This window comes from Stegodyphus dumicola, chromosome 6, assembly GCF_044657685.1.
Source record: "Stegodyphus dumicola isolate Sdum_Otavi_A_Nest chromosome 6, ASM4465768v1".
NCBI classification, from domain to species: domain Eukaryota; kingdom Metazoa; phylum Arthropoda; class Arachnida; order Araneae; family Eresidae; genus Stegodyphus; species Stegodyphus dumicola.
Genome location: NC_140773.1, coordinates 54828025 through 54941763, shown reverse-complemented (window position 1 = coordinate 54941763; position 113739 = coordinate 54828025). Strand labels below are relative to the sequence as shown.

Sequence of the window (113739 nt, the reverse complement as noted above, 5' to 3'; positions counted from 1 at the left end):
ATCTGAAACTTTTTTTTTTTTTTTTTTTTTTTTTTTTTTTTTTTTTTTTTTTTTTAAGTAGAGCAGTGTATTTTGTCATTGGACCAGAAGGACGAGGATAATCCCTAATATTTTAGGTAATAAAGCCTTCATACTGTGATAAGGTGGCATAAAGGTTCTTTGTCTAGGATGAGTGATTTCAGAGTGCAATAATTTTCATTAGTGGTGAAATCCTGTGCCTTTGTTAATGATTATGGTTGCAGCCTCTAAGGTCGCTCCAGTGGACAAAGAGTCTTTTTATCAGGGTCAGGAGATGGACACTTTGTTATGTATGAGTGAAAGAATCTTCCCCGCTGGGAGTTCAGCGCAATTAAACACAAGGAGATATATAAGGTGGTTTCCTGAGAAGAGTGGACAATCTTCCCTGTTTAGAGCTATGGGCATGTTGGCCTGCTAAGAATGATCATTCCTCGTGTATAATGCGTTAGAGCACTTTTCCTGTAACAAAATTCTGAAATTACGGAACTAAATATATTTAAGTCCCATACTGTCAAGATATGCAACTGTTAAGGTTTTCATCTTATTAAAATGCATGTTATTGTTAAAACTTGAGTTCGAAGTTCATTTCAACCCTGTGTCACAACCCAAGGTTTGCGTAGCGGCTTCGGCCACTATATCACAATACAAATTTTTATCTGACTTTCAAAAGCATTAAAAGGAACATCATTTTACTTTTATAGAAAACGTGCGCCTCTCCAATGTAACCGGATTTTCGGCGCGCATCAGATGCTGTCAGGTACCGTTGCATCTACGCGAGAAGGACAATCAAGCTAGAGATTGCCATTCGCTCACAAACTGATTAAAAGAAGCGTTTCACTTCACTGAACAAAGGAAAGTTGATTCGCCAAAAAATAGCAGTAGTTCTTTTAGAGTTCCACGAAGAGCTCAACTTCCCATGTTAAAAATTAGTTTAATTTTTACCGCTTTCCAACTTTTTCAATGTTTTTTATTGTATAATTTTATAATTAGTTCGATGTAGAAAGTTTTAGGGAATTTCAAAACTACAGTTGAAATAAATTAAGTCTGTGGAGTTAGAGGTTCGATTATGTTAATTCTTGTGATACCATTGCTCATTCATTATCCATCCCTCTACCGTTCTTGATTTGCTTTCCGTTCCTAAGCGTCGAAGGTTAAAAAAGAACCTATTCAGTTTAGCGAGTGAACAATTCTGATCAGTATGCAGCTAACTACGAGAAATATGACACCTGAACGCATCTGTGGGAGCACCGTTTTCCTGTCTTCGTGTTCCTTGCCTTATTACGGATTTCCCATCCATCTGTCTTCAGCTACTTCAAAATTGTTGATATTCGGGGCTTTTTCTCTTATGTTTTCTGAAAGATCTCATTTTTCTTGAATTCGTATTTTATGTGGATTGGTAAAGAACGATTTAGTAAACTCGATAATGTGATTTAAGCTGAGGTAGAGATACAGAAAGAGAGCACTGAACCTCAGTAGCTTCTTGTGACTGATGGTTTAAAGCTTGATGTGTGTTGCCACTGTGAGTGGTCAGGGTAATTTTAATTCATCTTAATTATCTGGGAGAAATAGAATTTTAAATTTGAATTAAGAGAAAATGAATGGTGTATTAAGCGGCTTTGAAATTAATGTCTGTAAAAATGTGTAACTCTGTTAATTATAGCTTCTTATATTTGTAGAGATATTAGGATTTTTTGGAAGCGAGAGACTTGAAAAATGAGCAACACTTTCGCCGGAAATCGAACCACGGACCTCTGAAATACACGCCCAGCGTGCAGATCACTACACTACGAAGGCAGGCTAAAAAGGCGGGAGAAATACCTTAAACATTAATTGATTGTGATTTGTAACGTTTAAGCTAAGATTGGAATGCCGTAGAAACAAAAGTTTATGTGAGATTTTGCAGTCTGTTATAATACCTGTGAAATATAATTAAGAAAAGAAAATCAAATGTCTAATTAAGTAACAATTGAAATTTTCGCTTAACTTAATCAAAATAATTAAAAATTAAATTAATTATTAAAATTAAAATAGTGTGATTAAAATAATTAAAAATTAATTAGGGATTAAAATTAAGTGAAAATGATGCTTTAAATGTATATGATTTGGTATGTTATTTTACCACCGGATGCAAGGGTAGTCTGGTCAGCTATTTTAATTTACGATATATTAGAAAATTCATAAATAGGTTTAGTGATAAATATTTTATGTTTTATCTGAGTTATTTTATTTGGTGGTCTGTCTAGTCACTCCATTCGTTTGAGTTTTATGGCTTTAAAAAAAAACAAAAAAAAACATGGAGATTGACTTGCTTAGGATATTGTTAACTCTTATTAAGAATTAAAAACACAAAGCTTGGATTTTGTACTAACTACTTTTTATATTTATTTTTATTAATATAATGGATGATTTTTGATTGAATTATTTGCTTATTTGAAGGTGACAAGAAATTATTTAAAACTGATCGATTTTTTTTTTTTTTTTTTTTTTTTTTTTTTTTTTTTAAAGTCCAAAGGGACTTTGTCTCTGAAGAACTATTGTTTTCGTTTTGCAATTTTGCGTTGGTTCACTATAAATGACCACTATAAATGGTTTCACTTTTCAAACTGTTGCCACCAAATGTTACAGTCCTGCATTATATTTGAAGAAATTAAATAATGAAAAAACTGCATAAATGTATGTATATTTCTCGCATCGTGATAAAACAACGGTACATAGAGCCATCAAATTTTGAATGACGTAATTCTACTGCGAATATGGCATCTGGAAGCCCAAATTTGAAATTTGGAATTTGTTTTACTATCGATTTCATATTTGTAAAACTTTAACGAATTTTTCATTAACAAACTCAAAGATTTCAAAACGAGCAATGCCAAAGTTGTATAGAAAGAAAATTTTTATCTCCAGCGCGCGAGACTCTGTATCGGAAATTCTAAAGATATGCTCAATTTAAAACTGTTTGCGGTGTTGCTCTTGAACTGACTTGTATGGTTCAAGTGCGAAGAACGTTATATTTAATAAATATAGGTAATACACAAAACGTTAACAAAACGCTCCTTTGGACGTAAATTAAAATCTGAAACCCTTCAAATTTTCTTTTCTTTTCTAATATCCTTTTTTTTTTTTTTTTTTTTTTTTTTTTTTTTTTTTTTAGTCCAAAGGGACATTTTCTATGCAGTGTTTATGAAGATGATATGAAAAATCGCTTGTTTGGATAGCCACCAAAAGAAACTGTTGAAATGGAATGCTGTGCCGAAAGTAAATTATGATGACAATAATAAATCGAAATTATGATGACAATAATAAATCAAATTTTAATGATTTTGAAATAAAACTCACAAATGAAAATGTAGATCATCCTGAATGTTTAAGGATAAACAAGAATGCATTGATAATTTGAAGAACAAAATAATATCCTTAGAAAATTGTATTAAAGTATTGAAAAACAGAGAAAAGAAAAATTTTAGAATGTTTGTTCAGCGACAAAGAAGGTGGACGACATCTAAACAGAAATTGGTATAAGAAATTAAAATCTCAAAGAGCGAAATTTGGGGGGGGGAGGTCAAATCGGAGAATTTGGAAAAATGTCTAAAGCCTATTTTTATAAAGACGCAGATTAATGCATTACTGAAAAAGAAGAAAAAAATCAGGTGGACTAATAAAAATATTTCACGTTGCATCGTCATAAGAGTTCTGTCATCTTAAAGCTATGATTTTTGGAAAGAAAAAAATTAAGAAAAAATTTGGAATATCTTTACATAGTATTATCAAATTAAAGAAATGGTGTTTATTTTATTTTTTAGTGTTTTCTAAATTTTAGTGTGGTCCAAGAATTCAAAGTAATGTTCTTACTCTAAGAAGGAAAGAGGCGAATATTTGTATTCTGTAGAAAAAATATGCGTTCTCAGTTTCGACGAACTGCATATAGATTGAAAACTCTGCTATGACTCTAAACTGGACTAAGTTGGTTATTTCAAAATGTGCAGTTTGTTTTAATCAGAGGTCTCATTTCGTGCTCTGCCTCAAATTACTGAGAAACCGCGTTTTAGATAGAGGATTTGTTTTAGAAGATGTATCAGGTTCAATGTTTCTTCTAACCTTCTTCGGAAACATACAAGGACCTGACTAGGAACAGAGAGCTTACTAAAGCTATGTTCACTAATTGTAGTAAGTAGACAGGATACAGACGAAGGGTATACAAAACCCTTTATTTTTCTTTATATACAATGACTTCCGTACTTCGGAATGCAATGACCCTCCACTCGGGGTCTAACGTAAAAGATATCAAAATAAAACTAAACTCTAATTTAACTTTAGAATAAGATTGGCCTTATAATAACAGGAAGCGTATGTAGCACAGAGACTGTGAACACTACAATACGTTTAATTTATCAAGAGGATTAATACCTCTGGCCTGGAAGGCAAATAGCAACTGCGTAACTTCTAAGGTAAGCGGCCTGTTTCGAACTCACTGCTTCCTCTCTCTTTCGCTTGGCAAAAAGGCCACACTTAAATACTTGGCGTTCGCCAGACAAACTTTGCATAAAATCCTTCACGCTTATAATTCTGGCCGGAAGTAGAAAATAAGAAGTGATAGTAAAGATTTAAAATAAAATAAACGTTAGTAAAACTTACGATCCTTACATACTTCCCGCCAGAGTTAATTAGTTTGAAACTGAGGTCTAAAACGACCTTGTTGAAAACTTTTAGCTCTAGAAACTAACGCGAGGCCAACCTTTTACACAAAATGCTTCGCTAGAAACTAGAAAATTTAAAAGAAAGAAATTTGTTACAATAGCAGCTCCCAGGATCTACAACAATCTTTTTTTTTTCATCTGTACTGCATCTAACCAGGAGCTTTATTCAATTCTGGTTCCTTCCAGATCTCTGGAAGGAAAACTAGTTTAATGAAATGTTACAGAATGACATTGCAAATAACATATAGAATATACTTCTCTTAACATTCTTATTTCATTCATGACTATTTTAATTATCTCTCCCCGTGCTCTCTGACATGTGTTGTAAAAGAACACCAAACACGAATGTGTTTCTGTCTACGTGTGCCACACTTTCTCCTACAATCAAAACACTAACGTGTTAAAATTCAACATAACGAGACCTCTTAACACACCCTACTTTCAACTCTAAACCCTGAGGTACTATTCTAAAAGTGGCTAAATCTAAAGTGTAGCGTCAGAGAGCCTAACTACATCATTCAACCTTTACCACATATTCGTCATGATTTTAATCTTTACAGTCACACGAATAACAAATTTTTAACATTACTTTCACTTTTACCATATCACGGTATTTCTTAACATTTAAAATAACAGTTCACATGTATATAAGAACATATCAACATGCCGTTAATTTTACACATTTGAAAACATACATTAGTAGTACATTGTTAACTTCTATTCTTTTCAAAGCAAGTGCCAATTCTTTCTACATTGAAATAATACTACATTTCAAAAAGTCTTTCAGACTAAAACTTCTTTCTTGCTAGAATGTTTTAAATAAAATTTATACAATAACTTTTTACAATATTTAAGTCTTTACACAACGCTATTATACATCAACTTTAGTTTTACGCGCGAGTAATTGAAAAACGTAATAAGAAAATCGGTGATAACTCATTTCTCGCCCTTTTGGCGATAAAGGTAGACCTCGCATGAGGTAAAACTTCTTGAAATCTGCCACTTGCAGTAAGAATGAAAGATTAACTTAAGTTTGCAAAGTAACATAAAATTTTACTTATCTTTGTAATATTCGGACATCCTTTTCTGGGCCCAGTCTTTAAAGGTATAGCAGATAGTAGCTTGGTTGATCCTCCTTCTTGTACGGGCTCGCCCTTCAGTGCTTTCCTCAGGAAGCTTCCGTTTTTCACCAGTACGGCCACCCTTGAACACCTTCCTTTTGTCCTTTGCTTGTGGTCTTGGCCGTTTGAAGGCAGCTGGTCGTGGTGGAACCGGGAAACTTCTGTCGTGATCCTGCTTGGACCTCGTTGTTGGCCGTTCAAATTTTTCTTGTACTTTTTCCTCCGCCGCTGATGGCCCTTCCGCAGTTCGGCGACTTTTGCTGCGGAGAGTTCTGTCGGATGAGTCGATCTTCCGTTTTAAAGCCGGGTTATAGTTGCCGTCATTTCTCCTGGTCCTCTTCACATACGTCGTCCTTCTCCCTTCTTCATTCTGGGGGTGTTCGTGAACTCTGTTTTCTGGACGGTGGAACGGCTTCTTTTTCTTTTTACCTTCAATTTTTCCGCGGGGCAATTTTCTTTTCACTTGCTTCTGTCTCTCATTGGCTTGCCCTTGTACTTGTCGTTTTCCCACCTCTGGAACTTGTGCCTGCGGTGTCTGCCGTGCCGGATCCTGCAAAAGATCTGAAAAGATTTGCATTTTATTACGATCGAAGTAGGGCTTAATTTGATCAATATTTGCGGAACAGATTTCACCATTTCTGGCCTTTAACACTACAACAGCGTGAGTTATTTTTTCTATAACATATGGTCCTTCAAATCGTGGAAAAAATTTGGCAGTTTTATCTTCTGGTGCTGAAGAAAGTGAATGCTTAATTTTTAGTACTTCATCCCCTACTTTATAAGTTACTCCCCGTCGTTTCAAGTCATAATACAATTTTTGTTTTCTCTGTGCTACTTCAGTATTCTTCTTTGCCTCCTTAATTAGTTTTTCTATATCCCCCATTTTAAATTCTTGGGCTCTTTGTTGCACATAAAATAATTTATCTAACGGTGTTATAATCTTTCTGCCTAGAAATAACTCAGCAGGAGTTTTTCCCGTTGTATCATGTTTTGCGGTCCTAAGGGCGAAAGCAAATTCATTGACATAGTTATCCCAGCTTTTATGAAAATTTTTAACATAACTACGGATAATTTTCACTATATTTCTGTTGACCCGTTCCGCTATATTTGATTGCGGCCGATACGGGACCATTTTTAAATGACGTATGCCCAGTTTTTTGCACATGTCTTCAAATATATTACTTACAAATTGAGGACCATTATCCGATATAACTTTTAGGGGCGCCCCGTATTTTAAAATATATTTATTTAAAATAGAATCAGTAACTAATTTCGCGGAGGCTCGTTTTAAGGGAACAATTTCGGTCCATTTACTAAAATGATCAACCATAACAAGGAGATAGCGACTTTTATTTAACTGACTTTTTGGGAAAGGGCCCAATAAATCGATGCCAATTATTTCATTGGGAAATTCGGATTTAATACTATTTAGAAACCCGGCCGGGGGGAAATTAATATAATTAACGGCTTGACATGTTGGGCAGGACTGGACATACGCCCTTGTTAACTTTTGCAGTTCAGGAAAGTAGACTGCCTCGCGTACGCGTTGGATAGTTTTTCGAATACCAGCATGAGAAGCTAAAGGGCTGTCATGGAGCTCTTGCAGGATATTTAATCTAAGACTAGCTGGGATAACAGGTCGAAATTCGTTGTTGGAATTCGTAGTTTTTGTATAAAATAATAGACCATCTATTAGTTCGTAATGGGCCGCCCTATTTCTTATCGCCACAATATCTTGGTGGCTAAAATTTTCAGGATCCTTCAAATACTCATAAATACTTCCAAACTCAGGATCCTTACCCAGTTCGGTTATTACAGTTTCTCGGGAATTTATTGTACACGCTGTAAGCACTGCAACTTTTACGGTATTACCCTGTTCGTCTAATTTAATTCGTGATAGGGCATCTGCTACGATATTTTCCTTTCCGGGGGTATGCTTGATTACCAGATTATATTCTTGCAGCTTGAGTGCCCATCTTATTAACCTTGGGGACAAATTTTTCCCTGAGTACAATCTAGTTACCGCCGCATGATCAGAATATACTGTTATCGGCGCCTTTCCAAAATAGACTCGGAACTTTTGCACTGCTAACAGAACTGCAAGTGCCTCTCTCTCGGTCGCGGAATAGTTTCTTTGTGTTTGATTTAAAGTTCGGCTAAAAAATGCCACGGGCTGCTGATTTTGCGAAAGTACCGCTCCTACCGCATAATCCGAAGCATCCGCTGAAATTTCTAAATTTTCATCCTTTTCAGGAAATTTCAACACAGGGGCTTGCGTTAATGCTTGTTTTAATTTTTCGAAAGCACTATTGGCTTCGGCCGTCCACGAGAATCTTGCCTTTTTCCTTTTTAATTTTAACAATGGCTCAGCGATAGCCGCAAAATCTTTTATAAAGGACCTATAATATGAACAAAGTCCTAGAAAAGAAGAGAGCTTCTTTGCCGTGTTTGGAGTCGGATACTTTTGTACAGCGATTATTTTTGATTCATCTGTCTCGATCCCTTTTTGCGATATTTTGTAACCTAAATATTTTAATTCAGGGGCTGCAAATTTGCACTTTTCGACATTAACTTTTAGACCGGCCTCATTTAATAAAGAAAACACCTGTCTTAAATCCTGTATATGTTGGTCGAGATTATCACTAGTAATAATGATATCGTCTAAATAGATAAATGTGGACTTTCCAAGAACAGGTCTTAACACAATGTCCATGCATCGCTGAAATGTTGCTGGGGCCCCAGAAAGTCCAAACGGCATACGCAAAAATGCATAAGTGCCAGACTTGGTTATAAAAGCAGTCTTAGGCACGTCCTCAGGCCTGACCCCTATTTGAAAATAACCATTCGTTAAGTCTAAAGTCGTCATAAATTTGGTTGATTTTATGTTCCTTAAAATTTCTTCTATGATCGGTAACGGATATACCGGATATTTCGTTATGGAATTTAATTTACGGTAATCAATAGCGAATCTCCACCTTTTTGGATGCTCCAAAGGATAATCATTATTTTTCTTACATAAAACCACCGGGCTAGCATAACTACTTGAGATGGGCGTTATGATCTTTTTACGTAGCATATCGGTAATATGCCATTCTATAATTTTTTCCTTATTCTTATCATACCGGTATGGTTTTTGACGAACCGGCAATGCATCTCCGGTGTCAATACTATGGTTAGTAACCTGAGTAAATCCTGGAATATCACTAAATAAGGAAGCAAATTCACTTACCACTTGTCGGATTCTATCTTGCTCGTCATTAGGCAGGTGGTCAAGATTTAACCTTGGCGGTTCAACCTTTTCTACACGCACTGGTTTCATTGTCAGCCTAAGGGACGCTTCATTAAAATCCAGTGTAGCTTGTGCGTCTGAAAGAAAGTCTATTCCTAGGATTAAATATGCTTGCAAATTCTTTACTATAAAAAACATCACCTTTACTTGTTCGTCCTTGATACGGATATATAAAGGTACTTTACCTACGCACTTACATTCTTTTCCTTGCGCCGCTAATACTGTCGTATTATCCGCATTATATATGCGGTATTTGCGAAAATACTTTCTAAAAAAGACTTCTGCCACACAGGAACACTGCGCGCCGGTATCCAGGAGTGCGGTGGCCGGGATATTATTTACCAACACTTCAATCTTCGGAAGAGTCAAATTTTTCACCATTACTGTATTTAACTTGAAGGAAGAGGGGTTTTCGTGGCCTTCGGATTTCCGCACCCTCTCGTCAGCAGAAATCCGTTTTAGTTTAAATTATTTTTCCTTTCCTTCTTTTTCCCCTGGCCTTGAGACTTTTTTCCTTGGTTGCTATTGAACTGTCGACGTTCGCTGGCTGTTTTTGAATGCTCGGGTTTCCTTGCCCACTGATTCGCTTTTTCTCCGTAGTCGTATGCTTGAGTTTGCTGTAGTCTTGGCGTACCAAATTGGTTTCGCTGTTGATATTGGCGTCTTCTTTCGACGTCCGCCGTTCTTCTACTTTCAAACTGGATTGCTAGCTCAAATAATTTTTCCAGTGTAGTCGGATTTCTCAATTCAATAAAGTCTTGCACTTGGGGTAGTAATTCTTTGTTGATATATGTAATATATTCTTTGTTGATATTCGATTCTTTGTTGATATATGCTAAAAAGTTCCGTTTCTAATTTCGCACAATCCCTTACAACAGGGAAGGCTTTTAGTAGGGCAGTCTTGAAATTTTCATAAGTATAGGTGGGACTTCCTGCTTGACCCAAGAGACTTCTGCCGATACATTTGAACCAGTTAAGCGCTTGGCCCCTCAAAGCGCTGGTAGCTAAGGTAACTTTTTGAAACTCGTGCACGGGGTAGAGCATGAAGTGGTCATCCAATTTTTCCAAAAAACTGGTTACCGGTGAGTTTCCGTTAAATGTTGCTTCTGGTTTCATCGAAGCGCGCATGGTCTGGACGATGTACCCAAATCCTTCCAGTGCGGCAGCTGGCATTTCTGGATTCTGAGCCGTTTCTTCAGGCAGCACAGGTTCTTCTTGAAACTCGGCCATGGTTATTCTTCTTCGTCGGGCGCCACTATCAGGTTCAATGTTTCTTCTAACCTTCTTCGGAAACATACAAGGACCTGACTAGGAACAGAGAGCTTACTAAAGCTATGTTCACTAATTGTAGTAAGTAGACAGGATACAGACGAAGGGTATACAAAACCCTTTATTTTTCTTTATATACAATGACTTCCGTACTTCGGAATACAATGACCCTCCACTCGGGGTCTAACGTAAAAGATATCAAAATAAAACTAAACTCTAACTTAACTTTAGAATAAGATTGACCTTATAATAACAGGAAGCGTATGTAGCACAGAGACTGTGAACACTACAATACGTTTAATTTATCAAGAGGATTAATACCTCTGGCCTGGAAGGCAAATAGCAACTGCGTAACTTCTAAGGTAAGCGGCCTGCTTCGAACTCACTGCTTCCTCTCTCTTTCGCTTGGCAAAAAGGCCACACTTAAATACTTGGCGTTCGCCAGACAAACTTTGCATAAAATCCTTCACGCTTATAATTCTGGCCGGAAGTAGAAAATAAGAAGTGATAGTAAAGATTTAAAATAAAATAAACGTTAGTAAAACTTAAGATCCTTACAGATGTAACTGTTTTAAATTTTGATATTAGTAAAGAGGTTTTAAACAGAGATTGAGAAGAAATCAAATTGTGTCACAAACTAAAACCAAATTATTTAATGGTCAAGGGAAACGAGAGACAAAAAGTCGCTCCAGAGAAAACATTATTTTCAAAAAGTACCGCAAAAAGTATACTCTACCCCACAGGAAATCAGAAAGCATCTGACTTCTATGAGTTAATCGATAATATCTTCGGTATTATGAATAGTACCAAAATAGTACCAACGAGAATAACAAGTATTTAACAAATTAATTTTGTTAAGTACTTGTTAAAGTTATTCTTATTGTATCCTTTGTAACTAATTATTGATTAGATTTTGTGCTAAATTAGCACTCTAGATAAAATATAATAGTATAAAACATCAAAGTAATTGGCATAAAAAGACCTGCTTCCTTTACTCACACTTTTGAAAAATTAAATAACTGTTTTAGGTACTCTGAATAAAGCTATTTTGTCAAAATTAAGGTAACAAGCTTATATACATTTATTTAGTTGTAATATAGATATAAGCATAAATTACAAAATTATTTAAAAAATTTCTGTTATATTGAATCGGAAGAGAAGTATAACAATTTAAAATTTACAATTAGGCAAAAAATCAAACGTAGGTTAGCAGAAATGTTGCCATATATGTCATATATGTTTAAACCTATGTCAATGTAAAGTTGTTTTTTGAGTAAATTTAAATAGCTGCTATTATAGTTATCTTAGAAGCAGTATAAAAATTCTCTCAGTTAGCATGCAAATAAAGAAATGATTAGAAATAAACGTGCATTAAATAAAAAAACCTGCAAGTAAAAATAAAAAAAAACCTACGGAACTTTATATTAAAAGAGTAGCACATTTTATCTATTATTTTAAAATTGAGTAAGCATTATTAAATTTTTTAATGGTTCAGTCTAAAATGCATAAAGCAGTAACATTGCCTCTTCCAAATTATAGCTATCTTTCACACACAGCTCATTTTAAACGCTGGTTCAAAAATGCTAATTTCCAAGCTGTGAATTATATTGGCGCGCTCAGTGTCATCATGGCTACGTCATCACTTCTCACTTTCTGCTTCAGGGGGAAAAGCTCTATGAGATAGCCCTTCTCTTCTAAGTCCTGGGTTTGTTAGTTGTTGCACAATATAATTGGGGTTCATGCGGGCAGGCCTCTGATTACGACTTTAATCACTTTTCTTCAGACAGAAGAAAGGTATGGGTTTTAAGACGTGTTTCTTCTATGATTTTGAGAATAAAGCGGTGATAGTCAGATAGATCTGGGGATTCAATTTGTAGTCTATTTCCTTTAAGAGTGCCCATTATCTTTCTTCCAGTTTGATCACTTAATTTGCAAAAAATTCGTCGGCTTTAACAATAGCATCCATTATTATTATGGGTGGAACTCCATTCTTTTGGGTTTTATTTTCAGAGAATTCCTTTTTGGTAGTTTTTGAAATAATGGCACGTATAGATAGTTGACTAGAAGTGGGTTGGTGGTCTTCTACAGTATCACCTAAGTTCATTGAGTCATTATCGGTTTGGAGAAGTTTAAATTTGTTATTAGTTTTAAGATTTGGTTCGTCATTTTCGCTCTCAGAATCTGAAGACTCCTCTTAGTTGGCGTTCCGTTGTTTACAGAATTCACCTCCAGTTTGATGAGCTTCGCAGTATTGTTTCAAGTCGTTTATTTATTTCTGTAAAAGTTCATTAGAACTTTTGAGTTCATTGATAATTGCAGTTAACTTGAGCATTTTCTTATTCTCTTAATTGATTGATGGCTTTTGCAAGTAGAAGATGCAGTTTTTTGATTGATTCGGGTGAAAATCCAACATTTGTTTGATTTAAGGCATTTTCAATGTCGAGTACAACTTGCATGGTGGAGTTAGCATTATTTGATAAAGTTATCTTGTGACTGAGGATGTGAATAAATTGAGGATCTCCGTATCAGGTTGCGTATTCAAATCACTCCCGGGTCACCAATTTTTTTGTATAACCATCAGAGGAAGAATTAAGAATCAAAACAAAAATAATGGAAAGCTAACTGGTAATAACTGTTAATTGATACTGCCACTCGGCAAATCTTAATAGTTACAAAAGAACGTTAAATTATGTTGCCACTTCATATTAATGTCAAACAAAAACCAGCAAATTCTGATTACTAGATTTCAAAGAATAGGGACTAACTGTTTACATTTTAAGGTGACCAAATCAGATATAAATTTTTTTATCTTGTTTTATTATAATAAAGAAATTGTCTGAAAAAACGTCGCGTTTGGGTCTCTAGGATGCCTAATCGAGATATGCACATGGATGCATTTTGTGGCATTTGCAGTAATAATGGAACCCAGTAATATGTCATTAGGATAAAAATTCAAGAAAATTATACAAAGCCAGAGAATGAATGCTACAATAAAAGGAATTACTTATGTTTATACTGATTGAGCATCACTTAGAAATTGCATTTATTATCTGTTCCAGCATCCACTCAAATGAAGATAGTATTTAACTAAAACTGATACATTAGTTGCCTGCAATAATTTAGCTAATGTTAGGAAACAGGATGAAAAATCCGTCTTTGCGCACCTTGTCTATGCGAAAAAAAAAAAAAAAAAAAACTACAAATTTTTCGATTATGTTCTTTGCCGCCTGGCAAAATGACTTTTTTTTATATGGCTTGTTTTGCTCAGAATATGCCGAAAGGTTTGGGACACTCCGTGGTCTGAGTATAATCATGGATTAGTTCTGTGGCTGATCTCAGACTTGTTTTTGCACAAGCAGTTCAGTTATAATTACAACATAAATACGAAGAATTAGCCACTATTTTTTTAGGCAGGCATAACTGTTAATTGAATAAAGAATATTAAAAATTAGTTAAATGTAGAGCAGACGAAAGTGAGTTTCGCCTTTGCTGCTGGTGAGGTCCCATTATATTATCAAATTATTTTTATTAGTAATTAAATTATCAGTAATGTACTTCTTGTTTACCTTAAGCTTCGAGTTTTTTAAGGATAATTGATAATCACTAGATCCAAGTCTTTTTTTTTTTTTTATTTTTATAGGTAGCTTCTGTAATCAAATTAACAGTGGTTTCCGTTATGTAAAAAATTTGGGTGTTTGGCTTTTCCTTATGTAAAAGTTTATATGTAAGTGTATGATTTCTGTATCCAATTTATTTTTACGTACACCATTATTTATAACTGTGTATTCATTTATATAATATGATGTAATATTTGCTTTTTAGAAGAGATTTCAATGATCACTGGAGTAAATATTCTGTCAAACATTTAATTTATAATTTCGTATTATAAATGTAAATAAATAGATTTTTTATAATTAATAGCTAATTTAGCTGTCATTTTTATAAATTATCTGACGTAATTAAATTTTGGACGAAGTATATGTTATATAGATTTAATAACTTTTATCATGGTTGTTGCTTTTCAGTGAATCTTTTATCCTAATTTTCCTTGGGTATTAAATTCATATAACGTTGTAAATGACCAACATTTATTTTTTGATACTTTACATGGGAAAAAATTCATATACTGATAATATATATATGTGTAGTTTTGAAAAATTTTGGATTAAAATTGTTATGCATAACTTTAAAAGGTGTTTAAAAAATATTTGTAAAATTACTTTAAAACTAACTTTGGTTAAAGTTACTTTGCATAACTTTAAAAGGAATTTATAATAGATAAGAGTATTTTCAACAAAAAGTAGGCATTTAATTTGTGAGAAAATTGATTATTTTCAGCTTTGCATTTAAATTTTATTTTAAATTTCAAAATTTTGAATGTCATTCTTTCTGTCATTATGAGCCATATAAATTTCAGTTGTTTTTGTCATCTAAAATTTCAGAGAATAAACTTGTAATCTTAATATATTGAATTTTTTTTTCTCTTTTTAAATACTCATTCAAGTGCTCTAAAAGTTTTTTTTTTCATAATATTTATGCTAAATTTAAATATTTTGAAATATGCAAATAAATAATAAGGGAAATTATTTTTAAATCATTATGTCAGGCTCTTCTGCTTATAACATATTGAGTCCTTTTTCCGTATGTCCATGTTTCATACATGTAATAAACCTGCATTATATTCCTCTCCTATAAAAAATCAGTGTACTTTAATTTATTAAGTTCTGCTAAGTGTGATATATTTCAAGGTGCATGCAAGCATATGGATTGCAAATATAATATAAATTCTTCAAACTTCAAAGCACAGTTTAATATAAAAGAAGTACCTTAATTTGTTGATATGTATAAACAATATTCTACATAACTAGGCTGTATAGTTCTGAATTTAATTCCTGATGTATAATGTTGGCAGGAAGCATTATATTTTGGAAGCTGCTGATTAAAATATATCGTTGTACTAATTCTTTTGGTTGTTTGTTAGCCGAAATAACTTTTTAAGTGTGTTATAAAATTATTTTTTGTCATATGAAAATAAATTGTAAAATAATATTTTTTTCTCCTTAGGAATAAACGAGAATGTTAACTTCAAAGCTTTCAGTATTATAAAAATTTCTTGAACGTTTGATTTTGAATTTTGTATACTAAATTCTGTGCAGATATGATTTTATTGATTTAAGCTCTGTGTTAATATTTTGTCAATTTCTAATTACATAGATTATAATGTTTTATGCATACTATTTGGAAGTTGCAATGACATCTTTTGTTGATACTTAGTATGAGAGTAAAATTTCCTGTAGCTTTCAGTTTAACAAATTTTTTTATGCGAGTAAGAGATATTTATTGTAGTTAAGAATTCATTTAATTCTATCACCTTGATTTTTTAGCAATAAAGATTTAAATTACAGTCATATTTTATTTTATTATTCACATGATAATGTTTCATAATGAAAATTTGGTACTTCTCCATTATTTATGCACTTGCCACACATTTTGGCATCATTATTATAGTAATATGTATGTGTGAGTTGCATTGTTCTTGTTCACATATGCACATTGTCCTTAGATGATGCTATCAGTTGATTTTGGCATGTGTTTGGCTTCTCTCTCATAGGGGTTGAAAAGGGTGGCAGGTATATAATGTAAAGTACCGTAAACTTGAGTTTTCCTTTTGTGCTTTTTCTTAAAACTCCTCGGACAATATATCCTGATCATAAAGAAAATCTGGAATTATATATTGTAATCATGTAGAACATGCCTCTCTAGTTAAATAGATAGCAAAAATAAATATAAACAAAATAAATTTATTGCCCTCATCAGCAGGTCATTGGTGCTTTAGAATTCACAATCATTTTTAATTTCCTGGTGTTTCCTTCTGGCATTTAAAAATCTCATCAATGTAATAAATATTTCTTTCCCCCCCCCTAGTTTTTTCTTTGGCTGAGTATACTGTAACTTTTAATAAAGCAGACAGAATCAATTTCTTGATAGTTATATTCCTTGCAGACTTCTAATTTAAATAACAGCCATCATGGTACTTTGTAACATAGTATAGTTAATTGTAATGCATATCAAACTGTTACTCTGAACGTTTTTACAACATCCATCGTGAGGGTGGTAATTTTTTTTAATAACTTTAAATTTCTCATTGATAGGTACTTTTCTTTTTCATCGTAAAGTTTCTCGTTGTTGTATAAATACTGTAATATCAAATAGTGCAAAATTGACGATGCATTTTTATCAGTGACGTGGTAAGTGCCATTCTTGGAATACATGCTAGAAATTTAACATTACTTTTAAATTCTTTTTTGCCTTCTTCAAGAATTGCTAGCGATAAATTAAATTTAGTTTTGAAATTTTGATTTTACATGAAAGAGTAGATAATAGTTGCATGGAACTAAGTGTTATGGATATGGTAAGTGTAATACAATTGTTTCTTTTTCTTTCTTTCTTTTCTTTTTTTTTAGCCATATGCTGTCTAAAAGTATTGGAAATGTAAAAGCATGAATTATTCTAATGTAAGTGCTAATGTATCAGTATATTCACCGAGCTTAGTACATGTTTGTCAGTATACTTAATGTTATCATGTAATACTAATCAGTCAGAGTTTTATGCAAAGGCATTACATGTTGATAAATCATTCCATGATAGTCAAAGAAAAAAATACTTTTAAGTACTTATTGTCCTTTGAAGTGGGAGAATTTAGCAATTTTGATGCTGTGCTTGTCTCTGCTTTCAAGATCAAAGTGCTAAGCTTACCATGCTTTATCAGACTCTGATGTTTCCAACACACATTTATCATTAAATTTGAGGCATAACTGAAAATGAAGTGTAGGTACTTTTAAAGCATCTAATTCAATAGAATCCTTTTACCTTTTAATCTCTGAAAAAAAAAAATTAAAATGTTAGTTTAGAAGCATGTGTAATACATGTGAAGATAAAAATATGAAATCTTTTTATACTGCATAAAGCAAGAAAATTAGCCAGTTCATGATTTTTAGTAATTTATGATTTTAAAGAAAAGTCTTTGTTTTTGCATTGTGTACTGTTTGATAATTAAGTCATAATTACAATGAATAAAGACAGAATTAGTAATGTGTTGTTTGTATCTATTTTTAAGATAAAAAAAAAAATCTTACTGTAATAAGGACTTAAATTGTACTACATCCTGGTTCTGATACTTGTCAGTTTCTAGGTAAAATGGTTGTTCCGTCAGAGCTCAAATAAATGAGTTTCCGGTAATTTGCTATACAGCTGAATTGCAGCATTATTAGAGCACTGCAATATTATCCTCGTTGAAGAATTGGCAGGAGTGGGTTTTTATTGAAAACTCCACTTACTCATAACCTTCTTTAGCTTTAGGTGTAGCAGATGTAATGAAAAAAAATTTCTTCTGAATCCATTTTAAATGCTTTTTGCAACCTGTTTTGGGAAAAAAAGTCTTTTATTCTGTCCTTATGTACAGATGTCGCACAAAAACATAGTTAAATTGCATTCAATAGCAGTCAAAATGAATATTTTCATTGAAATATGACACCTGAAAATTTTGGCAATTACAATACTTCCTTTACTTCGTATAAGGAAGTAAAAATTATTTTAAAAATTAACACTAACATGCAGAGTTGACAACTCTCTTAATTTAGGCGGGAGACTCCCGATTTCCGACCATTCTCCTGCCAACCCGATTTACAACATATTTCTCCCGACTTTCTCTTATTCTTAAAAGAGTTCTCGCTATTTTCATGTAGCTTGATTTAATACTTCCTTATTTGCGTCGCCAAAAAAGTGGTTTGGGGTGTCTAAAAGCACTTGGTTTTTCTCTAGACTGCATAGAAAACCAAAGTAGTTTCACCATTGAGAAGTTATGGCACGCTTTGTGAGTTAACAGCACGTGTCCAAAAACGTCATGTTCCATTTCTCCAATGAGCATCGAGTGCCATTGCGTGTCATCTGGCACATATTACAGAATGAGCACAAACAAGATTGAGATTGTTATTTCATTCATCTTGTCACTAACCTGTGTGAACGTTCATGCTTTCGAGAAATAATTTAAGAAATTACGATATTTTGTATTTGTTATGTCTGTGGAAAAGGTAAAATACTCATGTACTTTTCAAAAATCGTACACAGATGACTTTTCCTTCTAGTATTTCCTCAAGGAAATATAATGCATTTGTGATGAGTGCTGTTTGTCATTGCTATTTTTCGATTTCGCACGGTGGAAGGACTGATGTTCTCAAACATATTCGTACACAAAAAACACAGGGACAACGTGTACATTCGTACACAAAAAACATGAGTTCTATTGAAAGAAACGAAAAGTAAATTTTTTTTTCTGTGCAAACAAAGGACCAAAAAGTTATTAATGCAGAATGTTCTGTTTGCATCTAAGAATTTGTAAAGGAACTTTTCAATATTAATTAGTAACAATTTGAAGGTAATTCATTATTAAAAATATATTTTTATGATTTAAAAATCTTTTTGTCATTGAAAATAAATCTCCTGATTTCTAAAAAACTCTCCCGATTTTTGAGTGTCGTAGGTTGGCAAGTATGAAGAGGTAAAGTGTATTATATCAGTTACTGTACAAATTTAAAAAGTAATATACTATAAAACAATATGGCAGAGCTAAGAAATAGCAGATAGAAGAATAAATTAAACCCAGTTCTGGCATTTTCGAAGGTAGCATTCGAAAATTCAGACTGGTCTCATTACGATTATAAATTTGATCTCCAGGTATACCCTCCTTTTCAATTAGTTTGTGGAAATTATCCTTGATTATTGCAGCATTTTTCAAGCTAGCAGATAGCTTTTCCTCATCAGTTGAGCCAGCCCTCACTAGCAGTAAATCCAGGCTTTCCTTGAAATTCATCATAAAATTTTAGGTCTTTTCTTTTAAAATTGGTATTAAAGTGGGTGCTTTCTGTTCTCTTTGCTGCCTGAACGAGAAAAAAGCATCTCCAGCATATCCAGCATAAACTAAGCTCACTTTTCATATTCACTACCTTTCATACATTTTCATTCCTTTAAACTATCCGTACATGCTCTTTTCACACACCAAGACTCTATTTTGAACCTCTTCTTTTTCAACCCTATCAAAGTAGTCCATTCCCATTTTGTCCAGTCTCTTTAAGGCATTTAGTTTCATTTTCATTGTCATGCTCGTTTGTTTTCATTACTTTTCAAATAACATTTTCTCTTCACAGAATATCTAAAGTTTCCAAAAATATGTTAACACTCGTACGTCTGAATGTGAACTGAGGAACGATACCCGCAATGAACTGGTGTAGTATAGTTTACAATAAGATGCAGTCACAAAACTTTAGACAAGTCTCCTAACGTTTCACAACAATAGGAAAGAATGTGAGCCAGTGCCAGCTGTGTTTAGCTGCTACCTGACTTTCTTCATATCATTGAAAGAAGCAAACAGCATTGCAAAGTATTACAATATATCTTGAAATTTGTTAGACAGTTCCAAGAATTAATGGCAGAATGTGCAAGTGGAAAAATTACAAAAAAAGAACACTCAAATCTTTAAACAGAACAGGAAAGACATACTTATAATTATGGATACTGTATGCAATATTTGCTCTGATTGGTCTAGAGATATATTTAAAATGTTCCTAAAATGTTGTCGAGTTATTCGGAATGTCAATGTGGGACTTTGCTGTATTATTTTAAATAAATATGCACACTTATTACACAATTTTTTGATACGTAACTGTGGTGTAAACGATTTCTTAAGGAAACATTTCCCCACTGACCCAAATAGGGAAAAAGCAGACATTTACTAGGTAACCACACAAATATGTAAAATACCCTCTCTTATTACACATTAAAAATTGCCACCCCAAAGGGCTTGATTATATATGCACTCTGGGACTGTACCCTGTTTTTCTCTGTGTTTAGCTGGCCCAGCATAAACTAAGCTAAACTGAATTATGACTCTATGATATTAATGAAAATGAAAAGATTAATATTAATATTAATGAAAAAAAGCTATTAATGAAACTTAAATAGAAAAATTCTTTCTTTAAACTGTTGTTTATGATCTTCTGGACCTGATTCCATGTGCTTCATTCTTTCCAGATATTAAAACTGCTAAAATTTAAATTTTTCTTTGAGTGCTGCTATGCTTTTAACTGCTATATAATTTTTAACAGTGATCATATGCAAGCATTTATAGCCAACTTCCAATTATTTGTATATAATGATAACTTCCATTCATTAATGTAATGTTTTAAAAAATTTTGTTTTAAGCAGCATGCTTCTTATAAAAATTCAGGATAGGCTTCTGACTATTTTGCATCAATATATTTTGTGCAGATGAATACAGAATAGTGAATGTGCTATCATGAAATGTATTTAATATCTCCATCACTCTGTCCACTCTCATTTATTTCTTTGCTGTATATTGCATGGGTATTAAAAGATAAATTAAGTCTGATTCTTTTTTTGATTAGTTTATGCATAATTCAAGTATATCTTTATACTTTTGTTTCATAACATTTCATTTTATATTTTTAGTGCTAACATGGAAGATAGTGGTATTGATAGTGATTCTAAGTCTGCTTTAAACTTGAATCATTGTGCCAATAGTGAATCTTCAGATCTTCAAGATAAAAACAAAGAGGAAGAAAGCGGGATTGCTTGTAGTGATGACTTAAACACTGAATCTACAGAAATTATAAGTAATCCATCAATGGTGAGTTTTAATTATATCTGGTACATTATGATATTTCATCACAACTGTATAATGAACATAAATAGTATTTTACATGTAGATATTCTAGTAGACTTCATCATATCCATAGCATATGTGCTTTAACTGGCCATGTTTTCATCAAGACCTTTTTTTTCATATACATATATATACAGTACAAAGTCTGTAATCCAGAATGATCTATAATCCGGACCTCAAAGCCACAAACTTACGCATGCACGTTTAATGTGCACATCCGCTGTGCATGCGTATAAAGCCAGTAAAGCGTTTACCCATGCGCGCTTCCGATAGTGAAGAAAGTGACGGAGAGGTTATTGAAAACGAAAAAAATTTCGATTGACAAGTTAGTTGGTATTCTCGACACAGCAATTACAAGTGGAACTTTGTAACTGAACAAGAAATTATGTCTGTGGAACTACTCTGATATGCGCCCTCAAGTCGCCAAATTTCTCGCCAAATATTTTTGGCGAGAAAATTCACGCTGCCATATTACTATCTAAATTTTTTGTCTACATTTTGAACTTTTAGCCTAAAATGTCTCCAAAAATGTGGTTTTTGCACATGCAAAAACTACGTTTTGTACACACAATTTAGCTAAAAATCCGAAACAAAAACAAAAAATTTAGATAGCAAAAACGTAAAGTTTCTAACCAAAAATATTTGACAAGAATCCATGTACACAGCGACATGTTTTAACTTAAAAAAACATCTACGAATTGCACGATGTAGGCAACGAACGAATCTACAAACTACGCACACCTCGCTTTAATAAATTAACATAACAACAATAAATTTCAAAGAATACCATGTACACAGCATCCTGTTTAAACTTTAAAAATATTCCACGAATTGCACAATTTAGGCAAGGAAGGAATCTACGATCTACGCACTCCTCGCTTTAATAAAATAACATAAAAACAATAAATTTCAAATAATACCATGTACACAGCGTTCTGTTTCAACTTTAAAAAACATCTACGAATTGCACAGTCTAGACACTAAACAACAAAATAAACTAAAATAAATTTCAAACAATTTAAAAAAACAACAATAACGACAGAAATTCATACTAAAGAACCAATGAACATAACATTCTACAAAATAAAAACAAGGATAAAATAAAATGCACTTACCATGAATTAATGCGTTTTCGAATAGCAGAAATATAAATTTCATACCGCCTTTAACATGCCGCCACGTAATCATTATCGTATTTACATAACAGCCAGACACACTATCCAGAAAATTTATACTATGGTTCACAAATAAATAAAATCACAAATCCCTACTTCTATCATGCACTGCCATTAAAAATAATCTCCCAGACCCTCTTTCCACACTTACAAATACCCACTACCACTCAACAGGATAGCCACAATGATATTTCCTTTTGCCGAACTTCAATTCAACAACTACCATTTTATCTTTCCCTCCCATCTTCTCAGACACAGAGGGCGAACCAACGAGCTCCAGCGAAAGATTTTTCAACGTCAACAGGGTTGCCATAGAACACGCAATCGCGCCAAAAACCAGCGCAGAACACATATTGCCACATTTGGTGAAATTAGGGCGTATATTAGAGTTGTACCATGTCTGTTTATAGAATTAAAGAGAAAGTATTAGCACAACGAAGCAACTTAAACAGCTTACATTCAAAGAAATGTTTAATAAAGTAAACAAATATTAAGCTTTTTTTTTTTGTAAAATTTGATACACTTTAGATCATAATTGCTCTTTATTTCATAAATTATGGTTTCATATTTTTAATTATATAATTTCTGCATGCCATCTTACCAGATTTAAATTGATGATCTATAATCCGCAAAAATCCCTAATCCAGAATCCCCGAAGTCCCGACCAGTCCAGATTACGGACTTTGTACTGTATTAGATAAACAAAATAAACATATATTCCAATTTTTATATTATACCTGTAAAAGAAATATTTTTCAATTACTAATGTTACAAAAAAAAGTGACGCATAAAACTAGTACTGTCGAAACTCTTTAATCTGAACTTGTCAGGACTTCGGCAATTCCGGATTATCGGTTTTTCCGGATTATAGATCATCATTTTAAATCTGGTAAGATGGTATGCAGAAATTATAAAATTAAAAATATGAAATCATAATTTATGAAATAAAGAGCAATTATGATCTAAAGGCTATCAAAATTTACAAAAAAGAAAAGGCCTTGTATTTATTTGTTTACTTTATTAAACATTTCTTTCAATGCGCGCATGCGTAAAGCATACATTACGCATTAGTCGAAATTAGAAAATTGCAACCCGAAAACTATTTGATGTGTATTTGTGATATTTATAATGACGAGGAATTTGATTTAAATGATATCAAAGACGGGAGTACATCGAGATGAAATACTACATTTAATAAGGAATTATAAGACGAATAAAATAAAAACATCTGCCCTGAAGATAAGGATAGTGCTGACAGATCAACTTCCAGTTCATTGCGCGCTGCGTCGTCTTTTTGACATAATCGAAAGTTCAAGCTTACTTTTATAAAATTCTTTTAACAGTCTGCAAAAAATAATAAGCCGGATCCAATTAGAAGATTAAGGAACAACGTAATCTGCAACATTAACTGAAAGAGATAATTAGATAATTTTAGCTTAGCTTATACCATCCGTTATACATTAAACACGCATGCGTAAATGTATTATGCACATTTGTAAAGGCATATGCACATGCGTAAAGGTTTTATGCACATGCGCAGAAAGTTTGTAGCTTTGAGGTCCGGATTATAGATCATTCTGGATTATGGACGTCCGGATTAAAGACTTTTGACTGTATATGAAACAATTAATATAAAAAATAAAACATTTTTAGTTTTTAGTAACTGTTTTATTCTGTAATTAGTTGTCAAATCAATTAAATTCTTGAAATAAGCTATGAACATATCTGTCAGCTTAGATGTGATCCTTAAAGAATTTCATACGACAATGTGGGAAATATTGGCCAAAAATTAACTGCAGCCATGCAAATTAAAATCCATGCATGGGCTTAAATTAATAATGGACAAGGTCTGATAGTCACCTTAGGTCTGATAAGTTTATATTCACCAGTAATATTTTTTTTATAAAGTTATGTTTTGTTTTATAACTTTTTAATTTCATGAGGGTGGCTGGCTAGGCAGCCTCCTTTGAACCTCAGGAGAAATGTAGGTTTGGCTATGTGGGCTTGGAGCAGTGCTCCTTGCACTTCTTGCTTACATGCAATACTCACCGTTGACATTGGCTAACTACGTAGAAAAGTATTATGCAACAGAGAACTTGCTTATCATGCGCATGTGTTAAGGGAATCAACGACGGTTGCCAACATACCCCCTTTCGACGTTGATTTTCCTATTCCTGAAAAGTAAAACAAAAACAAAATACATATTAAACAGTATTCAGTCCTATAATTGTACAACAGTTTCGATGTTTAACTGGAGTCAGGAGTTTGGTTAACACATCAGCTCTCATTTCACTGGTAGTTATGTACTGCACATCCAATTCACCACGTTCACATACTTCATGCACAAAATGATGGCAAATACCTATGTGCTTTGTACGGGAGTGAAACACTGAGTTCTTGGTAATTTTCTGAGCTCCTTGATTGTCGCAGTATATTGTTGTTGGGTTTTCTGTGTTGTAACTCAGTTCTTTCAGGAAATGACATAGGTAGACGGTTTCTTTGGCGGCCTCAGACAGAGCCTCCGTTGAAGATAGAGCTAGCGTTGTTTTCATGATTCCCAGGTTATGGCTGAACCACTTAATATATATAAAAAACCTGTGTAGGATTTTCTATCATCGACATTTGATGCCTAATCTGCATCCACAAAGGTGATGAGTGGTTTTCCTGTTTTCGTATAAATTAGTCCTTGATCTTGGGTTCCCCTTAAATATCCAAGTATTCTTTTAAAAGCATGCAAATGTTCTTTTCCGGGATTGTTGTTAAATTGACTTAAAAAAATTCACAGCGTATTTTCATGTCAGCAATTTCGTTTTTAGGACTCATCTCTTTTGATAATTTTTTGCTCTTATCTATAGGTGAAGACATGGATTTAGCATTTTGCATATTATACCAATTTAAAATATCATTAACGTATTTCTTTTTAGAAATTTTAATTGAATTTTCATTTTGGTAAAATTATATGCCTAAGCAATAATGTAATTTCCCCAAGTCTTTCATTTTGAAAGTAGAAGCTAAACTATCAAGAACTGTTTCATATGTTTGCTTAGAATCAGTAAAAACGATAAGATCGTCTACATAAACAATTATAATAGTTTCACTGTTAGACATCTTTTTAATATAAACACAATTATCTGAATTAAGAAGTTTAAATTTCATAGATTTAAATTTTTCATCCAACTTTTTGTACTGCTGACGTCCTGACTTTTTAAGACTGTATAATGATCTCTTTAAAAGACACATTTTATCTGAATTAGTTTCATTGCGAAAACCTTCGGGAATTTCCATGTGTATTTCTTCATCTAAATTTCCATTTACATAGGCCATTACAAAATCTAATTAGTAGCCTTTGAGACTGTGTTCTACAGCATAGGCTAAAACTGTTCTTATGGAACGTAATCTAGCAACAGGGAAAAAGTTGTTTTCAGTGAAATCTAGACCGTAGATTTCAGCACACCCTTTAGCAACTTGCCTAGCTTTGTATTTTTCGATAATGCCATCGTGATTATATTTTAATTTAAGAACCCATTTACTACCAATAACTTTCTTGTCTTCAGGTCTTTTTACTAATTTCCAAGCCTTTTCTTGAACAAGCAAATTATATTCTGAAAGCATGGCATTATGCCAATTTTCAGTATATGATCCATTTAATGCTTCTTGCACCATAGGATTAATGTTTTCCTCAACAACATTTTGAGTTTGTTCATTTTTATTTACAACTGTATAGTGATATTTCTTTTTAGGCCTTCCTGGCAAACCTGTTTTTATTTTCTTGGGTCGATCAGGCCCCCTTTTAATCAGGATAGGGGGCATTGGTTTGCTATCTAAATCACTTGCGCTTTCCTTTTCAGATTCAGAGTCAAATGGCGACTTGCTGCCGTACAGAGGTGATGATTTATCAGAACATTATTTATAATTTTTTTCCTCCGGACCGAAAGGCAGATATATTTCTTGCTCTGAATAATAACTACAGCAGTTTTCAAACTCATTAATAAATTTTACGTCTCTGCTTATTATCACTTTACGTGCCTCAGGATCCCAAAATCTATACGCTTTTGATTCATCAGAATAGCCAATAAAAATACATTCTTTAGATCAAATATCAAACTATTCTTGGCCTTTTATTTGGTGGAAATGCTTTTTTGCCAAAGGTTCTGAAGTGAGAGACTGCTGGAACTCTGCCAAACATCACTTCATAAGGTGTTTTTATTTCGCCTTTTAAATCTCGCGTTGGGCAGCGATTTCGAATGTAAGGAGCCGTATTGACGGCTTCGGCCCAGAATTTCTGAGGCAGATTGGATTGTAATAACAAACATCGCACCATTGAAACTATAGTGCAATTTAATCTTTTGGCAACACCATTCTGGGGTGGCATGTGAGTAGTGCTCATTCCGTGTTTTATTCCAGCGTCGTTAATAAATTTATTAAAGTCTTTCCCTAAATATTCTAGCCCGTTATCGGTTCACAGAATTCTTATTTTAGAGTTAAGTTTATATTTTCAAATGATGCTTTAAAATTTCTGAAAGTTTCTTTAACCTCATCCTTAAATTTTAGAAAATAAACATGAACATATCGAGATTTATCATCAATAAATGTTGTGAAATAAAATTATCCACCTATAGATTCGGTTCTCATGGGACAGCACAAATCAGAATGAATTAGATTTAACAATTCAGTACTTCTATATTCAGATTCTTTGGGAAGGGGGTTGTGGTTTGTTTACTCTGAATGCATACCTTACAAGTAGAAAGAGAGTCATTTTGAGAAAAAGACCTCTAACCATGTTATTTAATTGAAGTTTTTTAAAATCATTTTCATTTAAATGACCAAATCTTATATGCCACTGATCTATTTCTTTAGCAATTGATACAGATTCAAATATGAGCATGGCATGACAAAATAAAGATCATTTTCGTGTTTAGCTAAAATTACTGTTTCATTATTAGAATTAATTATTTGAGTTTATTTTTCTTTGAAAATTACTGAAAGATTATTTGCAATTACTTTAGACACAGATTAAATTATTTTTCAAATCAGATACACACAATATATTTTTGAGTTTGATATTTTCAGTTTTAGAACCTATACAAACTTTAAATTTAACAGTTTCTTTTCCGATAACTTTAACTATTTTATCAACAGCTAATTAAACATAAGTATCACCTACCTCGTGAATTTCTTGGAACAGTTCGTTGCTGTTACACATATGTGATGTTGCACCACTATCCAGACAAAAAATGTCTTTAGAATTACTATTTGTGCGTGATACAGCTTTTTCTTGCTCCAAGGAATTCTGATTTTCTGCAGACATCGCAGTTTCACTAAGGCATTTGCTTTTAGTTTCATTACTTTTCTTCTTACATTCCGATGCTCTATGCCCGTAGATATGGCAGAAGTTGCATCTGTAGTTAACTGAATACTGTCTTCGGTTTGCAGACTTATCTGGTTTCAGTTTAGGAACCAGTCGTTGAGTATACTTCCAATCTTTTGAATAGAGTGCATGTTGTGGTTCAGAAAACGATGAATCTTTATTTTTGCAAGTGCTAGCTTCTTCCAACAGTTTAATTTTCAGTATTTCTGGAGGAGGCAGTTCATCACGAGATTCGATGGCTATTTGAAAGCTTCCATAAGAGTCTGGTATGCTATATAAAAGCAATATTGTAAGCAAACCATCTGCAATGTTTATTTCCATTTCTTTCAGTTTGTTCATAATAATGAAAAAAAAAAATCATTTAGATGATTAGTCATTTGTTCAGAATCACTCATTTTTGTAAAAAGCACTTTTTTTTTTTTTTTTTTTTTTTTTAGAATTGTGGACTTTCTAGCTTGTCCTTTCAATTCATAAATAGAATGCAATTTACTCCATAGTTCATGAGATGTTACAGAATTCTGTACTTTAAAAAAAATTACTAGAGATTTGCCAAATCATACATGTGAAAATGATGAAAAGAAAAAGTCAGAGGTACTTACTTACTATTCCAACAATTGTAGTAGAAGTAAGCAAATTTTTAGAAAGTGCCAAACTCTGGCAACCATGCTCATAACAATCATTTCAGTCAAGCAACACTGTTATTTTTGTATGCGTTCTATTTTGTTGTGTTCTAAGCTCCAGTGGTTTTTATTCACAATTCATGGTATTTTTTCCCCTTAGTTTTAAAATATAAGTGTATGGAATTCACCAGCAATGGAAGAAACTAGAGTAAAATTTTGGCAGTAATACAGAATTTTGCTGAAAATTTTCTAAATGGAGCAACTAGGAAATGCATTTTTTAGATAGCTGCTGTTGCCAAAGATTGTACAAAGCCAAGTCTCCACTATTCTCTGATCTTTTTTTTTTTTTTTTTTTTTTTTTTTGAGTAAAAGTTTTTTGAGTTTATTTTTTTAATGTATGACAATCATTATTTAATAATTAAAATTTGTATTTTAAATTGCTAAAGTATGTTTTCTTTTCCTATGTTGATACTGTTTGCTAAACTTACTATAAATATGGATAGTTTGGGAATCTTTCTAAAACAGAATGCCCCAAAACCACCAACTTGCACATGATAAGTAACTTCTACATTTTCATCCATAAAAAATTGTCAAATTGCACCAAGATAGTTGCGATAGTATGTAAGTATCAAATCAAATTTATAACTTATTAATTTTTGATTATGGAAAAAACTTATTTACTTGCAAGGGAACCTCCAAATAGAGCAATTATTCTTATTGCAAAAATGCTGAGTTGAAGATATTTAGCTTTTGACAAGTACTAATAATAATGAAATTTATCTTCATATTTTTGAATAAAATCTTAGTGTGAACCTTTGAAAATATCTTAGTGTAAATTAGCTAAATTTTCCAGAACATTGCTCATGTTTGTTTTTGGTAATGAAAGTCATGTAAAAGTGTACAGTACTGTTCTGTTATTGGGACCAGATTAAAAAATGTATGAATGTTTGCACATCTGTATGTATATATGTGCCCTTTATTTGTATATGTATACACATACATTTGTACTTACATACATTTCTGAATCCAGTAGTGATAACAGAATAGTAATCAACTGTACTCCAGACCATTAAGATATTAAACTTTTTCTTTACATTTTTGTCATAATTATACTAATTAATTGATGGGAAATGTATTCATGGGCCACATAAAATTGCATCGGAGGCCACATGTTTAAAACTACTGTTTTTATCATCCATTGAAATAATACATTATACCATATATTCAGGTCTTAAATTCAGTAGAGTTGATTGAATTATTTCGTAGTTTTTGAATGAAACTGTTATTTCAGCCTGAATTTTAAATAAGATGAGGTCCAATATTTTATGCTGTTACTTAACTATTTATCATTAATTTAGTAATTAAACTTTTATTTATATTTAATTTTAATTTTAATTCAATTATTTTATTTACAAGTGCGCTGCCTTTATCTGTGCCTGCTGACATGTTCTATGGGCTGAAAATTCCATTTATCATAGTGTCATGAACAATGTCAAATCCACTTATAGTATTCATTTCTGAAAATAGATAGAACTTTTACTCTCACCTTACACACATACACACACATATATATATATATACATGCGAGTGTGTGCATGCGTGCAACCTTCATCTTACTCATATGATTAATTTTACGCTCAGCTTACATAGACACGCACACATATCTGTGAGGGGGTAAATGTTTTGTGACATTCAAATGTAACCAAAAAAAGGGCTAAAACATTATATCTAATATTTCCAGAATGGTCCAGTTAATAAGCAGTGTGATCACCCAAGTAGCTTTACTTGCCTCATATTGTATAAATGGCCTTCATATTGTAAACAAGTTTGTTGACCATAGCTTGTGGCAACAAATCTTTATCATCCTAAAGTGATAATTGTAATGTATTAAGGGTTCTCAGAGGGTGTTCAGCATTTTGTTGGCAACCTTTTTGATGGGTTATGTAGAGATCCTGCTCCTCTGTGACAGATATCTGAATTCAGGTGGAGTTTCATTCAACAGTAATTCAGCTATGTTTGTGACTTGTATGTAATAAATATAGTTATTCAATAAATATATTTATTACTGTTTTATTTAATGCCTTCTGGAAACTGGTGTCTGAGTACTCCCATGATTGGTTAGGGATTTCATTAATTACATTTGCTTTTACAAATTTTTAGAATTTTGTTATCCCTTAATTGTTATACAGTATTTTCAGTTTGAAATAAGCTTGTTTTTTTTGTTGCATTGTCTAATCAATATTTTTCTGTAAAGTCTTTGCTATGAGCTTCCACTTGGCATTGGTGGGGGGGAGGGGAGAAAAGAATTTTTCTCATTTGTCTTGACCTGTAATTTGTGTCATTTTTGGCAATCAAACTGAAAATAATGATCATAAAGAGAGATTGGTGGGAAAGGTATTAATTTGCTTATGCATTAGCCTAAATTTTCACGTTCATTTTTCATGCTGCCATTTTATATTAAAAAACCGTTATGAAAAAGCATATTGATTTTATGTTTTAAATTTTATTTATTTTTTCTTTTAAATCCATATTTATATACAGATTGCCAATACTGTGTGTCGTGGAACAGTTTCCTTAGGCTGTAAAGGAACTCCTAGGTTTATGCCAACTTCTATACTTCAGAAGCGCTTGGGTAAGTATATTTGTTATTATTTAAAAGTGAATGAAGCTATGTATATAGTAAAAGTTTTCTATATTTTTATAGTGGCAAGTATTTTGTTTCTAATGCAGGGTGTTTAAAAAGGAAGAAGCAGATTTTACTTTCTTGCAAAACTGTTATATTTCGTGCCAAAATATGTTACAAGCATCTGGGAAAAAAGGATAAAAAAATGAAAGGCTTCATTTTCAAACTTAAGTGATCATCTTTGATAGTTGATATACATCAAAAGCAATAGTTATTATTCTATCTGCACAACATTTATGGAAAACATTACTGCAATACTTTGTTACAGTTTTTTTATGTGGTGACTAAGGTGGCACATATATGGTATCTGAAAAATCCTGAAAGTTAGTTTATTTGTTATTGAACCAGCTGGAGCAAAATGCAGAAAAACTACCTGCCTGAGGAACAGGTGTCCTCAGGGAAGACTTTCTAAGGGAAACTGGCTTATAGTCATATTACACATTGAAAACCTGTAGGTACACTTAACCTGGGTAAAATATGAATATCCTGTGGTCTTATTTGCACATTCATTGCTGAGCTTTGACTCCTCAGAGAAAAAGATCACAGGGGTTCAGATCTGACAATTTAACATTCTGACTGCTCAATAATTAGTGGACCAAAATTGCTTTAAAAATTGTGCTCTTTTTTTTTTTTTTTTTTTTTTTTTTTTTCATATTTTAAATCTATATATATTGGAGAATTGCCAAATGCATTTTTCCTTTCTAGAAAATATTTTATATATAGATTTTTATCATGAGAAACTAAGTTGCCAGAAAAACCAATTTCAGATGTTATCACCAAAAAAAAATTTTTTTTTAAAATAAATTTCAGTCGAATTACAGTCCATTTCTATTTATTGCATAATATAAAAAAGTAAAATATATAAAATTAGTTTAGTATAATAGAGTTTAAAACAGCGTTCAAGGCAAAGTCCAACTTCACAGTCTTTGCACCATATTTAATAAATCTAATTAATAATCAATCTAATTATTAATATAATTAATAATTAAATAATCAAGATAATGGCTGAATGTTTTCCAGCAGCCATTTCTGTAAGAAAAAAGTGCAAAAAGTGGAGTTTGAGTGGTAATACCACGTACCTTCAAATACTGCAATTTATTGGACAACTAATGATATGTGTTGGCCAAAACGTAAACTAAACGTCTAACACTGTATATAATTTATTTCAGAGGTTAAACAGGGTAAAAACGGGATGTGCTCCTCAATAAAGGAAGAAAAACTCATGCCTGCGGGATGAGCAGATTTTGCTATATTTGAGTTGCCCTCGGAAATCGCGGGATGAGCAGCCATAGGGTTAAGAGGGCTAGAGCATAGCATATTCATTAGCATACTGAACATAACTGAGAACAATGCTACTTTGATAGGTATAGTGATTAGTATTGATATTTGCCATATCATTAGGTCTGGGTTCAAATCTTAGAAATGGCTGAATGTTTGTATAGTGTATTTGGTTATGTTTGTATAGTGTATTTGGTTATGTTTGTATAGTGGGCGCAAGGAAAATCTCTTTCAAAATTGTGAGATAACTGGAGAAAGTCATAATGTAACCTATTATGTACAAAAGGCCCATGTCAAGAACAGACACATTTCTGTACTCCTTGTCACAATAAAAGTCATGGACTTGTTTTGATGTTACAGTTATGCAGTTTAAATAAGACACAATTGTCAACAGAATAATCATTCTTTTTTTCCATGTTGAATGAAGTATGGAGTAACTTGTAGTGGTAGAAGTAACAATTTTGCTAGGAATTAAAATCTGACTTTTTTAAATATTCTGTTTTAAAAGCATATTTAGATAGAGTTGTTGTTTCATACTTCAGTATAATATTTACTTCTGTGAATTATAAAATACTATTACATTATTCATTTCATATCAAAAGTTGAATATTGATTTAAAGTTTGAGTATAAATGTTTGTTTTATTGATGTAATTTTAAAAGCTCTGTTTAAAATTTTTTCCTGTGTTGTTTTTAGCAACTTCATTTTATTCTTTAGTGAGATTTTATCGTCTTGTATACTGTATCATTCTGTTTGCATTGTGTAATTAATATCCAAGAATGACATTAAGCAAAAGAAACAAATACAATGAACAAAAACTAATTTACCCTTTGTAAAGTTTAATTTAATATTTGGTACACCTTTTTCATATTAGAGAAGCAGATACAGCAAACAAAAAAGATAAGACAAAGAGAGCAAAATATGGATGGCTTGCCAAAGAAACTAATTCCTCGCAGTAGGTATGTATTTCTACCACTTGAAAGCATATTTATTCATCTATCTTTCTAAATTGTATTTTTATATTTTCCATGAACATTAAGTTGTTCAGTAACAAAAATATAACTTTCACATTCGTACTATTTTAAAAATTGTAAACATTGAGGAAGTGGGAAATATTTTGAAAAGAATTTGCATAACATAGGCATGTTATTGAAATTTTAATTTGTATTAATTGGATAGCATATTTTAAACAACTTCAATGAATCAACTAATTGTATTTGTTGCATTTCAACTAGTACATGTTCTTAAAGTAGGAAAGTAGTCCTATTCTTCAAGTAGTACAAGAAAATCTTTATATTTTCCACATGATTTTTAATTTATCATCTAAGTACTTAGCTGCAAACAAGGATTACCAGATTTTAAAGCTTACAAAAACAAAGTTACTGACTTTTTCAGCTTTCAATGCACACAGAAGTAAAATTGCACTTCAGAATGAAGTAGGCCTTAATTAAAGACCCACATCATAATTTTAAAATACTCACTTGCGCAAAAAAACTATGCCTCTGATGATTATTCATAGAATAAAATCAAACTTAAAAGAAGAGAAAAGAACTTCATTATCTCAAAAACAATATTGCTACAACATCATTCTTGAATATAAATATGCATAACTATTGCCATGAGTGTGGTATAATATTTGCCAGGAGTGTGGTAGGCTATGTTATCAGATAGCAGGGAGTGGCAGTGGGGATCCTGTGAATTATACCACTCTCCTTCTGAGTAAGAAAACAGACATGCACACATCATCATTCCTCTAGAAAATTAATTAATTCATATTTTGGCTTTTTTGTATATTATGTACATTTCCTTACACCCTTTTTTATATATACAGTGATCCCTCATTTTTTGCAGTTAATGGGGACCAGAACCTTCCGCGAAAGCTGAAAAACTGCGAAGTAGGATTTCCACCTAGGAATTTTCGTGTATGCGGGTACAAGAATGCTTTAAATATACAAACAGTATTTATACTTTACACATTTAAGATAAAAATTACAACAGTATACGTATTTACTTAAACATGTCAGTGCTAATTAATAAGGTTAATTACAAAACCTTATACGGTAATAAACATTAATCAACATTGCTTTCTGAGAGAGGTGAATTGACTTGTGTTGGTGGCGGAGGAGATGCTCTCACTTGACTCATAGAAGCTTTAGGCTCACTCGGAGACTCTTTTGCTGGAGGGGCTGACGATAGAGCTGGGGGCTTTACCTTGGAGAGAAACATGGTGATGGGTAGTTGCTGTCTTTGTTTTTTTTTTTTTTTTTTTCTTTTCCTTCAAAATTCCCCTATACAAGGACATAACCCCATCAACGTGATTGCTAAACTCGACAGCTCAGACCATATTGTCGTCAATGTCTTGTGCAAATTGTTGCATCGCTCTTGCCATGTTGCACAATTGTTCCAGATTCTCCAGGGTAAGGCCACACTTTTCAGTTTCTTCTTCATCTTCCTTTTCATTTTCTTCCTCATTTGCAGATTCAGTGGGTCCGAGTAGCAATCGATATGGGCGCTGATGTCTTCTTTGCCAGGTCAACAAATCCTTCATTACTTATGATGTGAACCAGCCTCGTCGCCTTCTCCACCTCTGAGTGATAAACTTCTTCAGGAGTAAAGCCTGTATAGTCGTGCACCACGTTCGGCCATAATTTTTTTTAGCTAGAATTTATGGTCTCGCTCTTCATGTCCTTTAATGCTTGCTGAATATTAGACAAACATGAGGCAATGTCACAACTGCACCAGTATGCTTTCAAGGTGAATTCATTCATTGGCATCGTCAACTGCCGAGATGAGGCCCTCTATTGTGGAACGAGTGTAGAGTGCTTTAAAGTTACAAATGTCACCTTGATCCATCGGCTGAATTAGAGATATAGTGTTCGGGGGCAGAAACTCTATCTGCACACCGTCATATTGCAGGTCCGTTGCATGGCCTCCTGCACAATCCATCAGGAGAAGGACCTAAAAGGGAAGGCCCTTTTCAACAAAACAGCTTCACTTGGGGAATGAAGCAATGGAGGAACCATTTAAGGGTCAGAGCTTCCGTTATCCAGGCCTTGGAGTTATGCATCCAGAACACAGGCAACAGAGCCGTATTTTTGTTTTTTAATGCCCGTAGATTTTTGGCTTTATGAATAAGGCCTGGTTTAAGCATAAAACCTGCAGCATTGCCAGCCATGAGGACAGTCACACGGTCTTTGTGAGCCCTGAACCCTGGCCTCTTCACTTTGTCCTTGAAGAGGAATGTACGCGAAGACATCCTCTTCAAAAAAAAAGTCATGTTTAATCCATTTTGAAAACTTATTCAGGGAAGTAGTCTCCCTTATTGATGAGATTAGGAAACTCTTCCTCCACGTCATTCTCAGCTGAGGAAGCCTTACTATACAGAAGCACGTTCCTGAGGCCGTATCTTTTTTGAAAATTTTCGAAACAAGTATTGCTGGCTGAAAAGCCTCGTCCTAGACGAGGCGAATCACTCCTGGCACGCGCTATTAATGACTTGAGGTTTGTCAGCACCGTCTTGTCCTCATCAGGCGAGCTTAGGCCTTTGTCCTGATCATATTAGTGTCCAAAATCACTGTCTTTTTCCTGCAATCAGTAATCCGCAATACCAGTGCAGCTCCCATTTTCACAATTCTGTTATTATGGGGAGTTACCACACGTTTTGCTTTTTTACTGAAGGTTATTGAAGCATTTTGTGGTCGTTTGCTTTCTCTTTCTTGATGTACCGCACTATAGATTCATTCAGCCCGTATTGGCGTGCCACAAATGCATAACTTCTGGCCCCTTTGATCATATCTAAAAGTTTCACTTTTTCACTGATGGTCATCATCTTCTTCCTCTTGGTCGCCCCGGAGGAAGCTTTCGCAGGGGCACAGCACTTAGGCTGCATTATAAGGGTTTAATTAATAAAAAAAGTTATCGCTTAAACAAAAGAAGTTATCGCCAACACAACACTAAAATATAGTATGCGAGACATTCAACATCATGGGCAAGACTGGCGAGATACAACAAGAGAATATGCTAGGTGAGACTGCGATGATGTGCAGAAAATCAACTCACAGGGATAAATCCACCGGTTCTCTCATTGGTGGATGTTGCACTGGAAACCAATCATGTGCCTTTATGAGAGCCCGTGGTATGTACTCTGAGTAGTGGTACGTACTCTTTGGTTGGTTGTATTTTTTCATTTTTATTTTTTGATGAATATTTTGGAAAAACCCGCGAAGCACTAAAGCTGCAAAACATGAAGCACGAAGTGGCGAGGGAACACTGTATGTATTTCAATTTTTCAACTTATATTTCATTAATTTTGCAAAGATTACGTTATTTTTTTACATTTCTCATGTTTATTACGATTACTTTGAGTTCTATTTCATAAGTATAGCAAAGATTAACTTCTGTTTATTATATTTATAAAAACAGTTTTGAATTAACATGCATGAAAGCGAGGGTGTCAGGGGACACTTTACTCAAGTATAATAAAATATTTTTACTTCTTAATTTGGTTGCATTAACTTGAGATTTCTAAAAAATCATTAACTTCATGGAAATGCTGTATTCAAAGTGGATTCCTTATAGTACTCTACTTAATTTGGTTATAATATCTCAAGATTTCTAGAAAATCCATTAACTTAAACTACTTAATCTTAATTCATTTCTTTAATCTCAGTAATTGAATTAAAGCTCAACTACAATTTTGGCCTTATCTAAAATTGCCACTTTGGCATTATCATTCTTACTTGAGTAAAAGATGAAACACTTTATTAATTTACACCATTTATTAGTTATTGTTAATTGAATAGGAGTTGATTTGTTCCTGTTGAAAAGTCAACCAATTTCCAATCAATGACAATAATTACTTGGTTTATTAATTTTCATATTAAAAGTTTGCATTTCTATTTTTTAAAAATTTAAATTCAAGTTCCTTTAAAAATATTTTCGGGATTAAATTTCATACTTCTTGATTACTTCATTTAGGTACATTCTACAAAATTTATCTTACTTTAGTAAATAAATTATTATTATCTTACTTTTCAGCTATTGCATAATTATTAAGACATTTATTTCGATTTTAATGAATTTCAGTTCATTAGTTCAGTATATATATATCCACTCTGTTACTCGGCTCAGTGAGCTCAGATTTTTTTTATTATTCTTATATGTTGGTAAATTGTGCATTTTTTGCTTTAAAAATTATTATATTATGTTGTTCTTACATCCGGTTAAGGTTTTTTATGCCTTTAGTTAAGCTGCATGTTATAGTTGTAGAATTATCATCTATTTAAAATTTGTTTAAGTGCGGCTAAGCCTAATTTTTTACCATAGCCATATTTGTTTACATTTGAAAGTTAGCAGACTAGTGGATTTTTTGCCAATCTAGAGAAACTAAGCTTTGCAACAACAAAGGTAACGTCTTCTTTTATTATTGTGAATTAAATCATGCTTAATCTATTCTGGAATTAACATTCAAGTTATTAAATTATCCCATATATTGACTCAGCATAGCGTTCACAACAAATTAAGACAGTTTCTGTACCTCCAGTGTTTTTTTGCCGAATGAGACCAAAAGTAAACTTTCAGTTTTGTGCACTGAAAAATATGCTGTCTTGCTCACTGGCCGAATTCCTTGTTTTTGAGTAGATGCTCTAATTTTAATTGTAAAAGTGTTTCTTTAAATTGTTTTAACTGTATTTATGGTTTATATTTTTCTATTTTAAATAAAAGTATTTTGAGGTTTTATGTGTTTTTGCCTCGTCACGAAGTGAGAACTAAATTAATTGAATGAGAAATACATCTCTAATCAAATTCAAGGAATAAGTTTAAATGAAATGCAGGAAAAACTGCGTATAACTTAATATTACATACAAGGAAGTCATGGGGTGTGCACATCAGATTTTTTTCCCAGCTATACAAAACAGAGTCATGAAAAAAGCTAAAGTGAAAAATAATTAATTAAATTAATTTAATAGCAAATAGTTGAACAATAAATTAAAGTAACAGAACATATTTCATTTTGGACTTCAACTGAATTAAACCGTATGTGTATATAGAAAAGGCAGTCAGTCAAATTAAAATTAATATAATTAAAAACATACATCTGTTATGTGTAACTTTGTTATTATATTTACGCGACAAAGGAAAGTGTCCCTTGTATAAGTTTGACAGAGGGAGGTGGAAAAGAATGCTGCGCACTGCTTCTTTTAATTCTACAAAATGATAAAGATAATAAAATGCATGTACATTTTCTCATGTACATGCATTTTATTATCAATTTTATTATCATTTTATTATCAACATTTTATTTATGTACATTATTTTATTATCTCTCATGTAAAGAGAATAATTTATAAATTATTTAACAGTTCAGAAAATTTTATATATAATGAATTTAATATGGAGAATTAAAGCCAAACTTTTATTTCAACGAGAGAGATAAAAGTACCGTCTTCTATCACATTAAGAAAATATTTTTGTGCACTATCAGAAATACTGTTTTAATAGTGAATTATAAGCAAGGTTTCAAATAATTTAGTTAAATTTTGACTACTTCGATAGTATATAAATTAACTTCATTCACACTTAAAATTTCATATTAATTATAATATAGACGTAATCATGACACATAATAATTATTATTTGCAAAATTTTTCAGGAAGTTTTAACTATTTTGGTTTCATTATTTAATAATGAAACATAATTATGTTTAATCTGATGTGTCTATACTATTAAAATCAGTGTGCGTCTGTTTGTGGTATTATCTGCTGCTTAACAACAGGGAGTTGAGTTTCGAGAGAGGTATCCTTGGATTCGAAAAATTTTTGTGAAGCCATTTCGACTATTCTCATCTTTGTATGACTTTAGTTAGCCAAGATGTTAATTAAAAACTCTGAAAACACTAATTTTTGCCCTCATTTTACCGAGTGGCAACAGTCTTGTGCACTGGAGATAAAAATCTGCTTTATTTGCAAAAAGTTGCCATTTGCTTGCTTTCAAATCATAGAGTTTGTTAATAAAAAATTTAAGTTTTACAAAATATGAAATAAAAAAAGCATTGCCAAATATTAAATATAATATTGTATAAGATCATGTTCTGACACTGAAGAAAGCACATTGCATGTGACATCATTGTATGTTGAAAATGTTTTGTTAATGTCAGCATTGTAAATAAATAGCTGCTGTTGCCAATGTTTTTGCTTCAGATTAAGATAACTGTCACAGTATGTTATTGCCACATTAATTCATTTATTGATATTGAGAAAAAGTTTTTATATTACTGTTTGTATCGAAATGTGGACTGTATGAGGCGATAATGTCTTTTAGTAGTTTTATTAAAACTCAACAATAATATAAGTGATACATTACTTAGAACCCAAGTTCTCAACCAATGACACCCATATGACTTGGTGTCTGCCGACGAGCGAACTAACAATTTTCCCGCCTAGTTGGCGGCTTACAGTTTGAATTGTAAGATTGCCAAGTTTGGCGCAATTACAGTTAAAGGCAGCAACATTCTGCCCCCCGTTGAATGATTTCATTCAACAAATAATACAAGAAAATATCAATTTAGTTATAACAACGAATACTTACTTTAAAAAATACATAACATTCCGTATTGGTTGTAAAACACAGCAATAAACATGTATGATAATGAGATTACAATCAACTTAATATACTAAATATATGCTAAATAATACAAAAATATCAAGGTATTACACTATTTCTAAGTTTACAAGAATTCAGCTGTTTAAATTAAAATAGATAATTTTGTTACTGGTCGTTTCAACAGACCATTTAAAGTTCGAACAGTGACTACTCTTATATTGCCATCAGTTCCTGGGAAAACCTCTACAGTATGACCAAGAGACCATTTATTAACAGGCAAATGATCCTCCTTTATCAAAACTACAGAATTAATTTTAACATTATTTTTTTGAAACTTCCACTTGTTTCTTTGTTGGAGGTGATTTAAGTAGTCATTACTCCACTTTTTCCAAAAACCCTGGAAAATTTTGTAATTTTTTGCCAGCGGCTTAATCTGTTCTCAGGCTTCTGTAGAAGTTCTGGTTCTGGAATTGCTGTAATAGGTCTAAAAATTAAAAAATGACCTTGTGTTAGAGCTTCAATACAATCATTATCTGCCGGTAATGGAGTGATGGGCCTAGAATTTAATATACCTTCTATTTGAAGAGTCACTGTCAGAAATTCTTCATACGTAAATTTTGTTTCCCCTACGACACGTTTAAGGTGATATTTAAATTATCTGACTCCTGCCTCCCAAAGTCCTCCAAAATTGGGAGCTCTAGGAGGCAAAAAGTTCCATTTTACTTCTTCAGACGTCAAGTAATTTCCTAAAGATTCATCTGGGTTTTTAACAAGATTATACAATTTAGTCAATTCTCTACTAGCACCAACAAAATTTGTTGCATTGTCAGAAAATATAATCGAGTTTCTACCCCTACGAGAGAAGAATCTTTTTAATGCAGCAATAAAGGCATTAGATGACAAATCTGATACTAATTCAAAATGTACTGCCTTAGTGACAAATCAAACAAAAATAGCAACATATATCTTTTAAAATAGTCCCTTTTGTTGATGTTTATATAAAATTGGGCCATAAAAATTGATCCTTGTGCAATTAAAAGGTGCACTTATTCTCACCCGCTCCTGAGGAAGATGTCCCATTATTTGCTCAACTAGAATTGGTTTAGCCCTTCTACAAACTACACAATTGTGCACAATTTGTCGTGCCAGTTTCCAACCTCTAAGAGGCCAAAACTTTTGTCTGACACAATTCAACAATGCTTGTGGACATATATGCAGATATTTCTTATGGTAATGTTCCATTACTAATTTAGTGAACTGATGATTAGCTGGTAGAATAATGGGATGCTTCTGTGTGAAATTTAAATTAGCATTTTGCAAACGTCCCCCTACTCTTAGCAACTGATTTTCATCAAAAAATGGGTTCAATGATTTCAAACGGCTTTTACCTGTAACCTGAGATGTCCCCTTCAAGTTTTTAATATCCTCAAAAAATATTTCACTTTGAGTTACCTGAATCAGATGCAAGTCTGCCCCATTGACTTCCTGTACTGATAAAATTCCCTTTCTTTTTTCTTGGTTCCGACAGTTATAAATGAACCTGAAAATATAACTTACAATATGCAATAATCTAGTATAGTTATTTGTAATATTTAGAATATTATAAAACAGATCATTAGTTAATGGTTCGACTAGAAAGTTTTGCAAATGAGTTGAATTAAAGTCAAGTTTAGAGTCATTATTCACTGAAGTAGTTTGATTGGATAGCTGCTTTAGTTCCTTGCGATAAATCTCATCTAAATCTAATTGAGACACAGTTAGGGACAAATCAACTACTTCTGTTCTTAAGAATGAAGGTCCATTCCACCAAAGTTTAAGATGTTCAATTTGATCTGGGCTAACACCTCTGGAAATCAAGTCAGCAGGGTTTTCTTCTGACTTCACATATCGCCACTGAAACTCTTGTGTAAGTTGCTGAATTTTGGCAACTCGGTTAGCTACAAATGTCTTTAACACATGTGGAGAATTTCGAATCCAGGCAAGAACTACAGACGACTTACACCACATATATATCTTATCTAAATTCAATTTAAGTGCCTTTCACACCTTATTCATTAACTGTGATACTAACACTGCATCACAAAGTTCAAGTCTTGGGATAGAAACTGATTTTAACGGCGCGACTCTTGATTTGCTGCACAAAAGAAACACTGAACTGGAACCCGATTGCAGTATACATTTGACATAAATGCATGCTCCATAAGCTAATTCTGAAGCATCAGAAAATCCATGCAATTCAATTTTAACAGCGTTGCTAGATAAAATGTTTCAATTAATAATTACACCATTAATTTTAGGCATCGACATGATGACAGTCCACTTTTTCTCACGTTGTGTGTACAGATGTTTTTTGGACTGCATTGTCAGATTTTCTGGTGTTTGATTCGTCATGGGTGTGTTATTTTCTCAGTTTAGATAACGTAAAACTCCGGCTCGATGGACCAAAAAATTTTTGTATCGAAATGTGGACTGTATGAGGCGATAATGTCTTTTAGTAGTTTTATTAAAACTTAACAATAATATAAGTGATACTTAGAACCGAAGTTCTCAACCAGTGACACCGATGCGACTTGGTGTCTGCCGACGAGCGAACTAACAATTTTCCCGCCTAGTTGCCGACGTACAGTTTTAATTGTAAGATCGCCAAGTCTGCCGCAATTACTGTAAAAGGCAGCAACAATTACATTAAATTTAAATCATGACGTCCTACTTATACATTTTAACACGAAATGTCCAAAGTTTTTGTTTGCTGGTTTGGCAACAAAAAAAAAAAAAATTTATTCATTCATACGGAAATGTTTTATGCACTATCTTTTCAGGTGTACATAGAACTCATAAATTTTGCTTTAGTTGCAGCTAGCAACTCTGTATGCAGTACATTAAATTAATAGTTAATTTTTTCAAAGCATAGAACTTATAAATATTGCTTTGGCTGTAGCCTGCTCATATGTCAGGCTTGCCTGCTAGTTTAACATTAAAAATAGGATGTGAGAAATTTCACAATGATATTTTTCATTTTCACATACCCATACCAAATTTAAATGTAACTAATCACTTAATCAGAAAGCAGAAACTTTATCTGCTGCCTAATAAAATAAACAAATGAAGTAGTGAAAAATATAAAAACAGACATATTTTTTTTAGACATTAAAATTCAGATCTGAATATTCCATTTATTATAATTGCAATTATAAATAGATTTTATAATGAGAAAAACCATGTGTCCTTTTGATTATGTGGACTTTTATTAATGTGGGCTTTTATCAATGTGTACTTTCATTGTTGTGAATATTTGTTGTGTATAGATTATAATTCAAAACTGTTTTCAAACAATTAACCCTCGAGAACTCATGTTGGGTCTTACAAGCCTGGGCAAATATTCAGTGGGTTGAGAAACCTCTCCCCTTTCGTGAAAATGGTTGAGTCTACCAGTACCTGCTTTCAATGTCACCCCCTTTCCATTGTTTAGAAGGTCATATTTCTCTAAGCCATCTTTAGCTAGGAACTGAACCTTTGGGCCTGAAAGACCCAACGCACGTTCTCGCATTCGTGTTTTTTTTTTAATAACGCTTGTATAAGAATTTAAAAGATGCATCACTATTTAAGCTATAAAGATGAAGTGAAACGGTTTCAAACATTACTTGCCGAAGTATCAACTGGTGAAGAATCAATAAATGGAGATGATGATGAAGAAAGTACTGATGAAGAGCAATTTAGTGCTCATGAAACTTCATCGGAAGAAGAATTTGACTCAGATAGTGAAATTGATGCATCCAGTTTAGGCAAATTTTATACTGGAAAAGATGAGATTACAAAATGGAATAAAAAGCTAAAACAAAATATAAGAACACTTTCGTATAATGTTATCACTAAATTACCTGGAAATGTTGGTGATACCAGAACTATATTGTCCCCTACAGACTCTTGGTTACTACTGTTCAATAATACCATGTTAGAGTGCATTGTTGATTGCACGAACGTTTACATGGACAAGATTGTGAATAATTTTCAAAGATACAGTGACTGAAAAAAAAAAAAAAAAAAAAAAAAAAAAAAAAAAAAAAAAAACTAATTTAATTGAAATAAAAGCCTTTATTGGTCTTCTTTACCTTTGTGGAGTACATAAATCTTCCCACTTTAATGTGAAAGATATTTGGGCAACTAATGGCACAGGACTGGAAATATTCCACTGGACTATGTCTTATAAGAGATTTTTATTTCTGTTAGATTGTCTGAGATTTGATGATGTTAGAGATTGTATGAAGAGAAAAGAACTTGATAAACTTGCTCCTGTAAGATCTGTGTTTGATTTATTTGTAAATAACTGTAAGAAGTTATACAGGCTTGGTGAGTACGTCACCGTCGATGAAAAATTAGAACCTTTTAGGAGCAGATGTCCTTTTAGACAATATATTCCCAGTAAGCCTGTAAAGTACAGTATTAAAATGTTTGCTCTAGTTCAATCACTGACCTTTTATACCTGGAATTTAGAAATATATACAGGGATGCAACCTGAAGATCCCTACAAACTGGAAAACAATGCGGTTAAAGTTGTTATGAGACTTGTCGCACCTATTTTCAACACAGGAAGAAACCTCACTGTTGATAACTGGCATATGAGTGTTGGTCTGGGTAAAAAAAATTACTTTTGTTTGAACAATAAGAAAAAATAAAAGAGAAATACCGAAGGAATTCACTTATTCCAGAAAACGAGAATTGTATTCGATGCTCTTCGAATTTCAGAAATATATGACTTTAGTGTCATATACTCCCAAGAAGAATAAATGTGTCCTTTTATTATCAACCATGCTTAATGATGATGCTATAGATCCCTTCATCTGCTGATACCAAAAAACCTGAAATTATTACTTTTTATAACCTGATGATAGGTGCAGTGGATGTAGTAGAATAAATGTCGGCATTATATTCTACAGCTAGAATTAGCAACAGATGGTCGATGGTCTTATTTTTTAGTATGTTAAATACAGCTGTTATTCTTTTTAGTATTTTAAATACAGCTGCAGTGCTCGCGTCCTGTTATTGTCAACCGATAAACCTGAAGAAAATACCATAAGAGAAGGTTCTTTTTGAAGGATCTTGCGTTAGAACTTATAAAGGAGCACAACGAAAACAGAAGAATCTAACCTAATATTTCCAGGAGTTTGTGAATGGAATTAAACAAAACACAGCCTGAACAAGTCAAGGACCTTCCTTGTAAAAAATTAAAAGCTGCTGCAAAGAAAAGATGCCATTTATGTCCGGCTGAGAAGGGCAGAAAATCGAAAACATCATGCACACAACATGAAAAAACTTTTATGGTGAGCATAGCTCCATAGTGTGTAAAATGTGTCAATAAATATATACCAGCATCAAGTTTGTAGCTTCATATGTAAGTATTGTTTCAGTATTAAAAGTTTAAATTCATTAATTTAGTTACCTTTTTCAATAATTCAATTATCTTACTTTATTCTGTTATCTTATTCAATAATTCAATTATCTTACTTTATTCTGTTATCTTATTCAACATTATAGGGGATGTATAGATTTAACAAGATTTTTCTAGATATTAATTCATAGTTTTCAATTAGTATATAACTTCTTTTGATTTTTATGAATAGTGGTATAAAATATATATTACTGGTTCAATAATAAGTCGCATGAATTAAAGAAAACTGCTCACTGGCCTATTCGACCCAATGCGCATTCTCGCGTTACTATTAGGACGCGCATGCTGCCGAGTTAATAAAAATTACTAACAAATACCAATTTTAAAAATGAATAAAAAGAAGAGTGCAAATTTCATTTGAATTGAAACGAAAATTCGAATTGTGAAACAAGGAATCAAGTGAATGTAATAACAAAAAAAGATAAATTGCTTGTGCAATTTTTACAAATTTTGGGCTTTCTCATAATTTGAGAAGTAAGATTGAAATATGGAAAAAAATTAGTAAATCATTTCAGAAGAAAGTCCAATTTTGTGTCAAAATAGCCATGTTAAAACAATGATGTAAATAAATCTAAGGTAGGTATCTTAAACCACACTTTTGAGGCATTGAAAATGCATGTTGAATTTCATCAATTGGCCCAGTAGAACAGGAGATATATAACTGTACCCCCTCCTTTCTTTTTGAGTTGTTGTGCCTGCTTTTAGTAGTAATTTGATCATGTGATCTACAATGCTTTTAATTCTTGTATTTCTATTTCAGTGACTATATAATTCTTATTTCATTGAGCAAAATGTTTCAATATAAAGTTAACTATTTTAAGCTATTTATAGTTTTTTTCTTTTAATTTAGCTGTTCTGTATTGTTTTAAATAAAATTTCTACAATTATAATGTAGTTGTTCAGAATTTTTTTAAATATGTTTTAAATAACAATTCTACAGCTGTTTAGTTCTAACTGCGTATGTTTTTTTTTTTTTTTTTTTTTTTGTTTAAAAAATGCCATACTTTGTCTTTTTGATAATGTTTCTAATATTATAGCTCAATCAAAATTTTGTTAAAGTAGGTGCAGTTTCTCTTGTAACTTTTATTGCTTGAGAAAAGTGCAGTAAAAGATTGAAATATATATATTGTATTAAATAGCTTTAAAACTGTACAAAAATAAACTATGCAAAAATAGACTTGTGTAAAGGGGAGAAAACAATCATTTATGTATTAAGAGTAATTTTAAGTACTAAGTTTTCAAATTTTATTTTTATTTTACTCAGTTTAGTTTGTTTTGAAATTTTAAAATTAGACTCTAGTGATTCTGGACTGATGGAAACTGAACAGTGCAACGTACATATATTCTAGTCTTTCTTTACTGTACTCTGTTTCATAATGAGGGTCTTTTTTGTTGGGCACAAACCAGTCTTCCTTGTCCCATAACTCAATGCTATGCAACTGTTGGGATCAATTCATAGGAATTTGTGTGCAAATGTAATTTATTATTATTATTATTTAGGTTAAAAGTTCCAAAAAGTTTAAATCCCGTTGTTACAAAGACAGATTCTCATCCCTTAGTATCCTGGGAAAGCGACAGGTAAAATAATAATAATTGCTGTTCTTATTCATGAAAATTATTTTATGAAAAAAAAATTAGTCTAATTTTATTAAAAGTTTTAAATAGCTTTTATGTTAATTTTCTGTTAATATAAAGTTTTTTTTTTTATTTGCACTAGTTAATATTTCCATTGGGCTGCTTGATCTAAAATTTTTTACATTATTTCCATCATAAAGTGTTTTATAGTGTGCTTGGAAATGTAGTACACAGTTGCAGTTGACAAGATGATTTATAAAAATTGCTTCTTCAATACAATCAAGACTGGAATTATAGAAATTTTTCATTACTGAATTATTTTACAAAAATAAATGCATTTATTAAGAGCCATTTGTAAAAATTGTTTCTTCAGTAGAGTCAAGACCAGAATTGTAGAAATTTTTCATTACTGAATTGTTTTATGAAAATAAATGTATCAATTAATCATTTCTTAAAGGACTACAAATGAAATATTTGTCCATCTTTAGTAATGAAATACAATCAAATGCTGTTTGTAGATTACCCGGAGGTTTCAAAAGTTATTCTGTTTAATGCTAATCAGACTTGTATGGTCCTGACCAATTCCAGTTTTTTTTTTTTTTTTTTTTTTCTATACAATGGGAACTGATATTTAAATCACTTTTGAAATGTTGATTTTTGTTCTCAAGTCATGTTCATTAGGGATGTGAACAAAAATTTTTTTCCAGCAGAAGGTTTTTTATTATCTTAAATATTTCTTTAGACTGTTCTACATTTCTGCCTCCTTTAGAAATTTGTCAAGTAAGTTAACCTCTATAAATGAAGAAGAAAGGAAAGGGAATTACCCACTTCTTTAAAAAAAGAAAAAAAAAAAAAAAAACTAGTGCCGAGATGGAAATATTGGCACTCGCACAAGCTCCATTGCTGCTTCTTTTGTAACTTCATTGCTTGACTCGCAAGTTGAAGAAATTATTAATAATTTTTCTCTGACTGGTTTAGCATGCTGTTATTTAGAGAAGGAAGCACTTACTGAAATGGAGTTATTTTTATTCATTATTCTAGAAATGGGTACATGAGTGTTTCAGTCAATATTCAGTTTCATTTCTCCTCTTTCTCAAAGAATAATCCCAAAATCTATAGCAACAGTTCTTTCCTGCCAATTTTGTGAAATAACTATGGCAAATAATATATACTTTGAATCTCCATGAAAACAATAGCAGTAATGTATTCATGGATGTTAAATGAAAGTTAAAATATGACTAGTGTGGGAATGTCCATAAGAATATTTGGCAAGAAGTATAATATCCCGAGAACATCTTTGAATAATATTCTCACACCAAACCAGAAGTTCAACTATTGTTTATATACAAATGTTAGAGAGCAGAGAAAAATATCAGAAGTTAAACTTTCAAAAAAATGAAATTGTTTCTTTAAATGTCTCAGCATGCCAGAGTTAAAAATTATCTGTATTTGGAAATATATTGAAGGAAAAGGCATTTGAAAGAACAAATGAATTAATGATTGTTCTGAAAATTGTTTTACATTGGTATAAACTTTCAAATGCTTAATTTATATGAACTGCTCATCTATACTGGAAACAATATTACTTTGTGCTTTGAAAAATGCTATGAGAATGAAAAATGTGAAGACAAAATAATTATGTTAGATATAATTATGATTATTACTGATGAGTTAAAACTACTTCTCATTAATGAATATATGATGCCAATGTGCTTTAATGTAAAAATACTAATGTAAAGTGCCTACCTGTTGCACACAGAGCTCAACTGAGAGCTATAAAAATTGTTGGGGGTCAAGATTTGGTGGGCATTAGTATATTTTATGACTAAAATTAAGACAGACTTCATGATAATAATACCTTATGTTTCCTTCATATTATTTAAGTTCATTGTTCATCTTCATATTATTAAGTAATTTTAGTTTATTTTCATATTACTTTCTAAAAACTTACATACTTATGAACTAACATTTTCATTAATTTATAACATTAGATTTTTTATAAATTTGAATAGTTTTTTAATGTTTGCATTTGATTTAATTAGAATATTTTATTATCTTCATCTTCATTATGCTTTTAATTTAACCAAATCTTCTTAAAAATTTATTATATCATTTAATAGTTATTAATTTTCTCAATACTTTGATCATTTTTCAAATAATGTTTACAATATAATTTTATTTTCAGTGATGAGGAAATAGATTATCATCCAATATCAAAGTCAGCTACTAAGGAAATTACAGAACAGTTGATAAAGGATGGATATAATTTAGATCTGACTCCTGATGATGAAGATCTTGATCTGATACCACCTAAGCCTCTAACTCAGAGATGTGTATGTTGCAGTCTAAGTTGTATGTGTCTCATACAATAAATTACAGCATTTTGGAAATGGCCACTAAGTCAGATAGATAATATTGATATCTTTTTTGTTGTCAAAAAACATTTATCCTAAATATTTGTCTAATTTGTATGGTTATTTGTGATGGATGTCATTTATCCGAGACAAATGTATTGTAGATATTTCTAAAATAATTATAAGTATAAAATTCTTGGATGTGTTAAGTTTATATATTATATTTAACCACTATATTATTATCATGAATCGTGTGATTTTTTATCATATTAGTTTTTCAAAATATGTTTTGAGGACTAATTATTATAATGCTGAAACAGTTTTTTAAGTGCAGTTGTCATCCTTTATACTAAATTTTGCAAAGTGCAATCAGGAAATTCAATGTTTATTGCTATATTTGAAAAATAGTTAGAAGAATCATTAGCTGAGCATAATTTCATTATATTTATTTTCATAGCTGAATTTTGTAGTAATGGAAGCAGAATCCAACTTTTTGTATAAACCTGTGTATTTTTAAGGCGATGAATTTTTTGCACTTATTGAAAGAGCTTAACATGTCCAGTTACTTGCTATTGATTTTAATCTCAGTGTAACTTTTAAAATAGTCTTTTATGAATTATATGCTGTTTTCTTGCCATGTGTTTATAATTTGTTGAAATAAGTTTTCATTTTGTTGTGCATACGGTCACTTAAGCTTTATCAGAACATTAACAATACGCACAATAAAATATTCCATTGATGTATAGTCATACCCAACAAGAAAGCTATTTCATGAAAGAATAGTTGATTTCTCTCTTCCCTCATTTCTTTTTAAGATAAGGATTAAGAAAATGTTCAAAATATTATTAACAGCATTGCAGGCATTCCTCCATATATTTCAGTGCAAGAGAATTACTTCTACTAGATGCTTTATGTTAAACTGTGCCAATTTAAAATTCTCTTCCAACCTGTTAAAAAAGAAAATTGTTTTTAATGAATTTTAATATAATGTTTTGGAATTTTAATGTAGTGATTACAGAAAAAACACTGTTTAGCTCTAACAAGTGTTTATAATTTGAAAAGCATTAATAACTATTGTCAAATGTTTTGAGTACTGAGACTTTTTAATTCTATCTTTGCATTTTTTGCCAAAGCCAAAAATGCTTGCCAAATTAATCTTCTTCCACATTTATGTGTTTTATCCCAGAGTTTCATTTATGAATCTTTTGTATGATTTTCTCTGTCTAAAAAAATTTTTTTGGGTGAAAATATGTTGTATGTTTTTTTATATATTTTCAGAAGTAAAACGGTTTCTTAAATAATTCATGGTTAAAAATGACTTTTTTGGATCAAAAAGAATAATTGCTTGTGAGGGAATGAAAGTGGAAATTTATATTTCATTTTTAAATCAATCAATCAATAAACTGGCTTTTTTTGTAATGGAAAAAAGTTACATTTAATTTTATCTTTTGCATTTATTAAGAGTGTCCTTTAAAAGACAACTTTTAATCCCAGTGTCACTTGAATGCCTTGATTTGATTAAATATGAATATCTGTGTTCTTGCTGAAATCTACTGATCATCTCGTTCTGTGCTTGCTGCTTGGTTTGGTTGGTTACTTGAATGATATGATATGAGGGACGCAGCCCGATCCTCCTGGCAGACTTACGTCGTCCTATGGCCTTTTTGCACCCTGCGCCAGAGCAAGCTAGAAATAGCACCTTCAACAGACATAAAGAACATAACTAAAAAACAAAAGATTAAAATCCCTACAGCAAGCTTATTATGGTTAATCTTCTCCATCATTTTCCTGGCAAAATTTTTCAGTCTTTCAAAATAATTTAAAATATCATATATATTAAAAACATCATTTTTCTTAAACTCGTTCCTGATATCAGTAAAATATTTACATGTTTCCACATTGGTAACTTAAATATGGCAAAGCACACAAGGGCTTGTATGCTTGTTAGTTCTGGCAGATAAGTGTGGTTAAGTTTGAATGAGTCTATAAATAGTTCAGACTGATATTTAAATAAGTATGTAAATCAGTGTTTCCCAATGTGGGGCCCACGCCATTGGTGGGGCAGTTTGAAAATGGACTTGCCCAGAGTTAAAGGGGACAAGGAACATTCAAATTTCAAAATTTTCTTCAAGAAATCGAAATTTAATTTTTTATTTCCAGAAATAAAGAATAATGTGATGTATAAGTAAAAAGAAAGTTTTTAAATATACCTAACTTTCGATTTACATCAAAGATAGGTTTTGCACAAAACCGTGTAAATTGAAATCTTGGATTTTGCTATGTAAAACCATGTAAAATGAAAAACACACTAAATATGTGTAATTTAATTATTTATTTTCATAAAACAAAAGTAAGACATCTTAAAATAAATAAAGTTACAAAATAACAAATATATGTTGTTAATAGAAATATATATTTATTTTACACTAGGAAAATATGAGAGCATTCAAAAAAATTATTATAAGTTAATCATTGTCATCACTTACATAAACTATTAGTCTTCTCTTCTTGATGGGTATAATATCACTTTCATTACTTGAACATTCTTGATAAGATTCTGTTTCAATGGTTGACAAATTAGGGAAGATCTCAGATCAACAAGACTTTGTAGTGAAATTCGTAATTAACAATTGCCTAGGTTTTTTTTCCTAAGTATTTGTAAACCTCCTCATATTGATTTAAGCACTTGCTAAGCTCCCTTTGGAATCGGAGAGCTCATTCAACATTCGTGTCATATTGTAAAAAATAATTACCTAATTTTCTTCCAAATTCAAGCCCTATGCTGATGACTTTTGCTGTGAATACAACTGGTTCAGATTGCTCTTCATCATGTTTATTTGTTTCATGAATCATGTTAACTAACTCATCCTCATTTAGTTCTTCATCGGCCATTATTTCCTCAATATCTGCCTGAGCTATATCCTCAAAACCTTCTCCTCCTATAGTTTAGGCCAATTTAGTGATCTGAGAACTAATACTCTAATGGTAATCTGTCATTCCAACCCTTAGCATCATCCAGCCATATTGCTTTCCAGCATGTGTTGAATGTTGTTTCTTTAATCTAAGTATATGACAGTCCAATATGCTTAACATAATCTCAGATTTTAAATTTCTTCCAAGCATCCATAAGAGTAAGAGATTCATTATTCTCCATTTGTTCTAAAATATAGCTGAAGATTTGATTAATAAATATACAATGCCTTAAAAGTCGAAATTATTATTTGATCTAATGGCTGTAATAAGGAAGTTGTATTCTTTGGTAAAAAGACTTCTACATTTTCATGTTGTAAATCTTGAGAATGCATTATCAATTAATAGAGCTTTAAAAGGTAATCCCTTTTTACTTAAATAATTTTTTACATCTGGGACAAACATGTTATGAGACCATTCATTGATAGCTATGGCAGGGATATATGCTTTCTTATTAGCCATCTAATAAATGGGAAGGTTATTTATGCTTATTCCTTTAAATCTGCACTCACCAGCGGCCGAGGGGTAAAGTCGCTGAACACTGGTAGTTCGGTCCGAGCTTCGAATCCCGTAAACGGGCTGGCTGCATGGGCGTTTTCGTGGTTTTTCCTCATGTGTAACCTATATACAAGCCAGTTTTCCTTAGAAAGTCCTCCATGAAGGCATCCCTCCCCTTAGGCAGATAGCCCTAGTGTGCTTTGTCATAATTAAATAAACCAAACCAACTTTTAAATCTGCATGGTGTTTCTGATATGCTAATAATCAGTAGTTTCATTATGTAATCGGCTGAAGCATTGCAACAGAAAAGAATTGTTATACAACTTTTTGCTACTTTGTGACGAGCTGATTTGCAAGCTTTAGCTAAATAGATTCTTTACAGCAATTTTGTCCAGAACAACCCGAACTCGTCAGCATTGAAGATCTGATCAGAAGTGTAGGAGTTGGCGGCAATGATTTCAGCAAAGTTTGCTGGATATTGTGCTGGATCCGAATCAGCAGATGCAATTTTTCCTTTTAATCTTAGATTAAGTAAAGAATGTCTGTTTAAATCTCTCAAACAACCATGACTTGTGGAAAAAGATAACTTTTTTGGAATCCGTTTTTGATTTTGGTCATCTATCCATATCTAATGCCTTTTTATTTTTTTTTTTAAATCTTTTAGCATTAAAAAGCCTTAAAAAATTTATGTAAATTATAAAAAAATGCCACAAAAAATATAAATGTTCAAAACTTACCAATAAATATTCAGTTATTTAGATAAAAATGATCTAAGCTTTCCTGCTAAAATACTGATACTGTGCTATTTCACATGAACCAAATAGCCTTACTATTGTAAAATAGATATACATTTACAACACGGTAAATCCCCATCCTTGTTATTGCCACCAGTGTTACCAAAGCCATGAGATTAAAAAGTGACTTCAAATATATGTATTTGCATATATGCAGCTGAATATACATTTTTACCAAGTTTTTGAAATCCGTTAATTTTTAAACCATGTAAAACCGAAAACGTGTAAAACAAGTAGGGTGTAAATCGAGGAATAGATGTATTTCATAAAGAATTTTTGCAGTAGACATGGACACTTAAATGCTTTTAAAGGGCATTTACATTATGCTTCCCAGATGTTTTTTGCACATGTCAGCCAATGAACTAATTTTATTTTTTACTGTAGGAATGGCAACAGGTGTATTATTCTTCCACTGAATACAACAGCAGCTGCTTTTAACTTAGCAGTATGATGAAATTTTTAATTCATCTTATATTTATTTATTTCAGCCCTTAATGAAATGAGTGGTGAAAGCAAGAAAGAAGTTCGTCTGTATTCTGAGGAATATTTAAAATGTAGTTTCATACCCTTTATGCACGATGAACAGTCACCTTTTGATCTTTTATGCCAGTAATGCCTGACCAAAGAATCAATGAAACAAGGTCGTCTTGAGGCAAAACACAACGCTCATATTAATTCAGATTTGACTAATTTTCAATCTTTTAAAGAAAAATTTTGAGAAAAGAGCAACCTTAAAGTCTCTATTTACTGCTCATAATGCAACTGTTATCATATTCTTGGAGGCTAGTTATCAAATTTCATTACTCATTGTTAAATCTGGGTCATACTATAGGGGAGAATTGGATCAAGCCTTGAATATCAGCATTTCTTAAAACGGTTCCAGAAAAAAGGTGACAAAGACTTTAAAGCTATGCCACTAAGTAACAATACTGTTAGCAGAAAAATATGTGAAAAGAGTGAGGATATTGAAGTACAAATTATTGAAAAGCTTAAAAACAAGAAAATTTTCAGTGCAAATGGATGAATCAACTTCGGGAGACAGTGAAACCATACTTATAATTTACATAAGATATATTGGTGAAGGTAATTTTGCCGAAGAAATGTTGTTCTGTAAATTATTAGAGAGCACCACTACCTCCAAAGACATTTATAGTAAGCTAAAAAATTATTTAGATGTCAAAAATTTAATACTTTGTGCTGCAGATATGATGGGGAAGAAAGAGTTGCTTAAAATTAATTAAAGATGAGAATCCAGAAATGCTTCTTGCGCGTTATGTTATTCATAGGGAAAACCTGGTAGCTAAAAACATTTTGCCTGTTCTAAATTAAGTACTAAATTCAGTTATAAAATGAATCAATGTTATTAAAGCTAGTGCCAAATGTTAATGTCTCCAAGTTATTTTGTGAAGAACAAAATGAAGACTATATGAGACTTATACTTCAGGCTGTTGAAAAGGAACTGCTTGAAAAGAGTTATTTAGCTGATATCTGTGGAAAACTAAATATATTAAATAAGCAACTTGAAGAAGCAAATAAAATTCTTATCGATGCAAAAGCGTAAATATTTGGTTTCATTACCATTATTGAATTATGTCAGGTATATACTGGTTTTATTTACAACTTACTGGTTTTATTTACAACAAAAATTTTGAAGTTTCATTGTCTCCAAAAATGTGAAGTGACTGATATCACTATATACATGTTATAGTTAATCATCTGAAAATTTTATTGCCTGATTTAAAAGAAAGATTTTTCTGATTTGAAACAAATTGATTTCCCAACTTGAATGATGCAGCCCATGTTAGTGGATTTTGCTGATGTTTCAAATTTGCAGTATCAAGAAGAACTCTCAGGAATATAAAATGATGAGTCAATTAAAACTTTTATTTGTTATAAAAGCAGCAATGGCATGTCTTTGTGAGGAAACTGAAATCAAATATGAAAATGCAACAAAATGGGCAAGAGAACTATTGTTATTCCATCTTCATATTTAGCTGAATGCTGATTTAGTGCCATAAATAATTTGCTGCTAAAAAAAATCGGCTGGATATAATAAATCTGAAAGACTTGAGACTAAAGTTAACTAAATTGGAGCATGACATATATCTCTTTGCATCAAGCACAAGAATCTTACTAAATTTAAATAATAAATAATATAGAAAAAACTTTCATTAAAATTATTTCATACTTGAATTTCAGTTCTCCATTATATGTTTTGAAAATTTACTTACTCTGCTTGCTCATAAAATTTCCTATTGATTTCTTCCTAAAATCTATCATTCAAGTTTATTTCATGAGTATTTCAATTTTTGAATATTAAAAATTATGTATATGCTAGGGGCAGCATAAGAATTTTAGAGGGGATTAGGTGAAACATAGCACAAAGAAGATTGGGAAACACTGATGTAGTCCAGACAGCACAATTGTGGGTTCAAACAATTCTCATATATCATGGAATGTTGGTGGATTCATAGAAGATTGCTATTTGGAGATTGAGAAAAATTTTTGTGAATAGTGTCACTGTGAGCAGTAATTGGTTAATTTTTCTCCCTTTTATTCACCATTAATACAAAATCTGTCACCCCTTGTATTTCAATTTTATTGACTACTATTATGATTTCCAGACTTTGGTCTATCAGACTTTGTCCCTTAAAAAACCTTTGTATAAGAAGCCTGAAGCCTGGCACAGCTAATTCTCAATGTCAAAGAACTATGAAATAGGAAATATATATGTGCATACTTTGAAAAAGGTAGAAAGACACAGAGCATATTTATGTAAAATAATGCAGAGTCAATCTCATTGCTCATAGGAATAGTTTTCAATTAATTCATTTTTGAGCAACTGATTATTGCAAAGAAATTATAATATAAATAATCAAAAACGAGTTAATTCTTTTTTATAAAAATGACGAATATGGAAAAAAGACAGTCAGAAAAAGACTTTCAATAAGCTCTTTTATTGAAATTTTTATTTCCATAGAAACCAATAACTTATTAAATTATAAAGGCTTTTGATAAAATTTTAGAGCTAAACTAGAAAACTAAATTTTAAGACTGAAATAATTACTGAAATTATTTGTTACTGGTATGCTTTTCTATATATTAGTGTAATTAGTTATATTTTCTCATTCAGGGGAATTCTTATATGCTTTTCATGTGTTTTTTCTTTAAATGTATGTATTAGTGGCTGGATGGCCAAATTCCATGCTAGTAAATCCTGTATATTAGAATTCAGGAAAACAGAAGAGCTGCAAGTTGATTTACGAAAGAGTTGCAATAGAAGTAAAACAGGTTTTGAATTGAAAGAAACATTGCAAGTAATTAAAAAATGATGTTATATTTTATATTTAGCACAGTTATTTAGTGTAACTATAAGTAATTTGATTGCTTTTTCGCTATATTTAGGAAAGTACAGTGTTAAGAGACAAATTTTTACAATATACTTGAGCATTCAGCTGGAAAGTGTAGTATTTTCTTTTTCTTTCTGATTTTTCTCCCGAATCTGATTATAATTGTCAACAAATTTAGTAGAAGTTAACTGAAAAAGAAAGTTATATAGCTTTCTTTATTATTAAGGAAAAGCTTTTTCTTCGTGTGAAGAATAAATAATACAGTGATTTGAAAAATTGAACTATTGATTTTCCGAATTTTAGAACAAATGAGATGGGAAAATCTGCTCCACACAGAGACTACAGTTCAGTGAACAAAAATTATTCAAAGATATTAAAAACTGGAACAATTTTGTTTAAGTGATAATGTTCTAATATTAGGCTGCAAATGTAACTGTTAACTTAATTTAATTACTGCATCAAATAGGAAATTTTATCGTTTACTAAAATAACCAATATTTAAAACATGTTGTGTGTCGATTTATATACACTGTTATGTACCAGGTTCTTTCCATTCTTCTCGAGGTGAATGTCCAATAAAAGAGCTCATTTTGAAGAGAAAGAATTAAGAAGAGGTAAATTTTTAAGAGCATGTACATTTTTTGAGATTCTTATAATTCAGAGCTTATCATCCTGTTTAAATTCTCTAACAAAAGTAATTATATATAAAAGGAACTATATTTCCTACCTGGCATTGTAAGTTCTTAAAAATTTCAAACCAGTGAATTGATAAAGCAAGAAAGCAGTTATTGATTGCTTGATTTAAAGAAAAGCATACATTTCATAATCTTCAAATCTAGCATAAGCTTTTATTTGAGTTGGTTAATAAAACTTAAAACTATTCATTCTTAAAGATCCCTGTTAAGAACTGAAATAGTAGGCAAGTAACATTTAAGACAGTAGCATGTGGAAAGAGGATGGTAATTGTGTTTTATAGTTCTAATCCAAATTTAAAATTTTAAAATATATTTTTAATAAGTAGTCATATTTGACTACTTATTAAAATTGACATATATAAAAGTCATTATAGCAAGTTTTAGTTAAAAGGGTATGTATTGTTTTAATTTTTATATAAAAGCTTTTTTTTTAATATATGCATGGTTTTAATTTTTATATAAAAGATTTTTATAGTGGTTTTTAATTTTATATAAGATTATTTACTCTAGTTTAAATGTTATAGGATTGAATACTAATTGTAAGTTTTGTAAATTAAAAAGAATAGTAATTTTATGAAGTTTTCAATTTTTTAAATTAGTTTATTGTATAATAATGTTATGAGTATTATGTAACTGTTTTGTTGACTAGATAAATTTTTTAAAGTGTATTTCTTATGAATTTGTTTGGATCACTGAATGGATTTGTTATTACAGTACTTATAAGAAACAAGTTGTTATGTTAAAAAAACTGTTAAATTCAGCCCAAATTATGATATTAATATTATTTTGACCAAGTATGTTATACATAGAGCAATGAAATAAAGACACTCTTTGACACTGAAAATGTGCCACATTAAAAATTACACCTGTAACCTTGTTCAGGAAAACTGAAGAACAGTAAAATTGATCTTTTTCTGTAAAATTATTCCCCAAAAATATTTTCCATCATTTTCTGTGCAATATCTGTGTTACTGCATGTGTTGACGTAGAATCTTAAAAGTGCTTTTTTTATTGTAATATGTCATTATATAATATATTAATCTAGTCAAAAAAACTAGTCTTATTATTTCTAGAATTATTTACTGGAAATGTTTATTCTATCAGTAATAAATCCAGTGGTTACTGTATTGTATTGGATACTTTTTTATGAACATCCATGGGATTTATTGCCACTCAAGGAATAAAAATGTCTACAGCTTAATACTGCATTTTTTTCCATCTGGAATTATTGTTGAAAGTGAGACATGTGATTAGTTTGATATATTTCTTTCCTTAATAATGCATTTTGTAAATGCATTATTAAGGAAAGAAACATTGTAAAACATCTTGAATTCAATTCCTCAAAAATATGCATTCATTCTTGAAAAGAAAAAATCTTTTGTATTAACACTTAAAAGTGTTCACTTAGTTTCTGTACCCATTATTAAATAAATATATGTAACTTTGTGCCAACATATGAATGAATTGAAAATTTTAACATATGCAATTTATTAATTCTGTACTTTGGCATATTGTTTTAATAATAAACTTAAAAGATGCAAGTTTTTAATGTAGAAATCATATTCAGTTATGAAAACAATACAAAAATGATCCAACCACTGGATTAATATGAATAAAGAAATGTATTAGATCTGTTTGTCATTCCAATATCTGTGTGAAAGCTAAAAAATTATGTTAAATAAAATTTTATAATTTCTTTCATTATTTATGTCTCTTTGTGTTATGAAAATATCAGTAGTTAAATATGTAATACCTTCATGACAACTCAAATTCTTGATCTAATTTAATTCTGGAATAGCTCATAAATGTTTAAATTGTGTCGTGCATTATCCCACTTCCTCAAGAAGTCTGATTAAAACTAGTTTTTATCATTTAAAAGCTTAGGTGAAAGTGACAAATTCAGAAAATGTTGCATACATTTTTATACATGTATTTATGTTTGATATTCAAGTATATTAAAAGTTTATAAACTGAAGTCAGCTCCCGATTAACAAGGCCTTGATTAAAAAACTTTAATACTGTGTATTGCAGAAGGAAGGGGAAAAATCACTATTACACACGATCAGAAAAAGCAAATTTTCTGTGTGAAATATAAAAAGGAAATATATATATATATATATACATGAGGGAACAAGTGATAGCAGATGATGTCACAGTATATCAACTGATTTTATCAATGACCTTGTGCAATTTAATTCTACATGATAAGGAATATATTAATATTGTTAAATCTTCCCTTAAAATAAATTTCTAAATAGCAAAAATAAATTTACTTGTGCAGATATTAATCTTCTGTTTCCTGTTGAATTTTATCAAAATACAAGAGTAAGTAATCATTGTATGAAAGAGTAAACTGATAATAGAAGATGCTCTTCTTATTGGCATTTTTTTCCTTACACAGACAAAAAGAAAACAGATCTTATATTTTAATGAAACCGTATTACATAACCAAAACTGTTGCGGTCTGAAGTCTTATTTTACTGATTCATTTCTTAAGTTGGAGCCAAGCGCATATGATCAGCTGTTCAAGCGATAAACAGTCATGAAATTCTTTTGAATGCTTTTTATATCTGATAGTATAAAAGTGAATTCCGAGAAGCATGCAGCTCTTACAATCTGTTACTTTAGAACAGGCATTTGAAGGCTATTTATTCTCCTAAACCATAGCAACAATTGCTGTGGAAAAAAGGTCAAATCCTCTTGCTAAAATCCCCTAATTCCCTTTGTCGGTGACAATGACACGTGTTACAATCATAAATGAGGAGAGGTTCGCTACAACCTTGAAGTGCCTATTTTAAAGTAACGGACTATAAGAAGCGAAATTCGCAACGAATCATTTCTCGGAGCATGAAACTTGAGTGATTGTTTTTATTCTTTTTTTTTTTTTTCTTTTTTTTGGCAGTGGCGTAGCTGGAGTTTTTGCTGTCTGGGGTGGTCCATTTGCTGCCCCTTTCAACACACACCAAAAGGTCAAATCACTAAAATGTGAAAACGGTTAAAAACTCTGTTAATTAATCTGTTAAATTTTTTAGTAAAACTTTAATTATGGCATTTTTAAGTACTATGTTGCTTTGTTTTCCTGTTAGCAAAATAGTCGAAGACATTCTAGAAGTTTATTTTTTTACTCTAGTTGCTTTTCTCTAGACAGGATCGTATTTATTAAATACAAGATATTTATTTTTAAATCTTAGGTACTTTTTAACCGATTTGTGTCTAGAAAAATCCTCTCACAACAATACTTACAGCAACTGTGAAGAAGCTTTGAATTAGTATTACAGTAGTTGCAACTTCGTTTGGGGAACAGCATTTTAGAATAAATTGTAATCGTTCAAAGCGCCTGTCCTTTCATTCCACGCTTTCATTTTCTCAAACAGTAAAAACTTCTAAAGTATTTTTTTCTCAATGAAGAACTTTAATGTTATTAAGATCGTAATTTAATAGGTATTTTTATTCTCCGGTCAAAATTTCGATGGAATAAGGAAGCCATAGTAAGAAAGGGAAGCTATTGAAGTCTCTTTGTAATTTCTTTGAGTGCTCGCTGTAGTGTAAAAACAGTTCTCTCCTCAGTTCCATTTCGCATCACAATTTGGCCTCTCACCAATAACCGAGTTGATATATGGTTAAATGCTGGTAGGTCAACCTGAGATCAAATCCCAAACAACAGGCTGACTCAGCCAAATCGGTACAGTGGTTACCGTTGCTGACTGCAGTGCTGAAGGGCCCGGAGAAGGCATGGATGTTTGTAAATGTATAGCGTCGGTGCGGCATGGCGATACTTTAAATATGCGGCGAGCCGAAAGTCCTCTCATGTGGTTTGGTGGTAGGAGTGGGAAACCCTCCTCCCCATCAAAATTGGGGGCGGAACTGAACTAAATCGCACTGTCACCTGTATGGCGCTCAAGGCTGTTGCCAACGATAGGCGTAATCTTTCTGTCCTTGCCACGAGGAATTTCGTGATCTTGGGCTGATGTTACTGGCAGACAAGTAAGCATAAGTAAAAACTATAGTCTGGCTGCCTTATGTCGTCCCTATGCATACGTAGGGTATGTAACGTTGTATATAACAACGATGTTGTTGTATATAACATTGTATTGATGTATGCAATGAATACGAGCCAGTTTCAGTTTTTAAGTCCTTCGAGGAGAATTTCAATCCTTGACAAAGACATCCCACCCCTGAAACTGATAACCGTAGTGAACTTTGCTATAATCTAATAAATCTCAAATAGTCTTTCTGCTCCAAAAATCCATATGGCTAACCTGCATATGTTTCACAGGAAAATGTGCCTTTGGTGGTGGTCCGCTTTCTCCATGGAATTTACGTCCATGGATTTCAGGTAGGGAGTTGAAACGTAAGACGCCTGACCACAGTGCAGTTTATATAGCTGCGATGTAATGATATTCGACTATTACAATAATTTACTATCTATCTATAACTGCTTCACTGGTTGATAAACAACTGATGTGCCCTATATCTACAACAGATCTGTTCTAAGGTAGATTGAAATTTATATTCTCATTTCTTACTTCGCTTGTAAGAGACTATGTACTGGTGCCATATAGCGACTAAAGTAGGGGTCTTCAACCTTTCACAACCGAGAGCCACATCAATAAATTCACAAAGATCTGCGGGCCACTTCTCTGTCAAAAAATAGTGTAGTCAGAAAATTTATATAATAAAGGAAGGTTTGTTTTGCAAGACTACAGTTGATTCTAAGCGAAGAGGTAGTGTTACAGATTTGTATATATATATATACATTGGCTCCAAAAAGTTAAATGGAAATCGAATTAAAATTTTTGCAACTTTTCTTAACTATGAAAAAAAGTAAAGGTGATTGTCAGAACTATGTTACAAAATGCATTTACAAAAAAAAAAAAAAAAGAAAAGAAAAGAAAAGAAACTTGCATTACTGGCAGGAAATGGTAATTACTTTAGTTTTATTTTGTGTTGTTGCAATTCGTAAAATTTCCTCCAAATGTCTGTCAGCCGTGTTCTTGTTTTCGATTTTAGGACTTTCATTTTACTAAAAAGCTGTTCACATATGTAAGTACTGCCAAAGATAGAAGACATAAAGAGTGCATGTTTACAAATTCCTAGAGACTTTGGTCAAGTACTTCGAATAAAAATCAATTAATGTAGGATTTTCAAGAAACTTGCATTTTACTGCAGAGTCACATTGAAAATCTATAAATTCTAACTGAAGTTCAGATGGTTCTTCCAACGTCTACTGAAAACGGCAAGTAGCATATTCTCATAAAAATTTTATTATCACGAAAATCGGAAAATCTGCTTTTGAATTCCTTTTTCAAATTTGAAATGCATTGCACATAATTATTTGAATTTTATGTTGTAAAGTTCTTCACACACTCCATCAATTTTGGAAAGTGAGTGGAACTCTTATTTAGCAACTGAGTTTCTCGGAGGATTAATTTTGTTTCAAAAGCTTTCACAAAGCAATAAAGATTACATGACAAGTAGATCTTTACCCAGTAAGCGGTAGTTCAAACCCTTGAGATGATCTGTAACATCGACAAGAAATGCAAAGTCTCTCAACCATTTTTCATCACTAAACTCATGGGCACATTGAGCGTGCCGCTCAAGTAATTTTTATTGACGATAGATTTGGCATCTCTTGCAAACCTGTTAGAGATAAGAATCTACTTTTTTATGGAATTGAGATTTTATGCGTAGTCAAATTTTTTATTTTTAAAATTACATAAGATAAAGTGAAGTTTTTGAAAAATTCGTCATTTTGAGAAAATTTTATCTCAAGTAATATCAGGCATGTCAATAAAATGTTTTAAATATCAAGAATAAGAGAAAAAAAGTTTTTTTTACGAGAAAAAGCTGACAAGGCAATTTTTATTAAAATCGAAATTTCTTTAAATTCTTCAGTTTTTCTTCAAATTGAAATGTGGGGTCACTAAAATGCCTTCAGTGGGTCATGGGTTGAAGACCTTTAGTCTGAAGCTTTAAGCATCGTAGTTTCTGTCATGGAAATTCGAGCCGCGGACGTTTTGCTTCGGAAACAAACACTTAAGCGGCTGGATCAAAAGCATGCTCAAGCCGTTGAAATGAGATCGCGACCCATTAATTTAAATTCTTTTACAAACAGAAGTGTTTGGTCAAAGATCAGAAGATTTGTAACTGGACTGGATTAAGACTTTTAGAGGTCTAAGAATTTAAAAGATTTAGATGCCTCCACATAAAGGTGTGCTTGTTTTTTTTTTTTTTTTTTTTTTTTTTTTTCCCATTCCTACTCTGTCTTATCTACACCATATATTCCATGGTAAAATCGGCAATGGGAAATTTTTGAAGTGCCCTCTGTCATGAAGGACCTCCCGTAAATAATTCAATAGATCAAAACACTATGATGCCTAGTAATATTCCATTACTTTCTTTTCAAATATTAGTTTATTTTGCTTAATAATTAATCCATCTCCTGTGTGTAACTAATTTTGGTACATGTTGGTTATCTGGTTTCATTTAAAGAAATTAAATAATTAAGAATCAGCATGAATGTATGTTTCTCGCATTGTGAAAAAAAAAATACTTAGAGTAATCAAATTTTGAATAACGTAGTCCTTCACCTGAATAAGGGCACCTGGAAGCCCGAATCATGAATTTCGAATTTGCTTTATAATCTATTCATATTTTTAAAACTTTAACGAATTTTTAAGAAACTTAACGATTTCAAAGCGAGCAGTGGCAGCATACTGTCTCCAGCACGCGATATTATCTATCAGAAATTCTAAAAATGTGCTGGTTTAAAATATTTTAAGCCCAATATTTAGGCTTTAGCCCAAATGCTCTCGAAACGCGTATGTGTCTGTAAATGAAAGGGGAAAAAAAACGCCTGTTGGGGCGCAATATAAAAATCTAAAAGCTTTCAGGATTCCCCCTCCCCCTTGTTAATGATTTCCCCTTCTCGCTGTGTGAGGGTAAGGATCTAAGATAGTGCAAAAATGGATCTTTTTTATTTAAACTTTGATTTAAAGACTCGCATCCATATGCAAAAAATGAAATGCATCTGGGGATCAAAGGGGAGGTATAAGCAGCAGTGTGGTACAGCTCGTCAGCATTTGTCTTTTTTACTTATCAGAGTTCATACAGAAGCTGAGACAAACTATAGAGAAATGATTCTCAATCTTTTTAAAGCTGACTCCCCCTTAAAGAGCGAAACATTTTTCAACGCCCACTGTGTGAAAATCCTGTAATTTAGAGTATGGGTAAGGGGAGTTCCTAAATTATAAAAGGCAAATATTTTAAGTATTTTTTTTTTTTTTTCCAGTAGACTTTCACACCAAATTTGTTTGTTTAACTCGATAGTTTGGAAGGTAATTACATTCCTTTGGTTAAAACTGAAATGACTAATACAAAAAAAGCTCTTAAACTCTCTTTCGTGTTTAAAAAGCCTTTATTCTTAGTTAAATGATTAAAAAAGAACAGCAAAAATACACTAAACGAGTAATATCAGTGAAAAAAATCAGGTATGATCAGTGGTATGTTTGTGCTTGATGCTTCAGAGTCAGTTTCTGAACATTCGGTTCAATAATTTTAGAGAGCTGAAGGCGCAAGCAACTCCCCTCTTTTCCACGGTTTGGAGTCACTTTTTCTTTGTTGTAATTAGATCAATCGCAGCACTGAATCCTCGCTTGACAAGGTAGGAGGAAGGGAAGGCAATTGAAAATGATTTGACGATAGTTCACAATCCTGGGTAGAGGCGACTGATGCTACTTTGAAGCCACAATTCTGTGAGACGATCACCATTCTGGAAACTGCCTTTCAAAGTTTCATTAGTTGAAAGTTCGATTAGTTCTTCCTGAATCTGAACCTCTGCTTTCTCAATATTCTTTAAAAGATTCATGATCCATTAAGGAATTTCTAGAGACAAAATATCCTCAAAACGCTCAGAAAAGTCCTTGTGAAAAGACTCGAGGTGTTGACAGTAAACTTATGTTTCATCGAACGGGACTTCACTGCTCTTATGCAGATCCGATAATATTGGAAATCAACTGAATTCGTTACGACCAAAATTCTGCTTCCACTAAGTGAGTTTTTTAGGAAAGCAAAAATAACAGATTTTGTTGTGATCAAATTTGGGCTCTTTGCCTTGAAGCTGTAAATTAATTTTATTGAATTTTGCGAATAAATCAGTCATGTAAGCAACATCAATCTTAAATTGTAGCAATATGAAGAGCTACATCTTTCTCATCGAGAAACTCAAATTCGAAGTCGAAAAGATTCCAGAACCTACTGAGGCAGGCGCCTTTGGACAGCCAGCGAACCTCGTTGTATAAAAGAAAGCGACTGAAATATTCATCGTTGTCCTTAAACAGCTGCCCGAATAATCGATTGTTGAGAGTAGTAATACGAATTTTGTTCATAGCAGAGATGACATATTGTAACGACTGATTGATGCAAACGGTCGCTGAGGTATTTTGCAACTAAATGTTGACTATGAATCACACAGTGAACAGCTAATGGCGCATGGAAATAGCTGACGCATGGCTGTGCTGGTTTTGATCGCAAAAATACCGTAGTATTGAGTTCTTCAAAATCATCCTACCTAGAATATAAATTCGCTTCATCATTCTTAGGAGCAGTCGCGTAAGTTCTTTTCATTGATGGTACAAATAGTTCAAACCGGGTAATCGATTTAATATATATATATATATATATATTTTTTTTTTTTTTCCAGTTTTAAAATTAAGTTCGAATGCCAACTCATCGCCCCTACCGCCTAAAACAAGTTTACCGCTCCTCAGCATCTTCTTACTCTCCCCACACACGTTGAGAGCCAGTGCTATAGAGAATAACAAATTGTTTCACTCCGTTTTCAATGCAAGCGCCAACCAGTGGAAGCTGGAAATCGGAAGTCAAGATTTCATCCCTAAAATTCACCGCCGCATTGTTTGCGACTTATCGGCACATGCAGATAACCAACATGCCTTTACTTTTGTGTACTGCGCAAGCGAATATTATGTAAACATATATGTTACATTTTTATAGCATTGTTGTATTTGTCTATTTATATATGAGTATATATATATATGTGTGTGTGTGTAAGATATAACAAAATACGATAGCTGCTTTGAGAATAATTGGCGTCTTCAAAATTAACTATTCCAGATTTGGTACTCTCTCCCTAAATTCATCCGTTCTTACAAATTCGAGATCCTTCCATGTTATATAACACAACTTGAAAAAGGTAACTAAAACTAAATATTAACTAATAATAGCTTGTCTCTACAATTGCTACTACTTCTATATAAATACCGTTGGCGAATCAATTGCATCATTCTTCCTCTCCCTAGCTGCTGCTCTGCCAACACCGTGCTGCTTCGCTTTGTATAAAAATTATTGTAATTGCTTATGATCAAAAAGTATATTGCCTATAGAGATATGATTTTGATGTGCCTAAAAATAAAGACGGTGATTCACCGAACTTAGTTTTGTCAAGTTTCTTCGCTAGGCATCTATTACGACACTACCAAATTTCCAAAATCATTCATATCGTGTCGTATATATATGCACAACAGTGCTATAAAATAATTAAATGCTTACTACTTCATGAGAAAAACCTAGACGAAATCCACAGAAAGAGATTTAAAGATTAAGAAGGAAGGGATAGGAAAATAGAAGACATCAGTACTGAAATTAAAAAATTTGTATTGTATACTCTTATAAAATCAACCATTTTATTTGACATATAACATTAAAGCAATACATGTAAATAGCAAACCCAGTATAATGTGCAAAATACAATAAAGCTAAAGGGAAATATGAATCGACAGGCTTTGTCGAGTGTTTGCAGGTTTTCGTCAAATTCGACACCTACATGTTCTTCCTGTTGTGGCAAATTTTTCTTATTAGCTGAAGTTCGGAAACGGCCTTCAGCCATTGAATCAATTTTGCAACCACGGCATCTTTTTTTCGACCATGTAGACATCGAAACATCTTCGCGCTGTCTGCGAACCTGCAAAATACATCATGTAGTATAAAAGCCCTATTATGAAGTAGACAATTATTTGCAGCTAATGTCATGATTATCAATTACCATTAAGTTTCTTAAGCAATAAACAGTTTTTTTTTGCCTCGCTTTACGAAAGGTACAGTATTCTTATGAAACAAAAATTTATTCTATATTTTCATGATTTAAAGTTTTTCAAGGCCTGTTATTTCATAGCAAACAACACAAAGCCTAAAATATGTTACTATCAGATTCCAAGTTCGACATAGTACGAGTGCATCCACTGTTGAGAAATTCCCGCTCATAAACTCCTAGTGTCTCTATAAAGAAGAAAAATATGATATTTTTGTATTTTGATAAATTGCTTATATTTCATTCTTGAAGAAAGAGGATTCTATTTATTCAGCCTCGAAATGCATAAAACGTAAGAAGAAGATATTCTTTAGAAGTCTCAACTTCTGTTAAAGGGTTTGTTTGCCAGTGAAAAGGCATGCATTCGGAGACAGAATCGATTTTTGAAGCTTAAAAATTTCTTCTAAAATAAATAATATTAATGTTCTAAAATAAATTTGTCTGCTAAAATTGTAGTTTATTTGCAAAAAAAAAAAAAAAAAAAAGTATTGGAGTCCTCTTATCTCCAACTCAAATTAGATGTATCAGGTATCTACTGCTAATATTTAAATTTATTCAAAATCTGAGAAACATCGGTTCCGGGCTCCTGCATAATTTGAGCACTGTTTATTATGTAATAGAAAAAAAGCTCAGTGTTTTAAGGGGTCTTTTGTGAGATTATCGACCTGAAGTCTCAATGAAATTTTGATAGAAGATACTAAAAGAAGCTTCTGATACGGTCAGTGCGTGCTTTAACATAGTTAATAACACTATATATATATATATATATATATTAATTTATATTAAGACTTTCTTCGTAGTTTCAAGTGGCTCAATTAGTCTGATACTCACCTTTTGGCCGTACAAGTGATAAACAGTAGCGTACTCTATGAGAGACAGGAACACGACAACGATACAAAAGAAGAGCCAGATGTCCAATGCTGTGAGGTAGTTGATAGGAGGTAAGTTGTTTCGAGCTTGAGATGCCTGCGTGGAGAGAGTTAGTAAAGATGTTAACCCGAGTGCCACTCTCGCTGGTACTGCTCGAACATTCAGCCAGAACGAGAGGAAAGAGAGAACTACCACCAAGCCGCTTGGGATGTAAACATTGAAAATATGACTGCTCAGATGGCGAACGAAGGTGAAGTTGGCATATAACGCAGTGAAGGTACCTGAAAATGAAAGATATAATAAAATAATCTCTCATAAAATCTTTTAATTATTAAGTTATTGAACATCGTGCAGATCTTTGGCTTGAAGCGAGTAAGATATGTAATTGAAAAATATATGTATAATTAAGCAAAATTGAATCTTCAAGCTGACATTTATATAACGAAAAATTATTTGTCTATAAATATTTAGGCATGTCTTCTCTTTTCTTTCAAAAATTTCTACAGTGAAAGTGGGAGCAAAATTCAAAGAAATATTTGAATTCGCACTGCACCAGCACCAATTAAAGGTTGTTAAAATTAACTGATAAATTACATAATAGAGACAGATGTCTCTATTATGTAATTTATCCTCAGTTAATTTTCTGTATAAGAAGCGACATAATTCGGCACATAGGGTAAGTGCATTTTAAAATACTTTGCTTAGAATTATGTATTAGTAAAAATTTTGTACCTTGGCCCAAACTAATATCCGCGTTTTAAACGAAGATTTATATCAAATCAGTTAAAGAAGCTTCTTTTCTTCTTGTTTCCAGTTCATAGTGAAACGATATTATAGAAACAATATGATAATCTTTGCTGAGCTTCGGCTAGAAATTTAAATCAAAAGCTTAGGCAACCAGTTTTTAGTACATTCTACCAAAATAACTCTGAGAATTACTTTTTAGACTTGACCTATTGATGTAATCGCCTTAGCTGCACATTATTATCTTAATTCCGTCATTAGATTCTAAATAAGGGCTTATGAGGCGAATTCGTATCATGTAAGCCAAAGATCCAGTACCAAAAATAAAAGTGTGTTCTAAAAATTACCATAAAAAGGCGGGTGGGAAAGCTTTATTTTCACATTGAAACTAAGAGACGTATGTTGTTCAAAGCAATAAATGAGCGTCACTACTAATTAACATTAAATGAGAATGTTTTCGTATTTACAAACTTTCTTCTTAACATCTTCTCTGCAGTTTGAGAAAAATATGTATTTTCCCATTGCTTGATGTTAAGAGATCTTTATGAATTTTGTTATATGGAGCTAAGCACTTGTGAAATTCTCTGCAAAGTTTATGCTTTTTTTTAAACGAAGGACCTTCATTCTGAAAATGAAATTCTAACTATTCGCCTGAATGGAGCACAATTAATTTTTTTTTTTTCCTCCTCCCTTGGTTTGGTAATATTTTCGCTTAACGGTGTTGTATTTTAACATGCTTCGATTTCGAGGTGTCAACAGTTTTGAAAGCACTTCGTCAAGGGATTCAATTCTTTGGTCTTTAGTCGAATAGCGTTGCAATGAAAAAGGTTGTAGGAATACCGTCTTACAGGGAATTTTCTCCAATTTTCGTACCAACCCTTATTAGTAAATTTTAGATTAAAAGGGTTATTAGTCTCGAAATGCGATTTTGCGTAGTCCAGTGTAAATATATTGTTTCACTTTTTATTCGAGTCTGTTGTCATATATTGTGTCACTTATGTTGTGCACCTATGTTATATGTTTGTCTTACTTGTGTTATATAATTATATTATTTATATATTTTGTAAAAGTCTGAAAATAAAGGGGAGATTTGATTTGCTGAGAAAAAGACGTTAATTAATAAGTAAAACTAAAAATGAGTTTTAAATTGAGCAATTTATTTTGTTAAATTATTTCTGTGAAATTAATATTTTCTACATTAGTATAACATTTAAAGAGACGTTTGGTATATTATATATTATATTAATAGTATAGATTGGTATATTATATATTATATTATATATATTATATTATAAGGATACAGCTCCGATCTTCCTAGCCGGCACAAGCCGGCCGTATGATCAAAAAATGGTATTGGCCAGAAAAAACACAAATATAAGAAAAAAAATCCCATATAAAATCCAAAATCTGAGTCTCAGTGCCGAATTCCAACTCTGTTCTATTTATAATCTTCATTATTGTTTCTGAAAAAACTTTCAAATTTGAATAGTTCCTTTTAAAATCTTCCTTAAAATTATTTCTATATTTCTCTCTTGCACTCCGGATAAGCGGACACTCATCGACGAAGTGCTGGCGTCCCGAAACTTATCACAAATTAAGCATTTAACATTATTTTGTAGATGGAGCCGATTAAAATAAGCCGGGAAACGCCCATGATTAGTCAGTACCTAATTTATATCAACATTATTTATAATATTCATCTTCTTGTTTAACTTTATATTTTTCATTAACTCTTTTATTATTATTATTATTATTATTATTATTATTATTATTATTATTATTATTAGACGACTCCCAGCAAAAATTCCATTCTGTATAAATCCAGTTTTCCATTTCAGTAATGGTCTTTTTAATCTTACGAAAATAATTTCACTTATACAGAAATATAAGTTTAAATTATTTTGTGTATTTTTTTAAAAATTATTTTGCTTTGCTTATTCACATTAATTCTTTCATTCAAGTGAATGTTTTCTGTCTTTTGCATGTGTAAACATGGTTTAGCTTTCTGAAGACCATTTTTATATATTTTTGAATAATATTTATAACTTTAATTATTAATAAATTTATCACAAAAGCACTTCGGAAATGAAAATTATGTCGAAGCGGATGATAAAAGTGGAAATGTATGAAAAATTCTGATTCAAAAAAATTAATGAATTGATAACAATTTATTCAAAGAAAATGAAAAACTTATTTCATCAAAATGGATCAAGAAATAACATGGAATAAATCATCAACTTCAATCATCAAGAATTCAATATAAATCTTACAGCTTAGTATGAAAGTTAACGAGATGTGATAGCTCAGGAAAATCCATTCAAAGTCTATTGGAATGTTGGAATGATTTTATAAAAATGAAGAGATTTCATACATTACACTAATTTACACAAATAACTTATTGATAGTATAAAACGAAGCTTTCAATGTGGAGGGAATTATCTTGTAGAGTTAAAATGTTTTATTTCCTCTCTGTAGTGATTACAAGCACATAGCACAAAAAGATTTTAAAAAGGTAAAATTAAATTATTTGTCTTTTACATTATTTAAAATTAGACCAAATAGCTCCCTTATTTCGACACACATTTTAAATAAAACTGTGCCGATTTCGAAGGCAATCAAATACAGGACTCTCTTCGTCAAAAGCAAAAAAATTCGATTAATTGGGGAAAAGATGTTAAACACTTACCACCAGACCAGTGGTAGGAACGGGATCCTGGTGTGACATTCGCCAAGTAATACTTCAAAGGCTGAATTTTAGACCAAGTTAGATCTTTTATTCCTAAATTTCCTTCTTTTCTTTGATGCAGCCATTTCAGTATCATTTTTGTATTATCATTCGCTACTGAAACGAAATACTGGGTTATATAATTAATCCATTCGAACTGTATATATAATTCTAATATTTAATTTTACAATATAGGACTAATATTGTAAAATATTTTAAAATAGTTATATGGCAGTTTTTCGGTATTCAGTGACTTTTGGAGAAGCATTAAATATAAACAATTCAAAATTAGGAAACAACTTTTTTGATATATTTATAATGAATCTTATAATTGTGATGCAGAAGACAGTTAATCAGGAATTTTGTTCTATTTTGAAGATGTAAATAAAATGGATTTTCAGCAAAAGTTTCACTTTGAAAAATTCAATAGATGATTTTTATATTTTGGACAGTAGTTAGTCCAAAATCGATTCTGATTATACTGTATCGATGAGTATGACCCAAATCTTTTCGGAAATAATTGGTTCCTTACAGAAAAGCCCACCAAGAGCCCAAGCGGGAAAGCCGTTGAACACTGGTAGTTAGGTCCGAGGTTCGAATCCCGGCGAACGGGCTGGCTGCATGGGCGTTTCTGTGGTTTTCTCCATGCGTAAAGTGTACATAAGCCAGTTTCTCTTCGCAAGTCATCCACGAAGGCATCCCTTCCCTTAGGCAGATAGCCCCGTGCGCTTTGCCTTAATCAAATATACCCCACCATCTGACAAAAAAAAAAAAAAAAAAAAAAAAAAAAAAAAAAAGTTATCGTTTGTAAGCACAAAAAGAAATGTTACCGAAATAGATGTTTTTATAGTAGATCAGGTAAAAGATTTTTATTATAATTATATATGCGTAAAATGTAATACACTTGCAGGGTTTGTCCAGAAAGCAGTAGGGCTAAACTTTTTTTAAAAAAATTATTCACAATTTTGACACAGCGATTTAATAGTTATCAAAATATGTCCCTTCTGCATCAACACAGCGTTTCCAATGACTCTGCCAATCACCGACGGCTTCTTAAGGGCCATTCCCACTGGGATTTATCTGAGCTAAAACGGAGTCAGTTCAATGTGTCGACTAGCTCTGCTATTCCTGCAGTTCAGATTTTTCAACTTGCTGCCCTATGGGAAAAAGCTGGTGTCAGCTGTGTGCGTTAATTCCCATTGGAATAAATCCCATTGGGAAAGGCCCTTTAGAACGCAGAACCTGGAATACTCTTCAGCTCCCTCGCTACGGCCTCTTGAGTTAATCATAGTCTTTGCTTGAATGGCCTGGACAGAGTCCTGGTGCCGTCCTTTCATGACCTTTTTCAGTCGGGGAAAGAGAAGGAAGTCTGAAGAAGCGACATCTAGGCTGTACCTGTACTTGGAAGACTCAGAAAACGAGTCGCCCTCGGCAGTCCAGCAATCGCTGGATCATGGAGCCTCCGTCACGACAATGCGCCAAGCCACACAGCCTTTGCTATCATGAACTTCCTGACCAAATATGGCATCGCACAGCTTCCTTAGCCGCCCTACATACCAGATGTCACTCCTTCAAACTTGTTCCTCTTCACCACGACTGAAAAGGGTCACGAAAAACGGCACCATGGCTCGGCCCAAGGCCCAAGGCGTTTTGCTTCCGGAGTACCTTTGCAAATAAATGCAATAACCTCCACAACTTCATTAAGAAAGATTTGAATAATTAAGAGATGGTGCAGACCATTCAAGAGGCCGTAACAAAGAAGCTGTAGAGCATTCCAGTTTCTGTGTTTCAGAGGGTCTTTAGTGATTGGCAGAATGGCTGGAAATGCTGTGTTGGTGCAGAAGGTGTATATTTTTTTAAATTATTAAGTCGATGTGTCAAAATTGCGAATACATTTTTTAAAAAAATTCAGTCCTACTACTTTGCAGACAAACCCTATATAAAGAACGAAGTTTTAGTAATTGTGAAGGAAACATTTTTTTTATTCTAAAATTTGATTTGTCTTGATTTGTGTAATTTTTTATGATTCTAAAAGATTGATAACTGAACTTATTCATTTAAATTTGGAAGCTAGGAATCTTCATCTAGGAGCGACTTTCTAAACCTGTTATCTAATGGGAATGAGTGCAGTTTTATTCCTCTAATTTATGCTTTAAAAATAAAAGAAACTATCACTATGTAGATCAAAAGGTTACTGCATTAGTAAGCGGATTTTATTTAAGTCTTACCAAATATTATTATATTTTATGCGTATAGAATAGTCAAACAATACAAAGGGTAATCATATACTTTTAGAACGATAAAGAATTTAAAAAAAAAAGCAAATGCTTTAGAATAAAAATTTTTGGCAACAGCCTATTATTTGAAATGATATATCGTATGCTACTTTAAAACTTATTCTTCTTTCAGAATACTATTTGTAAGCAGGCTGTGGATTGGAAGATATATTTTTGCGCTTTCCGAAGAAAAATATTCCTTTTCCATCATTAAAAAATGTAGCGAAATGCGTGGTATTAAAATTTCAAATAAATAAGCAATATTATCAATCAGAAAGGAGAAAAGCGTCAATCATTACTTCTACATGGAAACAAGACTCCGAATACATGGAATACCCAAAGAAATACCTGAAAAAGGTACGTAGTGTTTCTAAAGTTAAATCATTTGTAACAAGAGAAAATCCGCCGAGGCGCAGAAGTTTTATTTCAGAGTCTTAAAATACCTCTGTAGCTATAATAAATAAAACGATAAACCAAGATTTATATTTAAGATAAAATAGCACGCCGAACAAGTATTAATTTAGAAATCATCAAATATCAGCGAAAATTTGCAAATATTACGTTAATTTTTGTTGCGTGACTTCTAAATTAATCAAGATTTACATCTTGAAAAAGCTGAAAAATATATACTGTTCACCAGCTTTTGTCAAGGCATTTGGCTCAACGCAGAACAATTTGAAGAACCCTGTATGAAAACTGTTTGCAAAAGATAAATGGAAATATATTGTGATCCTTGATGAAACTAAGAGGAGTTTTTACCAATTGATTTAAATTTTCACTAGACCATTTGCGGTAGTAAGAAAAAATAGCCTCTCAGACGGTATAGCGTTTAGGGGTGCGATATCGAACCTGACTGCGATACCGAAGAGCCATGGATGTAAAATTGTCTGTCTCTTCATAGGAGGTAGCGGTGACCACCTATTAGGTGCCTCCACAAAAAAATGGCCACCACTTCTGGCCTTATGAATGGCCAGTGCCGCTATAAGCAAGAGCCCGCCAATGGGGAACAAAAGTAAGAAAAAATAAGATATATTGGTACTATTCGGTTTCGAGGGCCGTAAAAAATCGCCAAACTATTGTTGATGCCAATGCTGCCAAAAATAATTGTGGCAACCCTAATAATTGCGGCAATAAAGGAAGTATAATAGTAAATAACTATCTAAGATTGATGTTTTAATTTAGATGAAAGGTTAATTTCATATAATACTTTTTTATTATTATAATTTATATGAAAAATACTAAACATGACTGAATGGATGCATAAGAGTAAATAACTATTTCAGATCATTATTATAATTTATATAAAAATTGCTAAACATAACTGAATGGATGCCTGCATCGCTATTTCGCTACCAACTTAATTTCATCTCGTTGTTTGTTCAAACGTAATTTTCTATAATGAATGATGCCTTTTCTTTGAAAATATTCTCGGTAAAATGCAGAATCGCTCACTTATTTGTTTCCCGCTTTTTACAAGGGTAAAAACAATTAGATTTTTGTCAATTTTCTTTTACTTTTTTTTTAAGTGAAAATAGGTCGATGTGTACATAGATAAAGCCAAGGGTGTGCGCAGTGCCACTTTTGTGCAATTCTGGGATTTTTTTTAAAGTGAAAATAGGTCGATGTGCACAAGAATACCGAGTATGTGCAATTCTTAAAAACGCGTGGGGGCCCACCAGCGGCCGAGCGGTAAAGACGCTGAACACTGGTAGTTCGGTCCGAGGTTCGAATCCCGCAAACGGGCTGGCTGCATGGGCGTTTTCGTGGTTTTCCCCATGTGTAACGTGTATACGAGCCAGTTTCCCTTAGAAAGTCCTCCACGAAAGGCATCCCTCCCCTTAGGCAGATAGCCCTAGTGTGCTTTGCCGTAATTAAATACACCAACACCTTAAAAACGCGTCAAACAATGGGGGATTCTGCACTTTACCCAAAATTCTATTGCCGACTTTTCGTCATGGGCAATTCCCAAATTGTTAAATCCATAGGATATTAAAAAAGGATTTAAAATCAAAAAAAGGATTTAACTAGTATTTCAATGGCATCTTAAGAAATATAGAACTATATAAACTTACCCAGTCTGAAATGAGCGTGTACGTTAGATTTGGCGCGCTGTTGAGTGGGCGCGTATGCTAAATTTGGCGCTTTTGCGCATACATTTTCGCTGCAATTTTTTACGGTCCTCAAAACGGAATAGTACCGATATATTTATGTACACCTATCACTCGGAGTCGAGAACAAATCCATGATCGAAGTTTATCTATTATTTGGTTGGAAAAAAGTGAAATTATTGCATGCAGAAGCAGAAAATCATACGAGTTCTGCCTTCACAGATGCGTGAATAAGAAGTAATTCGTGAGTGGTGGGAAAATACTATTTGCTTTGGGAGAATCGCATTAACACCATCATTGCTTGAAAGCCTGCTTTTTTAACAATTTTCTGCTGTAGTTTTTGCTTCTTTAATTTTCCTTAAGTGAGGAATAATATTACTTAGGAAATAATTGATTTTTTTCATCTTGTAGCCACATCATAGCTCCATTAATTTCTTCAAGGGGGGAGGTTTGAGTTTGTTTTTCACTTTAGTAACTTAACTTTAATTTTACCTTTGTTTCGCTGAAAGGTTTTAAGAACTTTAATTCGTAACTTTTTTGTTTTCCTGAACAGATGGAGCTATAATTGTTGCCTTTTTTAATATTAACTCTTATAATATTTTATTTGATTAAGCTTCGATTATTCTATTGGACATAAGATCTGAAGGTAATCACGTATATAATGGTATATCTTTCCATTGCGAAAAGGTGGCAATGATTGCTTTCTTATCTCAAGGCAAGGTATTTTTTTTTTTCAGTAATGGGTCAAGAGCACAAATATAACGGAAATATATATCTAACTATGCCTTATAATGTAAATATATGATAACAACAAAATTTAGAAAAAAAGAAGCAGAATAATTTGTATTTTTGAAGTTATTCGAATTATTTCTATTTTTGAAGTTAATCAGTTTCTGTCGAAATATATTTTCTAAACTGACGTCATTTGAGAGTGCAATTTTAAATAATTTTGAAATTAAGTTTCATTAATTTAACTTTAGAACTGATGTTTCCATGTACTTTTGCAACAGTACCTCAAAGAATTTACTATGTATGTTTAAAAAAATGAAAAAAAAAAAAAAAAAAAAAAAGCGTTATAAAAAGTGTACAAAAGTCATACGAAAAAAAAAAATGTCCATCCAACATAATTTTGTTGAACCAATTCTTCTTCCCGAAAGAAGCATTATGAAGATTTCAGTTTACCACTGAAACAGCTTTAAGCTCAGCAAGTACGCCGATAGCTTAAGAATTCATTCCCTAGAAATTAAAGAAAATACAAAACATAAAAATTTTAGAATTAAAATGAGCGTTAGATACAGCAAAGTTAAATCGCAGTAAAAAAATTGCTATTGTATCTTTCATAATAAATCAACTTCACGTGGAGATTTATGCTCTATCCTTTTAAAGAATAGTCTTAACTGAAGACGTTAGATGTGCATTTATTTCACCGAATCGCTTGCACATGAGACTTGCAACAAATACTTCTCTTAAGTGGAAATGCTTTTTATTTTCCCAGCCTATGGAATCCATTTATATAAACAATAAACATTTCTTCGAGTCGTTTAATAACTTATTAGAGATAAAATCACACATAAAATTTTTATTACTTAATGTATGGTTTGTATTAATAAATACTTCTTCGGGATTTTTAATGATAAAATCTAAATTGCTATATTCTTTTAAAATAAAAATCAAAAGTTCATTTGGACTTATTTTTTATATTTTACTACTGCTTTTCTAGCAGTCTCTTTCAGGCTTAATAGTTTCTCCTAACCTAAGCTAACCTAAGCTTCAATTAAATTTGTGTGTATATTTACTAAACGTCTCGAGAAAGAATAGGCATGGGCCTAGAAAGAAGAATGGGCAGCAGAGTGCCTCGCGTGCAGGTTTTAAAAATGTCTACTTCTTTTGTAAATCGGAAATGCCATTACTTCAATCACGCAAATAATGACCTTTTCGGTAACTAAAATTGTACAAACTGGTTAGAAATCTTAAATGCTCAAATCAATAAAGAATGCAAGAACATGTGGTTTATCATTTTAGCTTTACTTAACAACAGTCCTTTAAGTAGTTTTAAGGAAATTCTGAATTTTCACAATGATAAAGGATGGTTTTCAAGCATCAATGTCTAGCTATTCGTAATTTTAGAGGAAATATCAAAATTTAATATTTAGTACACTTTAAAATTAAACACTAAGGTTTGAAAAATTTGGGCTCGCTTTATAAATTGATATATAAAATAGGCAACAGCTGAATAAAAAGAAAACATATTTATGAGAAAAATTCTTGATTTAGTGAAAAGAAAAAATGTTCAATCTTTCAATACGATCTCCTGTTACTTTCACAACATTTCGCCATTTTTATAGAAGAATGTTATAAAAAAAAGCAGCTTCGGCTACTTTTTAGTTAGTAATTTTTTTAGTAATGTAAATTAGCAGTACTCTAATGACCTTTTCGCTTATGAGAGCACATCCTCTTTCAGTTGGGTTTTAGAGATTTGAAAATTATAGTTCTAAAACTTTGGTTAATTGATCATGGCAAAGTAGAAATAACGTTTTGCTTGAGAAATGACTCCTTCGAGAAAGAAATTGGCTCATATTCACATTTAGTTCGAAGAGATCTGGCACAGTTTTCATGAAACTGATGTAAATAATTCTATAATTTATGCAGTACAACTTTTAAGTTTATGATAAATTTGTAGCAAGCAATATTGAAGCAATATAAATTACTGAATGTCTGTGAATCTATACTTTATCACCAATCACCTTGGCGCTATTTTACATCTACTTCTCGTATTAAGCTTACAAAACTACTAACTTGAAGCTTTGTTTTGCTTATTTCATGCACGTTTGCCATAGTTCCTTAATTTTAAAACAGTGCAGGTTGTAATTTTCTCTTTGTGATTAAGTGGATAAGAAATATTACTTAATTGCGAATAACAGACAATGACATTCAATTGCATTCAATTATACTTATGAGGGATTATTCCCCCAAGCGGGATTTCGTGGTGTATGTGGTTAATACGTCCAGTTCATTTCAAAAAGATACATAATTCATGTCCCAGGGAAGACACAGTTAATTTTTTTCTTGTTCTTTTTTATCCCCCTCCCCCTTTTTTTTTTTACATTTTTTGCTTCAGAACGGCCTAATAGACTTTAAGAAATGTTGAATAATTTAAAGGTTTAGCAATGCAATGTTTTAAATTTGTTGTTGACTCATATAACTTTGAAAGGAACAAAGCTCTTAAACATGGCCGTAAAAAGGAATGATATCTTTCAAAATGGGGTTTAAGTTGTTTACTGCGCTCCCCCTTCCTCGCCATAAAACCGATATTAGTAGGACAAGCTCAAAAGCAGCTCTTGCGTGTATGACGGATCTCTGCTGGTGTGAATTATTGAATCAATCTCTCCTATCTGGCACGCATGGAAAAGTAATAAGCGCTTCTCCTATCTACTTGGCGGTACTGAGTGCAGTGTAATTTATTGCACCTGTCTTTTCATCACGGTGTCATTCATTTATAAATAAGGAGAGTGATAAGACTTTAGCTTTCACCTGTCATTATGTTTATGCCACAAAATGCATGAACCTGACTTCATCAGAAATAACGTTACTGAAAGTCTTTCTTCTACTACTAAAATATTTTCAATATAGAGTTAAAACGCTCAGTGCCATATTTTCATTTAAACTAAGTTATTAAAACGCATTATTCCTCATTAGCTATCTCAGATATAATTCTTCATACTTTACGTAATTTTTTTGCTGAAATTATAATTAATATTCTTACTATTATTATAGCAGCTAAAACGAAATGTTAATAATTAATTACATAAACGAATCTGGTTAATTAATGTGCATGTTTTGCAAGTTCACTTATTCGTAGGATAACACGTAAAAAAATGCTTTCAAATTAAAAACTTTTATGTATAAAATAAAAACAGAAAACTTCAAAGAGTGGAACTGTTGTGCTACATTTCTGATACAATTATACGCTGATTTTAGCGTTTATTCCAGTGTCGAGTGCTACATTTGTAAGTTTATTCCAGAGTTTAAATAGCTTTTAAAATGCTTCGGCATTGAAAGAACTGTCAGTGCGCTTGTATCTTTTAACGAGAGCTTGTTTTATTTCATCTGAAGTGCTGACTCTTTTAGAAATTATTTTAGAGGTTCTGAATAATCGATGTGCGTAATCGATCGTACAAAAGAAGAACCTTTCTTTGGGAACTGTGAACACAATATTTCACAAGCACTTGCATTTTGGAAAATTTATCTTACACCAGCTAATTTCTAACACAAATTTCCGCTTTTGATCGATTCAGCAGAGTTGAAGTCTACATTGAGTTAATGAGGTATTTTCCTTTCAAAACTATTTCAAGTCAAGTTTCACAGTGCCAAACATCAGGGTGTTTGGGTGCGAGATCCTACCCCTAATCAAATTAAATTTAAAGTTACGAATACTGACACTGACTTACTGAGTTCTGACACTAACTTACAAAACTATATCTTGGACATCTAAAAAGGGTTTCTTTGAAGGTCAGAATTTCAGCAATGATGGCAAAGCTCCGCACACTGCCCAAAGATGGTTCAGCGTATTGACAATTTTTTCTAAGTCGAAACTTTTCAGAGTTTAAAAGTAGTAATAGTTGTTATAAGTATATAAATGTAGAAGGGGAGAGAATGTTTAACGAAATGTAGTTTCCTATTAAAATTTTTCCTTCATTTTATAAACTTAAAAGCTTATGTTGGACTTAAACGTCTCTGACATCTTAACAAGAATGGTTCCAAAAATTTGAGATTGTAATTATTATCTCAAGTAATTTGCTTCTGAAACATTTTTTGAATTGAAAGTAATTTGTGTCATCCGTGAATTATTTCTGGATTCAATATTCTGTTCGGTAATTTTTGAATAATTTGTGCTTATTTGGCAAGCAAAAGACTATGTAAATGTCGCTTGTATTGAAATGAATGGAAAACCGATTCCTGCACTCTAATCTAAGTAACAAAAGTAACACCTGATCCATATGATATATAGCAGTTGATTTGTTTCGAATTATTATCACCTTTTAAAATCAGTGTTCTAAAAATTTCATTTGGTGTAATTTGTTTAAAAAGAGCTAACTTGTGATCTTAGACATATTACATATATATTAAATGCACATGTGAGTTAAATGCGTAGTTATAAAATGGGAGTCGCCTCATCCAATGATTCTTATTATAATTTAGTAAATTTATATTATACATTAATGCTTAAAAATGTTTAAAACTTGTAAAAGTATAAAGATGAAATATTTCATAACTTTTCCAATATCTCTTACTAAATTCATTGTTAAATTATAAATATTTAATTCAGATTTCAGAACGATGATACGAAAGTACTTTACATTCCTTTCAGCTGAAAAAATATATATATATCATCTGGAGAAGCTCGTTATTATTGAGCTAGGGGCTATTTTAATTTCTTAACAATTATTTTTAATTTTGAACAGCTTTCCTTATTTTCTTGTTTTCCACCTATAATTTCCTGACAGAATGATCGTTGCTTTAAGCCAAATCTTACGTTCAGCCGTATTATTACCTGCCTGGTTGTATTAGCCGGTGAGCTTTAAATAAAATCCAACTCTGTTAATTATTTCTGTGCAGCTTCGGCTAGTTTTTAATTAGTTAGCGCTAATTTAGTTTCTTATTTCCTATCTTAAGCTCAAGTGGAGACTTCCTGTAAGCCAGCTGAGGGGCCAACTATAAATATTCTTGAGTAAACACTAAAAGGGTAATCTAACCCTTCTTTAGACTTGTTCTTACAGACTTAGAAGTAAAGCGATTAGTCGCTACACCCTTCTCAAGTATTCTAGTTGCCAAAGACAACCACTTTAGCTAGCATATTACAAAATAATTTAATAATTCTTATAGTGTGTGAGATTTTATTCCTATTGTATGGATGGAATATTTTTGGTTTTTAGGAAAATATTGTGGCAATTAAATACTCTGAAAAACAGTAATAAATGAGAAAGATTTAAAAACAAAAATTATGATTCTCTTGAAAAAATGTAGCCATTTTGCTTTAATATTAAAATATGTGTTTTTAAATAAATAATGAAATAATTACTTTAATAAATAAGTCTTGAGATAAACTTATTATCTTAACATTTTATTTATGATATATTAATTCCCATTAAATAATTTAAAATGCATAATTGGTTTAACAAAAGAAAATTAAATTTACTATTCTCTCTTACTTCATAAAATTTCGTTGCTATGGCTTTAAGTTTATTTGCTATTGCTTTTAGTGAGCATTTCATTTCTGCCGTTTAGACATAACAAGTGCAATAATATATTATTAGAAATGTTTTTTATGTTCTTCTAAGAACAAAAGAAATTTCCAATAGTTATTCTTCAGTTTTAGTTGTCATTTACAAGCATTTTAGACGCTAGACCGTACGGTTTTAATCGATCATCTTTTAGTATCATAAAGGAGGCTATAACAGTATTTTTCAGATCTTTTGACATTGGTTTCTGAAAGCCATTTGCAGGTACTTGCAGTTTGCTGGAATTCACATGCATCCTCTGAATAAGGAGGAAGTAAGAGAAAACGGAAAATTGTGTAGCAACGATATAATAATGATAAAATTTGGATAATTAGAACAGGTAGTTAATAATTATAAATACATAAAACAAAATTAGCAGTTACAATAGACATATAAAATTGCACAATAAAATGAAATTTCCAAATGTTTGGCAACTTAACAAAATATTTCACCCGATCTACAATTCCAGAACCATTGGGCTAGAATCTCTCACATCGTTATTAAAATGTCAAATAATTTTATGCCTGTTACACGATTTATGAATTAACACGGTTTATGAATAAAGAAATATAAGAATAGTAAAAGAAGGAAACATTCTGGAAATCTCGTCATGGAAATTTAGATTTTCTGATTTTCGAAAATCAAATTCAGCCCATTGCTTATTCATTTAAAATCCATTTGTAGATACTCATATTTCCGAAATATCGCAACAGGTTGCAAATATGTTAAATAAAATTGTTCTGGTCTAAAAATGGAAATACCTGATATTCAGTCTGATCTGCAATTAAAAACAGGAAAACAGATTTTTGGATACTCGTAGATAAGAAAAAATATCCATAAAAAATTTTTTTTAAAAAAAATTTAAAAAAATGTTAAGGTTTTAAATGAACCTGAATTATATGAACTTATTTTGTAAAAGTGTTAATACATCAATGAATTTGTTGAAATCAAAGTTCAGATCCAGAATAACAAATGAACATCTAAATGACTGGATGAATTTAGCCATAACATCGTATGTACCAGTGTCCAATAAATTTGCAGAAGACCACTGTCTTCTGCAAATTTATTGGACACTGGTACATTAGTGACATAGTTCACATTAAAATATGCTTTTTCTGTATTTAATTTGCATCTTACTAAGTTTTTAATGAATAGGAATATAAAAAATGTATAATTACACTTTTTCTTCAACATACTGCACCGCACGTTTTTATAGTTTGTGCATTATATATTCTTATAACTGATATACTATATGAGTGCAATATATAATTGTGGCACGTCAAAATGTTTTTAAATTCTAAATTGACTCGCGTCAGGTTAAGGTTGGTCACCACTGAACTAGAAGGTAGTGCAACGGATGCTAAGATTTTGTGATACATTCTTTTCGGATTCAGTGAACAGAGTAATAATTGATGAGATTTCGTCCGCGTTGAAAGATTAAGATTTAACCTTTTTTATGTCCAAGAATGAACTACATTTAATGGAATTTTCATTACAATACCTTTTAAAGTATTAGTGGCCGTATTTATCAAGCTATTTGACCACGTAGTGTGGGAGTTTGTGCCGAAATTGTTTTTATATTATGAAATATTACTAAACCACGCGGGTGCATTGACCATTAGTAGTATTTAAATATTCGTATATATAAGTTCGAGACATAATATTATCTATCTCATCTCAGAGTAAATAAAAAAAATAACAGCTTCCTGAAAGATCATTATTTTTACGTAAGGTTTTGAGTTCTATATTGCATTGTGATTGGATGAATAAAGCATGGAAATAAGATAGTCCTTTTATTATAAGAAGCTTTTAGCTAAGTGGAATGAGGAATATATTTCATATTGTAATGCTGAGGGCACCAAAAAGTTCTTTCCTTCTATTTCCCAGAGACTGCATTCTGAATCTTTTCTCTTTATCAATTTTAAAGTATTTCAGTTTTTATCTGGTTACGGTAAATTTGCAAGTTACCTATTTCGTTTCAATCTCAGATCAAATAATTTATGGGAGTCTTAAAAAAGAGTACTTCAAGATAACATTTTTTTTCCTGCCTTAACCTACGATGGCCCTAGATTATGCTTGTAGAAAGATTTGAAAATATTTGGCATGACTTGGCCAGTGAACGTATCTGTATTCGTGAATTCCAGATTGCTGTTCTCCATTTTTTTTTTTTTTTGGTTCATTTTACTTATGTATCTAATGTTTGATGCTTTAGTTAACTTATTTTTTTAAGCCCCGCGTTGTACATTTGTGGTGCAAGGGGGAATTGTAAGTGTTCAAAGAAAATTGCTTTTAATTTAGTGGTAATGCAAGGGAAGAACTTAGATTGGTTTATTTGATTAAGGCAAAGCACACGAGGCTGTCTGCCTGTGCAGGAATTTAGAACAATAGAGCATTTGGACTTGATACTGGTAGATATGCAGATTCTACAGCTACGGTTAGAAAAATTCGTATCAGGTAATACAGTTTTTCAACATCAGCAGCCATTGACAACTGCGAATGTAGTCGGTGACTTACCTTCGTCAAACTATAAGGGATATGATATAGAAACTGGGCATATATGTTTCGGCAATTTTTTATTTTTTTCAAATACTTGGAAGGTAGAAAAGCTTGTGAAGTGAACTCATTGAAGAGCGCATAACGAATCGCTTACACGTTTGCACTTATCTGAATATTCTGTAAACTTACAGAAATATTCCGTGTTTTCTAGGAAATTTAATATGTGATGTAACACTTATCAGAAAAGATATTCATCCCCAGGTGGCTTAATGCATAGACACTGATGCCGGAAACGAGGCCTGAAGTGATATGTCGAGGTGAATCTTCATCCAAAGAACAGTGGTCGGTGGAAGATATGTTAGAGTAGGAAAATGTAGAGTGCATAGGATAAACAGCGTTTCTGTTAAATTTAAATTCAATTTAACTTTAATCAACAAGAACACAATGAAAAAAAAATACTTATTGCCAATTATCTCCATAAAATGTCCTCTGATTTGAAGAAGTAAATAAGGGTGCCAAAGGAATCCCCTAGGATAACTGCATCTCACTATGTAACAGATTATGCTATGATTAAAAATATTCAGTGAGGTCACACATCTCATTAAATATGAATAATGTTTTTTCAACATAAAAGGTCTTTAACTGGCTGTTTAAAAGTGGAAATCTCTATGATTACAATAGTATACATGAACGTACAACTGATAATTTTAAGGTTAAGAATTAAGGTTCCAATATTAAAAAAAAAAAATATTAATCCAATAATTGTTAATTATATATGTTTTTCTTAGTGTAATTTTAAGCAATTTATAAGACATTTATTAATTTTTCTTGCCTTTCACAGCTCAATATCACATTACTTGAAATAATGTAGAGTCATTACGTTATTTAAGCGGGAGACATGAAAAATGCGCAATGCTTTCGCCGGGACCCGAACCTGGACCTCTCGAATACACGTCGAGTACGCTGCCGTTATACCACGAAGGCATTCTGGAAGGACGGGGAAAATACGCCATTGGGCGTAACCATAAGTTCAACTTTTTTAGGTGAGGCGGGTCGCGCCCACTTCTGGTACCTTATATACTCCCCATCAATCACCAACTCCTGATGGTGATGAATAATTGTTCATCATCTTTTAGTACTGCGCCACTGTAGAGTCTTTAGGGTTTTTCGAACCAGAAGACCTGAAAAATAAGCAATGCTTTCGACGAGACCTGAACCTGGAACTATCGAATATGCGCCGAATGCGCTACCGTTATAACATGAAGGCATGCTGGAAGAGGAAGAAAATACCTTATAATATCATAGAGAAATTTCTTTTCTCTTCTTTAGTATTTTATTTGTTTAATATTTAAATATAGAATTTGTTGTCAAAAATGAATTCAGTATTTAAAATGCTTTAGATACCGGTTTAGTTTATTAAAAGTCAATTTTAATATTTTTGTATGTGGACTACCCAGAGAATTAAAAATGAATTGAAGTAAAGTCTAAATAAAAAATTAAGCAAAATCGATTGTAAACAAAATGAATAAAGTAAATAAAGAGTCGGAGATATGACAGGAAGAATTTTTGTGAATTAAAGGTGGTACTTCCAACCTGCCAATCGAGGCGTGCTTTGAGATGATCGCAAAATATGTATTGAATACAACAATAAATAATTGTTTTATATTTTTCCTGGATAACATCAAATCGCGATGTTGCTCACAGGTAAAAAGTTGCTCGAGTACCCAAAGGTTAGTTTGCCATCCCACACATATAATAAGCCAAACTGATATCGAGATAATAATCACTGGAATTCACATATATAATTCATGGTTGTTGCAATATGTATGTTACTAATCAATATGATATAAAATTCATATGCAAGAAATGTCTTTAAAAATGCGGTCTGAAAGTTACTTGTAGAACAAAAATATTGGATAATGGAAGCCCATACCATAATAAAAGTAATAATAAGACGTACCATATTAAAAATAGTTCCTCATTCTTTATTTTATTAGACTAAAGTAAACAAGCCGATACAATAAAAAGCTATGAAATCGAATTGATGATTTTGTGAACAGTATACATAAAAAAGGCGGCACGAAAGAGTTGGAAACCGAAGGTCAGGACACGCACGAGATCGCTGATCATAGTTTCCGTATAATAACTATTTATACGACCAATTTAATCTTAAAGAACCAGCATCAGAAGTTAGGAATGAAACTGAAAATATTCACAAACTGATTTGGTAAGTGACTGGTATAAATCACACGGAAAAGACTAAAAATTTAGAAGTGTTAAAGTTGAAATTTAGAATAATAATTAAGAAAGCTTAAGCTGAAACTTCGTAATCTTAGTGTCAGAAACTAAAGAAAAAAAATTTAATTTGCTTTTTTAAAAGGGTATTTATTTTGATATTCAAAGCAAAAATGCTTCATTGGAAGATGTTTACTAATTAAACTATCCATGAAACTTTACACCTTTTCTAAAGGAAAATGCAGTCATTATGACTAGTCGATAATTTTCGTGTTAAAGTAGTACATATTCTGGCATATTTAATGAAGATTTTGACAAGCTCAGGAGTCAGAGAATTACATGAACTAGGCAAAAAGGTACAATTCATTGACATTATTTGGGGGGGAAAGGGGCAGAAAGTTTACCATATTCACTGAAATGTAACTGATGGGAAAAATTGAGAAACTGAAGCGATTTAATTGCTATAACGTCTTTAAGATCTAATGAGTGTAAGATCCTTTGGGATTGCTTATATCAAATGAAAATATAGGAGGAAGAGGTAATTACTATGCCACTTCCGCACTTAAATACTTTTCCATCAACCATTTTTCAGAGTGTCACAAAACAGGAAGATTTAGCACTAGTAATGGTAATGTTTCCTTCCATTACATATAATATAATAGCTTTCCACTATCCACGCACTGTCTGCATTTCCAGACACAGCCCATATTTTCATTTGCTTATGGATATTTTCATTAAAAATAATCTGATCATTTTCCAAATAAAACTCATTACATAGTTAAGATATTTTATTCATAAAATCTCAATATTATTATTATTATTACATTAAAATAAAAAATTTAGTTTTAAATCTCAATAATATATTTTTTGACCGAAATCATTATAAGTGCCTTGAAACTATAGATTTCAAATTCATGACCACACATCAAAATTATGCTTCTTTTTCTTCTCACCTTCTTCTTTGTCCACCATTTCACCTGACCTTTCCAACTTCGTCTATCTTCTTGTTTGCCGTTCTTCTTTGTCTTCTTACCAATAAACATTTTTCTTCTCCGTCACTCATAAAAATTGTTTTGATAGAAATACACAGTGGCATTTCAGTATACGCCTACTTTCAATTACGTTCAACTTAGTATACGTCCTATTTGGAAGCTAAAAATTTATTTGGTTTGGACAAACACACATACATTGATACTGTCATTAAACCTATAAATATAACAGTCAAGAAACTGTTAAATGAAGACTATATTGCTCGACATCTAAAGATCATTCAATTTCTAACCTCACAAAAGTTAAAATCGCTTTTAAATTTTCTTATATACTTCCAAAACAATTAAAAAAATCTTTTTTAAATTCCAAAACAGTTTTGGAAAGTTTTTAAAAAATATTTCATTCCACTTACTGTTAATGGTGCTAGGTTTTATGCTCTCCTAAATTTTATAAAATTGGAATTCCTTTTTAATCTATTTTCTGCCTACAGTTTCTAACTTAGGGACCTCTAGCTAAATATTTAGTTTCTACATTTTCTCCTTTACGTTCTAACAATATCCACGCTGTAAAACATTCATTTGGAGTCGTCGATAAACTTAAAGCTATTTCTTCCCTGCGTTGCATTATGATTTCTTTTGATGTTAAATGACTGTTTCTTAGTGTCCTAATCGATGGAGTACTAAAATGTCTTGAAACTAGGATTCGAGAGTTCTATTTCACACGTACTGAAATTGAAGAATTAAAATTTTTGCCACTAAAATCTCTTTAAGTCAGACACACTTTATTTACTAAAATAATTTATTTACTAAAATGAATATTATTGCCAAATTAAAAGACAGAAGGTACGAATAGTTCCATCAGTCCTTCCTATACCTGCTGACATTTATATGCACTATTTTGAGATAAATTATTTAAAAAAACTATCTTTTCGTCTCTGGATCCGTTACGTAGACGGCATTTTCGCGCTTTTTCATGGTAACAGAGAAGATTTATCCCAGAATTTATCTGTTATGAATTCGAATGATAAAGCCATCCAGTTCACTTTTGAAACTCAATATGACATACCATACCCTTCCCCTCCTTGATATTCTAATATTCAAATAACCCGCAATGAATCTTATTTCAGCACTGTTGTTTATCGTAAACCCTTTTCCGTTTGTTTACCACGCAAAGCTACGTCATGTCACCCGGCTAAGCAAACAATGATTTCTTTTTACTATTGCGTATTTCGCGCTGTCAGAGTTTGTTCCACGGAATCTTTGCTTGCTAATGAGCAACTATTTGAGATCATATTCCATTGATCGAGGATTTTCCTCCGTGGTCATTTATGAAGCCTTTACGAAATATTCATCTTGCTCACAAAAAAGGCGTTCCGCTGTTAGGAATAATATTAATAACCTTATCGTGCTTCCATTTCATCCTTCTATCAGTTACAAAACTGCCGGTATCCTCCAGATATTCAATTTTCAAGTCATTTTCTCGCATAATTATAAAATCCATTGTTCATTTCTTAAAGATACCATTTCTGATTTTAATTCTTGGGGAATTTAGAGCATATCTCGTCATTATGGTTTGAGATACAATCTGTCACAAAAAATATATGCAACCAGAAAAAATCCATCCACAATCACGAAACTCAGCAGGAATATAGTCTGGTAAGAGATATGCAAATGATTTAAATTTCGAAGCCAGTAAGACAAGGCTAAGCTCTCTATGCGCGTATTAGTTGCGCAGCTGGGGTGAGTTTAAAAGCATGATTGCTCGTGCCGCAGGGCTAATCGCTACACTAAACAACCAACTAAAGATAGCAGGTATATATCTTGCACTTTGGAAAGCCAGACGCGGCTACAACGGCAAACGGAACGGAACCGTAGGGCTATTCAAACAAATATGTCAACTTGGATGGACGATACAGTGACTATAGATTCCTCTGACAAGGAACGGGTAGCAAAGGAACAGTTTACGGACTTTGAGAAAGGGCGTATAGTAGGCCTCAGAGAAGAAGATAAGTCGAACAGGCGTAGCGGCCGCCACCTCGGTCAAGCGATATGGAGTGTCTCAGTGTTGGTAACAATGGATAACGGAAGGGATTATCTACTGTAGCGGAGGGTCAGGGCGTCCCAGGAACACAAATAAGCGCGAGAATCGCGTAATCATAAAAGTGGCCACTTCTGCATCAACAACATCGATTCGACGACATTTACTACCTTCCAGGCATCCGCTGGTATCAAGGAAATTCATCCGGACACGACTGGCTGAAGCTGGTATACACTGCCTACATCCATTAAGATGCCTATCACTAACTCCCCATCATAGATAGTATCAAATGGTTTTTTTCCGAACGTGGGCAAGATGGAGTATGACCAACTGGAGGCGGGTAGTCTTCAGCGATCTATCCCGCACACGCATGTGGAGAAGGCTAGTCCAGCTGTCCGATCCGGCATTTGTTCTCGAGCGGCACATGGCGATTACATAAAGTGTGACAGTGTGAGGAACGATGCGATTTCTTGGGACACACGATCGACTCTAGTTGTCCTTTAAGGCACTAGGACGGCTCGCAGTTACGTGGACATTTTAACGTAACTGCGAGCTAACGTAACTGTCTTTTGTCCTGCCTATGCTATCAAGTTGCCCAGTGCCATTTATTAGCAAGACAACGCTCGTCCACATACTGCGCGATTCTCAAAACAGTGTCTTCAGGGGTATGACGTACTCCCATGGTCTTCCAGGTCAACAGACCTCTCGCCAATATAACACATTTGAGACATGTTTGAAAGGCAACTGCAGCCGTCTCGGAATATTGGTGAATTAACTGCCCAGTTGCAAAGATTATGGCATGATCTTCAGCAGGGGCCATAGGTGACATACTTGATTTGTGCCACACCGTGTTTCGGCTTGTCAGGCTGCCAGAGGTGGCTATACTGCTTACTGACTTGTAACATTTTTCATTTTATAACCTCCGAATAAAACGATCTTTTGTTCTGAATTCGTAATAATTTGTTTATCTCCTCATACATGTTAAGTTAGAAGTTAAGAAGAAACTCCTCATACAACATACATGTTAAGTTTCATGACAGTAGTTCGTTTCCTTCTTGGTGCATATAATTTTTGTGACAGATTGTATATCAGCCAAACTAAAAGAGTGTTAAACTTTTGGATTAATAAACATGGATCTTATGTCCTAAAATCTGAATTTAACAAGTCTTCGAGAGTTAATCATAACTGGAAATTTAATCAGAATTTTAGCTTTGAGTCTGCAAAAATTATAGGAAAAGCTTCTTCCATCGGCCGTTCGGAGTTTCTTTAAGCGTTTAACATTTATTAAGATTTAATGATTTTCCAATTCAGTTCCTCGTAATGCTTTTAAAATTCTATTAATTTATTCTGTCAGTTTTCGTCAAATTTTACTTTATATTCTTCTACAAATTCAAATTCGTCCGAATAACTTTTACCATTATCGTCTGCACTTAAGGCAAGTTCTAAAATTTCTTTATCAAGAGTCATTAAACCAGCACTAATGCGTTCTAAAGTAGCTAATTTAATCTTAACCCATTAACCGCCAAAACTACAAGGAATGTTTCTTTTCTCATGAAAATGATAACAAATATTAAATTAAGCATTTATAACATAAATTTACATTGAAAATAAAAAAAAAATACTCTCACCTGTGAAAAACGCGAGTGTTGCGTTTGCGCAACATCAGCGGAATAAGACTACGGATGTTTAGTGAGTAGGATTATACTCGTGTGATGTTTCTTTTGAGTGGAGCGCAGGATTACTTTTTAGCTGTATAACGTTTTATAAATCTACAAATCACTTTACTTGCAATTAATTTAATATTAAAATATACATTGTATTTCTTTTACAAATACAGATTATTTCAATTGAAAGATTCAAGCATGAAAAGCTTGATTACAGTCATGATATAAAGCTACATTACCTACTTTGCATCTATAAACAGTCTGGCTATGGTACTCTTTACAACAAAGTCTTTTCTTATCAACGGACTTCACGATAAAATGTCTACCATCTCCATGCAATGGTTTTTGAATGCTGAATTTACTAGGTCTTCCTGTTGCTGATCTATTTCTGGCTAATTCTACGCTCTCAATAGGAGTTTGCAAAAGGAATAATGCATTCTCGCGTCTGAAATCTAAAAGAGACTTTATATTTCCAGTAGTAAAAAATGGTGATATTTAGTAAGTTTAGATATGGTCTCACCTCATATAATTTATCAGTATTGTCAATTTGACATTTGACTATTGTCAAATGCAAATTCAAATTCTGCTTCATATTCCTGTACTGCAAGCGTGATATCGATTCTCGTACAACAGAAAAAGAGATGTCCTTATAAAAATACCAATATATTTTTCTTGAGGTAAAGAATAATATCCTGTAAGCAATAATATTCCAATAAATCTTCAATCTTCTCATATAGGCTTCAAGATGCAATAAATTCTGGGCCCATTTTTTTTTTTTTTTTTTTTTTTTTTTTTCCTGAGCGAGCGCATATATTTGTTTCTTCAACGATAAGAGAATAAATGTCTAAACCAAAACGAAAATCGAAAATCTGTGCATTAGTTTTTCCTTGTATTTTGTCTTTTATAATTTCTCTTCTTTCTCTTTCTTCATGAGACATAACTAACAGTTCTTTTTTTTTTTTTTTTTTTTTTTTTTTTTTTTTTTTTTTATCTACTTCAAGATTTCAATCTTCTGCTTTTTAAACTTTTTATTATGACCATAACTGCTTTTAGAAGGCTGAAATACTTCTTACGTGAATTTCAACTTCCCCAGCAGTATCATTTGGTAAAATATCATTATCATTATTTAAAACATTGCCATTCCTTTCTTCTTCGTCACTAGTTTCTGCAATTTCTGGGGGAACAACAACAATATCAGTTTCATTCTGGTCATTATTAACATTATCATCATGTGTTTCTTCACAAAAAAATCTTTGAAGGGCTTCTTCTAATGTAAGATACCTTGTTCTAGGCAGTTTTAAACAACCAGAACATGAACCAGAACATCGAAAGGAATGAGTGAAAAAGGAAATTGACTACCCGTTTCCTGCTGACGTTGCGTCAGCGCAACACCTGTTTTCCCTTGCTTCCCAACACAAATATAAACATCTGACTGATGTAATGTTCTGATAAACGGTGACCTTGACTAAAAATAGATCACTCATAAAGACAGCGATTCATTCGTTAGATATTTTCAGCAAAAATACCCGGTCGAAAATTTTGCTTAAAGTATGAGAATAATTATTATAAACAAAATGATTGTTGAAGGCAAATATTTTTTACATAAATAATCTTCATAATTTTCTCTACGCAAAATCATCTGCTGGTGTAAAATATCTTAAGTAGTTATATTTATATACGCATTTATTTTGACCGTTGCGTCAACGCAACACCGGCGGTTAATGGGTTAACATGGCTTTTTTCTATATTTTCATCATCAAACAGAGACATTAAACTTTGATATGTCTTAATAAACGATGTTCGTAACGGAGATCGCTTCTTAACAAGATGCTCCATTGCAAACCAAAACCAAAAATTCAATTAAGTATTTCTTAGATAAAGTACTCACCTCTTATATTTAAATCATCTACTTAGAGCCACCAAATGTTATATACAACAGTAAATATACACCATTTTGTCCATTAATCAACTAATTTCTACCTAAATAATCTCTGTAAGACTTTAAACACAACTAAACACGTTTATTCTACCAAAATAATAATGTTTTACAACTGTTGCCACTCAAAGCAAAACTAAAAGGAAATTAATATTACACTGATTGAATGTAGATGAACAATTCTATACTTACAGTATTATTTATACCAGTGGGCTAAATATAGTAATGCTAGTTACCAAAATAAAGAGTATTTAGGGTAGGCTAATAAAATGAATTAACAGGGAGAAGCAAATAAAATTATTGAAAAGGAATAAAAATGTTTTATTTTCTACAATTTAGTCTTGAAAATAGAATCAATATGTTAGTTTCCCAAGACTTGGAGGGAATACTTACATGATGATATGCTGAGGAAACAATTCTGTGTGTCCATCGGATATGTCCGGAGAAACATGGCACAACTGATTTTCATGTTGTATCTAAAATATTACAAATTTTTATTGAATCATAATATAACGAACTAAGGTAATAATATATTTTAATGGTAAATAATATTTTACTAAAAGTTCGTGTCTTTCAAAGGAGATACTACAGGATATTCAATGCATTGGTCTGGGACCACCAAAATGTGTTACTTTAAATTCTTACGAATGTGAATATTTTATTCGTGATTATCATGTGAATATTATATATTATTATTAATAATATCAACAGACCACAGATACTGCCATCGATAATGAGATAATTCGAATTATTGAATAATTAAAATATTTATCTGAGAATGGTGCGATTTTGAGTACGTGAAATTATTACAGTGATGTAAATTATATGGGATCTAGCTTTGCACTGTAACCCATTTCTCAAGAAAAAGTTGCAGAGTTTTGGTGTGAATGCACAACAAATCATGATGCCAAGTTAGTATTGTTGCTAGTTTCAAAGAACGCTATTTCTGTAATGCTTAGTGCATTTTATTTGTAAATATGAAGAGTTGCTATTGTCTATTATGTCTTAATGCAGTGGGGCAATACCATTTTTGTTCTATGACGATGTTGTGGTGCCCCCTGCACTTTTTACTGTCCTGTCCTGCCTATTATGTCTCAATATGGTCTTAAAGCTTTGTATTAACTTTTAATAGAGCCACAAATTATTACAATCGAAGTTAATAGATTTATGAAAAAGAACTCAACTTGAAACCGTCATCGATAAGTTTCATCGACAGTCTGAGCTTCATCGATAGTTTGAAATCATATTTCTACCTTTGTTTAGCTATGTTATAAAGCTTATGCATCTTGTATATGAAACGTTTTTAATAAGAAAGCTATGAAACTTCATTATTAAATATAATATGAAACTTCATTATTATGAATACATAAACAAATTTAAGATATTTACTTTATTTGTAATATTTATTTTGGTTTATTTGCTGAGCTTCTACTGAAATTACTATCGTGATACAGGATGCTTCTATGAAATATAAAACAACAACTATCGTTAATACTAAAATAGAAGAGAGATGCAAACTATGAGGTCGTTAACTGGTTGCTGACTTAAAACGTCTCAGATAATATAAAAACCGAAAACTAAATAACCGAGAGGTTGGGCAAAGATTTCGGGGGGAAGTTAAAAGGAAGATCATGCTTTCCATAAAGAGAGTGAGTAAAAAAATATCTGTATGCAATTAACACCCTTTGTGCAACGAAACTCAGAAAATGGGTGAAAATGTCCAAGTCAGCTATACTTGTGCATGCAGAGCATGTGATATCATCTTTATCGGTTAAAAGTCTCTTTCCACAAGCAAACATTCCAGGGCTTGACCTCTGTCTGCAACCCAGGTTATAACAGTCTTAATCGTTACACTATAAAAGGCGCTATTTTAATATTTAAACCCTTTCCCTGAGTATTTACAAGATAATATAAACTACAAGAAGATAAACTGATAAATGCAAAAATCAAAATAGCATAAAAATTAAAATTGACATAATATTAATGCAATATTTAAATGAACGATGAATTTTTTGGGGGGGAGGAGGTAAACATGAGAAACGAAAAAACTAAGGCAGTTGGAGACTGTAGATTCATAATGATTGAAATTCGAATCTTGCAGTAAACTGGGAAGATTTTAATGAGCATTTGAAAGATTTAAACCAATCCCTTTCCTCACCTGAGGAAATATTTTCAATAATTTAAATAGGAGATAATCTAAATACAGCTTCAAGAGATAAAAAAATAACGAATAATACATGATTTAGGAGCTTTTTTTACAAATAAGCTCCATATTCATTTAGCATAATTTTAAGGTTTTGTTGTGTTGATTTGCGTATAATAGGCTACACCACCGAGATTCTTTCAACTCCCTACGAATTAATAGGTGAGCGATTTTTCTCTTCTTAAAAAAGAAAAAAAGAAGAAGGAACTGAGATTTATGCTTAGATGAGAAAAAAATAACATGAAAGTTAAACTTGTGTAAAATTTACATTACTATTTAATAAATAACAGAAGGAAAGAAAAGGATAGCGACTAAAGCTGTAACTAATGTTTAAAAAATGATGCTTTTTATGGCAAGCGGGAAATTCTTTTAATTACTTCATCAGTGTTTAAGAAGGTAAATAATAAGCAGTTATTAGTTTAAATAATAAACGTTTCTTTACTATGCGATTAATAAATAAAGTCTTATATTAGAAAAGGCGAAAAGGAGAAAAATATGTGGGACGTAGATACATTCAGCTGATCAATATTTGTTACTGCCTAACTATGTTTTTATCTAACTTAATTTTTAATTCTTCCATTCTCAATCCCATGCAATTCATACCGTAGCGAGTTCGCTTATTCTATTCGTTAAAGAATAAAGAGCTTACTAGCTGATATTTTCGCTTTTAATTTGGAACACGAAGAAACTTTAGCAGAAAACATGTTTGGAGGATATTGATGAGATAATGACTAATTCAAGTCTTATGTACTGTTTAATCACTTTGATTTGTTTCTGATTTGAACTGAATGTTTTTAGCATGTTCTTTTTGTTCTTCTTAAGGCAGTATCACACATTTATATATTTCGAGCAACGTTTCCAAAAAATTTTTCTTCCGGGTCTATCATTAAAAGAAAGACCCCTATTTTTCCTTCCTTGCAGCAATTGTTGTAGATGGTACATTTTTACCCAATCAGCATTGAACTAAAGAAATTAAATGGGAGTTCATTGTTGCTAGTCTTTGCATTTTTAATGGAGAACCAGTTTCTCCTTTATGTAGCAACCCTAAAGTAGCATGGTGATTGCTGTAGCGTATGAGAAAATACATAAATTGCATTAAACGGTTGTTATTCCAAATGTTTTGAATCTGCGTTACACCCTTTAGCGAGTTTTTACATTTTTATTCAAAATTTTGCGCTCTTTTAAATTAATTTCATGTGTTTTGATTTAATTTTTTCTGAGCTTATGTTGTGGGTTTCTCCACAGAGTGAATAATCTTGCATTAGAAATTACTGCTAGAAATAAAAAAAAATACCTCGTGAAGCGGTGCAAATATCTGTGAGAATGCACTTGCACAACAATGTTTGGAATGGATAGAGGATATATCCATCCACCTTTCGAGTTTTCAAAGATGATATCTGGTGTCCAGATATCCGGGACCCAACTGCTAGGCACTTGCTGGAGTTTGTCTAAGAAAGTCAGATTGAGTCTAAGATCTCTCCAATATTCATTCACATAGAATTGCAGAGAATACTCCTGAAAAATTAAATATAATGGAATGATGTAATATGTAACTTTGGAAAAACACTGCTATTATTAAATTAAGGTATTTGAGGAATCCAGTAATGAATTTGAAGTATATTTAAAACATAAGTCATAATTCATCAAAGTTTTGAAAAGTGTTAAATTTGAAGTACACGCACACTGGAAACAATTTTGCATATGAACATAAGAACATGTTTTTATAAGTATAAAATATTAACAACTACATGGTTTCTTTCGTATACTGAAGGAATTTTGACAGAAAATGGGCAATAATATTATTATTATATTATTACGTTTAATTAAAGTAGATATTTATTTATTTATTTTATGATAAAACAGCATTTAACACTTGCATTCCTTATTCTCAAATTTATATGTCTATCTAAATAGGTAATCAAACGATAGCGTTTCAATAATTATAACGAATAAATTGCTCTAATGTGATTTGCTTTGATATTCTTACGTTGTTAATATGTAGCACACACCTAATATACTCGGGGCAAAAACGATCCATAGTACAATTTTGGATGCTATTGAATCATTTTGTCGATATTAGTAATGTAATTATTTATTTAACAGTAATTTTGTTCTATTATTTTCTGTATTTATATAAAATTTAACATTGCCTTACATGTAAGTTTTCATGATTATAAGGGAGTATGAATTTAATGAACCATTTCCTATTTACAAAAAAATAAAATTCTGTTATTCTGTCATTCACCCTTAAAACTCGCTGTACACTTTCAAATACAGTATAGTTTAGGAAGTATTTTTTCTGTATTTATCACTTTTATTTATTTTTATATACGTTTGATAGCACAAACAAATTCACATTTGTGCATATTATTCCTTCATTTTTTAAACGTAAAATTGCCCAATGCAGACAAAATATTTGTTAAATATTTAGCTTATATCCAATAATATAAGTTTAGTTGCTTGAACAATCAAATGAAAGGAAGACAGAAAATTTGTTGAATTCGTTTATCTATAAGTTGTTCCGTTTATATACAATTGTTACACACTTCAGTAAAATGTTTCTTCCAAGTGAACTATTCACATTTAAAACACTTTACGGAACTTTTGTTGTCATTCTGTGTGCATAAGCGCCATCATTTACTTTTGCGTGTAGTTGATATACGTATTTCTGGATTCTTCATGTTGGGTTCCTAAGTTTCGAATATTCACCACCAATTTTCGAGCGCTCATTGCTCTTGGATGATGTTTTCTTCTTTCAGTGTGGTGGGTAACCGGCCAATCTTCTTAATTCTCCTTTTGTGAAATGTGTTCACCTTCCCTGCTGGATTGATCTTAATGAAAAATACGAATACATTGTACGCATAAGGGCTTAGGATGCTGGAGAAAACTATGATCGACCATCTGTCTTCCACCGGCAAGAATAGTGGGAGGCCAGTTTATGCTGTTATAATCCGGAATTATTTGTGGTTTTTTTCTGTCTGTATCCTTTATTTTATTTATTTATTTATTTTTTTTTTTTGTCATAATGAAGAGTGGCCTAGAGGGCTATAACTGCGGAGGACTATAACTTAAACAACTGCAAAGGAGCTGTTGGCTTATTCTTTTTTAGTGTTCCAATCATTGTAGGTTTTTTTAAAAGCAATTGCTTAAGTTTATTCAACGCAAAGTTATCATATGTTATATTATGTCCCTTTTACACTTTGAAAGTGATCATTGACAATCCCGAGACCTTGGTTTCTTTCTGATTCAGCGCAGACTGCTTTCTGAGGTACCGCTGTATATTCCATATATAATTGGTAGCTTTGTTACAAAGTACCCAAAGTTTATGCTATACTTGCTGCGTATGTATTGGAAGAAAGGACTCGTTCCTCCGAAAGCTACCAGCTGTGCTTCCATAGTAACATACACTTCAGAGTTGTATAAAATCGTCAAAATTTCCCTCCTTTTATCCCAAAGTTCTCTCATAACTAAAATTTGTCAGTTTCTTTTCTTCTTGTTCGTGTCCGTCTGTCGTTAAATCGAAAAATCTTCGATATCATTTTCAATTTCTCACAGAACATAGTTGCCCTGAAGATATTCTATTCCGTTGTTCCGTCTCAAAGATTGTGAACTCTTTACGAGATTTATATACACTAGACAGCAGCAACCAACTAATAAATGCCAATAATGTCAGTCAACGTGTAGAGCCATTAGGATTTTTTGGAAGCAGGCAAGATGAAAAATTAGCAACCGCCTTTGCCGGGAATCGAATCACCGACCTCTGGAATACCAGCCCAGCGTGTAGAACCACTACACCACGAAGGCGGGAGAAATACCTTATAAACGTTATTCTAATTCCTCCATCTGTTATCGAACACCTTTTTTTCTTATATCTTACTGTTTGTTTAGTATGATATTTACTTTTGTTGGAAGAGAAAACTACATGAATGCAAAGTATTATCTTCAGTTCTTGACTTGGCGCATCTCCTCGGCCCTGGAATCTTTCTTTTCTGAAGCTTAAATGCCAAAGATTCAGATGTGACTAAAATGAAACGTATTCATTCTGAATTATCTTTACGACTGATTTTGCTTTGTGACCAGAATTATTGGAATAACGTGTTTTTAAAAGTAGACTTGGTGGGAAGGATGGTGGGAGCGATTAATAGGAATATCTAAAAAGAATCCTTCACAAAGTTTTAGGACGATCATCTCTGAATCATGAAGAAATGATAACAATTTTGTGCGACTGTGAAGCAATAATGAATAGTCGTCCATTGACGTACGTCTCGGAAGATGTTGAAGATTTATCTCCGATCACACCTTCCATGCTTCTTCATGAGATTCGACAAATTGGACTTACTCATCTGGATAATATAGATGCGAAATCTTTAAAAAAAAAAAGGCTTATTTATCGACAAAAACTTTTACAAGAGCTACGTAAAAGATTTCGAATCAAGTATCTCGGACAGTTACGGCAAAACTATAAACATGCAAAAGCCTCACAACCTCTGAAAGTAGGAGATCTAGTTTTAGTGATGATAATAAGAAGCGAACAGACTGGTTATTGGCGAAAGTAACCGAGATTTTCAAATCTCGGGATGGACATGTGCGTTTAGTTAAGATCAAGACGAAGCTTGGAGAAGTTTTGCCACCAACCAAGCGTTTGTATCCTTTGGAGATAACAACATCATCAGATGAACAATCGAAATTTAGAAGTGTGGTAAGCAACTCTTCTGATGAAACAGAGACTTACTGCGATCCTGATATTCGTAATGACTTGCCTCAAGATCTTAGGAGCGAAAAGATTCCATCGATGACAAGAAATGGTCGAATGGTAAAGCCCGTTCAAAGGTTACAGTTTTAAATTTGCTTTTTCAGTAAATTTAAAGGTGGGAGTATGTTGAAACTCTCACCGATCACCACGTGATTTACGCATGCGCGCAGAAAGAGTCTAAAACTGAACTCTCAACTGAAGTTTGAGAACTCGTGATGGACGTTTGAGTGAAACATGTAGTCCTTCTCTTCTGTGTTATATATTTTAGTTTAGTGATGTGATTTGTAAATTAAATAACTTATTATCTTAGAAGCCTCTCTTTTTGCGTGAGTAGTGCCTTTGATGAATGTAATTAATAAAAACATTCCCGGAAATACGCCTTTGGAACGAGAAAAAAGATCGACTAAAAAGTAAGCCTTTTACCTTTATTTTCTAAGAATGATTATGCTGTTAATCATAACATGAACATTACAATTATTTTTAAGGGATGGTTTCGGAGAAAATTTTATGTACACGAGAAAACCCACAAAAAAAAGCCAAGTAGTCAGCCGGTTTTTCGAAAATAGAATGCGGCGTAGAACTATTAGTATTCAGAAGTCTTCTCTTTCCGCAACTTGATTTTTATCTTCATTTTTAAATTCAGTTATAATTTAAAACTTTTTCAGTCAATAGATTCAATACAGTTGTTGTTCAGTCAATACGTTATAATTACGTAAAATCCTAAAACGATTAACTTAACTTTTACATTAGCTATTAGAAATAAATATATTTATTTAGTATTAGTTAACTATTAATTTTTCCTTCAATATTTAAAATTCGTTTTTATGTTTAACTTAGATTTCAAGATATGAGGAAAAAAAAAAAGAGTTCAAAACTAGTCAAGAAATTTTAATTAAAATTCAATTCTTCAACGCATTGAATATGTTAATAATCAGACATGCAATTTACCATTTTTTCTTCCTCGATCTGGTCAATGTCCATTATATCTAAATTAAGGTACACCATAGTAGGTTTCTTTTCTAAAAGAAGCAAAATTTTTATACTTTATAACAGAGTACAGAGAAACCAAAGATTTAACACAGAAAAGATAATAAAAAAGATTTCATATAAATCAGGTTACATATCTTTATTTAAAAATTATGTAATATCTCTCTCTATTTAATATGAAACAGTTCTTGTTCCCACCAAGTCAACCTGCATGCACCATTTTGAATTCTTCTCAAAATTTTAAGTAACAGAGCTCTTTTCATTAAAATTGTTTTATCGTATGATATGATAGCATTTCTTTCTTGATATGATATCATTTAATTATTTTAGATTTTTTAGTTGTCTTTTAATTCTTCGATAGCGAGATAAATCCTAGTTTACAAAACATCATATTTTTCTAAGAATCTCTGCAGATATTAAATCAACATTTGAAGTTAGTTTTACAGACAAGAAACCCTTGTAGGAATTCCTTTCTCTAAGTCATTTTTAATAGAAGAAATCTAAAACCATTCCTTGCTCAGTCGGGTTTCATGGTGAAGGAAACTAAATATGTTTTATGTTTCTTAGCTGTTTTTCGTGTCCAAATATTTAAACACGTTTAATCAGACTAAATATTTAATTTTCAAAAAATGTAATTGTAAATGCTGTTTTGAGTCCAGAGTATTCTCCTTTGTCTCAGTTTATTTTGTGTAACTTAGTGGCTTATGTTTTCGTTTCTTAAGTGATTCTTGCTGTTTTTGTTTAACAGCTTTAATGCCAATGGTTGTTTCGAGTAGAAAGCTTTTACTTAGAGCTTTTACATTTTAGGTGATTCGGTTTCTTTAATAGTTAATAGTTATAATGCAAGTGTGCAATTTACGGACGGGAAACTTAAAATTGTTTGTTTTTATATCGACCTTAATTTATTGTTTGTACTTTGTTAAAAAGGCCTAAATATTATATCACAGGAAATGTCTTTACTACTTGTCATTAATGAAGAATGCCATCATATATAAGAAGAGTTTTTTCAATCAAACGTATTAGTTAAAATATAATTTTAAAAAATCGTATAATTAGGTTTAACTTAGCACTCAATAACCTTCTTCAGCACTTGTAAATAACCTTCCTTCAGCATAATCTGTGGAAGCATATGAGTCTAAGTAATATATATATATATAAACTTCGATAAATATACATTATTTCGTTTATATATCTATGCAAATGTAATAGGTAATACTATTTTTAATAATAAGTTTTTGTAAACTTACTTAAGTCTGATATTTTACAGTTCTGGAGCATTAATATGCTTTTAAATTATACTATCTCTCGCTAAATATCAAATAAGGAATACTTTTCTGCAAAATATATATAATTCATATAACAACTAGCTTATATAATTCAGAGGCTGTCATGTGTAATTTTTTGTACAATATTAAGAGAATTTCTTAGTCACCTGATTATTTTATATAAATATTGCTGTGTAAAAATATGCAGTGAATACTCTTGCGGCTACCACTTCCCCAATAAGACAATCTTTGAGCATTTCTAAGAACTTAAATAACTATCGATATTGAGCATGAGCTTTCTAAAATGACTGCCTCTATAGATGCCCAAAAGAATCCTTAGCCATTGATAGTGTCCTTAGAAAGGGTTCATTATACTGTTTAAATATTAAAAATTGATAAAACATACATAAGAAGATAGTTTTCAACTTACCTTGCTCTAAAGGTGTCAAGTGTTTATTGTAACCTTCTGGAATGAGAGGATTTGGCACAGAGCATTCACTGAAAGAACAAAATTTGATTATGAAATAAGTAAAACTTATACATAGCGATCCTTTTTGCGTTAGTTGAGAACAAATAAAACTGTAAGCTTCCTTAAAAAAAGACCAGTGCTGCCTCTTTTATTAAGGTTACAAATCTATGCAAATCCCTTTTACCTGCAATCCAAACAGGAGGAATGGAAAGTGGGAATTCAGTTTGTAACTTTTGTTCATTTAGTGATTTGACCTCCTAATATATTTAAATTGAGTTAATAACAAAACTCAGTTTCTTTGTTTAGCTAATGAATAATCGTTTTCAGGCAAGGCGTTAATTCACAGCACAATAAGATAGACATACGCTAAAGCTCAGGGAAATAATGTAATACAAAGTTGCGCACCAGTGCCATACCCTTTGCTTTATATTATATATTTATTTTATTTTATTTATCATTGAAATATTACAAAATGAACGTATAATTAACTGTTTGAACATGAAAATTGAGTTTATTGCAGAATGTGCTTCAATGTGTCCACCATTTTTCTTCGCAAGGTTTTCAAGAGAACCTTTGCTTTGTCTCAACCCTTCGGCACTTCCGAAAATTGCGTTGCACAACTACACGATAAAAAAAGTTGAATTGAGCTACATTTGCAGGTTTTCTTGAGATACCTTGCCTTCCAAAATATTCTATAAATTATACGGATTAATATCAGTGCTATACGAGTGTCACTGTTTCCCAGCTTCGTAATATTCTGGAGACGGATGTAATATTACAGTTACATTAAACATCCCACACAGGAAACCAAGAGCAATTTTTGTAGTATGTGGACAAGCTCCATCGTGTATGGACCTCTGAGTGTGGAAAGAGAGACTTGTTGTCATTTTCAGGCTTGCAGATGCTTGATGGGAGCCGTTAAATCTTCCCCAATACCGGAGGCAGTAGCATCCAAATTCTGAATGGTCTGTTTGCAAGAAGCCAGTCTTGGACTAAAGTGTGCACGAAAACATGTTTGTGTCTTTATCGAAGTGTTTGTTTCATCAAGCAACATTGTGGCTTTCACCTTTTTTTCCACACTCAACTGCTCATTAACCGGTATTTTGCAAACTACTGTTTAGTGTCCGATATTAACTTCTTCAGACATCTACTGGATTTTCCATAAAAATAAATCTATCAAATACACGTTGCTAACATTAAATATGCAATATTAAAAATTTCCCACGGGGATTGAATGCTATGGTATTTCGTTCGCGACACTGTATATACCTGTTTTGCTTACTAATTGTCATTATGGAGTCATAAATTCCAAAGAACACAACTTATACCTAATCTGCCGCCCTCAGATCCTAAAGAGAATGCTTAATCGGGTAAAAAAATAATCATTTTACAGAGAAAAAATATTCGTTTTATAGTACGTTACCTGCTCATTATATAAAAAAATTGGATTATTACGACATTGTTACATACTCACTGTTACTAAATGCAGAGCGGGCGGAATATCAAATGAAGGCAGTTTACAGAAGCGTATGAATAAGCCGTTATTATTTATTTTCAAATAATTTTCTAGATATCTTTAGAAAGACCTAGAGACCGTATTTAGTTAACCATCTCAATTTTCACTTTTATAAATGTGGAATAAAACATTTTGAGCATGTGATTCACATATCGAATTAATTTTCAAGGAATAGCAGCAACAGTTGCCACCAGAAGTGCTTTTGAGGTTTCTCTTTGTAAATATCGGCTAATTATTTGGTTTGTAGAGTTCCTCACTTCGTAAATGCTACGTTACTGTTGAACTTGGAGAATCTTAAGAACTAGTAAGCGAATAATCGCTTGAGTTCGTGCAACAAGAAACAACAAGATGGAAGGGTAAATAACCCTTCATTATTCAGATAAGATTTAACAGAACTCCGTCTTGGAGTGTACAATAAAAGCCGACACTTGGGCTTGAACTTAAGAGGCTAAGAAGTAAACTAAAACTAATCTAAACTAAAGAGATATCGCCGAAGCTATCAAGATTCTAGCCGAGTTGGCCCCTTTACGCTAGTTGACTGCGAAGCTATCAATGGTCTGATTACGACCGTGCGTAATAACAGCTTTGCGAGAGAGTAGCAAAAAAGCCGGACGCGCGCTAATCAGAAACTCTGATTGTCTCTCACTCAGCAAGTAGAACTTCGCGGTTAAATACCGCTCTTCCTCATTATGTATGCGCACGCGATTCTAAAACTACGTTCTGGCCGGAAGTAGTAAGTGGAAGTTAAGAATTTGACAGGAAATTTGCAAGTTATCTGTTTCGTTTTATTCTACGATCAAACAATTTATGTTTAATATTGTTCAAAATGAGTTCCTCAGGATGTGGAACATTTGATTTTCTCGTGCCCTACATTTGATGGCCCTAGATTATGCTTACAGAACGATTTGAAAATGTTCGGAGTGACTTGGCCAGTGAACTTATCTGTTTTCGTGAAGTCCAGACTGCTGTTCTCTGCTTTTGTTCGCTTTATTTATGCATGTAATTTTTAATGTTTATTTATACATGTAACCTTTAATGTTCTAGTTAACTTACTTCTGTAAGCCCCGTGTTGTACATATGTGGTGCACGGGGAGTCTGTATGTTCTCAAAGGGAAAAAAAAAGGAGTTTAGCTCAAAACTTAACTGTTAATAAAATTAAAACAATCCTTACAGGTTGATAGATCAGAAGAATAGGATTTGTACGATAGATTTATTTAAATTTATCGATTCTTTTGCTTTTCATTCATACTATAAGGCTTATTCTATACCAACCAAAGTAAGTTTCATTTTAATGTTTTACCATAAAGTAGTTCATGGCTATATGTAAACAAAGTAATACTTGCATGTAAACAAATTGAATTGTGTATATCATTCATAATTTATGCATTAAACTTAAAACGACATCACGCAATAAGAAAGGAAATCAATGAGAATCTAATAAGAATCGAACTTTTTTTCTTTATGGGCATTACTATTTTACTTCGCAAACAATGTTAAGGAAAATAGAAGCAGTTACTCCATTAAGGTCTTTTATTTATCTAATAAGTTATAACCATACATTGCAAAAACCTAGCCGATCGAAGGAAGTAACTTATTTGTAATAATATTCTAATGCTTTCTAATGACATCCTCTTCTATTAACATTTACATGTTTAGCGTATTTAACAAAATTTGATTGCGGCAACACTTTGTTTCTGTACGCTACAGTGTGCTTCAAAAATAAATTCAGCTATAGAGTTCTGTAACATGGTTTCATTGCTATTTTACCTATGTTTCTTTTTTTTTTTAACTTTTAAAAGATACATGTTAATTTTTATTGAATGTGAGTATATATATATATAATGTGAGTATATTTTATTGAATGTGAGTATATATATATATTAATGCTACAAGTGTATGCGTACTATTTTAGTTTTTAAAATATAAATATTTGCATGATCTAGGGGTTAATATTTTAGCAAACATTAGTATCCTACAAATCTTACAAAGCTCGTTTAAGATTAAAAAAATTAATAAGCAGTATAACTTTAGACAAATAAAGAAATTCATTATGGAATTTAATTTCTTGCAGTTTTACATTAAATTTCGGAATGTTACTTAGTTTACCTACTTAGTTTAGCACGTAAGATTAAATAATTTTCATTACTGAAGAAGTAATAAAAGTCTGCTTTTATATTCGATATACATAAATATAAGTTAGAAACTCATTTTCGAATTTTTTATGCTTTACAAGGTTGCCACTTTCCGACAGTTTTTACTTGATGTCTCATTAAACTGGAATCTAAAAATGAATTATAAATTCATTCTAACATCCTGAAATCCCTCTTTATTGTTTCCGTTACGAACATTTAATGTTTCCGCAAAATAGAAAATGTTGCCCCTTCACTTAAAGGAAAATATTTGCTGCAATCTTTTGCGTAGTCAATTTTCAGGAAACAAAAAGACAGCTACGTTTTGGTTCAGAAAGTTTATTATTATTATCATTATTAAGAGAAAATTCTTCACGTAACGTTATAATTTACGAACAGTGTAGAGTCATTAGGTTAATTTTTGAAGCCAGAGAGATGAAAAATTAGCAACCGCCATCGGCGGGAATGTAACCACGGACCTCTGGAATACCGGCCCAGCGTGCTACCGTTACACCACGAAGGCACGTTAGCTTATAACAGTTCTTTTTAAATGTATGATTTTATGTTCTATACCTTTAATTTCTTAAACTAGTAGAATTAACGTTTTAAGAAATCGTTTCATTTCTTTCAGCATCCTGTCATGATAATGTAAGTTTTGCAAGTCCAGATAACAACTGAAAGTCTTCCCTTTGCATTTCGGTCAAGGCAGGAGCCTATTATTCGTATTTCTGAAAAATCTAATAGATTCTACAGCATAAATGTTTAGCTTAAAATTGTTTCAAATGTTTAATGACAGTCTGAATATAAAGATAAAGCTGTAACTTTTTAAAATTTTTTAACTTAATTTTCGATTTATTACTATTTCTGCTGACAGATGGCTCTACCTTCTCGCTTTACTCCTGTTGGGTATAAATACAATTGTAGCTTTACCTTCGTTGCAGATTTCTTTGCTTCTTCTGAAAGGGATCCTGTAGCTGTTTCCCCTGAAATCGATGGAGTCTTGACTAAAATATACGCCAAACACAAAATTGTTGCTTTGCTATTTTTATTTTTTACTTTGGTTTGCTTCTTTTCTGTTCTTAAGTTAATAATTCCCCACTTTAACCAGTTATTTCATAGCATAACTAGTTATTCTGTAAATTAACTAATGTTAGAGAGTTAAAGTGTAAAATAAAAAAAATGTGACTGAAACAAGTCACTGATTTTATAGTGCCTTTGTGACTAAATATACAGCATATAAAATACTGTATATTTCAGTCACAAAGGCACTATAAAATTACAAAAGGCTATAGGATTCTCCACTGTGTAATTCTAAGTTGCTGTTGAAAGTGAAGAACGTTAAGATATGATAAGCGAATAATCACTTGAGGTCGTGTGAAAGGAAACAAGATAGAAGAGTAAAATAACCCTTTATTATTCGAATAAGATTTAACAGAACTCCGTCTTGGAGTTCTACAATAAAGCCTACACTTGGGCTTGAACTTAAGAAACTAAGAATCAAACTAAACTAATCTTAACTAAAGAAATATAGCGGAAGCTATCAAAATTCAACATTGTTGGCCGCTTAACGTTAATTGACTGCGAAGCTATCAAGGGCCTAAAGTACGGCCGAGCATAATAATAGCTTACGAGAGAGTAGCCTAAAAAGGCGCACGCGTGCAGCCAGAATATCTGGTATATCTCTCTCTAAGACAGTATAACTTTGCGGTTAAATACCGCTCTTCCTCATTAGCATTCAGACGTGATTCTAAAACTACGTTCTGGACGGAAGTGGTAAGTTGATATTAAGAATCGATAGGAAAGGAAGTTTAACTCAAAATTTAACTGTTAATAAAATTAACATAATCCTTACATAGTACTATAAAAGCAAACAAATTACAAAGGCGGTATAAAATCATTTAAGCTTTAATAATCGTTTAAAGTTTATATAAATCTTAAAATTAGCATAATCAATTATCATGGCCTTGCTACTTATATTTGTGGAAGTACTCCAGTTATATATGTTCATATGCAAACGTAAATCCTGCACAATTTTAAAATGTTGTTGAATGCGTATTTCTTAAGCAAACTGCAGTTACTTACCGTTGAAAAAATTAAAATCTGTGAATTTTATTCAATTCGCTAAACGCAGCTGCTCGCTAAACGTTGACAGATTATTGTTTTTTTACTGTAACTCGTCTATGCTATACATTGAATCTGCATTCAGCGTATTTATTATCATGGAGAATATAAAATTTGGTGTATTCTGGTCTAAAGTTTCGAAGATAAAGCCATCTGTTCCATTTAATTTCTGCAGTTAAGCTTTTATTTTAAGCTACTACGTATTGACAGCCAAAGTGGGTATTTTTCGATTTTCATCTTTTTATTTGTCATTTTATATTTTCATTGTGGCAGTCAATCAGCTTGGTGAATTTCCAGATTTTCAGAACTGCATTTTGAAAATGTGGAAAGTCACCAAATAACGGCAAAACTAAATATTTGTGAATGAATGCACTATAATGTTTCATTGTTATGTATTTCTAGATGAGCAAATTGATATATATTTTTCTAAAAGTTCAACGTTAGGAGAGAAACTTTTCTTGTCACTCCACACTACATGGAGTTTATGGGACTCCATTGCAACGAGATAACAGCACATTAATAAACAAGGATGAAATAAATAAAGGGAAGAAATCTAAATCTTTACATTAAAGGTGTCGACCAAGTTCAAAACTCTGTGTAAGTATAAATTAGAAAGATTAACGATTTAGATTTAGAATTGAAGGATTTATGCAAAGAACAAAAATCTCTTAGATAGGAGCAAATATTCCTAATGAATGAAAATTTTCGGGCATTGAAAAGATTGAAATTACTTGAAAATACGAAGAGAGATAACATTTATTTATTTTTCAGCAAAAATTCTACAAGCGAAAAAATATTTCAAAAATGAGCTGCTACAAAGAAGGCTATATGAAATGAGAACAAAGAAGGTTATATAAATGTTCGATTACTTAGAAATTCAAATAAAGCCGTATTATTGCTAAGTGAAAGACATCTAAAAACTTACCATGAGTCTGCTGCATTTATTAGAAAGTAATACGAAAAAATTATAATCAACTTAAAATCTTTATTAAACAACCATTCCCATGGCGTTGAACTAATTCTTATTTGATGCATGGAACAAGGTACTCTTCAACTAGGCTTTTTCAAGCTCCTCTTTACTTGTTAAAGATGAAAACAACTATTACCAAAAGAAAGTTCGAAAACAAAATTACATGTTTGGTGTGCCATTTATGAATTCACTTCACCACGCCTTTGGATATTGATTGTGACGGAGTGCACTAGAAAAGATTTGAATTCTTTCATACGAAATGCTTTAACGATTTTCATTGCCACTGCACGCAAGAAACTTTAGCACAACACATTTTGTTTATTTTAATTAACCATATCGTCCAAAAAATTATGAAGCATGATAATACAAAGTTGTTCGAAAGGTATTTGGGGAGGAAAATATTTTGTACCCCCCTCCTGACTTCGCGCTCAGTAGTTAAATGTCTCCTTAAGTACTTTTCGGATCAAAATTAGCAATAGACCCATTTATTTTTTAAGGAAATATTATTTTCAACATGCAATTGTTGTATTTTTTATCGTCTTTATCGACTAGAGTTATTATTCCGATTGGAAAATTGTTTTTTTTCCCCTCTCATGAAGAGGTTGAATCAGATGTGGAACCAATATTTTGACGTAACAAGCGTTTTAAATTAAGCAACGATTGGCAAATACTGATGTTATTTAACTCTACAATTCATAAATGTTTTATGTCAAACATACGTAAATGTTATGCAAATAAAGAGCAAAGTCAGACAATGTTTTATAACTTCATTCATCATTTATGGTTTTTCCTTTACATTAATATTTAAAGAATTATTATTATTTTGTTTCTGGAGTGTCCGCGAAATTTAATGCTATTTATTTTGAATGTAAGAAATAATAAAATGTTTGCGCACATAAAGCCAAACCGAACAAAAAGTTACAAATTGTATCACTTACTTTCTCACTTTTCTATACTGTTCTACATAATTTTACAAATATTTATACACTCTTTTGCAAAAACTTCGAAGCACCATGAAGGAAGTGGTTGTTTTTGATGAAACTGAATATGTGTATAGCTCAAACATAGATAATAAAATGATTAAAAAATCAAGATCATAGTACCTGTTAACGGTTCACAATCACCCACTGAGTGTTCAAATTAAGAGTTGTTCGAACCGCCCCTGGCGGCAATGCATGCTTGAATTCATAGAGGCAGGGAGAGGTAGAGGCAAGGAGTGGTAATGTCATCCTGAGACACATTCTGCCAGGCATTCATCAGTTGTCGCTCCAGATCTGCGATATTTTGTGGTGCCCGAATCTGGCAGTCTACCATGTCCCAGACATGTTCGATTGGTGAAAGGTCTGGTGACCTTGCTGGCCAAGGAAGAGTATCAACCCCACGGAGACAGTCCAGAGATATGCCAGCGGTATATTGCCTGGCATTATCTTGTTGGAAAATGGCCCCCGGATGACGTGCCATGAAGGATAATGCAACCGGTCACAGGATGGTATTAACATATCGTTGAGCTGTTATAGATGTACGGAGGATGACTAAAGATCCCCTGCTGTCATAAGAAATAGCGCACCACACCAGGGGTTATGGCTGTATGCCTTTATAAAACAAAGGCGGATTGGGACCGCTGGCCCCGTCCTCTCCAGACACGAACACGGTTGTCATCTGCTTCAAAAGTAAAGCGGGATTCATCGCTGAACACTATACGATGTCAGTATGATAACAGCCATGATGATCGGCTGTGACATCACTCCAGACGGCTCCGCCGATGTTGTGGGGTCAAAGGCAAACGTCTTTGGCTTCTGTGACCGTAACCCCGCCTCAGCCAAACGCCATGAGATAGTGGACGGTACCACGGGAGGTATAGACTTGGCTGTAGTGCGTTGAATAATCGACAATGATAACGTTGGGGCGCTTCGGGCCTGGCGAACAATCATCCTATCTTTCCTCGTATTTGTGCTCCTTGGCCTTCCAGAGCCTTCACTTCGTCGGCAATTTCCTTGTATCAACCATTGCTGCCAATGTCTTTGCACAGTAGTGTCTGTAGGCTGCAGGTGGCAGCCTATTGCTCGGTATGACCACCCAGCTGCATGCAACCCTACAATGCGACCACCCACGTTCGAAGTCATTTAGTTGTCTGTAAGCTCTTCGATATCGTCGTAATGGCATCTTTAGTTGCTGCTTTACGGAATTATAATGGCAGCAACAAAAAAGATAAATTTTCCGCCTCAGTTACTGGTTTTATACTTTCTAATTGCGCACTAGAATTGCGCGCTATGATTGCAATTCCAGTTCATTTGCTTTGAAACTTCGATCATTTGCATGTTCCATCCAGATGTTTTTGCATACCAAATTTCGTCACGATCGCAAAATTCCTTCTTGGTGCTTCGAGTTTTTTGCAAAAGAGTGTGTTTGTATATAGTTTGACTTTTTTATTATTTGTGTATTGTTTTATAGTACTTTTTTCTTATTTATTATTTTATTTGCTTACTACATTACTGCATTTTACACATATTTAATGAGGCATAGTAATTTTATATTTATTTAGTTTAATTTTGAATTTGTGACCACGTATTGCATTTTTCTGTGTTTATTTCAAGTATTATTTTGTAGAATATTTCATTCTGAGTTGAATGAGGTTTGAAGCAACAATAGCTTGAGGGTTCCTATGCTTCTTTACTGTGTTTTGGCGACAGGTTTTATCACTAAGCTAGGCATAATGCGATTTCTAGCCAAATTAGAGAAATTTTCGGAGAAAAGCATTTTAGTCTCTTAGTTTGTTTATTTGAGCCGGAGATTCCTGCTTTAAATTTTGATACATGTTGTAGAGTTTATATTTATTTTAACTAACATTTATTTTAAGTTTAAACTATCTTTCCTGTCAAGCCTTACTTTCCCCTGGAACTGCCAATGCCAGAATATGTAAATTTTAGTAGAACGCGCAAGGATTCAAATTATCAGCGGAAGTATTATGATTTAAATAGGAAGGAAACGAGTTCGGTGTGATATTCTTACTTCACGAGCGCGGAGGTAGTTTGCGAGAAATTAAAGAACCCCGCGTTTCGGCCTATGTGCTTGGCGGGAAGTAGTGGTAATCGTTCAAGTGAGCTTCAAGTCTGCTGAATTAGCAGCGGTTTTGTAAAACGCGGTGAGTTAGTTATTTTAGAGAGCCTCGTAGTTAGAGTCTTGTCTTTAGTTTCTTTTCAGGTTATTATTTTTATTTGACTGCCGAGTTGGCGCAGTCTGTAAGCGTCAAGAGCACGCAATTGTAATTTATTACGTTGAATAAAAAGGGACTTAAACCCTTCACAAGACTCAGTGTTTTATCCAGT

At 32.2% G+C, this 113739-nt stretch overlaps 2 protein-coding genes across 5 annotated transcripts; one reads left to right on the top strand and one right to left on the bottom strand.

The window, feature by feature from the left end:
* The first annotated feature begins 13400 nt into the window (after window positions 1-13400).
* On the top strand, window positions 13401-59240 carry LOC118199904 (protein FAM219A-like). 3 transcript variants are annotated; one of them, XM_035371783.2, is made up of 7 exons: window positions 13404-13886; window positions 14032-14115; window positions 20916-21093; window positions 30834-30924; window positions 33127-33211; window positions 46801-46878; window positions 49061-59240. In XM_035371783.2, the coding sequence occupies exons 3-7, from the start codon at window positions 20923-20925 to the stop codon at window positions 49245-49247; spliced, it is 612 nt and encodes a 203-aa protein (XP_035227674.1). In that variant the 5' UTR covers window positions 13404-13886; window positions 14032-14115; window positions 20916-20922; the 3' UTR covers window positions 49248-59240. The 3 variants fall into 3 exon arrangements, with proteins under 3 accessions (XP_035227683.1, XP_035227674.1, XP_035227666.1); XM_035371775.2 differs by lacking the exon at window positions 14032-14115 and having other exon boundaries at window positions 13410-13886; XM_035371792.2 differs by lacking the exons at window positions 14032-14115; window positions 46801-46878 and having other exon boundaries at window positions 13401-13886.
* Window positions 59241-67233: 7993 nt separating this feature from the next.
* Window positions 67234-110578, bottom strand: LOC118199934 (glycine receptor subunit alpha-2-like). 2 transcript variants are annotated; one of them, XM_035371823.2, is made up of 8 exons: window positions 110369-110578; window positions 103639-103706; window positions 101905-101975; window positions 97498-97718; window positions 94394-94476; window positions 71942-72097; window positions 68473-68792; window positions 67234-67515 (listed from the first exon to the last, which is right to left on the bottom strand). In XM_035371823.2, the coding sequence occupies exons 1-8, from the start codon at window positions 110476-110478 to the stop codon at window positions 67255-67257; spliced, it is 1290 nt and encodes a 429-aa protein (XP_035227714.1). In that variant the 5' UTR covers window positions 110479-110578; the 3' UTR covers window positions 67234-67254. The 2 variants fall into 2 exon arrangements, with proteins under 2 accessions (XP_035227714.1, XP_035227724.1); XM_035371833.2 differs by lacking the exon at window positions 71942-72097.
* Between the last annotated feature and the right edge of the window lie 3161 nt (window positions 110579-113739).

What these genes read in the sequence shown, in the direction of transcription:
- LOC118199934 (XM_035371823.2), bottom strand. Translation starts at nt 110,478, where the DNA reads ATGCATCAAATAAGAATTAGTTCAACGCCATGGGAATGGTTGTTTAAT. An exon ending in TATTTGCACCGCTTCACGAG is followed by an intron (nt 94,477 to 97,497) that starts GTATTTTTTTTT and finishes GTAATATTTTAG; the next exon opens with ATACAACATGAAAATCAGTT. An exon ending in ATCACTTGTACGGCCAAAAG is followed by an intron (nt 67,516 to 68,472) that starts GTGAGTATCAGA and finishes TGTATTTTGCAG; the next exon opens with GTTCGCAGACAGCGCGAAGA.
- LOC118199904 (XM_035371783.2), top strand. Translation starts at nt 20,923, where the DNA reads ATGGAAGATAGTGGTATTGATAGTGATTCTAAGTCTGCTTTAAACTTG. An exon ending in TTATAAGTAATCCATCAATG is followed by an intron (nt 21,094 to 30,833) that starts GTGAGTTTTAAT and finishes ATTTATATACAG; the next exon opens with ATTGCCAATACTGTGTGTCG. An exon ending in AAACTAATTCCTCGCAGTAG is followed by an intron (nt 33,212 to 46,800) that starts GTATGTATTTCT and finishes ATTATTATTTAG; the next exon opens with GTTAAAAGTTCCAAAAAGTT.